Source organism: Oncorhynchus kisutch, linkage group LG6, assembly GCF_002021735.2.
Source record: "Oncorhynchus kisutch isolate 150728-3 linkage group LG6, Okis_V2, whole genome shotgun sequence".
Taxonomy (NCBI): domain Eukaryota; kingdom Metazoa; phylum Chordata; class Actinopteri; order Salmoniformes; family Salmonidae; genus Oncorhynchus; species Oncorhynchus kisutch.
The window spans coordinates 77,152,049-77,284,352 of record NC_034179.2 but is presented as its reverse complement, the minus strand read 5'-3'; the positions used below and the strand labels follow the sequence as shown (position 1 = coordinate 77,284,352).

At 45.4% G+C, this 132,304-nt stretch overlaps 4 protein-coding genes across 20 annotated transcripts; 1 reads left to right on the top strand and 3 right to left on the bottom strand.

The window, feature by feature from the left end:
- Nucleotides 1–4,519: 4,519 nt before the first annotated feature.
- LOC109893441 (zinc finger protein Gfi-1b) lies at nt 4,520–22,221 on the top strand. 2 transcript variants are annotated; one of them, XM_020486672.2, is made up of 7 exons: nt 4,520–4,684; nt 13,330–17,601; nt 19,318–19,628; nt 19,834–20,006; nt 20,332–20,475; nt 20,589–20,754; nt 21,234–22,221. In XM_020486672.2, the coding sequence occupies exons 3-7, from the start codon at nt 19,325–19,327 to the stop codon at nt 21,428–21,430; spliced, it is 984 nt and encodes a 327-aa protein (XP_020342261.1). In that variant the 5' UTR covers nt 4,520–4,684; nt 13,330–17,601; nt 19,318–19,324; the 3' UTR covers nt 21,431–22,221. The 2 variants fall into 2 exon arrangements, with proteins under 2 accessions (XP_020342261.1, XP_031683550.1); XM_031827690.1 differs by having other exon boundaries at nt 13,330–19,628.
- Nucleotides 22,222–22,284: 63 nt separating this feature from the next.
- Nucleotides 22,285–35,584, bottom strand: LOC109893432 (transforming growth factor beta receptor type 3). 12 transcript variants are annotated; one of them, XR_004210422.1, is made up of 18 exons: nt 35,081–35,583; nt 32,785–32,903; nt 31,679–31,848; nt 31,448–31,585; nt 31,017–31,191; nt 30,759–30,924; nt 30,448–30,592; nt 29,876–30,068; nt 29,502–29,707; nt 28,420–28,575; nt 27,605–27,691; nt 27,218–27,409; nt 26,287–26,832; nt 25,362–25,440; nt 25,175–25,234; nt 24,417–24,518; nt 23,824–23,965; nt 22,285–23,676 (listed from the first exon to the last, which is right to left on the bottom strand). XR_004210422.1 is itself a non-coding variant. In XM_031827680.1 (18 exons), the coding sequence occupies exons 2-17, from the start codon at nt 32,852–32,854 to the stop codon at nt 23,883–23,885; spliced, it is 2,568 nt and encodes an 855-aa protein (XP_031683540.1). In that variant the 5' UTR covers nt 32,855–32,903; nt 35,081–35,583; the 3' UTR covers nt 22,285–23,676; nt 23,881–23,882. The 12 variants fall into 12 exon arrangements, 10 of the variants coding, with proteins under 10 accessions (XP_031683540.1, XP_031683542.1, XP_031683544.1 ...); XM_031827680.1 differs by having other exon boundaries at nt 23,881–23,965; XM_031827682.1 differs by having other exon boundaries at nt 23,881–23,965; nt 35,272–35,583.
- A 10,927-nt stretch (nt 35,585–46,511) lies between these two features.
- LOC109891951 (serine/threonine-protein kinase N1-like) lies at nt 46,512–89,084 on the bottom strand. Of its 3 annotated transcripts, XM_031827677.1 has the most exons (24): nt 88,258–89,021; nt 72,663–72,755; nt 65,470–65,591; nt 65,169–65,350; nt 64,854–64,996; nt 64,499–64,619; nt 62,108–62,253; nt 61,703–61,916; nt 60,204–60,395; nt 59,921–60,030; nt 58,990–59,133; nt 55,864–55,936; nt 54,662–54,794; nt 54,458–54,545; nt 53,580–53,665; nt 53,178–53,250; nt 52,988–53,079; nt 52,411–52,587; nt 52,149–52,211; nt 51,949–52,025; nt 51,544–51,686; nt 50,293–50,400; nt 49,950–50,030; nt 46,512–47,599 (listed from the first exon to the last, which is right to left on the bottom strand). In XM_031827677.1, exons 1-24 carry the CDS (start codon nt 88,279–88,281, stop codon nt 47,396–47,398), a joined length of 2,889 nt encoding a protein of 962 aa, XP_031683537.1. In that variant the 5' UTR covers nt 88,282–89,021; the 3' UTR covers nt 46,512–47,395. The 3 variants fall into 3 exon arrangements, with proteins under 3 accessions (XP_031683537.1, XP_031683539.1, XP_031683538.1); XM_031827679.1 differs by lacking the exon at nt 72,663–72,755 and having other exon boundaries at nt 46,515–47,599; nt 88,258–89,084; XM_031827678.1 differs by lacking the exons at nt 72,663–72,755; nt 88,258–89,021 and adding an exon at nt 69,748–70,305 and having other exon boundaries at nt 46,515–47,599.
- Nucleotides 89,085–96,575: 7,491 nt separating this feature from the next.
- On the bottom strand, nt 96,576–128,543 carry prr36b (proline rich 36b). Of its 3 annotated transcripts, none has more exons than XM_031827676.1 (6): nt 128,110–128,543; nt 111,128–111,844; nt 110,323–110,410; nt 101,553–101,773; nt 100,203–101,347; nt 96,576–100,130 (listed from the first exon to the last, which is right to left on the bottom strand). In XM_031827676.1, exons 2-6 carry the CDS (start codon nt 111,747–111,749, stop codon nt 97,563–97,565), a joined length of 4,644 nt encoding a protein of 1,547 aa, XP_031683536.1. In that variant the 5' UTR covers nt 111,750–111,844; nt 128,110–128,543; the 3' UTR covers nt 96,576–97,562. The 3 variants fall into 3 exon arrangements, with proteins under 3 accessions (XP_031683536.1, XP_031683535.1, XP_020342250.2); XM_031827675.1 differs by having other exon boundaries at nt 96,576–100,136; nt 100,209–101,347; XM_020486661.2 differs by having other exon boundaries at nt 96,576–101,347; nt 128,110–128,542.
- Between the last annotated feature and the right edge of the window lie 3,761 nt (nt 128,544–132,304).

Sequence of the window (132,304 nt, the reverse complement as noted above, 5' to 3'; positions counted from 1 at the left end):
TACACACACACACTCTTTATTAAATCCCCTATGCTCCTTTGAGACCCCTCTTTTAAAGTCACTGAAATCTCTTCTTCTAGCCATGGTAACCCAAATGTATTTGATTTTATTGAACCTTTATTTAACTAGGCAAGTCAGTTAAGAACAAATTCTTGTTTACAATGACAGCCTACCTTTGCCAAACCCTAACCCGGATGACACGGAGCCAATTACGGCCGGTTGTGACACAGCCTGGAATCGAACCAGGGTCTGTAGTGACGCCTCTAGCACTGAGATACAGTGCATTAGACCACCCGAGTGGGCAACTGGGAAACATTTTTATACACGATAAGCATGATGGGATGTTAATCGCTTAAGTAACTCAGAAACCACACCTGTGTGGAAGCACCTGCTTTCAATATCCTCCTGAGATATGTGTTTGGGGTGATTGGGGTGAGAAAAACATTACCAAGAACATAAAAAAAAATATATATAGTTATTTATATTTTATTGTAATTGCAAAATTGTCTTCTGTAGTGGTCATTAGGACATAAATATGAACATTAAAGTCAATGGGTTACGTCCGTCGTTGGAAGGAGACCAAGGTGCAGCGTGTTAGGCATACATTTTTCTTTATTTTCAAATGACACCAAAAAACACGTAATGAACGTAAAGCTCTGTAGCGCTAAACAGCAACTATACAAAGACAAGCTCCCACAAACAAGGGTGGAAAACAGGCTGCCTAAGTATGATTCCCGATCAGAGACAACGATAGACAGCTGCCTCTGATTGGGAACCATACCCGGCCAACAAAGAAATAGAACACTAGAATGCCCACCCAAATTCAGGATATTTCTGTTGTTGATATTGTCTCTATACAAACCTGCAAAGTCAGTTGAATACAAAATACTCTGTTTATTTGGTGTGTTGGCTATTTGTTTGTGTTTGCTTATTCATGTGTGTGAGGCAGAGGGACTGTTGTTTTGGGTGTGGTGTGTGTGACAGGCTTCACACGTCCACCCCGTGTGTTTGGGTGTGTGTGTGAGTGCTTGAGTGCACTTGTGAGTATGAGTGTCAGTAAATGGACTTCCCTCCATCAGAGTTTTTTTTATATAATGTTTTATTTTAGAAGGAAATATATTACAATTCGTACATATCACATTCAACATCAATGTGGGGTAGAGAACAGAGACCCGAGTCACCTGGCCAAAACAACAGTCCCTTCATACACATAGAGATCCACTCCATCAGAGTTTAGAATACAGGGATACAGTGCCTTTATCTCTTTTACATTTTGTTGTGCTACAAAGTGGGCTTAACATTTATTTAATTGTCATTTTTTTGTTAATGATCTACACAAAATACTGTGTAATTTCAAAGTGGAAGAAAAATGATAACTTTTTCAAAACAAATTATGGAAAACAAAAAACAAATATATATTGATTAGATAAGTATTCAACCCCCTGGGTAAGTCTATAAGAGCTTTGTACACCTGGATTGTACAATATCTGCCTATTATTCTTTTTAAAATACTTCAAGCTCTGTCAAGTTTGTTGTTGATCATTGCTAGACAGCCATTTTCAAGTCTTGCCATAGATTTTCAAGTTGATTTAAGTCAAAACTGTAACTAGGTCACTCAGGAACATTCAGTGTTGTCTTGTTAAGCAACTCTGGTGTATATTTGGCCTTGTGTTTTAGGTTATTGTCCTGTTGAAAGGTGAATTTGTCTCTCTCTGTCTGTTGGAATTTAGACGGAACCCAGTTTTCCTCTAGGATTTTGCCTGTGCTTAGCTCTATTCCATTTAATTTTATCTTAAAAAACTCCCTAGTCCTTGCGATGACAAGCATTCTCATAACATGATGCAGCCACCACCATGCTTGAAACTATGGAGAGTGGTACTTAGTAATGTGTTGTGTTGTGTTGTAGTTGCCCAAAACATTAGTCTTTGTATTTAGACAAAACTTAAATGTATTTGCCACATTGTTTCCAGTATTACTTTAGTGCCTTGTTGCAAACAGGATGCATGTCTTGGAATATTTGGAATATATTCTGTCATTTAGGTTAGTATTGTGGAGTAACTACAATGTTGTTGATCCATCCTCAGTTTTCTCATATCACAGCAATTAAGCTCTGTAACTGTTTTAAAGTCATTGGCCTAATGGTGAAATCCCTGAGCGGTTTCCGTCCTCTCCGGAAACTGAGTTGGGAAGTACGCCTGTATCTTTGTAGTGACTGGGTGTATTGATACACCATCCAAAGTGTAATTAACAACTTCACCAAGCTCAAAGAGATATTCAGTGTCTGCTTTTTTAAATCCATCTACCAATAGGTGCCCTTTTTGGAAAACCTCCCTGGCCTTTGTGGTTGAATCTGTCCTTGAAATTCATTGCTCGACTGAGGGACCTTACAGATAATTGTATGTGTGGGGTACAGAGATGAGGTAGTCATTGACAAATATGTTAAACACTATTATTGCACACGGACTGAGTCTATGCAACTTATTATTCCTGAACGTATGAAGGCTTGCCATAACAAAGAGGTTGAATACTTATTGACTCAAGACATTACAGCTTTTCATTTTTAATTCATGTTTAAAAAATATCTAAAAACATAATTCCACTTTGACATTATGGGGTCTTGTGTGTAAATCAGTGACACAAAATACCACTGTAATCCATTTTATATGCAGGCTGTCACACAACAAAAGGTTGAAAAAGTCAAGGGGTGTGAACACTTTCTGAATGTACTGTACATCGTTTTACTACCATCAAGGCCCAAAATATAAGTGCCTTTTTATCATCTCATAACACTTTTGCTGGATCAAGATTAGCGAGATTGGTGACATTGAGACAAGTGCTTTTTAACACTATGACTGATATCTTAGCTGTGAATGAGGGGAAGTGTTAAGATGGGACCACGCAGAGCAGTCACCTCCTCTTCACTCATCTACAGCATGACAGATGATAAATGCTAAACAAATTAGGATACATTAAATTTCCATGTGGTGGTGGTGTTAGGTTATTATACTGTAATGTAGTGTACAGGGAGGTATGAATGCCTTGGGTACCATAGAGTTTCAGAGTTCTCACACCCCCTGACCTCCCACTATCCTTTCATAGTAAGAGGGAGAGTAGCATCACGTGATAGGCTTCTAGGCCATATACACAAGACTAGAAACAGAGTCAAATGCCATGAAGAAAGATTTGGAGAGAGAGAATATAACAGGAAGGCAGAGCTACAGAGCAGCCACGACACATAGATGTGTCAAGAGTTGTCTGGTAGTGGGTGTGGCCAGGAGACCTCTTCAACGAATGTAATCTATTTTTATAGCACGGGTCGTTTTTTTGTTGTTCTCTAAATCTAGAGTAGTCACAAGCTCCTGTCCTCTCACTCACCTTCTCACCCTTTGCCATGCAATGTGAGAGAGAGAGAAAGAGGGGAAATTAATGTGTGAGATGGGTGGGTGGGGGAGCGAGTCCTGTTGGTGACAGAGAAAAAGAAGATGTGGGCCATGAGAAAGTACACCCAGCCCCCTGACTGAAACCACAGCCACCAACCAACCACATATATAGAGATACACACAGCCAGCTGTAGTCATGGCCTACTGCTGACGGCAGCCCTCTGACCATCTCCTTCTCTCTCCCTCTTACTCTCTTTGCATGTTCATTTGTTGGATATGTTTTATTGATTAATGTGTGGTAATGTGTGATTAGTGAGGCAAATTTGGACTCCTTGTTACTATCAGCGAAAGGTGTTTTTTTTTCATTAGATAATTTCCTTCTGTGGTTGCCCCATGCAGAGAAAATGTGCAAGTGTGAAAACGCCTACTGTTTTACTGTTTGTATGTCTTCTAGAGTGTGTCCTGAATGGTGTAGCCTGTGTGACTATATGCTGTGTGGGACTGTTCACGTTTGTGAGTGTGTGCACTGTATGCATGCACATGTGTATGTGACTTTGCCTGTTTGCATTGGACTTTGCCTGCTTGCAGATGCACAATAACGTGTGGTATGTGTGTGTATGTATTCATGTGTTTGTGTCTTTGGGAGAGCTTAAGGCCATCTCTGGTTGATGTGTTAAAACCACAATAGTCAGTGACATTGGGCTGGGCCCAGCACTCGCTTATCTTGCCCCACACCCAGCTATAGAAAAAAAATACTGTTTATTTTCTTGTTTATTAGATACAGACAAGTTGTTTTGCATCATATCTTTTTGCTTTTTTAGTTTTAATATAATCTTAATTAAGTATCTATTTTCAAACAATAATTAATACAATTCATGAGTTGACAATACTTTTAAATACACATAGCAAAATAGAAGGCACACATTTAGAAAATACTTACATTTGTTGGTCATTAGATATAATCATAATAAATACTGATAATAAAAAGTCCTGTAATTATTGATTAAGTTTTGCTTGTATGCAGTCTATTTTAGGGTACTCATTTAGAGCAGTTTTTTTAAATTAGAGGTGGGTAGCCACCAGGGAGGGAGGTGGGAGGTGGCCGGACTACTGGCATGGTTTGGTGGGTCGTCATCATGAGCTTCCATTTGAGTGGACCTGACTGCTGAAGGACCTGTGTCATCAAGATGGGGAGAGTCTTAGGATGGCTCTTCACTGGCGGACTCAAAGCTGTCAACGTTCTCCTCGTCACTTGTTCTCTGGTGTGCTGTCAGACTGACTGCAAGACTGGCTGTTGCACTCGGGTTCGTGTTGTTTCACTCTTTACTTCTCTCTGTTAACTTGTCCCCTTCTTCCTCACCTCTCTCCGCTCCCTTGTCCCCTTCTTCCTCACCTCTCTCCGCTCCCTTGTCCCCTTCTTCCTCAACTCTCTCCCCTCCTTTGTCCCCTTCTTCCTCAACTCTCTCTGCTCCCTAGTCCTCCTCCTCCTCACTGCTCTGCTGCTCAGCTTGTTAGGGGAGGGAGGGAGGGATCTGGAGGTCATCGGGCTTGTCTGCTGGCTGAGTTAGTGGTTGAGCTTCAGGTTCTGCTCCCCTTCCACCATCCTTTGCTCTGTTGCTGTAGGCTTGTGGACAGTTGAAGTAGGTGTGCCCATCACCATTGCAGAGTGTTCACTTGCTTTCATTCGTGCACTCTCTGGACTTGTGGCTGAACTCACTGCCTCTCCATAACTTGACAGTCTTGCAATCCTTCAACTGGTGGTCACTGGCTTTACAGACAGCGGGTGGTCTGTCCTGGGCAGAAGATTCTGCAGCTGTGTGGCCCCAGCATGATGTTGTTGGATATCTCTACAGCTTCACCATCTGTTCCTCTCTTGGTCTGGACCTTGTACCTCCTTAGCCCATAACATACTGGTTTTAAGGCAAGCTGAAGGAGAGTGCATTATTGTTGCAGATACAGTTCTATGTCATGGTCAGGACTCCTCCTGTCCAAAAATTACCATTATAGTCTTCTCATCCACGTTGAATGCGGACTCCACTTCCCAGTCACTCCAATTCTGCTCATGTACATTTGCTTTGCGGTGAAACTGGAGTAGGGGGTTGTTTGAGAAAAAGCATATTTCATATTCTTGCCGGTTTGGGAGGGCTATGTGGGAATATACATTTGCAGCAGTGAACCGCAGTGTTACGCAGAGCAGAACAGGTGAACCCAAGAGCAGACTCAGACGAGGAGACTGGGATGAGGTAACCAAGGTAGTTGCAGGAAACCAGGTGCAGAGGCTGAGGCTGGAGAGAGAGTTGTTGGGACAGGGTAAGCAGGTCCAGATGAGAATCCAAGGGAGCAGTAGAGTGGGGGATCTAGGACAGAGTAGCAGGACTGATGAGACGTGGGACTGGAGACAGGGACCAGAGTCAGAGCGGGCAGAACTGTAGAGGAGAGGAAAACCGCGTCAGGAGAGGGAAAACAGGCACAACAGGATCTAAACAGGAACAAACGGTTGGAAACGTAGACTGACTGAGCAGAGATTACGATCTGGCAGCGTGGAAGTGGCAGGGCTGAGTATTTGTAGAGGTCTTGATTATGACTCCAGCACACCTGTCTCCACCCACACACACAGAGACAGAGAAAGAGACAGAGTCAGAAAGTGAGGACAGGTGTTACTCACCATCTCGAGAAGGTACGTACAGTTGAAGTCGGAAGTTTACATACACTTAGGTTGGAGTCATTAAAACACATATAGCTATAGTTTTGGCAAGTTGGTTAGGACATCTACTTTGTGCATGACACAAGTAATTTTTCCAACAATTGTTTTCAGACAGATTATTTCATTTATAACTCACTGTATCACAATTCCAGTGGGTCAAAAGTTTACATACACTAAGTTGACTGTGCCTTTAAACAGCTTGGAAAATAACAGAAAATGATGCCATGGCTTTAGAAGCTTCATTTGAGTCAATTGGAGGTAATACCTGTGGATGTAGTTCAAGGCCTACCTTCAAACTCAGTGCCTCTTTGCTTGACATCATGGCAAAATTAAAAGAAATCAGCCAAGACCCCAGAAACAAAATTGTAGACCTCCACAAGTCTGGTTCATCCTTGGGAGCAATTTCCAAATGCCTGAAGATACCATGTTCATCTGTACAAACAATAGTACGCAAGTATTCACATCATGGTGTCAAGGTGTGAGTGTAGCTGGTGCATTGGAAGTCAGGCGCAGGAGAGCAGAGATGAGTGGACAAGGCACTTTATTGAGGCAATATATGAATAGAACGCAAACGCGTCACAAAAATAATTGGACTCAGAACAAGTGAGGCAGCAGTAAGTACAAAAATAACAAGGTACAAAGTACAGGCTGTCAAAAAGCACGGGTGTAAAATATAACCCGGCGTAAACCAGCCGGAAGAGTCCCAACCTGATAATAAACAAGTACACACACAGACATGGGGGGAGCAGAAGGTTAAATACACGAGGGAATGCATACCAGGTGTGTGGGGAAAACAAGACAAAACAAATGGAAAATGAAAGGTGGATCGGCGATGGTTAGAAGACCGCTGCCCGAACAAGGAGAGGGACCGACTTCAGTGGAAGTCGTGACAGTATCTCACCCCCCCCTTGACACGCGGCTCCAGCAGCACGTCGACACCGGCCTCGGGGACGACCCGGAGGGTGAGGTGCAGAGCGATCCAGACAGAGACGGTGAAACTCCCGTAGAATTGAAGGGTTCAACACGTCCTCCACCGGAACCCAGCATCTCTCCTCCGGACCATACCCCTCCCAGTCCAGGAGGTATTGAAGGCCCCTCGCCCGACGCCTCGAATCCAGTATGGAACGAACGGAGTACGCTGGGGCCCCCTCGATGTCCAAAGGGGGTGGAGGAACCTCCCGCACCTCAGACTCCTTGAGCGGGCCAGCCACCACCGGCCTGAGGAGAGACACATGGAACGAAGGAATAATACGGTAATTGGGGGGAAGCTGTAACCTATAACTCACATCGTTCAGTCTCCTCAGGACTTTAAATGGCCCCACAAACTGCGGACCCAGCTTCCGGCCGGGCAGGCGGAGGGGCAGGTTGCGGGTCGAGAGCCAAACCCGGTGTTCGCACCGGGGCCTCACTGTGGTGATGGTCTGTACTGGCTTTCTGGCACAGCACGGCGCGCTGACGATGAACATGGGCGGCGTCCCATGTCTCCTCCGCGCACCGGAACCAGTCGTCCAACACAGGAGCCACGGTCTGTCTCTGATGCCAAGGAGCCAGAACTGGCTGATACACCAGTACACACTGGAAGGGGGAGAGGTTAGTGGAGGAGTGGCGGAGCGAGTTCTGGGCCATCTCTGCCCAGGGCACAAACGCCGCCCACTCCCCCGGCCGGTCCTGGCAATAAGACCTCAGAAACCTACCCACATCCTGGTTAACTCTCTCCACCTGCCCATTACTCTCAGGGTGAAAACCAGAGGTAAGGCTGATCAAGACCCCCAGACGTTCCATGAACACCCTCCAGACCCTCGAAGTGAACTGGGGACCCCGATCAGACACTATGTCCTCAGGCACCCCGTAGTGCTGGAAGACGTGTGTAAACAATGCCTCCACAGGCTGTAAGGCCGTAGGGAGACCAGGCCAATGGAGGAGACGACAGGATTTAGAAAAACGGTCCACAACGACCAGGATCGTGGTGTTACCCTTTGAGGGAGGAAGGCCTGTAAGGAAATCCACTGACAGGTGCGACCAAGGCTGATGTGGAACAGGCAAGGGGTGTAGCTTACCTTTGGCCAGGTGCCTAGGAGCCTTACACTGGGCGCACACCGAGCAGGAGGAAACATAAACCCTCACGTCCTTAGCCAAAGTGGGCCACCAGTACTTCCCACTCAGACAGCGCACTGTCCGACCGATGCCTGGATGACCAGAGGAGGGTGACGTGTGGGCCCAATAGATCAGCCGGTCACAGACAGCAGACGGAACGTGCAGACGCCCAGCGGGACGCTGGAGGGGAGTGGGCTCTGCACTTAACGCCTACTCAAGGTCCGCGTCCAGCTCCCACACTACCAGTGCCACCAGGCAGGAGGCCGGGAGTATGAGGGTGGGATCCATGGGCCGCTCTTCTGTGTCATACAGCCGGGACAGTGCATCTGCCTTAATGTTCGGGGAACCTGGTCTGTAAGAAAGGGTGAAACAAAACGGGTGAAAAACATGGCCCACCTTGCCTGGCGAGGGTTCAGTCTCCTCGCTGCATGGATGTACTCCAGATTGCGGTGGTCAGTCCAGATGAGAAAAGGTTGTTTAGCCTCCTAAAGCCAATGTCTCCATGCCTTCAAAGGCTTGACAACAGCCAACAGCCCCCGGTCCCCGACGTCATAGTTTCGCTCGGTGGCGTACCCGAGTGCTGAGAGAGCACGGCTCCTATCCCAGCCTTGGACGCGTCCACCTCCACTATGAACGCCAAAGAGGGATGCGGATGGGCCAGCACGGGAGCCGAAGTAAACATAGCCCTCAGGTGACCAAAAGCCCTGTCCGCCTCAGCCGACCACTGCAAACGTGCCGGTCCCCCCTTCAGCAGTGAGGTAATGGGAGCCGCTACCTGACCAAAACCCCAGATAAACCTCCAGTAGTAATTGGCAAACCCTAGAAACCGCTGTACCTCCTTTACCGTTGTGGGAGTTGGCCAATTACACACAGCTGAAATGCGGTCACTCTCCATCTCCACCCCTGAGGTGGAAATGCGGTACCCTAGGAAGGAGACGGAATGTTGGAAGAACAGGCATTTCTCAGCCTTGACGTAAAGGTCATGCTCCAACAGTCGACCAAGCACCCTACGTACCAGGGACACATGCTTGGCACGTGTAGCGGAGTATATCAGAATATCATCACTATACACCACTACACCCTGCCCGTGCCGGTCCCTGAAAATCTAATCTACAAAGGCTTGGAAGACTGATGGAGCATTCATCAACCCGTACGGCATGACGAGGTACTCATAATGCCCTGAGGTCGAACTGAACTGTCTCCCTCCCTGATACGCACCAGGTTGTAAGCGCTCCTGAGATCTAGTTTGGTGAAGAAGCGTGCCCTGTGTATTGACTCAATCACAGTGGCGATAAGAGGTAGCGGGTAACTGGACCTCACAGTGATCTGATTTAGGCCTCGATAGTAAATACACAGGTGCAGACCTCCCTCCTTCTTCTTCACAAAAAAAGAAACTTGAGGAGGCGGGTGAAGTGGAGGACCGAATGTACCCCTGACGCAGGGATTCGGAGACATATGTTTCCCTAGCCGCCGTCTCTGACTGTGACAAAGGATACATGTGACTTCTGGGAAGTGCGGCGTCTACCAGGAGATTTATCGCACAATCCCCCTGTCGATGGGGTGGTAATTGAGTCGCCTTCTTCTTGGAGAAGGCGAGAGTCAAATCGGCATTTTCGGGGGGAATGTTCACGGTGGAGACCTGGTCTGGACTTTCCACCGTAGTAGCACCAACGGAAACCCCTAAACACCTCCCCGAGCACTCTCACGACCACCCTGTGAGCGCCCTCTGTTGCCATGAAACAGTGGGGTCATGACAAGCTAACCAGGGTAGGCCTAGCATCACGGGAAACGTAGGAGAGTCAATGAGGAAGAGACGGATTCTCTCCGCGTGACCCCCCTGCATCACCATGCCCAGAGGAGCGGTGGCCTCCCTAATCAACCTTGACCCTAATGGTCGACTGTCTAAGACCCGAACTGGGAAGGGCATAGCCACTGGAACGATGGGGATCCCTAAACTATGGGCGAATGATCTGTCTTTAAATTCCCAGCTGCGCCTGAATCGACGAGAGCCTTATAATGGGAATGCGGAAAAAACTCAGGAAAAGTAACAAACAAAAACATGTGTGCAACACACCTAGGGTGACGCCAGAGCGCCCTGCCTGCTGCCTCGACCCCCAGAGGAACCAACCTGACACCGACCTTCAGTGTGACCTCTGCGGCCACAGATGATGCACGAGACAGTATCTCCTCCGGTCTCCCTGAGAGCAGCACCTCCCAGCTCCATGGTCATTGGAGGAGTGGTGCTGGGGGATATAACCTACAGACCCCTGTCTGAACTTCTGCAGGTGGCCAGCAGGTTATCCAGCCGAATGGACAGGTCCACCAGCTGGTCGAAGGTGAGGGTGGTGTCCCTGCAGGCCAAGTCCCAACGGACGTCCTCGCGCAAACTGCAGCGTAAGTGGTCAATCAGGGCCCTGTTGTTCCATCCTGCGCCGGCGGCAAGAGTCCGAAAGTCCCTAGCGAACTCCTGGGTGCTCCTCGTCCCCTGCCTGAGATGAAAAAGACGTTCACCCGCCGCTCTACCCTCGGGCGGGTGGTTGAAGACTGCTCCAGGGCCTTCCCTGAGAGACATGAGACGAGGGCGGACACCTTCTCATGGCCCGAAGGAGCCGGGTGGACGGTTGTATACTCACAGACATTATTCTAACAGTTTTGGAAACTTTAGAGTGTTTTCTATCCAAATACACCAATCATATGCGTATCCTAGCTTCTGGGCCTGTGTAACAGGCAGTTTACTTTGGGCACGCTTTTCATCCGTACGTGAAAATATTGCCCCCTATCCCTAAGAAGTTTTAAAGGCAATGCTACCAAATACTAATTTGGTAGTGTATGTACATTTCTGACCCACTGGGAAGATGATGAAAGAAATAAAAGCTGAAATAAATCATTCTCTCTACTATTATTCTGACATTTCACATTCTTAAAATAAAGTGGTGATCCTAACTGACCAAAGACAAGGAATTTCTACTAGGATTTAATGTCAGTAATTGTGAAAAACCGAGCTATAATGTGTTTGGCTAAGGTGTATGTAAGCATCCGACTTCAACTGTATGGAGGTTTGGATGGTCAACAAGAGAAAAGACTTTGTGAAGCTGCATTAAACCCCTATCCTCAGGGGTTTATATACCTCTGTAGGCCGAGCTAACTTCATCCACAGCCTCAAGTTTGGATTAGTGGAGAGAGACAGAGCAAGTGAGAGAAAAAGATGGAAGGTCAAGGAGACACAGGATGAACAGTAGAGGGCGTGGCAGAAGCAGATGTAACAGTACCCCCCCCCCCCCTCTACGGATAGGGAAAGGCCAGTGACGAAGTCCCGAGCTATTTGTGACCAGGGGCAACTGGGTATGGGAAGAGGGCGAAGCAGACCGGAAGTGGGTTTAGTGGAGGTTTTGTTCTGGGCACAGACCGAGCAGGCTGAGACGAACTCCCGGACCTCTCTCTCCATAGTGGGCCACCAAAACCACTGATGCAGGAAGGCGAGAGTCCGGTTCATACCAGGGTGAAGAACTTCAGAGCGAACTGAATTTGGAACAAACAGAGCCTTTCTAGGAATGTTACCTGGGTCAGGCTGGTTCTGCTGAGCCGGGCAAATACGGGATTAGATCTCCCAGGAGACGGCGGCAACGATGCAGGTGAATGGCACAATGGTCTCTGGCTCAGGAACCTATGTTGTCGGCGGTGAACTGGCGGGAGAGGGCGTCTGGCTTGGTATTACTAGATCTGGGGTGATAAGTGAGTGTATAGTTGAATCTCCCAAACAATAATGCCCTCCTGGCTTGCCGGGAGTTCAGACGTTTAGTGGTCTGGATGTAGGAAAGGTTTTTGTAGTCCCTCCACACAATGAAAGGGAGGGCCGAGCCCTCCAGTCAGTGACGCCATTCCTCAAGAGCTAGCTTCACTGCCAGGAGTTACCGGTTACCGATGTCAAAATGTGCAAACGCCAGGAAGCGCTGTAGCTGCTTCAGATTCGAGCCACTCTGTGACTGCCCTGACCTTGGCAGGGTCCATCCGTAACTGTCCCTGTGCAATAATGTAACCCAGGAAGGACATAGAGGAAGCATGAAAATCACATTTCTCAGCTTTAACAAAAAGCTTATTCTCCAACAGCCGTTGGAGAACTTGGCGAACGTGTTGCTGGTGAGCCTCAGGATCCTTAGAAAAAAATGTAAATGTCGTCCACATAGACAAAAACTAAGCGTCCAATCACATCCCTCTGAACATAATTAACCAGTCTTTGGAAAAAGGCAGGAGTGAGACCAAATACTCAAAGTGTCCTAGTGAACACCGTTCTCCACTCATCCCCCTCTCTGATGTGGACAAGGTGGTAGGCATTCCGGAGGTCGAGTTTAGTGAACGCTGTGGCACCATGGAGGGGGGCAAAAGCAGAACTGATGATTGTCAAGGGATACTTGTTCTTCACAGTGACATTATTCAGCCCACGGAAGTCTATGCACGTCCTCAGTGAACCATCCTTTTTCTTTACAAAGAAAAAGCCAGCCCCTACCAGAGAGGAAGAAGGCCTGACATGTCCTGCAGCCAGGGAATCCTGAATGTACCCCTCCATAGCCTCTTGCTCGGGGCGAGAGATGTTATACAACAGGCTACAGTGGAGGAGCTCAAGGCTGGAGGTCGTACGGCCGATGAGGCGGCAGCGACAGGGCGTGGCAAGGGCAGAATGTAGACAATTCGAGTGACAAAATTAACTCCAAGTGGTTACCTTTCCAGCGGTCAAGTCGATCTGTGGATTGTGCTGTCACATCTGCTCCCACTATGCCCTCTGGTGTCCATCCGATGTTGTCATAACCTTCTGTTCTTCCCCTGTATTATCTCTCCCTCTCCCTCTCTCCCTCTCTCCCTCTCCCTCTCCCTCTCCCTCTCTCTCTCTCTCTCTCTCTCTCTCTCTTTCCCTCTCTCTCTTGGTGTGATTGTGTGGTTGGAGACAGGTGTGCTGGAGTCAGAGCAAATCCCTACAGGCTGCATATTGTCCCATTATCAAGACCTCTACATAAACTCATTCCTGCCATCTCCATGCTGCCAGATCGTAATATCTGATCAGTCAGTAATGATTCTAGCCTTTTGTCTTAGCTCAAGATCCTGGTTGCTCTACAGTGCTTGCTCCCTGTCTTACATAATTTTGTCCTCTCCTTGCAGTACTGTCCTGTCTCTGGCTCCTGTCTCCTGGTCGACATCTGAACACCAACCACCTTGCTCTGGATATTACTCACGACCATCACATTGGATTCCCCTCAGGACCTGTTCCCCTGTTCCACGCTGTCAACTCCAACCTCACTCTACACTCCTGGTTATTGCAACTCATCTGAGCTGCCCCGGTTCTGCACTCCCCATTTTCTGTGTTCAATAAACATTTTGTGCATTCATCCCGGTTTCCTCTGTTGAGTCCGCTCTTGGGTTCCCCCTCTTCGCTCATCGTAACATGTGCAGCTTTAACCAAGGATGGCCAAGAACCAGGGGAGAGTGAGGGCAGTCGATTAAGTGAGACTGATCCTTTCCTGGTGATTCCCAGAGACACGCAGGACGGTTCTCTCACTGACACGGGCGAGGAGCTGTCCATTGAGAGCGATGGCATCGAGGGGTGAATCGAGTGGAACAGTGTCCAGGCCCAACTCGATGACAACAAACTCTCGTCGGCACCCGAGTCGATGAGGGCAGGCAGAGGAAAAGCCTGGCTTTGCCACACGAGCGTGCCATCTAGCAAAGGTCTGAGGAGATGGACCGCCGATTTGGCTCAACAGTATATCCCCCACAACTGCTGAGCCACCCCCTTTTGCTTCGCTGCAGTGAACAAGTGGAGACAAAGTGACAAACCTGGCCACAGTATAGGCAGCTCCTACTGCTGATTCGCAGCTGCCTCTCTTTAGGAGAGAGATGGGCCTGGTCGAGCTGCATGGGTTCGGGCTCTGCCCTTTCTCTCCGACGCTCACGGAGATGGTTGTCAATGCAGATGGTGAGAGAAATGAGCTCCTCGATTCCATCAGGCTGGACACCAACTCATCCTTTATGGTCTCGGTGAGAGCGTTCTGGAATGCTCGCTGAAGGGCCTACTCATTCCAGCTGCTCTCAGCGGCGAGGGTGCAAAACTCAATCGCCATCTCAGCAACACTATGGGAGCCTTGACGGAGGGACAGGAGTTGCTTAGCGGCATCCTTACCGCAGACAGGGTGGTCGAAGACTCTCCTCATCACCTCCGTGAACCTGGAGCAGGAGGAGCAGAAGTGGGACAGTTTCTCCCACACAGTTGTGGCCCAAGAAAGCTCTGCTCCACAGAGGCTCCCAATCAGGAAGGAAATCTTGGCCCGTTCGCTAGCATAAGCGTAGGGCTGTTGCTTGTATAACAGTAAACATTGTACCAAAAAGGCTCTGCAAGCCGCAAGGTTGCCATCGTAACGCTCGGGGGACGGAACAAACGGCTCACGGAGCAGAGGAGAAGAACCAGGGGCTGGTTGTGGGCTCTGGGCGAAAGTTCGGCCCTGCAGGTCCAAAAGGCTCCATGAAAACTCTGTGACGTGCTCCAGAAGGGTTTTCAGGGCTTGGTGATGTTGCTCGAGCAGTGCGCCTTGGCCGGCGAGGGTTTGGTGGAGAGGATCTGAGTCTGCTGAGTTCATCTCTCTGGCCAGATCATACTGTTTCACGGAGCGGAACAGGTGAACCCAAGAGCAGACGAGGACGAGGAGACTGGGATGAGGTAACCAAGGTATTTATTGAAACACGGGGAAGATGGAGCGCAGGCCAGGGGAAACTCGGGCAGGTTGCAGGAAACCAGGTGCGGAGGCTGAGGCTGGAGCGAGAGGTGTTGGGACATGGTAAGCAGGTCCGGAGGGGAATCCAAGGGAGCAGTAGAGTGGGAGATCCAGGACAGGGTAGCAGGATTGATGTGGGACTGGAGACAGGGACCAGAGTGAGAGCGGGCAAGGGAAAACAGGCACAACAGGATAACAGGATCTAAACAGGAACAAACGTCTAGAAACGTAGACTGACTGAGCAGAGATTACAATCTGGCAGCGTAGAAGTGGCAGGGCTGAATATTTGTAGAGGTCTTGATTATGGAACAGGTTGCAGCTGGTGGGGATCTGCTCTGACTCCAGCACACCTGTCTCTGACCACACAATCACAGAGAGAGAGAGGGAGAGAGAGAGAGAGAGAGAGAGAGAGAGAGAGAGAGAGAGAGCATTGGGGGAGTAGTGGCAGGTCAAGGAGACACAGGATGAGCAGTAGAGGGCGTGGCAGGAGCAGATGTAACACACTGGGAGTTGAGCAGTAGGTTTTCAGCCACGTACTCTCTACTAGGCACATATCCTTCCAACAAGATTGGGAGCCATGATGGAAAATTTGCTCAGTTGTGATAAATGAGGGGGATTCCAGTGTATTCACTGGTTGAGTCCAACCCCAGGTCGCTCTCTGACCAGAGAGAGTCTTGTGTTTGCATCCTCACCTGTCGCTTCATTCGTGCTTGTGATGCTGATTTCATAACCAAGCCTTATACAGACTGCTTCATTGGAGCTCAGAGCCAGGAGCATACTTGAACGCAAGGGAACATATCACAGTGGAAAGCAGAACAGGTGAGACAAAAACAAAGAAAGGAAAAGTACACTAAATGCCAACCAGCCATAACCCCCTCCCCCCTCCCTAAACCCCTCCACCTCAGACCCCAAGATTCAGGTTCCTAGAAAGACAGGAGCAGCAGCAGGGGAGCAGAGGGACGGATGTAGGAAGAGAAGCCCCTGAACCCCCCCCATCAGAGACGAGACACAAACCCACCGAGCCTACCACCCCGTCTCAACAACCTGCCCCCCCCTCGCCTGCACTCCCTGAAACCCTGGGGAGAAGGCTGCCAGCCCCCCGCCACAGTAACCACAGCGCTCTGCCAAGCTCCACTCCAGAACATCAAGGCAGTGGTACACTCAACTCCACTGTCTGCTGCTCACAGGATACAATACAATGAGTGTAAAAAACATTAAGAACACCTGCTCTTTCAATGACATAGACTGACCAGGTGAATCCAGGTGAAAGCTATGATCTCTTATTGATGTCACATGTTAAATCCACTTCAATTAGTGTAGATGACGAGGAGGAGACAGGTTAAAGAAGGATTTTTAAGTCTAGAGACAGGTGAGACATGGATTGTGTACGTGTGAAATTCAGAGAGTGAAAGGGCAAGACTAAATATTTAAGTGCCTTTGAATGGGGTATGGTAGTAGGTGCCAGGCGCACCGGCTTCCGTCAAGAAGTGCAACGCTGCTGGGTTTTTGAAGCAGTTTCCCGTGTGTATCAAGAATGGTCCACATGAGAGTCAACATGGGCCAGCATCCTTGTGAAACACTTTCGACACCTTGTAGAATCCATGCCACAATTAATTGAGGCTTTTCTGAGGGCCTCTGACCTGTTTCAATCTAAGGTGTCATGTGCTGAGTCATACAGTGATCTCCAATGTAGTTTCTCTGTAATTCAATGGATATCAGCTGTAATACAGTTATCTTTGCCATCTCACTTCTTGACTTCACTTGATTAGTAAAATCCTGTCATCTTCTAGCAGCTCTTTTAACCTTTGTTCTAGTGTGGGAGAGTGTTTCTATTTTCTCTATTTCCTAAATTACCTCAGTCACAGGAAGAGAGTTGTGTGGGTTGTGTAATTATACACATTCCACACTGCATAGACACCAGTGATGTGTGTGTCAATAATCTCCCATAGCAAGATTACATGGTTAAAGTAAGGTCCCTATTTGTACGTGAGACTAAGGTATTTAAGCACAATCAAGTGACCTTAATGTACACACTTCCTACCCTCAGTCAGGCTGTTTGCTACCGGTATCTCCAAGTTACCTGTGACTCAGTAGCATAGAACATTGACTCTCAGACCAAGATGGACAGGTTTGGATATGTGCTTGGTCCTTCTTGTGTACGGTAGCAGGATCAGTCCTCTCTAGAGGTAAGACAACAGGCAGGATGCGAACAACAAGCTGAACACCGAGCACATGTATCCATTACAGAAGTTGGTTAACAACTGGGAATATCAGATTTGTTTTATTCAATCAAAAACGAAAACAAGGAAAACAGTTTATCTAGCTGATAGACTATTTCTGATTAGAAAATCTCTGGTGTAGATTAGAATAAATTAATGTTACAGTATGAGTTTAACAGATTAACATTTTTAATTTCTAGCCTTTAGGTAAATGCTTTGAATTGTATGCTGAGGTATAGACTTTGAATGCACTGTAAAGGTTGGCTGGTGTTTTTTTTGTTGTTGAGCTTTCCCACAATCCTTTGTTCAGCAACTGCTTCAAAATCAAACCAAATCAATTGTTTTCTGTCATGTCATCAGTTAATGGGTGAGGGGGTAAAGAAAAGGGGATGTTACTGACACCAAAGAGATAGCAACCACTCCAGATTCAACTGTGCATACAAGTGGTAAGTTAAAGAATTCAGCCTCTCTCCAGATTTCAACTTTATAATATGAGATTGGTGTTTAATGTTTAGCATGATTTTTATTGAATTTGAGGATCAATTCAGTACAGATATGAATCATTTTAATACATTTAACTGACGAGCAATAAAACATATTAGATATTTTTAGGATTGAGCTTGACTGAAAACTGACCAAAATAGGTTATTGTTTTTGCAAAAGTTTGTGTCGTTTATTAATATACAGCTAGGTGATCAATGGTAAAAAATATATTCTGATAATGTGTAGAATTGTGAATATCATTGGGAGAATTGCAAAGGAAATATGTTGGATTTGTAATTTGATTGCATTATATGGTAGGATTGTATGCTATTTTATGAATGATTTGGTTACATATGTCATATTTAGAAACGTTTGAAAACTTATAGAGACGTAGATCTATTTAGTAAAAAGCTCAAAATGTATATATCACAACAGATCGTGAGATTTCAGTTTGAATTGCTTGACTTTAAAACAATGCCGGAGTCTGGTAGTCCTCAGAGAAAGAACTGCTTTTGAAATGGGTTTTTTAACCAGTGTGCAGGTGGCCATGATGCATTTCGTACCCAAACCACAGGCTTTGGCATTTTAACTGAATATTTATCAACAGGTGTGTGTGTTTCACATTTACATACGAAGATAAGGAATACTAACTCAGAGCAACATGAGTGACATTACAGCTTACTATAAGTGTGATGTGTGTAAATGTGTGCCAATCTGTATATTTTCACAAAGCAATTTTTAGAGATAATATATTATTCAAAAATTTGGTGAATGACTATGTTTCATTACGTGGAAAATTCATTAATGAAAGTTAATGTTATCAAAAAATGTATTATCTCTCATTTCGCTATCTCTGTAGAAACACATATTTATATATCAAACTATTTTATGTCCATTACTTAATTGCAGCAAAATGTCATTACGATCCAAACACATTTCACATTCTCCAGAAATTCTATAAGTGAGGTGAATGATTCTGTGGATAAATATACTGAGTGTACAAAATATTAGGAACATGTTCTTTTTTCATGACATACAGTAGAGTGACCAGGTAAATCCAGGTGAAAGCTATGATCCCTTAACGATGTCACTTCAATCAGTGTAGATGAAGGGGAGGAGACAGGTTAAAGAAGCCATGAGATAATTGAGACATGGATTGTTTATATGTGCCATTCAGAGGGTGAATGGACAAGACAAAACATTTAAGTGCCTTTGAACAGGGTATGGTAGAAGGACCGGTGCACCGGTTGTGTAAAGTACTGCAAGGCTACTGGGTTTTTCACACTCAACAGTTTCCTGTGTGTATCAAGATTGGTCCACTACCTAAAGGACACAATTGTGGGAAGCATTGGAGTCAACATGGGCCAGCATTCCTGTGGGACGCTTTCCACACCTTATAGATTCCATGCCCCGACGAATTGAGTGCAACTCAATATTAGGAAGGTGTTGTTGGTGTTGTTTGGTATACTCAATGTATGTCTTTAGGGCATTGGTATTTGTAGAAAAATGAAATAAAAAATCTATAAATAATATTAGTTCGTTGTTGTTCTTTAGTACAGAGGAACACTTTGTCAAAGAATCTGTCATTAAGTTGTGAGTAAATTTCAAATGACCCCTCATCACTTGTCTGTTCTGTGGTATTTATCTCTCTCACGCTCTGCACCTTCCCCTTGCCTCAGCTCTGTCATGCCTCGCTCATTCCTGGTCAAGAGTAAGAGACCAGGGTCTCATCCCCCTTGCTTCTCTAAAGGCACCAGACACACAAACCCTGACCAGCCACAACCTCATACAAATCATCACGACAGGCAGAACAGGCCGTGGCGGGAAGTAAGGTCCCCACATCGGAGCCCCTTCCAGGAGGACCAGGGCAACCTGTGCTCAGGGTCAGAAGTCAAGGACACCCTGGACTACCCCTGTCCTAGCTGGGACGCCATGGTAACCAGACCACACAGCACCTCGCCAGCTGACCTCTGGATCAGCAGGTCTGCAGGTATCCGACGGATCCTGACTTTATGGCTCTACACTCTATTTATTATAAATAATAAATAAGTAGATATAGATATTGTAGATATTTGTATTTATTTGTATTGCATCGCATTAAACACTTCAAGTTGCCTCAATTTGATTGTCATAACTATCTTTATCAAATATCTTTATTTCAAACTCAATCTACTAGTATGCCACTTACTCCACAGAAACCCAAGGGTCCGATGGTGTGGAGCCTTCCGAGTCTGCCCTGCCCTGGTACCCACACTGGCCCCGGGGCCCTGACAGAGAGAGGGAGCTGGAGAAACTGGTCCATGTCTTACTGAGCCACAGGACACATATGGACCTCAATTCCACCAGCCCATGCCCCCTCTGTGAAAAGGTAAGAAGAACCAGCAAGGGTCAGGAATTACAATATAATCAGAATCTCGCCCTTGTAGGGTGTATCAACCAAAAGTGTGTGGTTCCAAACCATGCAAACACCTTCAGGCATGACTAAAATAGAGTAAATGAGATACTGTTTGGTGTTTAGTAGAGTGGTGAAAAATGTACTCGACAGGGCTCTGTGACATGTCAGAAAATGACATAACAACAGATTTGTTTGGTGTGAGAATTGAGGCTGTGAGGGGTAATTGTGTTGAAGATGGTTGGCATCTCTGGGAGTATGAGCTACATCTGCTGTTACTCTTAGCTTTCTCTTTTCTCAGGTCTTGTACTCAGGAGCTGTACTGAAGACTCATTTACTCAGGTCACGTACATGCGTGCATGCAGTCCCATTGGCCACGTCAGCCAAAGCCCCAGAGCACCCCTACGAGTTCAAACAAGCCCTGGGCACGTACGGAAGACCAAAGGTATATCCGGCAGAAGTACATTGGTGGAGGTCTCTCCACTTCCCAACACAAACTATATAAAAATACTAAATGGCAAAATCCTGACCACATCTCTGTGAATGTGTGTGTTCCAGGAGCGTAGCTATAGCTGTAAGGAGTGTGGGAAGGTATTCAAGCGCTCCTCCACCCTGTCCACCCATCTGCTCATCCACTCTGACACCAGGCCCTACCCCTGCCAGTACTGTGGCAAGAGGTTCCACCAGAAGTCAGACATGAAGAAACACACCTTCATACACACAGGTATATGTTTATACTGTATCTTATACCATCTATTGCATCTAGCCTATGCCGCTCTTACATATATTCATATGTACATATTCTTATTCCATCCCTTTAGATTTGTGTCCATTAGGTAGTTGTTGGGGAATTGTTAGATTACTTATTGGATATTACTGCACTGTTGGAACTAGAAGCACAAGCATTTCGCTACACTTGCATTAACATCTGCTAACCATGTGTATGTGACCAATACAAATATATTTGATTTCATTTGAGGTGCGGTGAGGTACACTGTAAGGACACATACACAAATGAGCATAGTGTGACTTGAACATAGGTCAGCTGGTGTGTGTACATTATAGTACAACTGACATACACATTGTGCAAAGGTTGCGTACATCTGAAGTTAGGATTCTGCCCTGCACACTGGCTGCTGTCACAGAGAATCTCTCTTCTTGAATTCTATGTCATGTCCTGCTGTCTGTCCCTGTCTGTCTCAGGTGAGAAGCCCCATGTGTGCCAGGTGTGTGGCAAGGCCTTCAGCCAGAGCTCCAACCTCATTACCCACAGCCGTAAACACAGCAGCTACTGGCCCTTCAGCTGCACGCACTGCCAAAGCAAATTCCAGCGCAGACTGGACCTACAGCGCCACCAGGAGACACAATGTGTCCATAGCAGCGTGTACACACAGAGCTGAGGCCACGGGTATAATGGAGATTTGTATTACATAAGTACTGTATGTAGCACAAGAATGAGTGCTTTGTATAGATTGTTGACTGGTATTTGCAGTTCCATTTTTATATGGTACTTTGATCAGTGACTGAGGCTAAGCACATTACTTATGTTCAAGTTATTTGGGCATTTGTTTTTGTGGATTTGCTTTCGCTCACAGCTTTTCAGGTTGACCGTTTGGATAGTGCCTTGAGGGGACCTGATCACTTTAACATCTCTAGCAATGTCATATATAGTGTACGAGCTGGATTCCATTATTAGCGCAGAAGATCAGCGTTGTAGCCAGTTGAAATGTAAAGATAATTTTCGATTGAGCCAACATATGCAACATTTACCACGAATGCTGTCTTCGCCAACACGGAGACGTTGCGTTTAAATGTCAGTCACGCTTTAACGCTACGGATTATTTAAAAAAATGTGGTTTGTAGAGTGACAAAGCAAACCCCTATTTCCCACTGTAATTGTCAATTTTCCTCAGAGAGCCGTTGCAATTGTAGCTCCCATTGTTGGTGTATGAATGAAGCTGCCATTTTCACTTCACTGTGGCAGCCCACCCAAGGGCATAATAATATACATCCAGCCCATGGGGAACATGACAGCAGTACGAGCAGAGAGAGAGACAATGATTATGTTGAAGTGATGCTCCACAATTATGGCGAGACAATGTGACTGTATATTTTCAGTGTCACAGCCTGGTCAGCATGAGTATATATAAAAAGGGATTTAGATTAAAAATAAATACTCTGTTTAAGTTTAGAATTTCTGGGGCTTCATTCATTGTTCTCTCCCGCACTTTATTTGAAGATAAAACACAAAAACTCAGCCACAGATATTTAATTTAAATAGCAACAGCACAGGTAATATCAAACAAAGGGTCACATTTACAACATATATATATACAATAAGGATCTGGATAATGGCAATTCCCCTCACACACAGTCTACTCATGACATATATTTGACTTCATGTGTTCCTCCTCTTTAAACTCTGTAGTGCTTATTTCTGTTTTAACATTAGGCTATGTTCAGATTCATGCTCGTCCTATAGCCAGTAATCACACCATTCCATTCTATGAGCCCAGGTTATGACATTGTAGATACAGTGTAATGGATCAGATGCACTGAATAGTATTTCTTCCAACACTTTGAGGAGTTGCTGAGGCCATGTACCTGTAGACATTCATGTAGCCTCAGTCTTTCAGACCTTTACACATCTCATTGCTTCAAGCATGTGTACACCAAGTATACAAAACATTAAGGACACATTCCTAATATTGAGTTGCACCCCCCCTCCCTTCTGCCCTCAGAACAGCCTTAATTATTTGGGGCATGGACTGTACAAGGTATCGAAAGCGTTCCACAGGGATGCTGGCCCATGTGGACTTCAATGCTTCCCACAGTTGTGTCCTTTAGGTAGTGGACCATTCATGGTACACATGGGAAACTGCGGGGGGGGGGGGGGGGGGGGGGGGACTCAGCAGCGTTGTAATTCTTGACACAAACTGGTGTCCCTGGCACCTACTACCATTCCCCGTTCAAAGGAACTTAAATATTTAGTCTTGCCCATTCACTCTCTGAATTTCACACATACACAATCCATGTCTCAATTGTCTCAAGGCTTAAAAATCCTTCTTTAACCTGTCTCCTCCCCTTCATCTCCACTGATTGAAGTGGATTTAACAAGGGACATCAATAAGGGATCATAACTTTCACCTGGATTCACCTGGTTAGTCTATGTCATGGAAAGAGCAGGTGTTCTCAATATTTTGTATACTCAGTGTATATGTATCAAAAACTATTTAGGGTATTTCAATTACTTCCAAAGACATTTTGAAGTAAGTATCTGGATATTTTTCAGTACTTAATGAGTACTGAATGAATTTGGAAATGCTCAACTATTTTCAAATACAAATATTAAAATACTGCATGCATTTGAACCCAGGTCTGTTTGGTCCTAGGGTTTTTGAAATAATGTATTTGAAAATATTTTCTGCTATTTATAGGAAGTTATTTTTTAAATACTTCCAAGTAAAATTAGCTGATTGGCCACATTATTTGAAAATACAAAAATACACAGAAAATAAGTATTTAAATAACAAATACTTAAATACGCATGTATTTCAACCCAGGTCTGACACACTCCCATACACACACCAGGTGTTTCATCTTCTGTTCCACTTTACCCTCGGTCTCAGATTTACCAGAGGAAACACTGAAAATGAGATATTTAGAGTATTTATTACACATGATACGAGATATCACTATTGCAATCTGCAGGTGCTTGACTAATTCACAAAGGGCTCTAGTGCCACCATGATAAGTCTATAGAATACTAGTCTAAATTTGACAATCTCTTTACTTTGTGGTCCCCCAGCTGCTGTGTGTGTTGTTCCACTCTTATCACGTTCCATCTCACCTCTACACAGAGCTGTTGGAAGAGTCTAATAAGGCAGGGTTAGTATTCTCGATCAGGCCCCCTCTTCTGGTTGGTGGAGGAGCCCCTGCAACCAATCACATGTCAAGTGTTTCACTAACATTTATTCATGGTGAAAAAACCCAGCATTTCTCTCAAAAATAATAAGAAAGTTGTCATAGTATCTTCTCTTACACTACGTCAAATAAAATCAAATGTTATTTGTCACATGCTTCGAAAAAACAACAGGTGTAGACTAACAGTGAAATGCTTACTTACGGGCCCTTCCCAACAATGCAGAGAAAGAAAATTAGTCATGATAACTTGGCTTTATATAAGGGTAACCAGTACCAAGTGGATGTGCAGGGTTATGAGGTAATCAAGGTAGATATGTACATATAACTAGAAATAAAGTGACAGATAACAAACAGTAGCAGCAGGTATAGAATGTTTTCCGTTTATTTGTGAATATGGTGGTATAGCTCAGTATTTTGGCCTTTGGTCCAGGATAGACTTTAGGAACTGTCCCGTGTGGTTACCTGTGTGAGAGTAGATGCACCATAGCGCCCCCATCAGGCTGATGCCCAGAAGGAAAGCAACAAACACAATCCCCAACACTGAGCCTGTGTCTACCCCAGAGCCTGGGTGACAAAAACATGGGAGGGAAAAGAAGCAGATAAGCCAAATCCCAGTTACTATCACTGTTGTGATAATACACACATGTAGGAACATCCGGGAGTTGATATTAGGGTTGAACCGGGTGAGGACATGAAGCAATGGATAGGGTTGGGGCTAGGGTTAGGGTTTAACCAGGGTGTGGACCTGAAGGTAGGGTTAGGGTTGAGGCTAGGGTTAGGGTTTAACCAGGGTGTGGACCTGAAGGTAGGGTTAGGGTTGAGGCTAGGGTTAGGGTTTAACCGGGTGAGGACATGAGGGTAGGGTTAGGGTTGGAGCTAGGGTTAGGGTTTAACCAGGGTGTGGACCTGAAGGTAGGGTTAGGGTTGAGGCTAGGGTTAGGGTTTAACCAGGGTGTGGACCTGAAGGTAGGGTTAGGGTTGGGGCTAGGGTAAGGGTTTAACCAGGGTGTGGACCTGAAGGTAGGGTTAGGGTTGAGGCTAGGGTTAGGGTTTAACCAGGGTGTGGACCTGAAGGTAGGGTTAGGGTTGAGGCTAGGGTTGGGGTTGAATTGGGGTGTGGACATGAAGCAATGGATAGGATTGAGGCTAGGGTTAGGGTTTAACCAGGGTGTGGACCTGAAGGTAGGGTTAGGGTTGAGGCTAGGGTTAAAGTTACTCACTGCTGTGGGCTGGGATAGGCTTGGGTAGCTGAGACACACTGGGCATTTGACCTCTCTGACCTAGAGAGAGAAAGAGAGAGTTGGATAAGAAGAGAGAAACACCCTTTTACACAGAGTGAAAGTGAATTACTTCAGGCCCATGTAATGAGGAGGTGGACCACTCCACCAATGACCATCTACTACTCACCAGCAGGTAGCGCCAGCTGTCTGGCCACACCAACGGGCTGATAGACCAGCATGGGTCTGGAGAAGTTTCTGTACTCACACTGACAGAGAGAAGAGAGAGGAAGATAAGCAGTGGCAGAATGAGGTATAGGCGACATTGGCATCCGCCCAGGGTGGCATCCTGCAGTTAGCAAAAAAATAAAAAATAGGGAACGGTGACATTTGCACGATTGGTTTTCTATCGCTCATTTGCACGTCACGTCAATAATATCATGTCACCGTGTGGGACTGTGGGTCAATTAACCTTGTCAAAGTGGGCGCCCTGATTCTAGTTTGTGAGCTAGGGAAGGTCTCCCACTCAGAAGTACGAGATGTGGAGGGGGCGGGGGTAGGTTACCCTCAGGTCTTCCTATCAAATAGCACACCTCTAACTATGTACAGTACTAACGCAATTATTAAAAAATCAGTCACACTACGAAATGCTACTAAATAAATCACAATGAATTCATAATACTGTGAATATATAGTTTCACAGACATTTTTCCGGGTTGTGCAAAACCATTAAGAATAATATAAAAGCAGTCTGCACACCAACAAGGTGAATTGGTTTGGTCTTGACAGTGTTGGGGGATGGGTAATGTAGTGATGCTCGGGTGCCAAATCAACACAAATTAATTTCTATTTGTCTTTTTTACTTCTTTTTGATATTAGTCTTATGTTTGTATATATTTTTATATTTCTATAGTTTAAATGTTATGATTATTTATTTGTGATTTGTGTTATTCCAAATGTCTGAATAAAAATGACAGTTAGCGCAGAATCGTGCTTTTTTTGTTGCTGGGGTTGGGGGGGGGGGGGCGCTGAAGGGAGCCATACAAGCTAGAACTGCCACTGAGGGTAAGTCATTAATACTACTAGCCATTATGAATATAGAACATGTACTGTACCTGTTGACTGGGTAGTTCAGATACGAGGGCAGGGATACGGAGGCCCCAGGGATTTGGACAGCCACTCTGTATTATGGCCGTTGGAGGCCCCTGTGTCACTGACTCAGGGCCACACAGACAGATGCGACAGTGCAGGAACTGGACAGAGTTGTTGTAGATGGGCCGAAGGACAAAACTGAACCTCAGTCTGTGTATCTGGTCCTCCTCTCCTCCCATTCCTCCATCGCTCTCCTTCCTTTTGGCTCGTCCTCCTCGTCCCCTCTTCCCACCGTGTTCTCTTTTTCTCAATCCTGCTTTGTTCCTCCAAGCCCTTCCTGGATGCCTGAACGACAGGACACTAGGTACCTCCTCTTCCTCTTCATAATATTCCTCATCATCCTCATCTTCCTCTTGGCCATGTGCCATGTTGCTGAGTGTCAGTGAGGAGTCAGCGGAGCAGCCGTCTCTAATGACTGACCAGCCAGGGGACACACGGGGGTCTGATAGGGGAGACACCATGCAGGACCGCACCTCCACACCCCCACCGAGGGCCCCCTTGGCGGAAAGCTTGGCAAAAACAGTCAGAGACAATATGGGTAACACATTACTTTACCATGGTCTTATTACTGAGTTGATATTTTGTAAGTAGAGTGTAATAAGTATTGTAATTACACTAGTACTGTAATTTGTAGTACTCTGTTTCAACCTGCTGTGGTCTAGTGCTGTAATAGCAGGGCTACAGAGTTCTTATAGAAATTACTTATTGTGACATATCTAGATGTGATTATAATAGCCTTCTGGTAGAAGTCTTCTCTGAGCTTGAGGCAGCTGATACTGTAGAAGACAAGCAGAGGGAGAAACACAAGTAGCACTTGCAGCAGGAGCTACATCAGCAGATAGACAGGCAGACAGACACACAATTAAACACACACACATAGCTTGGCAAACTGACCTCCACATAGACACGGTTGTCAGCAGTGATGGTACAAGGACCGGTCTGCCTCTGCTCATAGCCCTCTGTAACAAACAGCTGCAGTGAGACTAGTGGGCCGGCCCTGGCCCTTGGGAGAGGCCCCGGCCCCTGCAGAGTGGGCTGCTCCACAGGAAGGCTTGGGACACTGGGGACTGCAGCAAAACAGCTGAACTAAGAGGACAATGGAAAACAGGGATATGTATGGAATGATAAGGACAAGCATAGATATACATGTCTCTGTCTCACACACACACACCAAACACACACTAATATTTGGTGAAAATGGACCACACACACACAAACACACACTAATATTTGGTGAAAATGGACCACACATACACAAACACACAACCTGTATCATCTCACATGTATGACAAGTGGAGTCCACTCTGTGGGCTCCTGGTCTGTCTCATTGCCCACGGCAACCAGAGGCTTGTTTCTCCATAGCAACACCTGAGAGGATGGATAGACACAAAACAGTGAGAGGTTAGTAGATATGCAGTATTAGTAGATCGTAGTTCATTCACATGCTACATGTCTGTCTCACTGCCTCCCTCCTCTCCTGCTCCCTTTCCTCCACCACTCCCACTACCCTCTCTCCCTCCCTCCAGCCCCCTGCTCTCACACTCCCGTCCCCAGGCCTAGCTACACTCAGGTTGATCAGCAGTGTTCCGGACACTCTAACCTAGGTCACCCATGTGGCGCCTGGGGGAGGTAAGACAGACTACTTACACAACCTCAGGAGCCCTTCAGATCACACTAACCAACAACACAATTACAGCCCTGCTCTTCTACTCTCTTCTCTCGTCCTCTGCCTTTCTACTGTGCATCTCTCTCAATCTCACACATAGATACACAGACAAACACACAGACACACAGTGAGGGGCTCCATAGTGACCTACATGTCCCTCTCCCCACCTAAGTGAAGCCCATCCCTGCTCTATCTCCCCATCAGATCTGCCTCTCAGATGAGGCTGCCAGACGTCCCTATTACACAGCTCTTTCTCTTTCTGCTGACTGTGTTTAGCACAGAATCACTTGTAAACGGCTGCATGCATGGTTCAATTACCATTTTGGTGAGACAAGAACATTGCAAAACATGGTGAGACACAAAAATGTCACAAAACATGTTAAAATGTTCTCTGCAGATATTTTACCCCTTAAAACCACCTCTGTCTTACCACATTTTTGTACTCTACCCCTCTGGGCTCTCCCTGCAGCACCCCTTCAGTCCCACAGGAAATGACCGGGAATGCCAACAAGAAATGGCTGCTGTTGGACTGGGCCAGGCACTGAGGATCCCGCAGTGTCACCTCCGACACCGGGAGAGACAGGGTCTGTGTGAAAGAGAGCATCACAAAAGCTACACTAAGTACCATCATAAGAACCTACAATACACTGTAGGTCTACATGCAGTATATTGGTATTTGTATGCCATAACCTCGCTAACACGCTAAACTACCAGTACAACCATAACCTCGCTAACACGCTAAACTACCAGTACAACCATAACCTCGCTAACACGCTAAACTACCAGTACAACCATAACTATCTTTCTATCTCTCTCTCTCTTGGAGTACCTGAGCCCTAGGAACATGCCTCAGGACTACCTGGCATGATGACTCCTTGCTGTCCCCAGTCCACCTGGCCGTGCTGCTGCTCCAGTTTCAACTGTTCTGCCTGCGGCTATGGAATCCTGACCTGTTCACCGGACGTGCTACCCGTCCCAGACCTATTATTTGACCATGCTGGTCATTTACGAACATTTGAACATCTTGGCCATGTTCTGTTATAATCTCCACCCGGCACAGCCAGAAGAGGACTGGCCACCCCTCATAGCCTGGTCCCTCTCTAGGTTTCTTCCTAGGTTTTGGACTTTCTAGGGAGTTTTTCCTAGCCAACGTGCTTCAACACCTGCATTGCTTGCTGTTTGGAGTTTTAGGCTGGGTTTCTGTACAGCACTTTGAGATATCAGCTAATGTACGAAGGGCTATATAAATAAATTTGATAACCTCGCTAACACGCTAAACTACCAGTACAACCATAACCCCACTAAACTACCAGTACAACTATAACCTCGCTAAACACGCTCAACTACCAGTATAACCATAACCCCGCTAAACACGCTAAACTACCAGTACAACCATAACCCCGCTAAACTACCAGTACAACTATAACCTCACTAAACACGCTCAACTACCAGTACAACCATAACCCCGCTAAACACGCTAAACTATCAGTACAACCACATAGTGAAAGTGACCTGCAGAATGTGTCTGTCCACTGCCACGTTGAGTCGTCCGTCCTGACACTGCACACTGACGGCCTCCCAGCCCCCACTGGTCCTTCCACCTCCCTCACTCAGCCACTGTCTCAGCCTGCGCTCCTGGACCCAAGGGAGCCTGCCATCCAGCATACGCACAGGGGGGCCACCTTCTGTGGGAAGGGAGAGAAAGAGAGAGAGGTGTGCTAACACACAGAACAGCACTTTTTAGGGATAACATGACCTTCAATATTGGGAGACAACATAATTAATCAGGAGAAACACCAACACAAACGCACTGTTAGGAAACACAAAATAAACCATCCAGTTCACTCACACAATGAGGGACACAAGAGACACACACAGGTCCTGACCTGTCCCTCCCCCAGCCAGTCTGATCACAAAGTGATTGGCCAGGTCAGCCTCTGTGTATGAGGCCACTTTGGGAAAGCCACTTTGATTGGCCCAGCTCAAAAGGTCATGGGTGGTAGAGAGGTCAGAGGTGAGCATGCTAGTCAGTGTCAGGTCAGGCTCCGGAGGGTAGAGTGGGGACACACTGTTGGAGGACTGAGAGGAAAGAACAAGGGAGAGAAAATGGTCAAAGAAATGCATAAATGTGAAGTTTGTGTTACAAGATAACCTGGCAAGCCCTGTCAAAGCCAAGTTGAATGTGTTTATTTATCAACAAGATAACCTGAGAGATATTTCCATTGATATTTTGAACTCACGTTGAGGTTTTGAAATCACGTTTAGTTTGGCCTTCACTCAATGACTGTATTGCTCCTTTAATTTATTTAGCTATTTTGTCCATTTCATCATTATGTTTTGACTTATAACCCTTTTATGACTTTTATACCAAACTCCAGAACAGGTGAAGGACCCATTCTAGCCCACATGATAGGAGAAATACCATAATGTGTCAAGTTTTACTGGATAGGATCCTCACATAGACAGAGATGTGTCCCCGGAGCCCTGGCACTGTGAGAGCCCAGTTGACTGGAACGGCACTACTGAGGATCAGCACCAATTTGTGCCACCCAGCATTGGCCACTGGGGGCACCAGAGAAATAGTCACCTCCACCTGCAGAGAGCTGGGATAGAGCGAGAGACTGGTCACTGAAAGGCATAGAGGGAGAAAATGCATATAATATGATTAAGGGATAACTCAATAGCTCAACATTGTATTACTTGAACAGCTTCAGAGATTGATATTCTCCACATGATTTTCTTCACATGCTGGAGACGTCCTAAACTTACCCACAAAGCCTTGACCCTGCTGAAAGGAGCTTGATGACATGCACTTCTGGGTCGCCTCCACCAACTGGAGAACAGCCCTGTACTTCCTGTGGCTGCAGGTCAGAGGTCAGGTAGTTGTGTGACAGGAACAGAGACTGCAGCTGGCACACACTTGGCATGGTGATATCTGGAGGTCAGAGGGGAGACTTGGTTGGAGAGGGAGAGAGGTCAGAAAGTCCAGTGTCGTGTATTAGTTGTATGTGTGTGGGGCGGGCTCACCCTCGCCCACGCGGACATAGACGCGGTTGGCACTGGCTGTGTGTGTGAGGGAGGACAAGGAGCCATGGCGATGCATTGCCCATCGCAGCAAAGCCCGCGGACGGAAAGGCAGAGAGGGCACAGGCTGCACCTGCACTGCCAGACTGGAGGGCTGCACTGTAGAGTTAGGAGAGACCTGGGGCAAAGGGGGGACACTGTGAGAGAGACATGATAACACATAGTAATAGAAACATTCATTTGTGGGGGCCTATGTTTCTAAAACAACACACTTGCACAGACATACACACAAACACACTGGAGAGGTCAGTACTTTTATCAGTTCCTCATGGGAGGAAGTAAATACTCCCATCAAAACTGTTATTTTTGGGGTGAATGATTAATGACTAAAAGAGGTACACACACACCACACGAGCACGCATGCACAGACTGACCTGCACCAGCACAGGCAGATCCGGGGGTAGTCTCTCAGCCTCCAGCCACCAGCGTACTGGTTGCTTGGAGCTCAGTACCAGAATGAGGGTTTGACGGGAGGGGTGAGACAGAGACAGGGGTCTCAGGAGCACAGTCACCTAGAAGGGAAGAGAGGGGGTCAGGGCAGGGAGGCACAACGGATTGGGAGTGATAGTGGATGTGTCCTACTGTGAGAAACAGAGAGGGAGCACCTGTTTGTCAGGGCTGCGTGTCCCTCTCCCCACAGCGATCACATGGGTCTCTTTCTCCCCGCTCTCTCTGGCTGCACAGCCCGGGCCGGCCTCAAAGCGCTCCAACAGCCCCTGCACAGGGTGAAGCGCCCCGGCTGGAGACAGTGAGCACTGCAGTTCCCCACAGTCAACTGCACAGTTGCAAAGACAACCAGAGGTCACTCAAATGGAGCTACGGCTGTATACTCTGTTTACGAGGAACATTGAGGACAAACTAATATAGATTGGGTCTCTTGTGGAAGAGATACAATGAAAAATAAAACACTTGATGTCCCTGAAAAAGACAACAGAGACCATGTGAACTTGGTGTGAGGTTTGGTAATAGGCAGGATGGACGGGGTCAGCAGCAGACTCTCTGCTCTCACTGACAAACAGGAGAAACAAGTCTCTGTCAATCCGCCACATAAACACACTAGTGCTCCACTCGACTGCTCTGGTCTCAGACAAGCCCTCTCACTCAGCCCCTCTGTCTACGTCTCAGTCTGTCTCTGGTTCTTGCTCTCTTCTTCCAGTCAGTGGCCGTTAGCCCACTATTACTAAAAGACAGCTTGTTGTTCTCAGACTGAACAGAGCTAACTGGGGAATGCCCCCTGACTGAACTTTCTATTTTTTTTCTTTACTTCTCTGAATATTCCACTTTCACTTTGCTAAACCCAAATCTGACCTTTGACACATAAGCTCTTTGAATGCAGAGTCACTCTGGGAGGTACTTTTGAGAGAAAGTATTAAAGTTGTACTATTCAGTATGGAAACATCCCGTATAATTAACAGTACCTCTATAACTGTCTCCTACCTCTTCAAAGAACATCTTAAAGAATCCCACAGCACCTCCCCCCATTTCTTAAAATAAAAAATACAAATGGCTTTTCATGAACTCGCACTTGAATGTGTCAGTGAACTAGCACTGACTTTGCTGACAGCTACTTTATTGAGGAAAATTTACTTATTATGACTGCGATATGTGGTTGTCCGACCTAGCTATCTTAAGACGAATGTACTAATTGGAAGTCAATCTGGATAAGAGCATCTTCTAAATGACTGAAATGTCCATGTAAATGTCTTGTTACCCTTACGTCTTGTTCTCTCCCCCAGTAGAAAGAGGCAGAAGAGAATCCACCCGGTCCCTGACACCATCATGACTATTCTCCAGGAGTGAATTCAATGGGAGAGTCCCTCTTGTGACATCCTGAGGGGGAAAAGAGAGTGATTAATACAGTGGTCTAGACGGAGTCTTTAACAAGAGACCAAGTTCTCCATGTGCATAATGTTATATTGGACAGGCTGAGAGAACAGATGGATAATATGTATGCAAATAGAGGAGGAACAAACACTAGAGCAAGGACAGAGTTTACCCAGGGAACAAACACTAGAGCAAGGACAGAGTTTACCCAGGGAGCAAACACTAGAGCAAGGACAGAGTTTACCCAGGGAGCAAACACTAGAGCAAGGACAGAGTTTACCCAGGGAGCAAACACTAGAGCAAGGACAGAGTTTACCCAGGGAGCAAACACTAGAGCAAGGACAGAGTTTACCCAGGGAGCAAACACTAGAGCAAGGACAGAGTTTACCCAGGGAGCAAACACTAGAGCAAGGACAGAGTTTACCCAGGGAGCAAACACTAGAGCAAGGACAGAGTTTACCCAGGGAGCAAACACTAGAGCAAGGACAGAGTTTACCCAGGGAGCAAACACTAGAGCAAGGACAGAGTTTACCCAGGGAACAAACACTAGAGCAAGGACAGAGTTTACCCAGGGAACAAACACTAGAGCAAGGACAGAGTTTACCCAGGGAACAAACACTAGAGCAAGGACAGAGTTTACCCAGGGAACAAACACTAGAGCAAGGACAGAGTTTACCCAGGGAACAAACACTAGAGCAAGGACAGAGTTTACCCAGGGAACAAACACTAGAGCAAGGACAGAGTTTACCCAGGGAACAAACACTAGAGCAAGGACAGAGTTTACCCAGGGAACAAACACTAGAGCAAGGACAGAGTTTACCCAGGGAACAAACACTAGAGCAAGGACAGAGTTTACCCAGGGAACAAACACTAGAGCAAGGACAGAGTTTACCCAGGGAACAAACACTAGAGCAAGGACAGAGTTTACCCAGGGAACAAACATAAAGTCATCTCTCCCACTGGGTTCTCATTATCAGAACTTCCTCATTCTTCTCCCATTCTGGACAGTATCACACTCTTGGTGGATTTTTTTTCTTCTCTGTGTTCTGCCAATTGCAACTCTAAAAACATTTGTCAATAACATGCTTTGAAGGCAAAATCTGTGATTTCAAAACGTACCCTGCAACTCAAAGCACGCATCATCAGAGACCACGGAAATTCAAGAATAAGAAAATTGACAATATTCACACTGATAAGATGAGTTACAGGGGTGCCGGAAAGTAAGTACTCATTGACATGATAGTATTAAACATATTTTGACTCCATTGTTTGTTTATATAGAATACAAATAGGTCTGTACATCTTTCCTTAGCCTTGTTGAGTATATAAATGCAATATGATCAAAGGTCATATACCCACTTATCTCATAATTGTCATGTGCCTATCTTTATTCTGTGTCTGATAGTGACACACATCATATAATGCTGTGAGACAGAATTGGGGGTCGTTGTTCGGGACCGGTTGACCAGTTTATTGTCCTTGAGTGGGCTCCCGAGTGGCGCAGCGGTCTAAGGCACTGCATCTCATTGCTAGAGGCGTCACTACTGACCCTGGTTCAATTGCAGGCTGTATCACAACTGGCTCTGACTGGGAGTCCCATATGGTGGTGCACAATTGGCCCAGCCTCCTCTGGGTTAGGGTTTGGCCAGGGTAGGCCGTCATTGTAAATAATAATTTGTTCTTAACTGACTTGCCTAGTTAAATAAATACAAAAAATAAGGATCAGAGGACGTCTAGACAACACACACCGACCCATTGAGATAATGACATGTCATTAACTGGCGCGCAAAACGCTAATCTCTTCCACTCAAACTTGCCCAGAAAGAACTCACCACGAACTGCAAAATAACGGCTAATGGGGCCAGAAACAAAAATTGAACAATTGATTGGTCTTGATGGGTACTATGAGAATGCAGAGGAATAAACGATATATACTTTCTCTAACAGTGTCATTCAAAACAGTTATATTATTTGTACCATGTTGCTGAATCCCTTGTCTAATTCATGACAAATATTTAGAACTTCACTCGAAGAAAAAAATGCATTAGCCCAGTCAGAATTCACTAGAAATAAAAAAGTCAATAAACCTAAAATGATTCATTTTTAAACGGACCACAAATCACAGAACTTCGAATATCTCTCCTGACTTGTGAATACAGGCTATAATAAAAGTCGTAACTCACCTGTGACAGATTCCCGTGGAGCTGGACGTTGAAAACAGACTGTCGATCAACTATTGATTCTCAGGTTAAGACCATTCAATCATTGGTTAAGACCAGTGACCACAGGACTGTATTGGCGTATATCACAGCGGGCTACACACCCTCTGTACCCCCTTTCAATACTAGAGAAAATAACAGAAAATTGCCTTTACCAAATCTATGTGCTGCTGCTTCAGGCGTCCAGAGACGCACTGGGTGGCATGTCAGATGGGGTATTGCATTGACATCATAATTTTCGATAAGCCAAAGAAATCAAAAGTAAGACAGCGTAATATTTTTAGAGGTGAGATACGGAATTTAAAGAGATTCCCTCGAAATAGTATAAAAGCCAGGGGAGGGGCAAGGAATGGGGCGATAGACGGGAGAGAGAAAAGAGAATAGGGTCTAAAAACGCACAGAAACGTAGAAGGCAACAGGAAGAAGAGAATGAGAGAGGACGAAGCGTAAAGGGGAAGAGGAGGGATGGTGGGAGGGTAAATAAATAGGAGCAGAAGGCTGGACTTGAGAAGTTGGAGAGGCAGGGGTAAAGTGAGAGGAATGCAGAGGAGGGAAAGGAAAGAGAGATAAATGAGAGATGGAGAAAAATAATTAGACCATGAAGTAGACTGTAATTATGTTTATTCAGCTGCAACAGGATGGCGAGTTTGCTCAACAAAATTGCATTCCAGTTGATTCAACATACAATTGTTTGCATATTTCCCAGTGTAAAATGAAACGCTTTATGACAATACATTACATATATCATAAGGCTTTTCTTTGAGGGCCTAGTTACACCCTAACACAGTGGTCTGAAACTCCTGGTTTATAGGCTGTATTAAGCCTGCATGTCACATTCTGGCTTGCAACATTTTGTTTAATCCCTTTTAGAATCAAGCCAGAGTGAGGATATCCAACAATTGGAACATTTATTTACCCGCAAACTGCATTGAGAATGATGGCCAGGGTAGCCGTATGGAATATGAATTATTAAGACTACTAACAGCTTGGATAAGTTTAGAAACATTTATATTATTTATGTTTGTGTAGCATAAGATTATAAGATTAATCAACCAATCAATGCAAAAACACAGGTATTGAAACAAACAATTCTGAAAATCAACCTGCGATAGAGCATGCTGGGAAATGGTTTTGAGTAGTATTGAGCAAACATACATTTGTAATTTTACTCAACAAGCTTGTTCAAATTCAGCTTACTTTGAGCAGAGTTTGTTGATTCACCATACAGCTGTAAGGCTGCAATAGCATTGTGTGTTTTCTCAACATTTGGGGATATAGCTGAACCAACATACAGTGTTGCATTCCAAGGGTACACATGAATTAGTAATTCGACTCAAGTTTTTATACATTCATATCACTGTGAGCAAAGATTATTGATGTTCACACATTAGCTCAATTTCTTGTCCTTCTGGCTTTTAAATGGCTTTTTTTACTATATCGGCTAACATATATTTTCTCTGTAGTGTGGGTGAAATTACACTGATTTCTATCCAAATTGAGAATGTTCAGAAAGAATTCAGAAAGTACTCAAGATGCATAATGTATGGATTGTGTTTACTACGCATTTTTAGGTCCTCTTTGCTCAATTCTGTTTCGCAGGGAAACTCTTATTTCCTGCCATGAAATTGTTGTTGGATATGTTATTACTGATATGTTTTCTGGTTGATTTATGTCCCAGATATACATTTTTTAAAATCTGAAATAAATAACAATGTTTCCAGGCTGTCCAATACAGTATTTCATATTCAATCTAAATTGAAATGTATCATGGGTAAATTAGTATGTTTGTTCTGTGGACAACAATTTCTAATGTTCTTTTTTTTGGTCAAGTTGCACTCCACTCTCTCCAGATCGGTCTGAGAAGCTACCAGCTGGGGCCATTTTGTAAGGAACCTCATCCTCCTTTTCTGAGGAGGAGAAGCAAGAAGGATCGGAGGTCCAAAACGCAGCGTGGTAAGTGTCCATAATTTAATGAAGCAAAATGAACACTGAACAAAAACAATAAGCAACAAATGAACAGTCCCGTAAGGTGAATGACAAACACTAAACAGGAAATAAACACCCACGAAACCCAGGTGGAAAAAGGCTACCTAAGTATATTCTCAATCAGAGACAACTAACGACACCTGCCTCTGATTGAGAACCATACTAGGCCGAACACAAAAACCAACATAGAAAAACAAACATAGAATGCCCCCCCCCAACTCACGCCATGACCATACTAAAACAAAGACAAAACAAAGGAACTAAGGTCAGAACGTGACAGTACCCCCCTAAGGTGCAGACTCTGGCCGCAAAACCTGAACCTATAGGGGAGGGTCTGGGTGGCGGCTCTGGCAGCTCAGGACAGACTGGCGGCTCTGGCGCGGGACGTGGACCCCACTTCACCATAGTTTTTGTCCGCTTCCTCAACCCCCCCTCGGCCTCTTATGAGCGGCGACCCTCGCCGCCGACCTCGGACTGGGGACCCTCGCCACGGGTCCCGAACGGACAGGACTCCGGCAGCGGGAGACTCCAGCAGCGCCGGGCAGGCGGGAGACTCCGGCAGCGCTGGAGTGAAGGGCGATTCTGGCATCGCCAAAATGACAGGCGGCTCTGGCAGCTCCTGGCTGACTGACGGCTCTGGCAGCTCCTGGCTGACTGACGGCTCTGGCAGCTCCTGGCTGACTGACGGCTCAGGACAGACTGGTGGCTCTGGCGGCTCAGGACAGACTGGCGGCTCTGGCGGCTCAGGACAGACTGGCGGCTCTGTTGGCTCTGGCGGCTCAGGACAGACGGGAGACTCTGGCGGCTCAGGACAGACGGGAGACTCCGGCAGCGCCGGGCAGGCGGGAGACTATGGCAGCGCTGGAGTGAAGGTTGATTCTGGCATCGCCGAAGTGACAGGTTGCTCTGGCAGCTCCTGGCTGACTGACGGCTCTGGCAGCCCCTGGCTGACTGACGGCTCTGGCAGCTCCTGGCTGACTGGCAGCTCTGGCAGACTGGTGGCTCTGGCGGCTCAGGACAGACTGGCGGCTCTGTTGGCTCTGGTGGCTCAGGACAGACGGGAGACTCTGGTGGCTCAGGACAGACGGGAGACTCTGGCGGCTCAGGACAGATGAGAGATTCTGGCGGCTCAGGACAGACAGGAGACTCTGGCGGCTCAGGACAGACAGGAAACTCTGGCAGCGCTGGAGAGGAGGAAGGCTCTGGCAGCGCTGGACAGGCGGGAGCACCTGTAGGGAGAAGACAGAGAGACAGCCTGGTGCGGGGGGCTGCCACCGGAGGGCTGGTACGTGGAGGTGGCACCGGACAGACCGGACCGTGAAGGTGCACTGGAGCACTTGAGCACTAAGCCTGCACTACCTTACCTGGTTGAATGCTCCCCGTAGCCAGGCCAGTGCGGCGAGATGGAATAGCCCGTACTGGGCTGTGCTGGCGAACCGGGGACACCATGCGTAAGGCTGGTGCCATGTACACCTGCCCGAGGAGATGCACTGGAGACCAGATGCGCTGAGCCGGATTCACGGCTCGATGCCCACTCTAGCCCGGCTGATACGAGGCGCTGGGATGTACCCGCACCGGGCTATGCACATGCACCGGGGGCACCGTGCGCCTCACGGCATAACACGGTGCCTGCCCGGTCCCTCTCTCTCTCCGGTAAGCACGGGAAGTTGGCTCAGGTCTCCTACCTGCCTTCGCCACACTCCCCGTGTGCTTCCCCCCCAAGAAATGTTTGGGGCTGCCTCTCGGGCTTCCAGCCGCGCCGCCGTGCTGCCTCCTCATACCACCGCCTCTCGGCTTTCGCGGCCTCCAGGTCAGCCTTGGGGCGGCAATATTCTCCAGCCTGTGCCCAGGGTCCCTTGCCGTCCAGAATCTCCTCCCAAGTCCAGGAGTCCTGCGATCGCTGCTGCTGCCTGTTACCACGCTGCTTGGTCCTTTTGTGTTGGGTGTTTCTGTAATGTTCGTCGTCTTCCTCTGATGAGGAGTAAGATAGATCGGACCAATTTGAAGGGTGGTAAGTGTCCATAATTTAATAAGAAAACTGAACACTACAAAATACAAAACAAACAACGTGAAACAAACGAACCAGTCCTGTGTGGCACAAACACGGAAAATAAACACCCACAACTCAAAAGTGAAACCCAGGCTACCTAAGTATGATTCTCAATCAGAGACAACGATTGACAGCTGCCTCTGATTGAGAACCATACTAGGCCGAACACAGAAATCCCAAATTATAGAAAAACGAACATAGACAAGCCACCCAACTCACGCCCTGATGACCATACTAAAACAAATATATAATAACAGAACTAAGGTCAGAACGTGACACATTTTGACGCCAGGGGCATATTTTTGTTATTACAGCCCAAAGTTTGTTTATTAAATTTTAAAAATGTTTTATGACTTTGTCAATCAACTTGTTCTTAACAAATCTAAATAATTGTTTAGTGTTAACTACACCACCAGAGGGTGGAGGGGGACCTGTTAACCACACCACCAGAGGATGGAGGGGGACCTGTTAACCACACCACCAGAGGATGGAGGGGGACCTGTTAACCACACCACCAGAGGATGGAGGGGGACCTGTTAACCACACCACCAGAGGGTGGAGGGGGACCTGTTAACCACACCACCAGAGGATGGAGGGGGACCTGTTAACCACACCACCAGAGGGTGGAGGGGGACCTGTTAACCACACCACCAGAGGGTGGAGGGGGACCTGTTAACCACACCACCAGAGGATGGAGGGGGACCTGTTAACCACACCACCAGAGAATGGAGGGGGACCTGTTAACCACACCACCAGAGGGTGGAGGGGGACCTGTTAACCACACCACCAGAGGGTGGAGGGGGACCTGTTAACCACACCACCAGAGGATGGAGGGGGACCTGTTAACCACACCACCAGAGAATGGAGGGGGACCTGGTAACCACACCACCAGAGGGTGGAGGGGGACCTGTTAACCACACCACCAGAGGGTGGAGGGGGACCTGTTAACCACACCACCAGAGGATGGAGGGGGACCTGTTAACCACACCACCAGAGGGTGGAGGGGGACCTGGTAACCACACCACCAGAGGGTGGAGGGGGACCTGTTAACCACACCACCAGAGGGTGGAGGGGGACCTGTTAACCACACCACCAGAGGGTGGAGGGGGACCTGTTAACCACACCACCAGAGGGTGGAGGGGGACCTGGTAACCACACCACCAGAGGGTGGAGGGGGACCTGTTAACCACACCACCAGAGGGTGGAGGGGGACCTGTTAACCACACCACCAGAGGATGGAGGGGGACCTGTTAACCACACCACCAGAGAATGGAGGGGGACCTGTTAACCACACCACCAGAGGGTGGAGGGGGACCTGTTAACCACACCACCAGAGGGTGGAGGGGGACCTGTTAACCACACCACCAGAGGATGGAGGGGGACCTGTTAACCACACCACCAGAGAATGGAGGGGGACCTGGTAACCACACCACCAGAGGGTGGAGGGGGACCTGTTAACCACACCACCAGAGGGTGGAGGGGGACCTGTTAACCACACCACCAGAGGATGGAGGGGGACCTGTTAACCACACCACCAGAGGGTGGAGGGGGACCTGGTAACCACACCACCAGAGGGTGGAGGGGGACCTGTTAACCACACCACCAGAGGGTGGAGGGGGACCTGTTAACCACACCACCAGAGGGTGGAGGGGGACCTGTTAACCACACCACCAGAGGGTGGAGGGGGACCTGGTAACCACACCACCAGAGGGTGGAGGGGGACCTGTATCAGTGATTTCGACCAGATAGACAGATCATCTGCAGAGCTCCCCATGTACTCTAAGATGTAACTTTTCTATACCACGCATCATATGACTGTATACAAAACCAAAATAACCTTATTTTTTTATATATAAAATTTGCCAAAGGTATACAAGGTCTGGTAAGGGTATCAATACTTGATAGAACTGAAATACAGAACTCAGATAGGCTCTGAATCTACATAGAGAGATGTATTGGTGTGTATTCCCCAACATTTTTGTTATTTTAGGGCCTATGGTTATAAATGGTTATAACTAGGTAAGACCACATACATGCTTAATAGTTGTCAAAACAGCTGATAAAAGTATGTCAGTGCTATGAATACTTGATAAAATAATAATACAAAAACCAGCTACCCTCTAAATGTACACATAGTGTTGTATTGGTGTGTATTCTCCAAAAAATACTTATTCTACTGAAAATATGATATTAATACCAGAATTCCTATAATATCCTCCAATATTCTATATGTGCAACTTGGACGTATATGTTTGGTGCTATATGCTTTGGTTTGTAGTGACTTAGATGTGGGCATTCTTTTTGCAATAGTTTGGTCATTGTCTCTCAGAATCACTTTTGGAAATTAATTGAATACTTTTTGTCAATAAAATGTATTTAAAATGTTGCTGTACTGCCCCTCGAAAATATGATAATTTTGACCACATGAATATGACACAATTGATATTTACTTAAAAATTCTGAAAACTAAATGTAACTATAATTAAATTACGGTAAAATTGCCATTTTAGTGGTAATGTGGATTGTACTTTGGAAAAAGCTGCAAATTTTATTTAAAAATGCATATATATGTTTGACAGAATATGCTGATTAACAGTAATTTTGCTAAAATAACAGTCTATTCTGGTCAACTTTTACTTCAGATAACATGTATCAAATGTTTTATGATGTTTTGATAAAACATAGTTGATATTTTGCTGTGATTGATGCTTTTTCCAATAGTTTCTTCTTGGGGTCAAAATGACCCCAGTTGGTAAACGATGTCTATCAAATATTATGTTGGTGGCTTGAAAATTAAATGAGCAGACATGCAATCTATCTATGAAAAGAAGTATGGCCACGGAAATTAAATGAAAATTCCAGTCTTGGCTGCAATTTATGTGAACATACACTATGTACTGTAGAACCTAAAAAGGTTATTCGGCTGTCCAGATAGGAGAACGCTTTGAAGAACCCTTTTTGGTTCCAGGTAGAACCCTTTTAGGATCCATGTAGAACCCTTTCCACAGAGGGAGAACATCACCCTTGCTGACTTGTTTTCGTCCTAACCAACTCACTTTTCAGTCTCAGTCAGGCCTTTTTTAATTACCACCTTTCTATGAATAGAAAATGTATTTTTCCTTCCATAGCCGTCCTTTTCTTGTCGGCTAGGTTCTCTGTTCAGTTGGAGCTCTCAGTACATCCTCAATCTCCTTTACACAGCTAGAGCCAAACCATCCCTGTCTAGCTTGATCACAACACTGTCCAGCTCATTCCCACCTACCTACAGCTCAGGAGCAGTAAACCCCTTGTGAAATCTGTGAATGTCTGGAAGCAGGACAGTATAGAATCACTTAAGGGATGTTCTGTGTCCAGATTGGGACATTTTTCACGAGTTAGACATGCACAAGTCAGCACAGGTTGTCACAGACTACATACATTTCTGTGTTGACTGATATGCCAGAAGACAAAAAGGCATACCCAAACAACACACACTACATCACAAATGAGGTCAAGGACATGGATCAATTGCAAGAGGCAAGAAGCAAGAGGCAACCATTCAAAAACAAGGACAAACAACAACTGAAATGGGTGCAAAAGGAGCTCAACCAAATGCTCAGAGAGACAAGGAAACAACACACGGAATCAGTGGGAACAAATAGTTCCTTACAAAGAACTCCAAAAAATGGTGGGAGTCGATGCGAACAATCAACAACATGAACCCTGCAAAATAAATCCTTGCACACACCAGATGAGCTGACCAAAGCCAAGGAATTAAACTTTTTTTTTATACAAGATTTGATGTACATGACTTCTCTGTTGAGTGTGATAATGTGATTGGCTCCATTGTTATTGCTTATTGTGTTCCTAGGTTGGAAATCAACCCTGTAGTTGTCATTTGAGTCTTCAAGCACACCTGTAAGAATAAAAAGATCATGGTGTGCGAGCTCCATTCAGATGTGAATCCTGTGTTAGATCCTTAGTAATTTGCCTATAAGAAAAGTTGTGAGACAAGATGATGCAATCAACACCATAGTGCATCTCATTGTTAAGCATCTGGAAAACCCCGAGGCCTGTTATTTATTTTCAGCGTTTAACACAACACAGCCACATGTCCTACTCAGTCAGTTTTAAAGCAGACGAGTGTTAACTCCTGTATCATAAGGTGGTAGCACTCATTCCTGACGAGCAATACTCAGCAGGTTAGTGTTAACAGAACCCTCTCTGAGGCTAGAGACATTAGCACAGGGGCCCGCAGGGTTGTGGGAGTGCACCCATCTTATTCATCATGTACACACATGAATACACTAGCAGTAATCCTAATGACTATATTGTCAAGTTTTCTGATGATACGGCCGTCCTTGGTGTGATGTATAAAGATGCTGATACTACCGTGTACAGGTCAGAAATTCAAAGGTTTGTCAAGTGGTGTGATGAGCACCATCTTATCCTCAATGTAAAGAAAACAGAGGAGATGGTGTTTGACCCCAAATCTGTTGGCAACCACTTGCCTGTGGTTGTTCACAATGCTAACACAGCACAGCTTAGTTCGTACAAGTAGCTGGGTGCACACTAGGACAATGTACTGAACTGGAAGGTCCAAGTAGACAGTGTCTTCTGCAGAGTTCAACAACGCCTCTATTTCCTAAGTAGACTCAGGGTTTTGGGATTTGACCAGAAAATTATGTAAAACGTACTCTGGCAATAGAGTTATTTTTTCAGAGTTGTGTAAACTCAATTTAGTGTTGATATTTAACTCTGCTTCATTGGGTTTCACTCTGTACAGTATTAATTCAAAATAGTGTTGTTCAGTATTCTAGAGTTAATTATTTAGAGTAACGTTTACGCTCAATACAATCGCAGGAGTTAATTCAACTCCTATGTCGTCAAACAACACTATTTTGGGGTTTATATGGTTCCATTTGAGGTATAAGGGTGTAAAGTCTCATTTGCATATTTTCTAATGTGTCACATTATGGTGTCTTGCAATGTGACATCCAATCTCTACTGGTATCCATTTAAGAGGGAGGATGTCCAGAACTTTTACATCACCTACAACTTACATTCAGAATCTATGTCAGAGCAGCGCAGAGCATAATGTTGCTTGAGACGACCTACATCATGTAATCTGAAACAGCCTCCTCAGTAATGGTTGCCATAAACCAAAACACTTACAGATTAGTTTAAGAAAATGCATGTTACATATTGAAACAAACCATTTGTAAAAATCTACCTGCAGGAAAGAGCCACATGGAAATGCAGACAAAGTGTTTGAGGATGGTTAATGTGAGTGTGACTCTGAGGCAGACCAAGCCAGGGAAGATATCTATAATTGCATGCATTCGTCTCTCTACGCACCGTTGCTAGTTAAAGGCCCACTATTGCTCCAACAACCACTTATCTGTCCTGGTTTCTTAAGTAAAGAGATCAGAGTACATTGGACTGGCAGACTTGATAAACAGACTGAAGAACATGCAGCAGGGGCATTTGAGCCGTAGAGCCTTCAGCAGGCCAAGTTGGTGACATTGATGTGTAGCAACCTGATGCTCTTTAGCTACACCTGTTTGTCATTGCGCTTAGCATATTTTCTGGATCGGTGACATTCACATATTTTTCCAACAATGACAGTAAGGTAGTTATTGTGGGTAGTTATTGTTGGTCTCTGTTCACTGCCCATGGTGTCCTAGACTGCTACAGTGTGTCCTACAGAGAGAGAGAGACACTCCTGTCTCTTCCTGGTAATGGTTTCTTATATTGGCTTTGATCAGAAAAGTGCAGGAAAAAATGAAACCGCAATCTCCTTTTAAAGTAGGCTGCAGTGAAGATGGGAGTGAGGGAAAGAAGGACAGAACGAGGGAGGAGAGAAGTGTGTTCCAGGAACACCCTGACCCCCTCACTCCCACAGCTTGAGTGCCCCCTCTCCACACACACCATCAACACGTTCATCTCTCCTCATCTAACCCCACCCCTCCACATCTTTTCTCCCTTTTTTTCTCTACAGTGATGTTCCCTTTCTCTCTTTCCCCCTCCCCCCTTTTCTGCATCAAAATGATAATCTGACACATTATTCCTTCTGTCTTTCATTATCCTGTTCCTCTTCTCCAGGGCACAGTATTGTCATTAGCACATTGAATAATAACAATGGGACCACATCCTCTCCTGCTGTACAGTATCAGACTCAGCTCTGTTCTCAGGGTGCTAGAGTGTCGCTCCTATTTCTTTGTCCATGCCATATGTCACCATCTCTACACCTACCTACCTGCACTGGTGGCCCACTGTGTCAGTCTTTGTCTACTTTCTTGCTGGTTGGTACTCTCTGTTTCAGACATAGTTCCAGCCCCCTGAGATCACTGAGCACTGCTGTAACTATTGCTCTGTGATGGCATAACACGCTGGGCTAAAATTACCTCTTTTTTTATTTGTTGTATTTCACCCCCTTTTTCTCCCCAATTTCGACCTTGTTTCATTGCTGCAACTCCCCAACTGTCTCGGGAGGCAAAGGTCGAGTGATGCGTCCTCCGAAACATGAACCGCCAAACCATGCTTCTTAACACCTGCCCGCACCAATGTGTTGGAGGAAACCCCGTTCAACTGACGACCAAGGTCAACCTGCAGGCGTCCGGCCCGCCACAAGGAGTCGCTAAAGCGCGATGAGCCAAGTATAGCCAAACCTCCCCTAACCCGGACGACGCTGGGCCAATTGTACGCCGCCCAAAGGGACTCCCGATCACGGCCGGTTGTGACACAGCCTGGGAACGAACCCGGGTCTGTAATGACCCCTCTAGCATTGCGATGCAGGGCCTTAGACCGCTGCACCACTATGGAGGCCCTGCTCTACTGACCGTTTCATTCTCATCCATTTTATTATATTGCATTATGTTGACCTTAGGCCTAGTCATTCATTGTTTATGTGAATCTACAGCAGAGAGACTCCAAATTCCACAGTGTGTTTCTGACCTGGAGAGAACACACACACACACACACACACACACACACACACACACACACACACACACACACACACACACACACACACAATGATGGAAAAGACGTGTTTGGCCCATTAGGACTGAGTGTCTTCATGGTTTATCCGCTACTGCTAACGGTGTCTGGTGACATGCAGCACACTCTGCTCTGTTCTATTATTCAACATAATGAATGTAACGGCAGGCATTAACAGTGCTTTAAATGGAGTTCAGACAATCCTGGATGACAAACAAATGTAGTTATATTAGTTTGGATTGTGTGAGACAATATACACTACTGTACTCATGTTGTAGGTTGTATATCACAAAAATGAAAAATTAAGTTAAAAGAATTGCTGCTAATGTAGCTGGCTGAATGGTAATTGGGCTGAAGAGTCACAAAGCTGCGAGTCAGTCCATTGAGTTCACATTTTTACTAAGTCACAATTCTAGACATAACATCAGCATGATTGACAAATCAAACACCAGAATGAAACTAAAATCACAGAAAAATAATTCTAAATGATTGAGGATAAAACTCACTGACGTACCGAGTGGGGACAGTAGAGGAGTATCCCATTTGAAGACGATGGGTAACATGACATAGTGAGAACCCAGCACAAACACAGAAAAACACCTCAACCTTCCAACCTCATCATCCTCACTAGCATCCCTTGACAGTCGTCATACACTGAATCTGCACCCCACTCATCTCAATTTCTTTGGAACACTTGACCTTCTCTATGGCTCCACCCTGTGGTCATTTATGAGAGGTGCAGGACTCTAGATGGACAGCAATGGGAACAGACTGAGGCAGGATCAGAATTTACACACAGAAACAGTAAGCAGCCTCAAACGATAAAGGGAGAGGAGAGACAGCAGACAGAGAGGCAATAGAGAGAGGTCCATTTGAGAGTAATCATATCTGATGATCCCTGCACCAACTGTATTGTCTTCTACAGAGAATATACTTTTCATCTTTTAAGTGGGCTCCATTACTTTCGATAGGGAAATAAACTTTACTCAGTTCCAGTGTTGCTATGCTGCACAGATACTGTGTCCCAGCACTCATCCACTGAGCGTATCTTCATGTATCATCCTATAAAAGGCCCTCCAGAAATCCATAGAGGTCAGTATCTATGCAGCACGCATTCACATCCTCCCGTAACTTTATCCTGCCTCTTCACAGTTCAGACAGGACAGAACAGCAGTAAACCTCTCCTGGTAACATCCCCCTCGCAGTGCAGAGTCCCTCGTCAGTTCCTCTTACAGTATAAAGGAAGAGTCTGACCTTGACCCTTAGCAGAGGTCAGAGACGTAGTCAAAGTCTTTGAAGCAGTCCTGGTCCTTGCGGGAGAGGGTGCGGCGTTCGCGGGGCGGCGTGAGGGCGGGGGTCTCAGTGGTGAACTCCTCGTCAAAGTTGCTGACGTCCTCCCTCCCCTTGATGTTGGGGACGAACGGGGGCGGGAGCCGCCTCTGCAGCAGCGCTTCCCAGTCCACACTCTGAGAGGGGGAACAGAGAGACCGGATTGGTTCATAGAATCCAGGTGAATTGAATCATCTTTGCAACTGAAAACAGCAACCTGTGATGTGACACTACCACATAGAATTGAAGCAGATGCTGGAACTATTTAACAGGCTCATTGATTACATAAAAATTGTTTAATCAGTGGTTTATAAGGAATGTTAACTAATGACATGTGTGTCTGTGTTTGAGAGAGAGAGAGAGCGAGGGAGAGAGCGAGGAAACTTGAGAGAGAGAAAGAGAGCGAGGGACCTTGAGAGAGAGAAAGAGAGCGAGGGACCTTGAGAGAGAGAGAGCGAGGGACCTTGAGAGAGAGAGAGCGAGGGACCTTGAGAGAGAGAGAGCGAGGGACCTTGAGAGAGAGAGAGCGAGGGACCTTGAGAGAGAGAGAGCGAGGGACCTTGAGAGAGAGAGAGCGAGGGACCTTGAGAGAGAGAGAGCGAGGGACCTTGAGAGAGAGAGAGGGACCTTGAGAGAGAGAGAGAGAGGGACCTTGAGAGAGAGAGGGACCTTGAGAGAGAGAGGGACCTTGAGAGAGAGAGAGAGAGGGACCTTGAGAGAGAGAGAGAGAGGGACCTTGAGAGAGAGAGAGAGAGGGACCTTGAGAGAGAGAGAGAGAGGGACCTTGAGAGAGAGAGAGAGAGGGACCTTGAGAGAGAGAGAGAGAGGGACCTTGAGAGAGAGAGAGAGAGGGACCTTGAGAGAGAGAGAGAGAGGGACCTTGAGAGAGAGAGAGAGAGGGACCTTGAGAGAGAGAGAGAGAGGGACCTTGAGAGAGAGAGAGAGAGAGGGACCTTGAGAGAGAGAGAGAGAGAGGGACCTTGAGAGAGAGAGAGAGAGAGAGAGAGAGGGACCTTGAGAGAGAGAGAGACCTTGAGAGAGAGAGAGACCTTGAGAGAGAGAGCAAGAGGGAACTTGAGAGAGAGAGAGACCTTGAGAGAGAGAGAGCAAGAGGGAACTTGAGAGAGAGCGAGGGAACTTGAGAGAGAGAGAGAGCGAGGGAACTTGAGAGAGAGAGAGAGACCTTGAGAGAGAGAGAGAGACCTTGAGAGAGAGAGAGAGACCTTGAGAGAGAGAGAGAGACCTTGAGAGAGAGAGAGAGCAAGAGGGAACTTGAGAGAGAGAGCGAGGGAACTTGAGAGAGAGAGCGAGGGAACTTGAGAGAGAGAGCGAGGGAACTTGAGAGAGAGAGCGAGGGAACTTGAGAGAGAGAGCGAATGAGGGAACTTGAGAGAGAGAGAGCGAATGAGGGAACTTGAGAGAGAGCGAATGAGGGAACTTGAGAGAGAGAGCGAATGAGGGAACTTGAGAGAGAGAGCGAGGGACCTTGAGAGAGAGAGAGAGGGACCTTGAGAGAGAGAGAGAGGGAACTTGAGAGAGAGCGCGAGGGACCTTGAGAGAGAGCGCGAGGGACCTTGAGAAAGAGGGAACTTGAGAGAGAGAGAGCAAGAGGGAACTTGAGAGAGAGCAAGAGTGAACTTGAGAGAGAGAGCGAGAGAGAGCAAGAGGGAACTTGAGAGAGAGAGAGCAAGGGAACTTGAGAGAGAGAGAGAGCAAGGGAACTTGAGAGAGAGAGAGCAAGGGAACTTGAGAGAGAGCAAGAGGGAACTTGAGAGAGAGAGAGCGAGAGCGAGGGACCTTGAGAGAGAGTGCGAGGGTCCTAAAGAGAGCGCGAGGGACCTTGAGAAAGAGGGAACTTGAGAGAGAGAGAGCGAGAGAGAGCAAGAGGGAACTTGAGAGAGAGAGCGAGAGAGAGCGAGAGGGAACTTGAGAGAGAGAGAGCAAGAGGGAACTTGAGAGAGAGAGCGAGTGAACTTGAGAGAGAGAGAGCGAGGGAACTTGTAAGAGAGAGAGCGAGGGAACTTGAGAGAGAGCAAGAGGGAACTTGAGAGCGAGAGAGAGCAAGAGGGAACTTGAGAGAGAGAGAGTGAACTTCAGAGAGAGAGAGCAAGGGAACTTGAGAGAGAGAGAGCAAGAGGGAACTTGAGAGCGAGAGAGAGCGAGGGAGAGCAAGAGGGAACTTGAGAGAGAGAGAGCAAGGGAACTTGAGAGAGAGAGAGAGCAAGAGGGAACTTGAGAGAGAGAGATAACTTGAGAGAGATAACTTGAGAGAGAGAGAAAGAGTGAACTTGAGAGAGAGATAACTTGAGAGAGAGAGAAAGAGGGAACTTGAGAGAGAGAAAGAGGGAACTTGAGAGAGAGAGGGAACTTGAGAAAGAGAGAAAGGGGGAACTTGAGAGAGAGAGGGAACTTGAGGGAGAGAGAGAGGGAACGAGAGAGAGAGACCTTGAGAGAGAGAAAGACCTTGAGAGCAAGAGAGAGACTCACCCTAAAGAAAGGCTGTTTCTTGACATCATCAGCATCTTTCTCACCAGAGCCTAGGCGCCGCTCCGGGTTCCTCCTCAACAACTGGCAACAGAAAACAACAAACACCTCAACCCAGACATAACAACTCACAGCACAGACCCAACACCAGCTAGCAACACACACAGATGGCTAACAGCTGAAAAAACATCATACATGCATTTCTTTCACAGAAAACCCACTGACTGAAAACTGGAAGCAAAATGGCTCCACCTTTACAGTGACCAAACTGACCATGTCGATCAATGAGATTCTCTCTTAGTCCACTGGTGATTGGTGGGATGTGAATGTTGGGGGAGGAGCTTACCCGTCTCATGATGCCGATGGCCTCTGTGGAGAGGAAGCGAGGGTAGCGCACCTCGTCATTCACAATGCTGTCAAACACCTCCTCTTCATCATCACCTGGGAATGGAGACTGACACACACATAGACCACACTGTCACGCTCGCAGCCACTCATTTAACCTATTATGGCGCCCCGGTGATGTGGCCAGGGAATGCCACTGTTTGGAGTGTAAGCCACACCCCACAACCAGCATTTTTAGGCTGCAGTGCCAAGCCCCACATCTGAAGCCACTCAGCCTCCTTAGGCTGCAATACACCTGGGGCGTATAAGGTGCAAGTTCAGCATCAGAAGAGGAGCTACTGGCTGAATGCTGCAGGCCGAGCATTACAGACATTTGGGAAAAGCTCCTGGCTAGATGCCGAAGGCTGAGCTCTATAGACATTTGTTTGAAGCACATGGACATTGTGAAGCTGGTAAGCTGGGTAGCAGCCCAGCTAGTTTAAGTTTAGTTTAACTTTAAGTTCAGTTAAGCCCTCTGTGGGAGAGTGTTTTGTTTTCAGTTACAGTTTGAGAACTATCTTCGTGACCCTTTTATTTTGAATAAATATGCCAGCTTGGCTTAAATTGTGCCTCTGTGTTGGACTTCTGTCATTATTACTCATCATTGCCATCTATCCATCACCCCACCATGCTTAGTGAGTCGTTACACTATATTAGTTTATGTAACATATGGCTCAAATACACATCACTTTATGTAATATAGACTAAAGTACTGTATTACCATAAAGGCTTAAAGTATATATTACTGGCTTAAAGTATATATTACTTTAAAGGTAAGGGCTTAACTCATTAAAGGGATTCTCCGGTACTTTTGTATACTTTTTAGCCAGTAGCTCTGAAAGTGGTCCCCTGAAATTGCCTCTCTCTCGCTCTGCTGTGGGTGCATCTTGATAGCTGTCACTCATATGGCGAGGGGCTGAAGCTCATTGGTTGAACTCGAATTGCTAGGGGGTTGGACCACGTGAGGGGAAAATGGTGCAGCACAGCTTCCAGAACTAGGGATTTCGTGGCTAACTGAGGTAAGACAGTAATTCTCCTAATGAACTATGCATGTATGAACTACACATTGACACATCCAACCCAAAGCGGGAGGTTTAAAAAATACTTTAGTCGTCGCCAAAGTTCCAGAGCATGTCTAAATAATAAGACTAGATATGTATGGAGTCATATTTATATAATTCTCTGAAGAGGTTTTTAGAGTCAAGTCTCTTACCTCTCCCACCAGCATCTCATACACCAGTACTCCCAGGCCCCACCAGTCCACTGCCCTGGTGTAGGAGGTGTCTGTCAGAACCTCTGGAGCCAGGAACTCAGGAGTACCACAGAACGTACTGGTCCTGTCCCCATAGCCCATACCTGGGGAAGTAGAGAGAGATCAGGAATGAGACGAAGGGAAGAAAAGAGAAGCAGTGAGAGAGAGGTTGTTGTGAGAGAAAAACAGAGAGAGGAAGGAGAGCGAGAGAAACACAAACTGAGTCACAAATATAGAAAAACATGAGCTCATTAGCAAAAAGAGGCTTCAATAATAAGACTCAAAAGTACTCCAAACTACAACCGCTATGACCTTGCATCCTTACAGAGCTCTGGAGACATGATGAATAAGTTATAGAGAACATACCCTCTTTGCAGAGCCCGAAGTCTGCGATCTTCACGTAGCCCTGTGTATCCAGCAACAAGTTATCGAGTTTAAGGTCCCTGAGGAGGAGGGATGAAGATTAATTCAAAATTGATGAGTACTCTGAGGATGAAGGGGTAGGAGGATGAGAGGGTGCCTGTCTTTCATGTGTTCTGTGTTTCATGTCTACCCAGAGTACTCACCGGTACACAATCTTATGGTCATGAAGAAACTGCAGGCCCAAAACCACACAGGCTGCGTAGAACCTGCAGGACAAACAGACAAACAGACAGACAGACAGACAGACGACAGTAACAGCAGACCGTGGATGGATATGAGTACGCATACAGTACACAACCATATGAACACAAATATACATATCTCAAAGCATGTCTGCTCCTCCCCCATGTTCCGTTACACATTCAGTAGAACACAGCAAACACAGAAATACACAGCGGTACCCACACGGCTCGGGGCTCTGTAAAGACGTCTGCGTGGATGTGCATCATGAGGTCACCCCCAGCCGTGTACTCCATGACGAAGCACACATGTTCTGGGGTCTGGAAACATGCAAACAGGTTGACCAGGAAGGGATGGTGGGAGCTGTTCACCGTCTCAAAAATACGCTTCTCACACATCAAACTGAGGAGGGAGAGAGGAGAGGGAGAAGGAGAGATGAGAGGGAGAAGGAGAGAGGAGAGGAGAGAGAGAGGAGAGGGGAGAAGGAGAGAGGAGAGGGAGAAGGAGAGAGGAGAGGAAGAAGGAGAGAGGAGAGGGAGAGAATGATAGAAGACAACAGGAAAGAGAGACAACTGTCTAATGTCCATTACAGTATGTAAACACACAGTTAACTTGTACAGTGTATATGTTTTCCATGGTTTGTTGCTGATCAGTTTTGTGTTGACAATAATATTGTGGCACAACTGTATATAAAACTAGACAATCCAGTCATAGAAATTTCACCATGATGGAGGTCATATATTGTCAGAGAGAGGCATGATATCTGCCTTGGCCTGTGTTGCATTCTAGTGTTGATCCATACCTGTCCACTTCGTCCCGCGCCACAATGTCTCCCTTCTTCAATGCTTTGATAGCGTACACACTGCCTGTCCTCTTGTACTCCGACAACAACACCTGGAAAACACCAGTGGTTCATGTGGATCTCGACCTGAATCCTCTGGATGGAGAACTTCCAAACAAAGGGAGGATATTTCAAATGTGAGGACACATACTTTGCCAAAGTGTCCCCTGCCCAGCACAGCGATCAGCTTGAAGTCCTGCAGACACAGAGGGCCTTTGCTCGGTCTAATAACAGGACACAAAGAAAATAATAATGATCACAATCACTGAAATAGCCTTTACTTTACCATGTTGAATGTTCATCTGCTAGCTGAAGAAACAGGATGCAGTATTATCTGGTGTTTTGTGTCTACCTAGCACTTCTATAGAGAGCATGTTGCTGTGATATATGTCTCTGTGGCTACAGTAACATGTTATAGAGGAGGTCAGGTCATGTGGCCATATTGTGAGTGGGCGTGTTTCTCCAGCATCATACTGTAGGGGCCATATTGTGAGAGGATGTACTCAGGTGTGAGTGTGAGGACACACTGTGCCAACTCTGCATGTTGCTGTACCTGCGCAAGGAACTCGTGGATAGGGTTCTGGTTGGCTGCCCTTGGGCGAGGTCCGGAGGGGACAAGGGCTCAATCACAGGCTGTTCCTGAGAGTGAGAGAAAAAGAGAGATGGAGAGAGACATATAAAGAGGGGAGAGGGATAGGTAGAGAGTATGAGGGAGAAGGTGAGAGAGGGAGAAGGAAAAACAGACAGACAGGGCAACAGTAATTTTGTCACTCCTCATTATTAGTAGCCAGTTCCCTGCTGGCTGGATGGCTGCTCATTCCCCTTTCCTCGTTACTGTTAATTAGTTCTCGAAAAACACTAGAGTAACTAATCCAGTAATCCCCCAGCCCCACTGACCATACCATCTGTTACCAAGGCCCTCCCTTCCTCCGCATCTCTCTCCCTCTCCCTCCCTCACTCCCTCTGTCCCTCTCCCTCTGTCCCTCTCTCTCTGTCCTCTCGTGCCAATCATGTTTTCCACACTTGGAATCTAACACAGATTGGGCTTTGATCTAATTAAAGCTCATTCAATCCAATTTGGTCTAATTAGTGTGGATTTCTCCCTTTCCCCTCTTATTGTTACCTCTCTCCTCTCCTTCCTCCAAGGCCCTGCTCTGTCTCGCTCCAGATTCATCCTAGTCTAATAGTCCAATATGACTGAACCACTGTTTTTTAATCAAAGGCTTTCTGGAGGGAATGGCCAAAAGGAATGTGATACTACAGAGATGGCTATCAGATGATTATCCCTCCATCGCCGCACCCTCCCTCTATCCTCCCATCCCTCCCTCCATCCTCTCATCCCTCTCTCCCTCCCTCATCCTCCCATCCCTCCCTCCTCCCATCCCTCCCTCCCTCATCCCTCTGTTCATCCCTTCCTTCTCTTCTTCTCACCAGGTGGGGTGTGTCAAAAGCGTCTCTCCTGATCTCAGGTCTCAGAGGAGAGTCGCTCTCCATAGTCAGCTTCTCCACTGAGATCTCCCTACGACACACACAGAAACACCAGTCAACAGTCTCTCCATGTACAGTATATGTTGTGCTTGCTGTCTGAAGCATTAAAGAGGTATGAGAAAGGCTATCTGTGTGTGTGTACAGTACCCAGAATGTGAGCGTAAGTGTGAGTGTGGGGTGTAGCTGGGAACGTTATTTCCAGTAGGGATGGCGTTCCTCAGGAGGCGGACCCAGGTGGCGATGTCAACATTCATCTGATGAGCACGCAGGAACGATTTACCTGCAACACACACACACACACACACACACACACACACACACACACACACACACACACACACACACACACACACACACACACACACACACACACACACACACACACACACACACACACACACACACACACACACACACGGCAATAAGATATACTGATAAACACAAATCCCCCTGAAATGCAATCTATCCTGTTCACGCAGAAACTTTTTACATGTTTTACTCAATCCATTAGGACTGCCCAGATTACACTGAAGACGTTTCAACCCCCGACACACTCAAGTTGTCATACTCCAAAGCATTAAACCACCTAAAACCATCAGATTAATCCACAGCACTGCTAATTTCAACACTAGATGGCAATACAGAGCACAGAGGGATACAAAGTTACAAAGTGGGTTCTGGGTGGAGGTTGCATGTAGTCACATATCTAGGACCTCCCCCAATCCCAATGTTAGGGGTAAACCACTAAACTGTCTGTAGATCGGTGTCTAGGGGGCAACTCCATGCTACTCAGTGGGGAAGCAGTGGGGCGTCAGTGATGCAGGTGTGAGCCCTATAGGGATGCTGGGATACATGCCCCAGGACTACCTGACATGATGACTCCTTGCTGTCCCCAGTCCACCTGGCCGTGCTGCTGCTCCAGTTTCAACTGTTCTGCCTTATTATTATTCGACCATGCTGGTCATTTATGAACATTTGAACATCTTGGCCATGTTCTGTTATAATCTCCACCCGGCACAGCCAGAAGAGGACTGGCCACCCCACATAGCCTGGTTTCTCTCTAGGTTTTTCCTAGGTTTTGGCCTTTCTAGGGAGTTTTTCCTAGCCACCGTGCTTCTACACCTGCATTGCTTGCTGTTTGTGGTTTTAGGCTGGGTTTCTGTACAGCACTTTGAGATATCAGCTGATGTACAAAGGGCTATATAAATAAATTTGATTTGATTTGATTTTGATTTGATACATGGAGCCAGGCTTGGCAGCTGCTGACAACATAAAGAACAAGATGGGGCTTTATCTAAGAGTTTACACATACTAACACAACACACTGTTCTGAGAAAAACTTATCTTACCATGCTGTTTGGAGAAAACCTTTTGTCTCTGCAGTCTTCGGCCTCTCACTATGACTGGGTTGAAGAACATTACCTGAAATACACACATATCAGTGGAGACTCATCAGAGGAGAAAGGGGAGGACCATCCTCCTCAGTGAATTAAAAAAAAATTTAAATAGTGAAACATCTAAAAAAGTTATCCTTTTTAGAGAAAACTATACTAAATATATTCACGTAACCATATAATTGATTAAAACACACTGCTTTGCAATGGTCTACAGTAGCTTCAACATCACTCTGTAGGGTAGCATAGTCTAGCTGGTAGTTTCCACCCTCTGGGTACATTGACTTCAATACAAAACCTAGGAGGCTCATGGTCCTCACCCCATTCCATAGATTTACACAGTAATTATGACAACATCCGGAGGGCGTCCTCCAACCTATCAGAGCTCTTGCAGCATGAACTGCAAGATAATTCATCTAGTAAAGCATAAACTACAGCTAGCTAGCACTGCAGTGCTTAAAACAAATGTAATGAGTAGTTGACTCAGAGGGATTTTTTTTAAACAAATACATTTCGTAAAAAATGAAGAAGCAAGAAAGAGATATTTCATATTTTTTTCACTTACTTAGCTAGCGAACGCAGCTAGCTAGTTTAGCCTACTTAAACACCCGGCTCAAACAGAGAGGGATGCCATGTTCGCTAGCTGGCTGCTGCTTTCTGACTACACTGTACTGCATGATTGTAGTGGGTTTACTAACGTGTTAGTTTTAGTAGCTATGTTGACTATGACGTTAGCTAATAATGGTGACAATGATGTAGGCTGTGTATAGCGGTTATGATATGAAGGTTTGGCTTAGAAAGATTTTTTCGCCTGGTCACAGACAGCTGATGTGTTTGTGGTGCACTGAAGTCCACAAGCGAAGGGAAAGGGTGAGAGGAGGAGAGCACATGGATGCAAAAAGGAATTAACAATCAAAGTGATCATACTGTTTGTATGTGGCTGCTATGAAAGTGACCTGTGTTTGCAGGTGATCAGGGGTGTATTCATTCCGCCGATTCAGTTGAAAAACATTCTTAAATGGAAGCAAATGGAACGAAATGGGGATAAACATATTTTATTTTGTCCAATAGAAACTCTTTTGCAACTGTTGGAATAATGATTACACCCTAGATCAGCTAGATGCTGGCAAGTGTGTGCAAGGCGGTATTGAATGTGTCACTGTCTGTCACCCTGATTACTCAAATTTATCTCGACCTGTGCGCCTACATTGTAAACTTTCATTCATAGGCTAGGTTGTAGAAACCTTATGATGGGTATAAGGAAAATTTGAGAATCATGTAGTAGCCGAAACCCATCGATGTTACATTGAGCTGGGGGGAATGGAATATGAATGACAGTCATCCAATATGCTGTAATAGAAATAAGGCCATGCTCATAAAACAAAATGTGCGTCCTCCCTCATCTTAAATAGCACTGATCGCCACGGACACATACAGTACCAGTCAAAAGTTTGGACAAACCTACTCATTCAAGGGATTTTCTTATATATATATTTTTTTTACCATTTTCTACATTGTAGAATAATAGTGAAGACATCAAAACTATGAAATAACACATATGGAACCATGTAGTAACCCAAAAAGTGTTAAACAAATACAAAATATATTTTATATTTGAGATTCTTCAAAGTAGCCACCCTTTGCCTTGAGGACAGCTTTGCACTCTATTGGCATTCTCTCAACCAGATTCACCTGGAATGCTTTTCCAACAGTCTTTTAGGAGTTCCCACATATGCTGAGCACTTGGCTGCTTTTCTTCACTCTGCGGTCCGACTCATTCCAAACCATCTCAATTTGGTTGAGGTCGGGGGATTGTGGAGGCCAAGTCATCTGCAGCACTCCAATACTCTCCTTCTTGATAAAATATCCTTTACTCAGCCTGGAGATGTGTCGGTTCATTGTCCTAATTATATTCCCACTAAGTGCAAACCATATGAGATGGCGTATCGCTGCAGAATGCTGTGGTAGCCATGCTGGTTAAGTGTGTTTAGAATTCTAAATAAATCACTGACAGTGTCACCAGCAAAGCACCCCCACACCATAAAACCTCCTCCTCCATACTTTACGGTGGGAAATACACATGAGGAGATAATCCGTTCACCCACACTGAGTCTCACAAAGACACGGCGGTTGGAACCAATAATCTCTAATTTGGACTCCAGACCAAAGGACAAATGTCCACCGGTCTAATGTCCATTACTCATGTTTCTTAGTAAGCAAGTCTCTTCTTCTTATCGGTGTCCTTCAGTAGTGGTTTCTTTGCAGTAATTTGACCATGAAGGCCTGATTCACACAGTATCCTCTGAACAGTTGATGTTGAGATGTTTCTGTTACTTGAACTCTGTGAAGCATTTATTTGGGCTGCAATTTCTGAGGCTGGTAACTCTAATGAACTTATCCTTTGCAGCAGAGGTAACTCTGGGTCTTCCTTTCCTGTGGCGGTCCACATGAGAGCCAGTTTCATCATAGCACTTGATGTTTTTTGTGACTGCAATTGAATAAACTTTCAAAGTTCTTGAAATTATCCATATTGACTGACCATGTCTTAAAGTTATGATGGACTGTCGTTTCTCTTTGCTTATTTGAGCTGTTCTTGCCATAATATGGACTTGGTATTTTACCAAATAGGGCTATCTTCTGTATACCACCCCTACCTTGACACAACACAACTGATTGGCTCAAACGCATTAAGAAGGAAACAAATTCCACAAATGAACTTTTAACAAAATGCATTCCAGGTGACTACCTCATGAAGCTGGTTGAGAGAATTCCAAGAGTGTGCAAAGCTGTCATCAAGGCAAAGGGTGGTTACTAAAATCTAAAATCTATTTTTATTTGTTTAACCCTTTTTTTCCTTACTACATGATTCCATATGTTATTTCATAGATTTGATGTATTCATTATTATTCTACAGAAAATAGTAAAAATAAAGAAAAACCCTTGAATGAGTAGGTGTATCAAAACTTTTGACTAGTACTGTATAGTTCAGGATTGAGCAGGGATGTATGTGTTGGTGCGTGTGTTTGCATGTTCGCATGTCTCTGTATGTGTGTATGTGTATACATGGCGGGGTGTGTGTACCTCAGCCAGCAGCAGGCCCTGAGGCTCCAGCTCCAGCTGAACTCTGTGTTTCTGGTTGTCCAGGAAGTCCTCCAGCTTCAGGTACTTGAGAGCACACAGGGAGCGGTAGTCCCTCCAGTACACTGCTATCTCCATCTCCCTGGACTGGGCCGAAACACAGGTCAACACACAAACTGTTTCAACCACAGGTGCACATACACTTCTTTTTACCTTTTCACACTCTCTCAATTCTCAATGTGCCTCTCTCTCTCTCAATTCTCAATGTGCCTCTCTCTCAATTCTCAATGCGCCTCTCTCTCTCTCAATTCTCAATGTGCCTCTCTCTCTCTCAATTCTCAATGCACCTCTCTCTCTCTCAATGTGCCTCTCTCTCTCTCAATTCTCAATGCGCCTCTCTCTCTCTCAATTCTCAATGTGCCTCTCTCTCAATTCTCAATGTGCCTCTCTCTCTCAATTCTCAATGTGCCTCTCTCTCTCAATTCTCAATGTGCCTCTCTCTCTCTCAATTCTCAATGTGCCTCTCTCTCTCTCAATTCTCAATGTTCCTCTCTCTCTCTCAATTCTCAATGTGCCTCTCTCTCTCTCAATTCTCAATGTGCCTCTCTCTCTCTCCATTCTCAATGTGCCTCTCTCTCTCTCAATTCTCAATGTGCCTCTCTCTCTCTCAATTCTCAATGTGCCTCTCTCTCTCTCAATTCTCAATGTGCCTCTCTCTCTCTCAATTCTCAATGTGCCTCTATCTCTCAATTCACAATGTGCCTCTCTCTCTCTCAATTCTCAATGTGCCTCTCTCTCTCAATTCTCAATTTGCCTCTCTCTCTCTCAATTCTCAATGTGCCTCTCTCTCTCTCAATTCAATGCAAGGGGCTTTATTGGCATGGGAATCTCTCTCGCTGTCTCTGTGTGTGTGTTGTGTGATGTAATATCTTACTCTTTCCAGTTCTACAGTGAAGGTCTGGTCCCAGGCCTGCTCTCCCACTGTCTTCCAGCATGTCTGTCCCACCACTGTGTTCTCCAGCTTCAACACCGCACTCACCTCCGCTGTTCAACACATGTTTAGAAACTCACTACAAAACACAAATGGACAGATACACACACACACACACACACACACACACACACACACACACACACACACACACACACACACACACACACACACACACACACACACACACACACACACACACACACACACACACACACACACTTACAGGAGAGTTCGTCGGTCTTGCCGGGGATCCTGAGGCTCATGCTGCTGGTGCTGCGGCTGTAGAGACCACTGAGTTTGAAGGAGCGTCCGTCCCCTGGGCTGTAGCACGGCAAGACCACCGGGGTTCCTCTACTGCGCCCCGGGACCACCTCCAACACCCCCACACAGCCCAGCAGATGCACCTGCAGGGTACCTAGGAGAGAGAGCGAGAGAGAGAGTTGATATGTGATGTTTGAGTAGAAGTGAGAGTATCATACCTGGTTCAAAAGGTTTATAACTTCAGTCACTGGATATGGGAGAGATATTCAACTGAATCCATGAGTTTCTGATGCATTAGAGCCTTCAGTTAGGTATAGACAGAGAGGTAGTGAGAGACTATAGAGAGGCTGTAATAGTCAGTGATAAATTATAGAGAGGCTGTACATGTCAGTGATAGGGTATAGAGAGACTGTAAGAGTCAGTGATAGGGTATAGAGAGACTGTAAGAGTCAGTGATAGGGTATAGAGAGACTGTAAGAGTCAGAGATAGGGTATAGAGAGACTGTAAGAGTCAGTGATATGGTATAGAGAGACTGCAAGAGTCAGAGATAGGGTATAGAGATAGGGTACAGAGAGACTGTAAGAGTCAGTGATAGGGTATAGAGAGACTAAGAGTCAGAGATAGGGTACAGAGATAGGGTACAGAGAGACTGTAAGAGTCAGTGATAGGGTATAGAGAGGCTGTAAGAGACAGTGATAGGGTATAGAGAGGCTGCAAGAGTCAGTTATAGGGTATAGAGAGGCTGTAAGAGACAGTGATAGGGTATAGAGAGGCTGTAAGAGTCAGTGATAGGGTTTAGAGAGGCTGTAAGAGACAGTGATAGGGTATAGAGAGGCTGTAAGAGTCAGTTATAGGGTATAGAGAGGCTGTAAGAGTCAGTTATAGGGTATAGAGAGGCTGTAAGAGTCAGTTATAGGGTATAGAGAGGCTGTAAGAGTCAGTTATAGGGTATAGAGAGGCTGTAAGAGTCAGTGATAGGGTATAGAGAGGCTGTAAGAGTCAGTTATAGGGTATAGAGAGGCTGTAAGAGTCAGTTATAGGGTATAGAGAGGCTGTAAGAGTCAGTGATAGGGTATAGAGAGACTGTAAGAGTCAGTGATAGGGTATAGAGAGGCTGTAAGAGTCAGTTATAGGGTATAGAGAGGCTGTAAGAGTCAGTTATAGGGTATAGAGAGGCTGTAAGAGTCAGTTATAGGGTATAGAGAGGCTGTAAGAGACAGTTATAGGGTTTAGAGAGGCTGTAAGAGTCAGTGATAGGGTATAGAGAGACTGTAAGAGACAGTTATAGGGTATAGAGAGGCTGTAAGAGTCAGTGATAGGGTATAGAGAGGCTGTAAGAGACAGTTATAGGGTATAGAGAGGCTGTAAGAGTCAGTGATAGGGTATAGAGAGGCTGTAAGAGACAGTTATAGGGTATAGAGAGGCTGTAAGAGTCAGTGATAGACTATGAGTGTATGTACCAGTGAGTGGGGAGGGCTTGCAGAGGGTGCTGTACTGGTTGTGTACATAGGGGGTTCCGTGTCTGGAGCTGAAGGCTGAGGAGGAGGCCAGCACCAGCTCTTCCTTGATGAGGCAGGCCTTGGGGTGGTCGTCCGTCAGCTCCAGCAGATGCTGCTCCAGAGAGCCTCTCAGTAGGTCACAGCGCTGGGACGACTCACTCAGACCACACTGGGCCTGGGGGGAGAGAGGAGCGAGGGGGTTTACAATGGTGTGTGTGTGTGTGTGTGTGTATGTTTTCATTTAAATGTGCCCTAAATGGTGTGTGTATGTGTGCATTTAAATGTGCCCTAAATGGTGTGTGTGTGTGCATTAAATGTACGTTCATGTGTGAGATCCATACAGTAGTCTTGTGTGTGAACTCTGACCTCTGACATGGCCTTCTTGTCCTGGACCTTCCCTACTCCCAGCAGCCTCAGCATGTTCTTGGCTCCCTCAGCCATGGCGTGCTCCACACGGTAATGATGCCACAGCTCCTCCACACGCAGCTCCACCCCACACGTGTCTGGCTTACCTGGGGAGAGCGATAACAAACCATTTACAGACCCCTTGGCTTTTTACACATTTTGTTGTTACAGCCTTATTCTAAAATGGATTAAATACATTTTTCCCTCATCAATCTACACACAATACCCCATAATGACATGGCAAAAGCAGGTTTTTAGAAATGTTTGCAAATGTAAAAAAATATATATAATAATTAAACATGACATTTACGTAAGTATTCAAACTCAGGACCTTGTTGAAGCACCTTTGGCAGTGATTACAGACTCTTGTCTTCTTGGGTATGACGCTACAAGCTTGGCACACCTGGATTTGGAAAGTTTCTCCCATTCTTCTCTGCAGATCCTCTCAAGCTCTGTCAGGTTGAATGGGGAGCGTCGCTGCATAGCTATTTTCAGGTCTCTCCAGAGATGTTCGATCTGGTTCAAGTCCTGGTTCTGGCTGGGCCACTCTGCGTTGTCTTGGCTGTGTGCTTAGGGTTGTTGTCCTGTTGGAAGGTGAACCTTGGCCCAAGTCTGAGGGCCTGAGCACTCTGGAGCAGGTTTTCATCAAGGATCTCTCTGTACTTTGCTCCGTTCATCTTCTCCTCGATCCTGACTAGTCTCCTAGTCCCTGCCGCTGAAAAACATCCCCACAGCATGATGCTGCCACCACCATGGTTCACCGTATGGATGGTGCCAGGTTTCCTCCAGACGTGACGCTTGGCATTCAGGTCAAATGTTCAATCTTGGTTTCATCAGACTAGACAATCTTGTTTCTCATGTTCTGAGAGTCCTTTTGGCAAACTCCAAGTGGGCTGTCATGTGCCTCTTTCTGCTCTGACATGCACGGTCAACTGTGGGACATATATAGACAGGTGTGTGCCTTTCCAAATCATGTCCAATCAATTTAATTTCCCACAGGTGGACTCCAAGTTGTAGAAACATCTCAAGGATGATCAATGGAAACAGGATGCACCTGAGCTCATTTTGGAGTCTCATAGCAAAGGGTCTGAATACTTACGTAAACAAGGTGTTTCTGTCTTTTATTTGTAATAAATTTGGAAACATTTCGAAGGACCTGTTTTTGTCTTGTCATTATGGGGTATTGTGTAGATTGGGGTTTTGATGGATTTGTGTACGTCTGTGTGTGTCCTAAGTTAGGGATGGTTCATGACTTATGAGGTTAAATGCCCTGCAGCTCTGATCTATTCTTAAACCAACGGAGGGAGGAAGGTAGAGAGAAGAAGGTAGGGAGAAGAAGGTAGGGAGAAGAAGGTAGGGAGAAGAAGGTAGGGAGAAGAAGGTAGGGAGAAGAAGGTAGGGAGAAGAAGGTAGGGAGAAGAAGATAGGGAGAAGAAGGTAGAGAGAAGAAGGTAGAGAGAAGAAGGTAGAGAGAAGAAGGTAGGGAGAAGAAGGTAGAGAGAAGAAGGTAGAGAGAAGAAGGTAGGGAGAAGAAGGTAGGGAGAAGAAGGTAGGGAGAAGAAGGTAGGGAGAAGAAGGTAGAGAGAAGAAGGTAGAGAGAAGAAGGTAGAGAGAAGAAGGTAGGGAGAAGAAGGTAGGGAGAAGAAGGTAGAGAGAAGAAGGTAGGGAGAAGAAGGTAGGGAGAAGAAGGTAGGGAGAAGAAGGTAGGGAGAAGAAGGTAGGGAGAAGAAGGTAGAGAGAAGAAGGTAGGGAGAAGAAGGTAGGGAGAAGAAGGTAGGGAGAAGAAGGTAGGGAGAGGGAAATAGACAGCAATACATTTAAAGGTATGGGCCTAAATCTGTATCTTTACTTCCTGTGCTTTTCTCTTCTTCTCACTCTCTTTCTCATTCTCGCTTTCCATATCTTACTATTTGTTTCCTTATCTTTCTCTCTCTCCCCTTTTCCCTCTGTCTCTAACCTTGGGTAAAAGAAGCATGACTTTTTGCTGTTGGGCAACATCATGGGGATGCAGGAACATCAATAAGGCCTTAACCTGCGGAAGTGAGCCCGGGTGTGTGTGTGTCTGTGTGTGTGTGTGTGTGGGGTGTGTGTGGGGTGTGTGTGTGTGTGTGAGTGTGGTGTATGGAGTGGAGTAGGTTATAAGAATGTCCACTCTGCACTTCTGAGGAGGGCATTGATCTGTTACCCACACTTCATAAAACACTTAACGATAGATGTACAGATTAGAGACAGACAGACAAAGGGGGATGAACAGACAGACAGTCAGAGAGGCAGACAGACAGACAAGCAGGCAGGCAATCAGGCAGGCAGGAAGAGACAGACAGTCAGACAGACAGACACACAGATATTTACCCTGGATATCTTCAATCTGCTCAGTGGCCTGTATGGCCTTGCGGATCTGCATGCGGATGATGTCGATCTTGGTCTTGCTGTCCTGCAGCATCTGCTGGGCCGCCTGATGCATCTTCTTGTCCTACAAGCGACACCGTACAGTGAGGACAGTGAAATAGCAGACAGCTCACAAATACACATCCCAGCTAACCTTCACTACTCAGAGAAGAATCAGGCTGGGAGAAGATCTGACTAGAGACATGAACTCAGAAGAGTGAGAAAGAGAGATTGTGGAGGGGCTGGTTGTATTGTACATAGGCTACAATATATGTATATATTAGAGGGGTTAGGTGGTCCAGGTTAGGTGGTCCAGTACCTTGGTGACTCCATTGGCATAAATGGGGATCATCTTCTCTGCTCCCTGTTTGCACTTGAGCTCGATGTTGAGCTGGCGCTCCAGAGCCGTGATCCGGTCCTGATTGGCCGAGCGGCTGCGCGCCCCGGGAGACTTGGGGGCATCTGAGGGTCAAAGGTCATGGTATTAACTGACAGTTATTATAATCATTAACAATGGCCAACATTTTTCTACATTCTACATTTTACATTCTACATTCTACATTTTGTTCGAATCCATCCAATGGTATAAGGCTACACTCCATTCGCTTCATAGTTCCATCCCCGTCAGTGATACCTGTGTTGTTGTCGTCCCCTCCTTTGACCACAATGTAAGCGTCCAGCTCCTGTAACTTAGAGTGCAGGCTGTCCAGTCTGCGGTTGGAGCTGCGAAGCTGGCTGTCCACCTGCTGGGCATTCTTCTTGTCTGTGGTGGCTCTCCTCAGGTTATCTGCTCCTTCCTTGATCTTCAGCTCCTTCCTGATCCAGTCAAATCACAGGGACTTTTCATACGTTTGTAGCATCACACAATGAGTAGTTAATCAATGCATCATAGAAATGATTGAATAGTAAATGAGTAATTAAGTAGTAATGCTAACCTGATCTCCCGGCGGATGTGGTCCCTCGCTCCGTCCAGCCGCTGCTGAATGCTGGAGTCAGAGAAGTCTGAGCTCTGGTCCAGACCCAGCTGCTCCAGCAGTGACAGCCCACCTGGGTCACTCTGACAGGGGGAGAGGAAGAGGAGAGGGGGAGAGAGAATGGATAATAGATTGGTATCGGTCAAATACATTGCAACATGTATTGTGCCAAGATGATATTGCAGTGATAGCAGAGAGACGTAGACAAAGGTCTGCAGTATTTCCTCTCTGGGAAAAAGGCCTAATTAGGGGTTTTGGAGGAGTGGAGGTGCAGGGGACTAGGTTGCGTTCACCTTTGACACCAGATGTCTCCCACACAACCCTGTAGGTCAGAAGGTTTAACTGAGCAGCACTAAACTGGCAGCAAACATTAGGATAGACAGGAGCATTTATCTGTACACGGAAAATAAATAAAGTGCGAGAGAGAGAGAGAGAGAGAGAGAGAGAGAGAGAGAGAGAGAGAGAGAGAGAGAGAGAGAGAGAGAGAAAGAGCTTCCAATGGGTCCCAGAGACAGGTACCCAAACCAAAGAGCCCAACATTTCAGCTCACATCCTGTGTGACTGCAGTGCAGCAAAGAGTAAAAGTAATGTAGATCCATGGCTAGAGTAAATATAACAGAGGCCAAGGCAGCAACAGAAAGGGACAGACGGAGTCAGTGACTTAAAAAGCAGTTGTGACAGAGAGAGGAGCAGTCAGTGCGAGGTGAGCGCTTCCCTTCAGAAGAGCAGCAGAGTGAGACTGAGACGTTAAATGAGTGAAGGCCTGAGCGCTCACGTCCCCTCCTGATGGTAACCAGATCAGAGCAGATTAGGGCAGCATTAATAGAGACTAAAATCTATCAGGGCTTGTTCCTGCTCAGGGCCACTGATTCACACAGACACGCTGTCAGCACGCCAGCTCTCAGCAAGCCACACAGAAACAGATACAGCACACAAACACACATGACAGTGTGATAGACATTAGGCACAAATACAGACATACATGCATGTAACGGCATTGCATTCATATAAGCACACTTGCGTGCACGCACGCACACACACACACACACACACACACACACACACACACACACACACACACAAACCGACATGCAACACTATCACAGTAAATCCCCAACAGCAGACATTAGAAACAATAAAACAGAGACAGCTCATTATTAGAGTTGAACAGAGCCCACATCCTACAACATGGAGACACAGACAGACAGACAGACAGACAGACAGACAGACAGACAGACAGACAGACAGACAGACAGACAGACAGACAGACAGAGCAGTCCCTGCTCTCTCATAACGACTGACTGACTGCTGTAGGCCACTCAGAGACTCGGGCCTGGCTCCAGCCTGCAGATCTGATTACAGCAGCGTCCCTATTGGCCTGTTCAGCGCCACGCCAGGCATAACAGAGCAGAGCCCGGCTCCTACCAGGCAGACTCTCATTAGAACCATAATCCATCTGCAATACAATATGGCAGGCTGCAGCCAAGCCAGCCCTTGTGGCCAAGCCCAGCTATTGGGCCTTCGAGGGCTACTTACACAGGCTATTAAACAGGAAACCTTGCACAACAATAGTGCTGAGTAGTCATGGTAATCTGGGAATATTTCTCATAGCGGACCTGATGGCCTAATGTTGTGTCAAATGGCGCACTGAAATGTTTGGCTATTTGTTGTGAAGGAACACAGCGTTAGATATACAGGTGAAATAAACTCAGCAAAAAAAGAAACGTCCTCTCACTGTCAACTGCGTTTATTTTCAGCAAATTTAACATGTGTAACTATTTGTATGAACATAACAAGATTCATCAACTGAGACATAAACTGAACAAGTTCCACAGACATGTGACTAACAGAAATGGAATCATGTGTCCCTGAACAAAAGGGGGGGTCAAAATCAAAAGTAACAGTCAGTATCTGGTGTGGCCACCAGCTGCATAAGTACTACAGTGCATCTCCTCCTCATGGACTGTACCAGATTTGCCAGTACTTGCTTTGAGATGTTACCCCACTCTTCCACCAAGGCACCTGCAAGTTTCCGGACATTTCTGGGGGGAATGGCCCTAGCCTTCACCCCCCGATCCAACAGGTCCCAGACATGCTCAAAGGAATTGAGATCCAGGCTCTTCGCTGGCCATAGCAGAACACTGACATTCCTTGCAGGAAATCACGCACAGAACGAGCGGTATGGCTGGTGGCATTGTCATGCTGGAGGGTCATGTCAGGATCAGCCTGCAGGAAGGGTACCACATGAGGGAGGAGGATGTCCCTGTAACGCACAGCGTTGAGATTGCCAGCAATGACAACAAGCTCAGTCAGATGATGCTGTGACACACCGCCCCAGACCATGACGGACCCTCCACCTCCAAATCGATCCAGCTCCAGAGTACAGGCCTCGGTGTAACGCTCATTCCTTCGACGATGAACGCGAATCCGACCACCACCCCTGGTGAGACAAAACTGCGACTCATCGGTGAAGAGCACTTTTTGCCAGTCCTGTCTGGTCCAGCGACGGTGGGTTTGTGCCCATAGGCGACATTGTTGCCGGTGATGTCTGGTGAGGACCTGCCTTACAACAGGCCTACACGCCCTCAGTCCAGCCTCTCTCAGCCTATTGCGGACAGTCTGAGCACTGATGGAGGGATTGTGCATTCCTGGTGTAACTCGGGCAGTTGTTGCCATCCTGAACCTGTCCCGCAGGTGTGATGTTCAGATGTACCGATCCTGTGAAGGTGTTGTTACACGTGGTCTGCCACTGCGAGGATGATCAGCTGTCCGTCCTGTCTCCCTGTAGCACTGTCTTAGGCGTCTCACAGTACGGACATTGCAATTTATTGCCCTGGCCACATATCCCGTCCTCATGCCTCCTTGCAGCATGCCTAAGGCACATTAATGCAGATGAGCAGGGACTCTGGGCATATTTATGTTTGTGTTTTTCAAAGTCAGTAGAAAGGCCTCTTTAGTGTCCTAAGTTTTCATAACTGTGACCTTAATTGCCTACCGTCTGTAAGCTGTTGGTGTCTTAACGACCGTTCCACAGGTGCATGTTCCTTAATTGTGTATGGTTCATTGAACAAGCATGAGAAACAGTGTTGAAACCCTTTTACAACAAAGATCTGTGAAGTTATTGGATTTTTACAAATGATCTTTGAAAGACAGGGTCCTGAAAAAGGGACGTTTCTTTTTTTGCTGAGTTTAGTTGTAACGGCTTTCTTCTATCTCCTCCTCGGACGAAGAGGTGTAGCAAGGATCGGACCAAAATGCAGCGTGGCTATTGCAATCCATGTTTATTGAATAATAAAGAAACACGAACTTACAAAAACAATAAACGTAATGTGAAAACCGAAACAGCCCTATCTGGTGCAAACACAAAGACAGGAACAATCACCCACGAAAACACTCACAGAATATGGCTGCCTAAATATGGTTCCCAATCAGAGACAACGATAATCACCTGACTCTGATTGAGAACCGCCTCAGGCAGCCATAGACTACGTAGACACCCCACAAAACCCCTAAGACAAAAACACACCACAATAACCCATGTCACACCCTGGCCTGACCAAATAATTAAAGAAAACACAAAATACTAAGACCAAGGCGTGACATTAGTACTGTTGGTATCAACACGATCATAAGTTGTGGGCCAAATGGCACAGTCAGCTGGAGCGTGGTGTTACTGTCCTAACAACACCAAGGCTGTAGCTTCATTCTGCTCCCAGTCCTTCTCTGCAATAAAATCATCTAGAGATGGAGGTAGAGAACATACAAGGAGAGAGAACGATGAGGGAGGAATAGAGCCTTGGTAGGACTAAGACAGGAAGAACACCCACTTGTTGAGCAGAACTGAGACACACACTCGTCTTAAAATGAACAGCTACTAATAGTGAGGCAGGAGGTGAGCAACAGTGGCACAGAGGAGAGAAGAATAGCAGAGACAACAACATAAGAGGAAGGAGGAAAGGGCCGGACCATTAACCATGTGACTCACTACTATACATTTATTGCCATTTAGCAATGACCTCCAGTGGAGCAATACCGAGAAATTGAATAGAGGCAGTTCTCCACTCAGATGGGTCTGAAAACAATGCGACAATACTAAAAGCAGCCCCGACATGAGTCATCAGAAATGGCATGGACTGAGAAGGAAGTGAACATGAAGCAGAAAGTGGAGAGGAAACTCACAAACACACTGTAATGTGGAAGGCAACCATGTTGTATGGTGCCCAGACAGAGTGTGCCTACCGAAGACTCGGTGTCCCCCTGGTCCTGTTCAGTGTGAGTGGAGAGGTCTGCAGCAGTGTGCTCTCCTGGGCAGTCCGCCAAAGCTCCCTCGCTGGCCATGGCCCACCCTGGCTCTCTCTCTGTGTTGCCCAACCCCTCCCCTCTGCCCCGTTACACACTCTCACACCAGAACCGCCACTCAAAGTACAGAGAGCTATTCCTGCCTCCTCAAATCCGGGATGTGCTTCCTTCCCGCCAGGAATCAAAAGAGACTCAATCTGAAGCGAATGAGCGAGGAAGAGGTAGGAAGAAAGAGAGCGCGACACAGCCCCACCCCCACCCCACTGCTTCCTGTTCTGCTCTCTAGCCTAGAGAGAGAGAGAGAAACTAACAGTAACACTACAGAAACACACACAGAGGAGAGTGGTGTGGTTTTGTAAGCGAGTGAGCAATGCCACTTTGCTTCCTGCTGTTGGCTGCTCTTAGCATAGCGACAGGCTGCTGTGATAGACACTGATCACATCAAACACACTGCCAGATGCAGTGTCTGTTTCAAGTTTCAAGTTTCATTAGTCGGGATACACCTGGTGTACACCGTCCAAAGAAATGCTCACTTGCAGGTTAATTCCGGACAATGCAACAACAATAAGAAATAATAAAAGATAAGAATTGGAATATAAAGTAAATGGCTCAGTAGAATAGAATAAACATTTTAGCATAAGTATAATACAGGAAGGTACAATTTAGTGTCCACTATTTATACATGTTTGGGGAAGGGGGGATTCAGGGACAAGTGTTTAAATTATGCAGTATGGCAATCATAACAAGAGTCTGGTAGCAGCAGTTGTAAAGTGTGTGTAGAATGAATGGAAATATGTGTGTGTGTGTGTGTGTGTGTGTGTGTGTGTGTGTGTGTGTGTGTGTGTGTGTGTGTGTGTGTGTGTGTGTGTGTGTGAGAGCCAGTTCAAGTGTTCAACAGTCTGATGGCTTGTAGATAGAAACTGTCTCTGAGCCTGTTGGTATCAGATCTCATGCTCCGGTACGTCTGCCTGACGGTAAGGGAGTGAACAGCTCATGACTGGGGTGTGTGGGGTCCTTGATGATGCTGCGGACCTTCCTCAGGCACCGTTTCGAGCAGATGTCCTGGATGGGTGGGAGCACGGTGATGTACAGTGCATTCGGAAAGTATTCAGACCCCTTGACCTTTTCCACATTTTGTTATGTTACAGCCTTATTTTAAAATGGATTACATTTATTTTTTCCTCATCAATCTACACACAATACCCCATAGTGACAAAACGAAAACGGGTTTTTAGAATTTTTTTTAGACCTTATTTACATAAGTATTCAGACCCTTTGCTATGAGACTCGAAATTGAGCTCAGGTGCACCCTGTTTCCATTGATCATCCTTGAGATGTTTTTACAATTTGATGAGGTCGAAGGAGTTGCCCGTAGAACTCCCAAGACAGAATTGTGTCGAGGCACAGATCTGGGAAAGGGTACCAAAACATTTCTGCAGGATTGAGAGGAGAAGGGCCTTGGTCAGGGAGGTGTTTCACTGTGGAGATGGGAGAACCATCCAGAAGGACAACTCGTAGAGACGGAAGCCACACCCTCAGTAAAAGGCACGACAGCCCACTTGGATATTGCCAAAAAAGCACCTAAAGAACTCTGGCCATGTGAAACAAGATTCTCTGGTCTGATGAAACCAAGACTGAACACTTTGGCCTGAATGCCAAGCAACACGTCTGGAGCAAACCTGACACCATCCCTACGGTGAAGCATGGTGGTAGCAGCATCATGCTGTGGGGATGTTTGTCAGCGGAAGGGACTGGGAGATTAGTCAGGATCGAGTGAAAGATGAACAGAGCAAAGTACAGAGAGATCCTTGATGAAAACCTGCTTTAGAGCGCTCAGGACCTCAGACTGGGGCGAAGGTTCACCTTCCAACAGGACAACGACGCCAAGCACACAGCCAAGACAACGCAGGAGCGGCTTCGAGTCTCTGACTGTCCTTGAGTGGACCAGCCAGAGCCCGGACTTGAACCCGATCGATCGAACATCTCTGGAGAGACCTGAAAATAGCTGTGCAGCGACACTTCCCATCCAACCTGAGAGCTTGAGAGAATCTGCAGAGAAGAATGGGAGAAACTCCCCAAATACAGGTGTGCCAAGCTTGTAGCGTCATACCCAAGAAGACTCCAGGCTGTAATCACTGCCAAAGGTGCTTCAACAAAGTACTGAGTATAAGGTCTGAATACTTATGTTAAAGTAATATTTCCGTGTTTTATTTGTAATAAATTTGCAAGCATTTCTAAAAACCTGCTTTTGCTTTGTCATTATGGGGTATTTGTGTGTATATTGATAAGGGGAAAAACTATTTAATACATTTTAGAATAAGGCTGTAACATAACAAAATGTGTAAAAAGCCAAGGGGTCTGAATACTTTCCGAATGCACTGTACTGGGCCATCTTCACCACCCGCTGAAGGGCCTTGCTGTCATTGGACGGAGCTAATCCTGTAACAGGCCATGATGCAACCGGTGTAGAGAGCACAGCTGAGTGAAAACGGTCAAAGGCTAAGATATTACAACCAGGAAACCACAAAAAGCTTTCAAATACGTCACTGAAAAAGCAGTCATACATAGTTAATTACACCTAATAATAAAAGCTAAGGGAATCAATAGCTATTCTTGTCGTTTGTCCAAACAGGGAAACATTGACACATAGCAGTTGTTGTATGTATCATGTTACAACAGAAGCATGTTGGTCATAAATAGCATCAGGCCACATGGAGAAGAACACCCATGGAGAGAAACAGAGGCACAGCTGCTTCACAGAACAGGGAACAGGAAGTGGAACTAAACCATGTCACAGGCTTTGTATCATGAGAGTGAGAGGGAGGGAGGATTAGGGATGCAAAATGGGAACTTACAATAAATTCCCTGGTTTTCACGAAATCCCAGTTGGAGGATTTTGGAATCAGTAGGGAATAAACAGGAAATCCAGAATCTTCCAAACAGGATTTCTGGAAAACAAGGGGATTTATTGAAAGTTCCCAGAATTGTGCAAACCTAGGGCTAAAAATCCTATCCCGATTTTTTTCCAAATGCTTATATAATTGTGTTTTATGACTATTGCACATTTTATAAAACAGACTAGATAATATAACAGTATTTGGCTCAAATGCTGCTAGCGGTACGTGGTAATGACAAACTGAGCATGAATTTTCCAGAATCAATGTTAGAAGTGTCTGCTCTGTGCACAATTTGAATAGTTGAGACATAAAAATGGTGTTGTTAAAGGTTAACTTATCCCCTATTACAATAAAATAATGTCTCAATGTGTCCATATGACCAATTCTGTTGGACCAAACCTCAAATGAAAATAGCGAGTTGAAACCGCTTGTCAGAGGAAGAAGTGATCTCTCAACTTTGTTGGTGTGAGGGGCGGGGGAGGGGCTTGGTGTGTGTAAACAGAGAGGAAGAGGCGACGCGAGAGGTTTCACTCTCGGCAAAATCTGTCCAAAATAAGCCCAATGCGTGTAAATGGGAGGGTGCACACAGCACAGAAGGCGCAAAGGAGACAAGATCAAAAACACAACATGAGAACAGGCAGACTTAAACACTCATAAAAACGATACAGGAATTTCGAATATTGTGCAAAAACATACATTTGAATGAATAAAGTAGATTGTATATATTGCCCAGCCCTACTAGAGAGTCTGAATAACTATAATAAACAGGTAAAGTTTATAGACAAACAGCAGTGAGAGGAGTGACCCAGCAGAACAGCCAGAGCGTCCATGTTGCCTCTAGCCTCTTCCTGTCAGTGACTGATTCAGTGAGGTTGTGTCAGTCTGAAGCCCTGACTCAGAGGCTACCCTAGGTCACCTTCAGAATGGCTCACAGCCATGTCAGACCAGGCACACACTGTCAAAACACTTTCTCTCTCATAAACACACAGATGTACACACAACACACACACACACATACAGGACAGCCTACTCAGTAACAGGGCAAATGCTGCCCATCACCACAGAGGAAGTGAAAGTGTCCCATAGAAAGACTTCCTATAGAGAGGTATGTATGTATGTATGTATGTATGTATGTATGTATGTATGTATGTATGTATGTATGTATGTATGTATATATGTATGTATGTATGTATGTATGTTTGTGACATGCAACACACAAGACAGCCATAGAGAGAAAGAAACAAGAAAATGGGAGTCACCCTCATCCCTCTCCCTCTTCTCTCTCACCCTCTTCCTCTCTCCCATCATCCCTCAGGCAGTCTATCTGCCATGCTATGGCTGGGCCCCAGTGTGTAGTAGCTCCTCTCTGCTCGATGTAGCCATTGACTGAAAGCCATCCCTTTGATGAAGTTAATGGCCTGACTGCCGGTTTGCCTCGCCTGCCTCTATAAATAAACATAAAGCCCATCTCATTGACTTTAAGGGAAGCACTCTTGTCTATCTGTGCCACTTCCCTCCCAACTCCCTCCCTCACACCTGTGATGCTTGGTGATGCATAAGCAAATATCAATAATGACAATGACAGGGAAATGAGAAAGCATAGTGCTGCTGCTTAACTGATAGGCTATGAGGCACTAATGTATAAGTCATTATCATTTAATAACAATGTCCTTTCCGGCTCAGTCATGTGTGCTCTGATGGGATATTTTGGGGGAAGAGAAATGAGGGATGGGGGAACTGCTGGGGGATTGGCAGTTCCAGGAACAAGCTGGAGGATGGCGATGACATGTTTTGGAGTTGGGGTCATGGATTAAACCAGAAGCAATGTGAAGCCACTGTGTGGGAGTGGATGTTCAGACAGGTGACAGACAGTGACCTGTAGATGACCCATCAAGGTCTTCCTAGAGAAAGCTGTCAAAAGCACCGAGAGGTGTGCCACAAGGGTCAGGTGTGCTGATAGTGATTGCCCCTGAGGGAGAGAGAATGAACATGGTGTTGTGCTATAAGTGTCAGAGGATGAGAAACAGTGACCTCTGGGGTCAGCAGAGAACATCGGCACTCATGAGCATCACCACAAGTTCCTAAAAAACGAAGCGATAGAGATTGCGAGAAAGTAAAGGTGAGGAGAGAAAGATTGTTTAAAACAGGACAGAACTCTCTCAATATCACTATTATCCATCAATTTCATGGCCTAGTGACTACACTCTGTCCTGTAATTACTAGTGATTTTGTTGCCAAAGTTATATCAGTGAGGTATTATGTCTAATAGTGTGTTCTCCCTTTGCACTGTCATCTAGAGACCCAGACAGTGACAGAATTAGGGAGCGTCATCTAGAGACCCAGACAGTGACAGAATGAGGGAGCGTCATCTAGAGACCCAGACAGAGACAGAAAGAGGGAGCGTCATCTAGAGACCCAGACAGAGACAGAATGAGGGAGCGTCATCTAGAGACCCAGACAGAGACAGAATGAGGGAGCGTCATCTAGAGACCCAGACAGAGACAGAATGAGGGAGCGTCATCTAGAGACCCAGACAGTGACAGAATGAGGGAGCGTCATCTAGAGACCCAGACAGTGACAGAATGAGGGAGCGTCATCTAGAGACCCAGACAGTGACAGAATGAGGGAGTGTCATCTAGAGACCCAGACAGTGACAGAATGAGGGAGCGTCATCTAGAGACCCAGACAGAGACAGAATGAGGGCGCGAGAGAGAGAGAAAGAGAGCGAAAGGTTCCAGGGAAACAGGAGATATGTGAGGTTGTCTGAATTCCCCTCACATCCTCTCATCTCCACACAGCCCCATTCAGCAGGCAGCAGGCATGCAGTGGATGGGATTTGGGTTAAGAGGGCCTGGTGGGGAGCAACAGTGAATTCCAATTACCACTCACTCCCCTCCTCCCTCCTCCCTCCTCCCCTTGATGTGCTGCTTAACCACTGTTCACAGCAGACAAACACATCACATTGAGAGAGCTACCACTCAGATAATGTAGATACATTGAGAGAGCTACCACTCAGATAATGAATATACATTGAGAGAGCTACCACTCAGATAATGAATATACAGGTTAGAGTAAGAGGTTAGAGTTAGAGGTTAGAGTTAGAGGTTAGAGTAAGAGGTTAGAGTTAGATGTTAGAGATTAGAGTAAGAGTTAGAGGTTAGAGTAAGAGTTAGAGGTTAGAGTTAGAGGTTAGAGTTAGTTAGAGTTAGAGGTTAGAGTAAGAGTTAGAGGTTAGAGTTAGTTAGAGTTAGAGGTTAGAGTAAGAGGTTAGAGTTAGAGGTAGAGGTTAGAGTGAGAGGTTAGAGTAAGAGTTAGAGATTAGAGTAAGAGGTTAGAGGTAGAGGTTAGAGTTTAGAGTTAGTTAGAATTAGAGGTTAGAGTTCGGTTAGGGAAAATAGGATTTTGAATGGGATTGAATTTTGTGTCCCCACAAGGTTATTTGTACAAGACTGTGAGTGTGTGTGTGCCAGGAGTGCCCGGTCCACAGCTGGGGAAGAGTCTATCCCCATGAAAAGCAACATTGTGGAGGGGTCCATCTTCTCAAGAGACTTCAATAAATGCGTATGTGTTTGTGTTGCTGATTCTGTCCATTGTGAGAACAACCACAATCAGTCTCTCTGTTTAGGCCTCAGAGGGTTGAAGACTGCATTTCCAAACAACATCCAAAGGGAAGTACAAATGTGTCTCTCTGTGTCCCACTCATGTAGAGCAGTGGATGGAGAATTCTGACGTTACCAGGGAATCATTTATTAAAGTAGACTACTTTGTTATCAATGCTCTACTGAACCCACCTGCACAAAGCAGCACATTGCAAACACAGTTGGTGACCTACAACAGTCATCCTGAATATGGTCGTGACACAGAGCAGAGGGAGAATTACTGAGGTGCTTTATGGGACGATAGATTCACAGCCATGATAACTGATGCCATTCCTTTGATCTTATCTTGTCAGCAGCTTAGAACATGGCGAGAGACACAGAGACAGAGAGCGAGAGACACAGAGACAGAGAGCGAGAGAAACTCCTGGCCCATGGGGTTGTGTATGTCTCTGTGCTTTGACTCCAGGGAAATTGGGGCTCCAAGCTGTGTGACTCCTGGCTCTGACTCAGATGGTCTGGCGTGGGGATTTCCGCAGTGAGCCTGTCCAGGGTTGATAGCTACATCCTCCCACTCACTAAGGCCCAGTGGGGGGTAGGGAAAGAGAGAGAGAGAGAGAGAGAGAGAGAGAGAGAGAGAGAGAGAAGGAGAGAGAGAGAGAGAGGAAGAGGGAGAAAGAGAGAGAGAGAGAGAGAGAGAGAGAAAGAGAGAGAGAGAGAGAGAGGTCTGAATGACTGACTGAGAACCATGCTGTGTTAGACTGTGAACTCCACTCCACAAACACAGCCTCAGGACAGTGGTGCATGAAAACAAACAGGGAAGGGAGTGATTTTCCAGGAGACCGATTCAAATCTGCCACAGCTCAGCCGTGACTAATGACCCACTCAGGGTGTCTGCCTGTGACTGTGCCTGAATACCACGGAAATAACTCAAAATCTATGTTTGTGTGTTTGTTAGAGAGAGAGAGAGAGAGAGAGAGAGAGAGAGAGAAGCAATGCAGCACTAAGATCTACTTAGATTTTTGTGTTGTGGCAAATCTTCTTTGAAAACTTTGTTGATCTGAGGTCTGTGCAGCAACAGTATTGGTTCTCTCTATATCCAGCCCGCTGTCATCTCCCTGTCTCTCTGCCTGGCTCCTGACTTCCACTGATAAGGGTTTCACTGACATGCTTTATAGGTGCTTAATGCTACAGCTCCCTCACCTAGAGGTGTCAGGGAAAGACGCTGCACTCCACACCAAAAGCTCTGAAAAAAGAAGGAATTGGAAACAGATTTTAATGGAAACCGAGAGCAGATTAAAAATGATTATGGCAGAGGGGATAAGAGCACGTCCTATAAAACTGATGATTATCCATCTTTAGTTCTGTTGACGATTACGGCAGGCGTCCCCAAACAGGAAGGCAAAGACAGCACCAATATGTGTGGCTGTATGTTGTTGACTAATGTTCCCAACTGACTAATGAGCACAGTACTGTTGTGTGTTCAAACGATAAAACAGTAAAGTAGAGCAAAGTGCATCATTCCTTACTCACAGTACACTAAGACGGATGCCTAGTCAACAGTGGGAACACCACTTCAAAATACCCTAAGTTCCCCTGGTGTGATTGATGCAAGGTGGGGTACAATTGGGGAGCTAAAATAAGTGAAGGAGTAAACCGATCTATACAGAGCTATAGTGTGGTTGAGACCCCACAGGAGCAGCAGGAAGGAGAGCTGGAGGGTGGTTACAACTGCCATACCACCGATGGGAAATCACAGCAATTATCAAGATGACAAGTTGCAATATCAGCTCAATTAGGACTCTAACTCACAACCAAACAGTCATTTACTGTACCCTTCATCCGTCATGTATTTCACCTCTCTCTACTTTCAACCCCCTCTCTCTCTCTGTCTCTCCAGGCGGTGACTTATTCTAAGCACCATGTTTCAAGGCATGTGAAAAGGACTGCTGTTTGATCCTCACCATTTCTACCTGACGTTTTTCTTCCTCGGCTCAGATTAATGGCCCCTGGGCAGACAGAACAGACAGCCCACTGTTGGGATGGCAGAGCCGTCGCTGCACCCATCTAGCACCGGGAGGCTACCTCATCACCATTACCGTAGGTAACCACAATCAGGTCACTGCATGGGCATGGCCTTGCTCTTATCGTCCTAGAACAGACTGACTTGCTCACAGTCTCAGTGGTCACAGCACTGGGGAATGTCTCACCTTCACACCTCAAAATGGTGCATCCCTCCCAGCCAACGAGCACACCAAAACAATGCTACTCAGCATAGCTTCCACTTAAAGCTGGACTCCTTAATGGTGAAGCAGCCACATCCATTTGCGATATTACAACAACAAAGACGTTACTGCAAACCTGTTTTTCCAGAAGAGCACAATACGTACTGCAATTTCTACCATGCTGCACAAATCAATAACAACAGTGGTGGGGCAGCCAGGGGTGCTGTTTCCCCCTACTGCGGATTCTATCTTTAAGCATTGAATGTCAGAATAAACTAAATTCAAACAAAGGCAAGCCAGTGGGCATTTAGCCAGCATGGCAGAACAGAGCAGAACTATAGCTGGACTGACAAAGGAACAGCTCTTGTTAAGACTGACTGGATGGGCAAGGTAGGTTTGGCTTTGTGACATGCCCATGGGGATATATATACATACAGTGTATATACATACAATATATATACAGTGCCTTGCGAAAGTATTCGGCCCCCTTGAACTTTGCGACCTTTTGCCACATTTCAGGCTTCAAACATAAAGATATAAAACTGTATTTTTTTGTGAAGAATAAAAAAAAAAAAGCTTCTTTCTCTCAAATTCTGTGCACAAATTTGTTAACATCCCTGTTAGTGAGCAATTCTCCTTTGCCAAGATAATCCATCCACCTGACAGGTGTGGCCTATCAAGAAGCTGATTAAACAGCATTATTTTTACACAGGTGCACCTTGGGCTAGGGACAATAAAAGGCCACTCTAAAATGTGCAGTTTTGTCACAGCAGATGTCTGAAGTTTTGAGGGAGCGTGCAATTAGCATGCTGATTGCAGGAATATCCACCAGAGAGGTTGCCAGAGAATTGAATGTTTAATTCTCTACCATAAGCCGCCTCCAACGTCGTTTTAAAGAATTTGGCAGTACGTCCAACCGTCCTCACACCCACGGACCAAGTGTAGCCACGCCAGCCCAGGACCTGCACATCCGGATTCTTCACCTGCGGGATAGTCTGAGACCAGCCAACTGATTAGCTGATGAAACGGAGGAGTATTTCTGTCTGTAATAAAGCCCTTTCTGGAGAAAAAAACGAATTCTGATTGGCTGGGCCTGGCTCCCCAGTGGGTGGGCCTGGCTCCCAAGTGGGTGGGCCTATGCCCTCCCAGGCCCATGCATGTGTGCGCCCCTGCCCAGTCACGTGAAATACATAGATTAGGGCCTGGTGAATTTATTGTCTGATTTCCTTATATGAACTGTAACTCAGTAAAAACGTTGAAATTGGCTATGCCGGATTAAGTGATATGACATGCTATTCTATAAAATAATTTCCCCGTAATTAATATTACCTGATTAAGCTAATCATGTAAATGTAATTAACTAGAGAGTCGGGGCACCACAAAATATTATTTATAGAGCTGTTATCTTCCAAATAAACTCTTAAAGACCTAGTAATATTTTACATCAATAGCAGTCAATATTAATCGTCACCTTAATTCAGTCTCATCTGAAAGTTGTAAATTCTTGGTAATCTTCACGAACCCTGGCTAACAAGTAGAATCAGCAATACAAAATTGGGTTTAATTATTTATTTACTAAATATCTAACAAATCACACAGAATTACACATACAAATAATTAATCATAACTTGATAACAAATTACGTCATAAAGGAAAACGTCTCTAGCGGGCGAAACAGACATGACAGCTTGTTACAGAAAAGAAAAGGGGCTGGGTTTGAGTGAAAGAGCGGGAAGACTGAGGAACAAAGGCGAAGCTGTGCTATCGTAACTTCAGTATCTTATGCATTCTAAATTACCGCCCATTTGGAAAAGGAAAATGCAATAAATATTTACTCTGAGCTGCGCTTCAGTAGGTTGGTGGTAGATGGAAGGCCGTGTTGCCAAACCGCGGTCAATTGGAAACGTTGTAGTAACGTCGTTGTGTGGTAGACAGGATACTCTGTCTGTTCCTTCCTAACCTGCGTTTGCAGCTGCTGTTGCTAACTCAACGGCTAGGAGGTATCACTTCTGTAGTGAATAAGAGTTCAATGTTCATACCATTCGCAACCAAAGTTCACGCTGATGTTGGCTTCGTTCTCTAGTTATTATCTGAACCATTCTGACATCAGACCGTCGTCCTCACATCCTCGGAACAGGAGGTTACATTGTGGTCAAGGCTTTATATAGGAAGGGAGAGGAGGGCGTGTTTGAAAAGGTTTATAGCCCATGTCCCTTCACAGGGGCGGGCCACTGATTGAGCATAGCTAAAATCACATTTCAACCCATCACGAATAATTTCATATTCAAACATTTAAATTGAACAACAATTCCATGTGAATCCGATAACTCTGATGTGTAGACTTTCCACTGTAGAGTTTATGTCATCTTATCATTGATGAGAATGTCTCAGATGACAACCGAACTGACATCATATTCATTAAGTACCACCGCATATGTTCAATTGGTCGGATTACCAGAATATAGTTCATTTCCTCCCACCTTCTGATGTTCCCAGAATCTCTATGTTAACCAAAGGGGTTTGCAAATGTAACATCAGTAGGGTAGAGAGAGGAAAAAGGGGGGAAGAGGTATTTATGACTGTCATAAACCTACCCCCAGGCCAATGTCATGACAGTTGCGTTTATATTTTTGTTCAGTATTTATATAAAATAACTTGGGATGGTAAAACATTTTCAGTGTAAAATTCAACGACTAAAACCAGATATAATGTATGCAAAAAAGATAATGGACCTATACATTTTAAATAAGATCATCTTTGAGAACTAACAATCATCAAAATGAAAAACTAGACAGTTGGAATATAAAATTCCAAAAATGTCACGGCATTGGGCCCCCATGGATTTTGTTACAATGGTTGAGTCACTCAGATAGCATAAGAACACGGCATAAGCCATGACAAAATGTGTAGAAATGCAGGAAACTAGCTTTAAAACGGTAAAAATGTCTCTCCGCCCCATGGCAAATTGTGTAGAATTAGCTTTAAAAAAAGCTTAATTCTGTCTCTGCAGTCAAGAGAGCCTCTAAAATGTTCAGTCGGAGATCGCACTATTGACCACGCCCACCACCAAAGCCCGGTTTTGATCCAGAAAAAATGGTGTACTCCATCTCTACAGCTGAGAAGGGTGCAGCCAGGTCTAAGGGAGGATAGGATATATTTACACAGAGCCAGTTTAATCCTGGAGTGAAGGGCTGGGACTGGGGGTGAGGGTGGGTTTTGGGTGTAATGGCACCATGGGAGTGGGTCAGGACAGAAATGTCCAGGGTCTCCTAATCCTATTATCAATTTAGCTATCAGCAACGACAGCTGTAGACAAAACAGTTTTTGTTTGCGTGATGAGGAGCCCGTCTAAAGAAGAACCATAGTGGGTTTTTTCTCTTTTTAATATACAGCGCAACAGGTGTCTGGGGCTTAGTCGGCCTGAGTGTGGAGGAAGTCTTTGATGCCATTAAAGAAATGTACTGACAGAGGAAATGTTTCCAGTCTCCGGGGTGATCAATAAAAAGCCATTTGGCAAAAAGCAAAAAAAGACAGAGAATCGTTGAACACCAAAAGATATAAAAAAAATGCATGAGAGGATGGCTGCAATGTACGTCTATAAGGGTGGCAGCGGACAACGAAGTGGGAGAGAGAGAGAGAGAGAGAGAGAGAGAGAGAGAGGGAGAGAGAGAGACAGCGGACAACTAAGTGGGAAAGAGAGAGAGAGAGATAGAGAGACGGAGGACGACTAAGTGGGAAAGAGAGAGAGAGAGAGAGGGAGAGAGAGAGAGAGAGAGAGAGAGAGAGAGAGAGAGATATGGCGGACGACTAAGTGGGAGTGAGAGAGAGAGATAGAGAGAGACAGCGGACGACGAAGTGGGAGAGAGAGAGAGAGACAGCGGACGACTAAGTGGGAGAGAGAGAGAGAGAGAGAGAGAGAGAGAGAGAGAGAGAGAGAGAGAGAGACAGCGGACGACGAAGTGGGAGAGAGAGAGAGAGAGAGAGAGAGAGAGAGAGAGAGAGAGAGAGAGAGGGAGAGAGAGAGAGGGAGAGAGACAGCAGACGACTAAGTGGGAAAGAGAGAGAGAGAGAGAGAGAGAGAGAGAGAGAGAGAGAGAGAGAGACGGAGGACGACTAAGTGAGAGTGAGTGAGAGAGAGAGAGAGAGAGAGAGAGAGAGAGAGAGAGAGAGAGAGAGAGAGAGAGAAAGAAAGAGGGAGGGAGAGAGAGAGAGACAGCGGACGACTAAGTGGGAGAGAGAGAGAGAGAGAGAGAGAGAGAGAGAGAGAGAGAGAGAAAGAGGGAGGGAGAGAGAGAGAGACAGCGGACGACTAAGTGGGAAAGAGAGAGAGAGAGAGAGAGAGAGAGATGGAGGATGACTAAGTGAGAGAGAGAGAGAGAGAGAGAGAGAGAGAGAGAGATAGCGGACGACTAAGTGGGAGAGAGAGAGAGAGTGAGAGTGAGAGAGAGACAGCGGACGACTAAGTGGGAGAGTGAGAGAGAGAGAGAAAGAGAGTGAGAGAGAGGGAGAGAGAGGGAGAGAGAGACAGCGGACGACTAAGTGGGAGAGTGAGAGAGAGAGAAAGAGAGAGAGAGAGACCAATACACCCTGATGGACTAAGCCCTATTATGTGCACTGGATAATATGGATAATGTGTCCCTTTCAAAAAAAACATTCTGACCCCCCCAGTAGAGACTTGATGAGGTATTGAGGGGAAATAGAACAATCAAGCCCAATCACTATGCACAGTATAGGTCTGCTCCAACAGGGATGTCAATCATTGCCAACGTGCCTGCTTGATCTCAATCAGCAATATCTCAGTATCTATGTGTAGCCAATCTACTGCTCCTGGACATAACATTCTTCTCCATGCTACAATCTACACTGAACAAAAATATAAACGCAACATGTAAAGTGTTAGTCCCATGTTTCATGAGCTGAAATCCCAGATCCCAGAAATGTTCCATTCACACAAAAAGCTTATTTCTCTCAAATATTGTGCACAAATGTGTTAACGTCCCTGTTAGTGATCATTTCTCCTTTGCCAAGATAATCCATCCATCTGACAGATTTGACATATCAAGAAGCTGATTGTGCAAATGTGCAGTTTTGTCACACAACACAATACCACAGATGTCTCAAGTATTGAAGAAGCGTGCAATTGGCAGGCAGGAATGTCCACCAGAGCTGTTGCCAGAGAATTTAAGGTTATTTTCTCTACCATAAGCCGCCTCCAATGTTGTTTTAGATAATTTGGCAGTACGTCCAACCGGCCTCACAACCGTAGACCACGTGTAACCAGGCCAGCCAAGGACCTCCACATCCGGCTTCTTCACCTGCGAGATCGTCTGAGATCAGCCACCTGGACGGCTGATGAAACTGTGGGTTTGCATAACCAAAGAATTTCTGCACAAACTGTCAGAAACCATCTCCATGGGAAGCTCATCTACGTGCTTGTCGTCCTCACCAGGGTCTTGACCTGAATGTAGTTCAGCTGCGTAACGTGGGCAAATTGTCATCTTTTTATGGCCACTGGCACGCTGGAAAAGTGTGCTCTTCACGGATGAATGCCGGTTTCAACTGTACCGGGCAGATGGCAGACATAACATGTGGGTGAGCGGTTTGCTGATTTCAACATTGTGAACAGAGTGCCCCATGGTGGCAGTGGGGTTTATGGTATGGGCAAGCATAAGCCATGGACAACGAACACAATTGCATTTTATCAATGGCAATTTGAATGCACAGACACACCGTGACGAGATCCTGAGGCTCATTGTTGTGTCATTAATCTGCCGCAATCACCTCATGACGCAAGGATCTGTACACAATTCCTGGAAGCTAAAAATGTCCCAGTTCTTCTATGGCCTGCATACTCACCAGACATGTCACCCATTGAGCATGTTTGGGATACTCTGGATCGACATGTACAACAGCGTTTTCCAGTTCCTGCCCATATCCAGCAACTTCACGCAGCCATTGAAGAGGAGTGGGACAAAAGTCCACAGGCCACAATCAACAGCCTGATCAACTCTATGCCAAGGAAATGTGTCGAGCTGTATGGGGCAAATGGTGGTCACACCAGATACTGACTGCTTTTCTGATCCATGCCCCAACAGATGCATATCTGTATTCCCAGTCATGTGAAATCCATAGATTAGGGCCTAATGCATTTTTTTCAATTGACTGATTTCCTTGTATGAACTGTAACTCAGTAAAATCTTTGAAATCGTTGAATGTTGCGTTAATATTTTTGACCAGTGTAAAAACAGAAATTGGGGATTGTTTGCTGGATAAATTAAACCCCATTGAAATGGTTTGTTTAGTTTTTGTATTGTCTAGGGGTTTTTCTAGTCTAGGTGTTTATGTCTATAGTTGCCTAGATTGGTTCTCAATCAGAGGCAGCTGTTTAATGTTGTCTCTGATTGGGAACCATGTTTAGGTAGCCATATTCCTTGGTTATTTTGTGGGTTGTTATTCTATGTTTAGTTGCCTGTTTGCACAAGTCATATAGCTTCACGGTTAGTTTTGTTGTTTTGTTCAGTGTTTGTTCTTTTCATTAAAAGAGTTATGTACGTTTATCACGCTGCGCCTTGGTCTCCTCATTATGATGACCGTGACAGTAAAGATCCCTAAAATATATGAAAGTCCTGCAGGGCCTATTATTATTTCCACAAAGTCAATGCATGTATCTTTTCCATCCAAAGCAATATTTTCTCTCTCATTGAAAAATGAGCTAAACATAACTGAAAAAGAAGAGAAGGGCCTAGAGGTAGAACAAGAGAATTCAAAACATGAACAACAAACATTTAGGCCCTGTTACCCTCCTCTGATGTGTGTTGCCCACAGTCACAGTGCTAGCTTTCCAGGAATCAGGAAACCTTCTCTTTCATGGAAACACTAACTAGGCCTACTTACGTCAGTCAAGAGGCCACCCCCAATTTTACAGTCATAAGCATTATTATGTACATGCCATTTTATTGAATACATTTAAAACAAATGATTGATCTCAAGTTTCTGGAGGAAGATCCCTGGGGGAAGAAGTCTGACAGTGGCACCATTGGAAGGAACTTACTGTAGCCTACATGTGTCCTTGATACCGGATTCTTACCTGACACTGACACATAGTGATATAGGCTTAGGCTACTTGCTGACCCAGTTCAGTGTTCAGTAGGTCATACTTCACATGATGTTGCACCGGCCCGCCCTGGGCATAAGTGACATAAGTGGTCGCTTTGGGCCTCCGGCCGCTAGGGGGCCCCGATCAAAAACATTTATTTTTTAAAGAACTCAGTCGGCGTCTCAACTTATTGTTGTGAGTTAGAATAGTATAATTCACATGGTGCAATTTAGAAATGCTGTTGTGCATCAGCAGTTATCTTGCTATGTCAATCACTGACAGTCACTCAATTAGCCCATGTCTAGCCAGCTATCTAAACTTGTGGTAATCATGGTCAAATTATAGACCAGGCACAAAGGGCACATGCCCAGGGGCCTTAACCTCCTGGGGGCCCCCATTGATTTTATTAGTCACTCTCACTCAGATATCATATTATCGTGGTATAAGTCATGGAAAATGTGCAGAATTGTAGGATATTAGCTTTAAAACTGCAAAAAATTTCTTTCTTTTTTTTTTTTTTCGAGAAATTAGCTGTAAAACTGCCCATTTTTCCCAAATTAGTAGAATTGCATGAAATTTGTTAGAAAATTGCCAAATGTTCTCTCCATGGCAAAATGTGTAGAATGCATGCAAACATGTTTGGGGCGGCAGGGTAGCATAGTGGTTAGAGCGTTGGACTAGCAACCGGAAGTTGGCAAGTTCAAATCCCTGAGCTGACAAGGTACAAATCTGTCATTCTGCCCCTGAACAGGCAGTTAACCCACTGTTCCTAGGTCGTCATTGAAAATAAGAATTTGTTCTTAACTGACTTGCCTAGTTAAATAAAGGTAAAATAAAAATGTTGACCCATAACAACATTTGTCAAATTGCAGGAAATTATATCTGAAACTTTTTTCTTTACACTGTCAAAAGGGGGGGCCATTCAAATGTTTTTCCGTGAGGTGGGGTCCCCAACAAAATTTTGCTTAAGGCCTCAAAAGGCAAAAATGCCTTGTAGTAAAAGATGTGGTGTCATGCCCTGACCATAGAGTGCCTTTTATTCTCTATGGCGTGGTTAGGTCGGGGTGTGACTAGGGTGGGTTATCTAGGTTATTGTATGTCTATGTTGGCCTGGTATGGTTCCCAATCAGAGACAGCTGTTTATCATTGTCTCTGATTGGGGATCATATTTAGGCAGCCATTTCCCCCACTGTGTTTTGTGGGATCTTGTTTGTGTGTAGTGGCCTGTGAGCACTCCAAGACTTCACATTTTCGTTTTTTGCTCTTTACTGTTTTTGTGAGTTTCATTTCAATTAAACATGTGGAACTCTACGTACGCTGCGCCTTGGTCCGACACTCATTATAACGATCGTGCCATGTGGTGAAATATGTTGGCACCCTTGCACATTACAATGAAGTGCAATGGAGCAGAATGTTCAGTTTTTTCTTTTCAAAACTGGTTGAACGGCTATTTATACCCTGTTGGCACCTGCAACTTACCAAAGGTTAAATAAATTACACAGTAAATGAGAATCACTGCCTCCAACCAAATTAATTGGAATTTTGAATTATTTAATTCAGGACATTTTTTTTACTTTGTTTTTTTTCTTTTCTTGGTTCTGTGCAGTTCTAAGTCAAACAAATACACAAGTAAACACAAAGTTGTTTCTCATTCAATTTATTTTAGAAGAAAAAAGGCTGCATCTACACAGGCAGCCCAATTCGGGTCTTTTGGTCATTAATTATTAGTTTGACCAATCAGATCAGGCCTGAAAAAGAGTTGATCTGAAAAGATCTGATGTGATTGGTCAAAAGAACAATTAGTGGGAAAAATGCCAAAACTATCGGGATGTGTATGTATGTAATATGTAATACACTACCTTAAAATAGAATGTGTAGTTTTATGTATCTTATTATTTGAACTTTGGTCTGACCCAAACTCAGTGGGTTTCCTGCAAGGCTGCAGAAGACAGATATTAATGTGTTGAGTTCAACCTGGTCTCTAATTTGTAACAATTCCCTCCTATGCAGTTTCCTGAACTGAGATGACACCTGTGTAAGCAGCATAAGGTAACATGACCTGTTTAATTAGGTCATTGACTCTGACACCCTTCACTGTAACTCACCTGAGTGGAACAACTATGTACCACAAGAAATGGCCCTCTAATGCTCCATACAGGTAATTTCTCTTCCATATGGTGGGTGAGGTTTAAAAAGTAGACGTGTGTACAGTATTTGTTGGTCTACACATCATCAATACGTCATTACTTGTGTTTACACCCGCACAAATATGTCAGACTGCTTTGGTAACACACATTGTAAGCACCTGCCATTATTATGCCCTGTTTGACCATTGCAAACATGGGGGACAGAAAACACCGACCTAAAGTTTCAAGGTGATGGTGTGGACTAAAGGCTCAGTCGGTTATAGTGGGCTACTACCGGTCTAAAACCACCATAGTACATTGGCCCGATGTACCAGTAGGGTATCTGTCTACCATCAGTCCCTGTCGTGCAAAGACGTCACCACGAACCCAATTAGAAGAATAGCCTACAAATATGACATGCACGCATCTCTTCGAATAGGACAAACGCAGGCTAACATGATATGTTAAATCAAGGAAAACCCCTGTCCAATGCTAACTTGGAAAACTTACTTGCATCAGGTCGTTGTTAGCCATCTGGTGTCTTGTGTATCGCACAGGCTACAACAGCGGTGGGATGACAAAGTCTTCTTCAATGTAGCAGATTCATTTTTATTATCAAATCATTTTAATGATCTACGACACCATCAAATCAGGTCCTGTCCGCTTGGAGTTATTTGCAGTCAAACATTGGCGAATACCCTCAGCACTTCAAAACGACAGTGAACTGTACGGAGAGTTAACGGGCGCCTGTCTCTGCCCAGGTGAGCGAGAGCATCGACAAAATGAACATCGTAGGCCTCTCATTCTCTTCTTTAGTCCATGTTCCAAAAGAGCAAGAAGTTACGTATCGCCGTGTCCACCTTTCAACTATGTTGTGTAGTTTGAAGGCTGACGTTGGCTGGTTCATCTGACATTCGACCCCATGTAATTGGAGAACATGACAGCTACAGAAATAATACTAAATGGACATCATTCAATTTTTCACTCACTCTCGAAAATCGACATTATTATTAGGCTATTATTTCCATGTATTGCATCGTCTATCCTATAATCGGGTTATGAACAAGAACCGTTGTGTCTACATAACATAGCCTCCCGCTTACGTAGCCTACCGCTCACATTATGATTTCCAGTTTAAATCCAGGCGAAATATCTATCCACAAAAGAATACCTGACATTTTCTTACTCTGAGAAAATTTATGCTATCCTACGGCACTCTTCCCTTTCTGAGAGCTCCTTTGTGCGTGCCTGGTCGTCAATCAACAGTATAAAAACGGTCTGATGCTCGTTGCTTGTGGGGGCAACTAACCAGTGAGGTAGCTGAGCGCAAGTGAGGGGCGCGCGTCTTATTGGTCATGTGATCACTACAATCGCAATAAACCTGTTGACGATAAATCACAATTTCGCGCCTTTCTTTAGTAATTTCATAAAGCGAGCCCTCCTTCACCACTTGGCACCCCTAAAAACGACCTATTGGTGATATCGCCTTATTCATATGGGCCGTGTCTGCTGACCTACCTAACTTACCATTGTTCATTTGTTGTAGTGGAACTAAATGGATTAAGAGAGAGACTTAATGGTATGGATTTAATATTGTACAGAGTAGGTTTAGGCTAAGCGACTCTTTGTCCGACTCTGGCCATCACTGAAAGATACTAGTGAAGCCTAGTGGTTAGCTGGCCAAACTGTTGCTCAAACTGTACATGATATTTAGTCTCAGGAAGGTTGCAACCTGGAATCGGGGGTAGACGTAACATAGTAAACGAAAATCCGTGACTCTCAAATTAGTATAATATGTTACATTATGTATTATGTGTGATATGTACAATTTGTATGATATGTTACAAATTGCAATTTGTTGTCACTAAAGTTAGCTAGGTGGCAAATGCTAACATTAGCTAGACTAGGAGCTAAGGTTAGGAGTTAGGTTAAAGGGCAAAGTAGTAAGTAGTTGCAAAGTTGCTAAAATGCTACAGTTGTCTGTGATGAGATTTGAATGCGCAACCTTTGGATTGCTAGACATTCACATTATACACCCACCGATCCATCACCTTCCTTTTATTGTTGCCTTCAGTAACCTTCGGTCTTATGTAACCATACCAAATGTAACAGATCATACTATTAGCCTAGTGGTTAGAGTGTTGGGACAGTAACCTAAAGGTTGCTGGATCAAATCCCCAAGCTGACAAGGTAAAAATCTGTTGTTCTTCCAGAGTAAGGCAGTTACCCCACTGTTCCCTGGGTGCTGTGGGTGATGATTAAGGCAGCCTCCTGCACCTCTCTGATTCAAAGGTTGGGTTAAATACAGAAGATCATTTCAGTTGAAAGCATTCAGTTGTACAACTGACTAGGTATCCCCCTTGCCCTAATTTAAGTGTTCTCTTTTAGTATGAGGAAAGCCTGTAAACCCAGACCCTAGGAAACCTGAACATTGGTACATTGTGGGAGGCAACCAATCATATATAGCCTACTTCAGTGGAGGCAACCCCTCTGTCTAGACAAGAGAGACTACATGGCATCAGTCTTTCACAGTAGGTTATGCTGTCAGCATATCAATGTGTTTGTTGCCATTGCCAAGATGGTTACAAAATAACCAAAAATAGGAAGAGCTAGTTGAAAGTCATTTTATTTCTTTATTATGGTCATATTAAACGTACTTAATGATACATGTATCAGACACAAGCCTAAAAATGATCTTAAATAGTGAATCACCATACAGTAGGCCTATCACAATCTACAAACACAATTTAATAGCAACAATTTAATAATCAAATCCTTGTAGCAAAATTGATCAAGAGTCGATGACTGAGTTGGAAAATAATATTAGGTTTTCCAAACTCTGATTAGGCCTATAATGTACTTAATAGTATGCCTCTGGTGATTATTTGAACTATAATGTTTGATGATGGCCAGTCATGTCTCTACAGATGTAGGATCTTCATTTGAGACGGTTTGCTACAGCAGGAAAATAATCCTGCGGCAACAGGAAATGTGAACTATGTGGATTATAATTCAAATTGATATTTCACATAAGGGAAAATCTAATCTGACATTTCAGAGTGGAAATTACAAACTTCAGAAGTCTTTATAAAACCTCAAATACACTACGAGTTTGTTTTTTGTGGGGGGAAATTGATTTTTGAAAGGTCTAAAACCAAATCAAAACTGTAGAAATGAAAATGGATGTACATGTATAGGCTCTTCACTCTGTCCAGCTTGATAACAGTAATTGAAACGAAAGCTAGACAGCGAGGAATTCAAGCATTTATGGTCCCTGGACTATTTTCTTCAAGCAAATAATACATTTTTAATGCGTCCCTCCGGACCTCAGTGAAGACCGAATGCGTCCCTCCGGACCTCAGTGAAGACCGAATGCGGCCCTCCGGACCTCAGTGAAGACCGAATGCGGCCCTCCGGACCTCAGTGAAGACCGAATGCGGCCCTCCGGACCTCAGTGAAGACCGAATGCGGCCCTCCGGACCTCAGTGAAGACCGAATGCGGACCAAGGGCAAAATGAGTTAGACACCACCGGTTTAAAGGACAATGTATTACATAAATATCCTTTTCACAAATGCTGCATTCAAACTGAAATAAGTTGTCATACACAGCATCACATACATTTATAATATCACCATGTGGATACATACAGATATACTTTAAAAAATATTAGCCTACCTGTCAAAATAGTTTCATAGATGTGCTTGGACAATACTAATATTTTATATCCTACGGTACTGATAATGGATAAAGACCGATTACATGGGTTACAGTATTTATTTACAGTAGTCTAACTCAACCATTAGGTGGCAGTGTTCATCTACCTCTATTTAACAAACGGAACTAAAAGAGGACATACAGTATAAGCCTTTATTAATGAATGCAAACAAAACATTTATAGATACTACATATACCTGTATAGATGCTAAAATCAGAACAAACTTGCATAAATAAACAACAATTCTCATGAAATCTAAACTAAATTATGTGCTGATATTACTCATATTGCACAATTCACCATACATTTTTGATTGCACATAACAGTAGAATTATATCAAATGTATTAACAAAAAATGTATCAAATTTTACATCCCGACTAAAACCCTACCCAGACATTTTGTAGCCTTCCCAAGTAGGATGTACATACATGACATACTATAGTAGACCTGACACCAAAGTAATACAAGCAGGAATCAAAACTGCATGAGTATTCAGAACTCCAAAACAGAGACAGGTGGCTCACAGATCAAATCAATTTGTTGATAGATCAACTGTTGACATGATTGAGATAGATGAAGGATATTCATTTGACAAATGTAGCCAACATGTATGCAAGTTTGAGGCTTCAGGAACCTAGTTTCCCCCTACATTAAGCCATTATGGCATTGGTCAAACACAGCACTTATTTAGTACAATGTTAAAGTCCTTCCAACACTTCATATCCAGTTTCCCATCTCACAGCATTGCCTCATCACTACTGCAAATAACTCCCTCTCCTGGGGCGTATTTAATAAAGGGCAATGTATGTTGATGTAATTCTCTGAACAGTTTGTTACATTTTTATCAGTGCGTGAGTGTTGTGCTCTCACTGTGTGGTATTGTCGCTGTCTCAGACTTCTCTATCATGACATCATTTGTAACCTTGGAAACCCATTGAATAAAGGCCAACACAAGAAATGAGGTTATAGCTTTGGAATGCAGGGTGGAATGCAGGGTGGAATGCCCCCCCCCCCCCCCCCCCCCCCCCCGCCGCTTCCACCAATCCTCTCACCACCACTGTGAAAGGCAGAGCAGAACAAGGACATCCTACTCTCACCCTCCCTCTTTTCCTGTGTGATTGACAGCCCAATTATTTTGAGACATTGCTCTCTCCTTAAAAGGGTGTTCTCCTACAAAGGATTGCGTCATTTCAAAGCAGTCCATTTGGTCCAGACCGTAGCTAGCAGCAGTATTTTCTCCACATACAAAACAGCTTCTCTGAGGATTTGAAGCTGATGATAATTTAACACAACCAAGTCTAATCTAGTCCCACTTACCTGTAACATTTTAAATAATTAACAAGTGCACGTTCTCATAACTATCGCCCAGAAAAAGGTTCATACTATACAGTTAGTCAAATTTGGGTTTTGGTTCAAAGCAATAGAGATAAAATACAAAATATATATATAGTAATCCTATGTGTAGTATTACAGTAAATTAGATGCATTACCAATGGGAGCTGTGCCATTCTTAATTCTCGACTGATGAAGAGTGTTAATATATAGCATTCTCTGAAGATTATTTTTACAATACAGTGAATGTGGATTTCTATGTAGATATGAAGTTAGAATGTATAGCATGCCCTTTTTGTGACGTGGTGTGGTTTAATCAGTGTACCTCACTGTTATGTTGGCCCATGTCATGAATTTATAGTGTGGAGATGCAGTGCCAACTTGTGTCGTGTGAATACAGTATGCAGTGCATAGATATGACAGTGATGAGTGGTGTATCCTCCTCCTTCCCTGGCTTTCAGTGCTGTGTCTCCAGCTCCACTACGGTCCATTCTCCCTGGGGGGAGCTGCCCTGGCTGTCTGGGGAGTAGCTGCTGACAGAGGTGACAGTGGCAGAGGGGGGACTGAGCGGGGGTAGCAGGTTGGGCCACATGCTGCTCTCCAGGGGGCTCAGGGTACCCCCGCTCCCCACAGGCAGCAGGAGCAGAGGGGGGCAGCCCCTGTCCCCGGACAGCAGCAGGGTTTGGTTGATGAGCTGCTGGACGATGTCCACCTTCTTGCTCCAGTCCAGGTCCGTTGGAGGAATGGGACGCTGCCCCTGCTGGCGTGACTCTGGCCAGGTCTGCTTGGATGTCCACTTCTCCTGCTGCATCTTTGTTTCCCTCTCTCTGTTCTGCTTTCTTTCCTGACCCTCGTCCTCCTCCTCGCTGGTTTCCATTGCCTCATAGATGGTGCATAGCCCAGAGGATGGGGAGAGCATGACTGCAGATGGACTCCTCAACTGCTGCTGTTGTTGTTTCTGCTGCTGTCTGAGCTGTTGTTTGAGCTGTTGCTCCAGCTCTAGCTGCCACTGCAGCACCTGGCGGCGGTGTCTGTGCTCCTGCTGCTGCTGCTGGAGTTGGAGCTGGAGGAGCTCCCGACGCTGCCTTTCCAGCTGCATCTGCTGCTCCTGCCTCAGACACTCCTCCTCCAGCCACTGCCTCTTCTGCCTCTCCTGCTCCTGCCGCTCTCTCAGGTGCTTCTGGTGCTGCTCCAGCCTGCGCAGCTGACCGTTGGCTACAGCTGCAGACTGGAGGGACCTGGAGGTGGTGTCGGTGGGTCTCCTATTGCACTGCTGCTCTGCGATGTAGTGGCCGTTCACTACGAGATGAGGAGGAAGCTGGATGTGGTCCTCCTCCCATAGGCCCACGGGTGGCGCATCCCGATTCTTCTCCTCCAGTAGGCCCACGGGTGGCTCTCTCTGCTTCTGTTGTGACTGGTGGGACTCTTCGGTCTCCGCTTCGTCACTCTTGGGACCTCCTGCTAGACAGTCAAGATAACTTGGGATGTGCGTTAGAGACGCATGCACCAAAAAGGAGGGGTAGGACAGCATCCAGGGCCAGAGGATTCAAGGAGAAGAATCAAAAGGAGTGGAGGGAAGACGTAAAGCAAAACGAGGGATGTGCTGAGGGATTGACGTCTTTACACAAAGGAATAAAGCAAACACAAACAGAAACCTGTCTCGATCAGGTGAAAAAGGACAAATAAATGAAGTGTTTGACCAGTTTACTATTCTGTTATACATTGGCTCATCTAAGTGTTATAACAAACCTAACAGTCGTTGTATTCTGTTATTTTTGGGTATACATTTGTGGTGTGGAAGGACATATCAAATTCTTACTGATCAGACCGTCACATCGAATCTTTGTGGTCTGGCTTCAAATGTCCCCGAGGGTAATAGTGACTGAGTAGTGGAAAACGAGTACAGACGATGGCATGCATCCTAGACTCATCCTAAATCATCCCTTAACTTATTGGAACATGCAATGACTCATTTAACACAACATCTGTCTGATTGGAGTACTTGCCAACATCTAGGACCTAATCTAATACATATTACATAACCCATCTACTATATAGACTATCAGTACTAGAGTCAAATGAGGTCTAGAGATTGCTCTCAAATCATTTGGAACAAAGGTTATGAAGATGACATTGAGTTGAGGTTGAACTACAATTGTTAAATTGTGGAGACACTTCATGGATTTATCAACAACTACAGTACATGTCTATACATTTAATATAATACGACATTTCAGACAGTTCCTGACATGGGACAGGACATTAGCTAAACAGATGTAACAGCAGTGGCCAATCACATCTTAAATGTAATCTTAAATGCCTTCCCATATGTGTCTGGTAATTGTAACCCCGGAAACCCAGAACTAAAATCTCACGTAATTACGTCAGAGTTTAGGTAATTTACATCAATTTGCAACCCATTCATACAATGTAATAAAGTGGTGTGCAACATTGTTGGTAATCATTTTGACTTAAGTCTTTGCCCTCAAGATGCTGGCCTGAAACTCAGAACTATATGTAGCCATAATAAAGGATCAAGATCACATGACTAGGAGCAATTAATCTCCCCTGCCTCTATGATCTGGCATTTAACCACCATTAATCCAAATGTGAATTGACACACTAAAAAATGTCCCAGGGAAATATCCCCACATAAAGGCTAGATTTTGATAACATGAGAATTAACATGCAAGACCTGACAAGCCAGGGACTAGACAAAGAAAATGGGGAACAAGGGATTAACCATTTTACATAAGAACTAAATCATAAACTATGATGAACTCTGATGAAATCATAAAAAAATCATAAACTATGATGAACTCTGATGAAAAAGTTGACCAACCATATGGTTTCTTCATGTGTGGGGTCACCACATACACCTGACTGCTTTGAAACGCATTCTATCCCACATCAAAAATCAACTCAGCCAATACAAGGATGCCCCTGGGACCTGCTCGGCTAATTACCAAAACGTGTACCTCAACACTGACCATGCCTTACTCAAGGGCAGCCATGGTGTCCCAACAGACACGTACAGTACTATACATGCAACAGAGCGTTCCCAAAGCAACATCATGAGACGCCTGTATGTTCATGATAGGCCTACTGTGCAAAATGCCAAATCTGGATTTTTTTGTTTTGTTTAGGAAGACCATAATGGTGCAGAAGGTAGGAGAGGAGGAACAAGGGATGCTCTGATTTCAGTACCGACAAACATAGGGATCAAAGGGCTTTCCTTGTCTGGGTTGAGCAGGAGCAGGCAGGATGGAGTCAGATCTCTCATCCGCTTCAGCTTCTTCTTAAGACACATTCAGGTGGGTGTGGGGTAATGCCATTATATGTGTGTGTGTGTGTGTGTGTTGGGTGGAGCATTCAGGAGGATACAGGCAGGTTTGAGCTTCACATCATAGAGGAAGAGGATGTGAAACCTTCAGGACATACAGTAAAGGGACCCAGGAGGAGGAGTCTTCCCTGGCGTCTGTTTGGGGACTACCACCTACCAAGGACATTTACAAATGTGGTGTTGGTCTGCGTTGAATCCATGGAGGTCAGAGAGAAACATATACATGCTGGAAAACAGGGTATGGGACACCAGGTGGATTGCCTCCTAACCAAAATTCCATTGAGCATCAACACCATTCCACAGATAAAACTTCACTTCCTGGTGGGAAGTGATTCCCATGGTGAGGACAGTGATGTCATTGAAATACATAAAACTGACCTAGACAACAATTGAGACATGCTACGCTAATGGGAAATAACAAGAAACAGGAACGACATGCCTTGCAATGATGTTTAATGGAATTTTGAAAAACCTACTTAGCATGAACCATTCATTTATGAACATCGCTAGTGTATAATGGTTTAATCAGATACAATTTCAATGTTAGTACATGCAAGTTGAAATATCCAATATCACTAAAAGCGTTTTCAGTGAGAAAAGCGTTTTCAGTGAGCGTCATTCTAAATGCAGAGGAATGCAGGTTTTTTCCCACAAATAGTTGTTAGTTGGTTCTGAAGCACAAATGATCAACTAAGAGAGGCATGAAGCATGACCACTTAAAACAGATGCCTCAAAACACACTGTACATGACAACGTTACTTGCCACGATAATCTATGCAGGGAGAGGCAAACTTCCTGTAGCGCAAATTAAATCTAGACAAACTTCAAATCGAACACTCTCATACGGGCCGTAAGAAAACTGTAAAGGGAGGAAAGCCATGTTAAATATCTAGCCTTTATTAGATACTAAAATGGTGTTGAAAGCAAAACGACAAACTTGTAAAAAAAGAGAGTAGGATATCTCTACGGTGCAGGATCAAATGGAGCGTGTACATAGGGGAGGGAGGACCGGGTTCCAACAAAACAAGTACAAAAAAATAATAATTGACATTTGTTTGGTAAAAACAGTAGGATAAATACACATGTAGGTAGAGTCCATTCTCCTTTTCTTTTAAGAGCTTTGTCCCAACGGACCAGTCAGTCAATACCCCCTCAGGGGTTACGGAGTGTTACTTCAAAAGAACATTCTAATAGAAAATGGTAGCTAGTAGCTATTGTACATAAAGTACTGCCATACATTCATAACCATAATAGTAGTATGAAAGAGGGAGGCTTCACTGATCTACAGTCTTTTTTGTTCCCCTTGCTTTTTGTTTCCTACCATCATTTGCTTGTTTTTCTAAACCATCTAACCCACCTCGAGAGAAAAACTAAGAACAACAGGGGGGGGGGGGGAGAGAAGGTGCATTCCAGGGGTAGGGACTTATACGTTACCTGCCAGAAAGCTATCAGTCTTATCGCATATAGCAGAGTAGTAGGGTGGCTGGCCCTCGCTGGCCTCCCCGGCATGCTGGGGCCCCAGGCGGAGGGTGTCCTCCAGGGTGTTGGCCTCCAGGTCGTCAGCATCCACCTTCCCCCCCAGCATGTAGTGGTGCTGGTCCCCAGGCTGGCCCAGGGGCAGCAGGTCTACAGGGCCTCCCAGCAGCTCCTCTGACTGGGCGGCCGCTGCTGGCAGGGTCAGCTCCTTGATGAGGGAGGGGTCCTTGGCCTCCTCGGGCAACTGGTCCTCGTTCTCCAGGGAGAAGATGCCGGGGCTCTTACCGCAGCTCTCGGCAGTGGAGTGGGCGTTGGAGTTGGACATGGTGCAGTCAAAGCCGTAAGACGCCACTGAGTTGGCAGATTGGGGCGTGCCGCCACCCCCGTCCTCCTCTCCTTCTCCGGCCGGCACCTCCACCACCTCCTCTTCCAGGGCAGGCAGGATACAGGCGGACGGTGGGCTGTCGAACTCAGCACCGTCATCCATGGTGACGGGGACATCTGGGTCGTTGATCTGCATCTCACCCTCCGTGTCGCTGGCCTCGTCTCCCGAAGTGGAGGGGGAGGAGGGGGCAGAGGCGGGGGCAGTAGGAGGGCCTGCTCCCAGGACCTCGTCAGCAGGGAGCGTCTCAGCCTCCTCCTCCTCGTCACCTCGCTCCAGATGGATGCCCAAGTCCTGCTCCAGGTCAGGCTGCACATTGGATGGCACGGGAGTCTGCTGCTTGTCAGAGCGTGACTCCACCCCGGAGCTGCTGTCATAGTCACGGAGCTCCTCGGGAGTGCTGGTTTCACTGCTGCTGTGGACGGCCAGGGCCGTGCCACTCAGGGTGCTGGACTGAGACATGCCCACAGCATGGGGCCCTGGGGGAGCAGAGGCCTCCGCTGGGGCAGAGCTCTCCATCTCCTCAGGGGCAGAATGAGGCTCTGAGGGCTGCTCTGACTGGAGCATCAGAGAGGGGGCACTGAGGTCCAACCAGGCCTGGGCAGAGGACTGGGTGGGCGTCTCAGGGCCGTCAGCCCCGTGGTCAGACAGGGGGCTGGAGGCGGTGTGGGGGGAGGAGAGGTGGGGTTGGGCCCAGGGGTCAGTGAAGGGGTTTGTCTGACCCCAGGCTGAGGAAGGTGGGATGGGTGAACGGCTGAGGTTATCCAAGCGGTCCTCCTCTGTGTAGTCGTCCTCGTCTGCGTTCCCACAGCTCTCCAGTCCACTCTCCGTCACCCCTTCGCTGGGCATCTCCACATCTTCATCATCATCCTCCTCCTCATCCTCCTGCTGACACACCTTCCGGTGGTCCACTGCCCGCTCTGAGCTCAAGTCCATATCATCAACATCAACTCGCTCCTCCTCGATGGCCAGGGTCTCCACATCGGGGGAGCACATGAAGGCCCCTTCTCCCTCGGAGCCCTTGAGGCTGGAGTCTACCAGGGCGTCGGAGCTCTGGGTACCCTGCAGCAGGCCTGTGTGCTGGGTGCTGCTCATCTCTGACGACCCCTGCAGGCGGCTGCTCATACTGCTCACATCCTCAGAGTCCATCCCTGACAAGAGGTCATCCCCATGCCAACTGGTGGCACCAATGAAGCCTGCAGGCTTGGCCTCCTCAGAGGGCTGAGAGCTACTCATGTCAAATAGTGATGTAGGCTTGCACACTTTCCTATCCTCATCTTCATCTTCCTCCTCCTCGATGGCCAGGGTCTCCACATCGAGGGAGCACATGAAGGTCCCTTCTCCTTCGGAGCCCTTGAGGCTGGAGTCTACCAGGGCGTCGGAGCTCTGGGTACCCTGCAGCAGGCCTGTGTGCTGGGCGCTGCTAATCTCTGACGACTCCTGCAGGCGGCTGCTCATACTGCTCACATCCTCAGAGTCCATCCCTGACAAGAGGTCATCCTCATGCCAACTGGTGGCACCACCAAAGCCTGCAGGCTTTGCCTCCTCAGAGGGCTGAGAGCTACTCATGTCAAATAGTGATGTCGGCTTGCACACTTTCCTATCCTCTTCCTCATCTTCCTCCTCGTTGGCCAGGGTCTCCACATCGGGGGAGCACATGAAGGCCCCTTCTCCCTCGGAGCCCTTGAGGCTGGAGTCTACCAGGGCGTCGGATTTCTGGGTACCCTGCAGCAGGCCTGTGTGCTGGGTGCTGCTAATCTCTGACGACTCCTGCAGGCGGCTGCTCATACTGCTCACATCCTCAGAGTCCATCCCTGACAAGAGGTCATCCTCATGCCAACTGGTGGCACCACTGAAGCCTGCAGGCTTTGCCTCCTCAGAGGGCTGAGAGCTACTCTTGTCAAACAGTGATGTCGGCTTGCCCACCATCCTCTCTTCTTCCTCATTGTCATCATTGTCATCATCTTCGTTGATCTCCTCATCTGCCTTCTCCACTGCCTCCTCCTGGTCCTGAGAGGGAGAGACCAGGACCCCTGAGGTGAACTCATCCATGGGCTGAGATATCATGCTGAATGCAGGAGGGGTTGAAGAGGAGGGCATGAGGAGGTCCTCCTGCTGCTCATCTGGCTGGACCTTCACCTCCTCCTGGACCGGGCTCTGTGGAGACATGGCAGACTGGTTCTGGGCCCAGGAGTCTGGCTGGACCTTCACCTCCTCCTGGACCGGGCTCTGTGGAGACATGGCAGACTGGTTCTGGGCCCAGGAGTCTGGCTGGACCTTCACCTCCTCCTGGACCGGGCTCTGTGGAGACATGGCAGACTGGTTCTGGGCCCAGGAGTCTGGCTGGACCTTCACCTCCTCCTGGACCGAGCTCTGTGGAGACATGGCAGACTGGTTCTGGGCCCAGGAGTCTGGCTGGACCTTCACCTCCTCCTGGACAGGGCTCTGTGGAGACATGGCAGACTGGTTCTGGGCCCAGGAGTCTGGCTGGACCTTCACCTCCTCCTGGACCGGGCTCTGTGGAGACATGGCAGACTGGTTCTGGGCCCAGGAGTCTGGCTGGAAAATCACCTCCTCCTGGACTGGACTCTGTGGAGCCATGGCAGACTGGCTCTGGGACCTGGGTTCTGGCTGGACGTGCATGTCCAGCAGAGCAGAGGCATTCTGGGGCTCCCTGACCGGGGACATGGGCCCGATGGGGGAGCATGGAGGAGACATGACCGTGGTGCCCAGGGGAGACACTGTGTCTGCTGGCTCTTCCAGGTGGACCAGGTCCAGCTGAGCTGACAGCTGAGAGATAAAGGCCTCTGGGGCCTCCTTTGGCTGGCTGGCCTGAGGGGGCACAGTCTCCTTCTCCTCTGGGACTGCAGCCACCACTGCTTCTTCCGAGGTTGCCATGGAGACTACAGCAGCCGAGGAAGCTGCAGCTATGGCAGCAGCAACAGCGGCGTCCTGGGTCTCACCAGTTTCAGTCGCGGGCTCTGCCGCCGTTGTGGGTTTGGGGCCACGCTTTACTGCCATGGGAGTGTTGCTGCCCACAGTCTTCTTAGGGGTGGAAGCCTTCCCTGCTGGCTTGGTACTAGGGGTCTTGGGGCCGGCACTGACATCCTTTGAAGGCGTGGGCTTGGTACTAGGGGTCTTGGGGCCAGCACTGACATCCTTTGAAGGCGTAGGCTTGCTTGGCGTCTTCTTGGTGTCGGCGGCCTTGCTGCTGGCAGCCGGCTTCTTGGGGGTGGAGTCTGGCTTGGATGCGGAGGCTGATTTGGGAGTCTCAGGTTTGGTGGTCTTGGCTGGTGAGGTACGAGTGAGAGGAGCCGCTGCAGGCTTCTTGGTGGCTGATTTGGTAACATCTAGAGGAAATGTATAACACAAGCAGACGTTTGTGAAGAGGAAAAGGACAAGCGTTGGAAACTTAATTATGATGAACAAATGATCTAATATTTAATAAAGATATATTTTGAAAAATGTAATAACATGTAATGCTAGTAATAAAAAGCTAAAACCTTTGTAATTTAAATTTTTTTTAATTGAACCAAAACTGATGTCCCCTCTTACCTTTCTTGATGGGAGTTTTTGAGGGCTGTGATGTCGGGGTCCGTCCAGCTGAGGGTGTTGTAGAGACGGCGTTGGCAGAGGCAGGTCTGGGAGTGGTGGAGGTGGTTTTAGCCGTGGGGGTGCCAGGCTTGGCTGTGGATGTGGAGATCTTGGCTGTGCTGGCTGTGGCTGGCCTGGCTGCAGCAGAGGCAGGGCGAGATCCTGGAGCACCAGTGGCAGGCCTGAGGGAGAACAGGAGAGCGGTGGGGTCAGAATCACTGAGCACGGCTTTCAAACCAGGGGGGTCATCTACCAGACACCATGAATCGGTATTTCTGTAGAGGTGATAAAATGTCGAAATGGAGATGTGACTGCGAGGTCTATTTATATAAATACAATAAAGTGACACTAAATTAACACCAATGTTTGGCGGCAGGGTAGCCTAGTGGTTAGAGCATTGGACTAGTAACCGGAAGGTTGCAAGTTCAAATCCCCGAGCTGACAAGGTACAAATCTGTTCCTAGGCCGTCATTGAAAATAAGAATTTGTTCTTAACTGACTTGCCTAGTTAAATAAAGGTAAAATAAAAAAAATACAAAATAAAAACAGACTCATTTGCATCGTCAAGCGAACGTTAGGTCCCTTGAGTTCCACATGCTGGTAACCCCTGGGCCATAAATCACAGAGCAAGAGGCCCTGTCGACTGTATTCACAAGTCATTCTGTTAGTCACTTCTACAGCCCTACTAGACTTCCTCAGGAACACAGATTGGTCATAAACCAAGTGATGACGGAGAAAACACAACAAGAACATGAGCGGACGAAGAGGAGTCAACCTCCATTCACTCCTCATCTCTTCAATGCCTGGAGTGGCTGGCCCCGACAGGGCACTAATACAGTAACTCAGCCAGTCAACCCAGTCATCACAACACCCTGAGGCATCTGAAGCAGTGCAGCCTGGGAGATAAGTCACACCACACATACAGAGTGGAGCCCCCCCCCCCTGCTACATCCAGCCCACCTCTCCTGACATGAGGGTAATGTGCACTCTGGTCAAGTAGCTTCCACGTCAGGCCAGTGCAAAGTAGCCGACATGCAGTGACACAGTCGTGAGATCTCGTTAGCCTACGCTGCACTGCACCATCGCCTCTAAATAAAGAACAGAGTTAGCATCGGCGGCGGGGAGAGGGAAGATCGCTGGGGTCATGTTCATCTTTAATTCAGACGGAGCACAGAAATAACTTGTTCAAATCCCTGTTGGAACTATGGATGGAGTTAAAAGCATATTTTGTTGTACAAGAGCAAACGCTGCCAGTTTTTACATGGAAAGGAAACCCAGAGTGCCACGCACACCCTGTCAAGTGTAGGCCTGATGGAACACACTGCCTGTCTGGTAACATCTAGCCTCGACATGATGTCCACTGGACACTAGCAATGGATTACAGCCATGCACAGCTTCCTTCCCTGTACAGTATGAGTTGTCATAGGTAGAGAATGAAGAGCGGTGAAGAGGGAGGGAAGCAGCTGATGATCCTGTTGTACCAAAACAAGAGACTGCCTGTTATTACTCTAACGAAGCTCATGTTAATGATATTGTTTGGTGTGGTGACGTCTAGACTAAGGCTTCTTATGAAGCATTAACAGCCTAGGTCATGGTACAAAAAGGCCATTGTTTCTATCCAGAGTTGCATCACAAAAACTGGCCCTTTTCTCTATTAGTATGCGTGATATAACCTAGTCCAGGAGAAGAGCTTTTTAATTGGCTGACCCTTCAGCTGATTAACTACGAGTGAGCAGAACGTGACATTCACTGTGGTTTCCTCAGGTACCAATCTGACAGGTATCAATCTGACAGGTATCAATCTGACAGGTATCAATCTGACAGGTATCAATCTGACAGGTATCAATCTGACAGGTCTAGACGTAAGTGAGGACACGCTAAAAAGAAAAGTAACGTGGTAAAATTCTAAGTTTAGGAGATTTGTAAATGTGTGTGCTGCCTTGAAAAAATTGAATTAAAGAATAGAAAATAATTACAGGACGAATTGAATAGGAAGGTAGAGAGAATGCAGGAGAGATGATGACAGAGTATTTATCTTAATCTGTGTGACGAAAGGAATATGGCTAATCCAAAATGAGAAGATGACTCCGTTTAGGTGGGGAAGCAAGGCAGATTAGCGGGCCATCGTCAAAGGCTGTAGGAGAGAGGGAGCGAGAGAAAGTGCTCATCCAATTACACGTCATTAACCTTCTATCACTGCCGCTTCTCAAATAGGTCCGGTCACTGTTGTAGGAGCCAGTGTGGCCATTATAGAATAATGGGGCATGGCCGAACAATAATAAATAAAAAAAGACAGACAGGATGTGTTACAAAATGAATACATGCTTCTCGGCAGTTAGGCACAATGAAAAGGCTCCACTGAGGCATTACAGTGCAATGATGCTTGAATTGTGAAGCTAAAAAAAAAAAAATTAAGATCACTGTCACCCAAATGACTGAGGCAGTGCTGGTCATGTTAGACTCGTGAGTCTAATGGCTTGCAGTTGCACACAATGAAGGAAAATTGCTGTGCATTGTTTCTCAAACTTGCCGAAGGCCTTGCCATTAGGAACATCATCACACAATGGGGGTTAAAGAAAATGTAGAGAAAAAGCCTAGAAATTCACTGAAGCTTAAAAAATGAGCGCATAGACAATTAAAGTAGCCTGGGGTTTTTAAAATATAACATTTTAGTTTCATTACGCATTCTGGAACGATGTGGAGCTTTGCGGTGATTAACATAAAAAGGTTGTGTGCCTTCGCGTGGCAAATCAAAGTGGGGCTACGATTAAGTCAATGAGATGCATAAGCAAGGCTAGTGCCTCCCCTGCAGCAGAGCTAACAGCAGAGAGCCAGCTACCATGGGAACGGACCTCCTCCCAGGGAGACAGCTGGCATATTAGAGGTGATGCCATTCTAATTCAGCAGAAAGGCTGGGAGGGACACTTTACCCTGGTTAAAAGGAGGGGATTCTACCTCCAGGACATGCACACAGGGCTTCAGATATATGGGAACACCACAGGAATCTCACTCTATCCCAGGAACAAAAGGTATCAGTCTTTCGCTTGCAATTTCCCAGAGAAAGTCACCAGGTAGTTAGTTGCCTTGGAGCTAGAGAGACCCTTATACTGCCGCAGCAGCACTCAAGAGGGGCTTTGAGCGAAAGGATAAGACATTACACAGGGTGCCGCCTTAACCTGATAAACCAGCTATAGCTGGCTTCTTGGTTTGTTCTGCTTGAGGGAAATAACATTTAAAAATAAATAAGATATCAAAAAGGACAGTCAACCTACTGAAGATGGAGCTGAGGTGTCGAGTAACAGTCAAATGGTTTCCATCTCCTAGCAGTAGAGGGACAAAGAGGAAACCAGTGAGAGAACAAAGAGCAGGTAGAGCCTGGTGGGTGGGTGACGATGCAGGTCCCTGTATAACAGAATAGGCCTGTATGAGTGTGGTGAAGCAGAGGCCTATAGAACCACTGCTGTCCAGAGAGCACTCTGCAACATCCATCACGTCTGCCACACTTCCAGAGCATGAGCTCACACCCCCGTTGCCACCAGATCCTTTAAGTGATTAGGTCTGCTGCTGTACCTCCCATAAAACCATGGCTATGGGGGACTGCGGCACAGAGTGGTCTGCCTGTCACACCCACAGCTCAGCAAGAGAGGAGATTTACAGCCTGCACAACTGGCCTGCTACATATTGTACACGACTGGCACAGCTATATCACACGTACACGACTGGCACAGCTATATCACACTGTACACGACTGGCACAGCTATATCACACTGTACACGACTGGCACAGCTATATTACACTGTACACGACTGGCACAGCTATATTACACTGTACACGACTGGCACAGCTATATCACACTGTACACGACTGGCACAGCTATATCACACTGTACACGACTGTCAGCCTACTGCTCTATTACTGTTCAGTACAGCAGGACAAGGGAGAGAGAACCACCACCCCTGTCCTCTTCTCCTAGCCTTTCATGGCTTCCTCCAAATTCATAGACCACCACCGACGCTCCTTACTCAATATAGGCCCAACAATGCACTGTTTATCTTATTTCACCTTTATTTAACCAGGTAGGCCAGTTGAGAACAAGATCTCATTTACAACTGCGACCTGGTCAAGACAAAACAAAGCAGTGCGACACAAACAACAACAGAGTTAGACATGGAATAAACAAACATACAGTCAATAACACAATAGAAAAGTCTAAGCAGAAGCCATGACGTGCAACATGTTCAGCTACACACTACACTCCTCCCCCATCCCCACAGTCACACTGGTTAAAACACTAGAGGTCGACCGATTAGTCAGAAGGGCCAATTTCAAGTTTTCATAACAATCGGAAATCACGAGGAGCCTGCCTGTAGGTTGATAGCTAGCATTAAAGCCAAGGTAAGTTGGTAGCTAGCATTAAACTTATCTTATAAAAAACTATCAATCAATCATAATCACTAGTTAACTACACATGGTTGATGATATTACTAGTTTATCTAGCATGTCCTGCGTTGCATATAATCGATGCGGTGCGCATTCGCGAAAAAGGACTGTCGTTGCTCCAACGTGTACCTAACCATAAACATCAATGCCTTTCTTAAAATCAATACACAGAAGTATATATTTTTAAACCTGCATATTTAGCTAAAAGAAATCCAGGTTCGCAGGCAATATTAACCAGGTGAAATTGTGTCACTTCTCTTGCGTTCATTGCACGCAGAGTCAGGGTATATGCAACAGTCTGGGCCGCCTGGCTCATTGCGAATTAATTTGCCCGAATTTTATGTCATTATGACATAACATTGAAGGTTGTGCAATGTAACAGCAATATTTAGACTTAGGGATGCCACCTGTTAGATAAAATACGGAATGGTTCTGTATTTCACTGAAAGAATAAACGTTTTGTTTTCGAACTGATAATTTCTGGATTCGACCATATTAATGACCAACGGCTCGTATTTCTGTGTGTTATTATGTTATAACTAAGTCTATGATTTGATAGAGCAGTCTGACTGAGCGATGGTAGGCACCAGCAGGCACGTAAGCATTCATTCAAACAGCACTTCCGTGCGTTTTGCCAGCAGCTCTTCGCAATGCTTCAAGCATTGCGCTGTTTATGACTTCAAGCCTATCAACTCCCGAGATTAGGCTGGTGTAACCGATGTGAAATGGCTAGCTAGTTAGCGGGGTGTGCGCTAATAGCGTTTCAAACGTCACTCGCTCTCAGACTTGGAGTAGTTGTTGGGTGGCTGTTGTCGATGTGTTCCTGGTTCGAGCCCAGGTAGCGGCGAGGAGAGGGATGGAAGCTATACTGGCAATACAAAAATGCCTATAAGAACATCCAATAGTCAAAGGTTAATGAAATACAAATGGTATAGAGAGAAATAGTCCTATAATTCCTATAATAACTACAACCTAAAACTTCTTACCTGGGAATATTGAAGACTCGTGTTAAAAGGAGCCACCAGCTTTCATATGTTCTCATGTTCTGAGCAAGGAACTTAAACACTAGCTTTCTTACATGGCACATTGCACTTTTACTTTCTTCTCCAACACTTTGTTTTTGCATTATTTAAACCAAATTGAACATGTTTCATTATTTATTTGAGGATAAATTGATTTTATTAAGTTAAAATAAGTGTTCATTCAGTATTGTTGTAATTGTCATTATTACAAATAAATAAAAATAATCGGTATCGGCTTTTTTGGCCCTCCAATAATCGGTATCGGCTTTTTTGGCCCTCCAATAATCGGTATCGGCGTTGAAAAAGCATAATTGGTCGACCTCTATTAAACGCCATCAAATAACATTGTATTTGTCAGTGTACATCAGGCATAAAAGGTGCAGTGAAATGCTTGTGCTAGCTTCCTCAACAACGCAGTACATTAATCAATAACAGAGTCAAGTCAAAAACAACAACAGAAGTAATAAATAATACCAGAAAACAATGAAAAAAACAAAACAAAATAATACTAAAATAAGACTTGTTGGCTAGGCGCTAGCAACAGGGCAACGACCGTTGGCACTCTTTTGTTATTCGACTACATCCACACATACAACGTGCTGATTAACATATACAGCCTCCCAGCAATACAGGCCTGCACAGCATATACACAACACCAGCATACGCATACAAGAAAACCCACACCCAATGAGCAATGACGGGCACTGCATGATGTCATCTCAACTATGAATCAAAAACACGCCTTCACACATACCTTCCCCCACACCACCCACTGTGTCCAACACTACATAATGACTTTTCAGGATGCACTAAATCAGACCCAGAGGTTTCCTGTCACAAGCTGTAGATCTAACATTATACAGGCAATCAGTATCAAACAGCAGACACACAGAGAGTACAAACAGCCCTACAACAGCTTGAGCAAATGTGTGCACACCTCATCACACAGCCAAATTGGTACTGGAAAAACAATGGCACACACACACATCGCGGCCAAATAGTGTTCACACCTCTACCACACCCACCAACCAGGAAGTAGTGACAGGTATTAAGTGCTACTGTAAAAGGAGAGGTGGAATACTGAGAAATCGTGTGCTGCTGCAGACTATTCATTTCACACACATATTTTCAGCTGCCACCGACAAAGTCTGAGGTTGAACTTCAGAATCAATCTGATATGTGTCACCAGCAGACTGGATCTAGTGTTTGGAGGGGTCAGAGCAGTGAGACTAAAATAGAACAAAAAGCGTAACAGTTTCAGGACAAACAGAACACAGACCAGACTTGCTAAATGTCATTGGAACCAAAACAAAACAGCCATGATGCGTAGCGCTGGTACAATTATTGTATAATTGTGTAACCGATAATTATAAGCAATATCCAGGAACAAAATAATCATCATAATCATCTTAATAACGTCATTTTACGTGAAGGGGGATTCAACTACATATTCCAAGTATACAGGGAGTGTATTTTCCACCATAATTTGCAAATAAATTCATAAAAAAATCCTACAATGTGATTTTCTGGATTTTTTCTCTCTCATTTTGTCTGTCATAGTTGAAGTGTACCTATGATGAAAATTACAGGCCTCTGTCATCTTTTTAAGTGGGAGAACTTGCACAATTGGTGGCTGACTAAATACTTTTTTGCCCCACTGTATATGGCTCTGTTAAAAAACATTTGTGAGATGGGAGTGTCACCAAAGCTGTGTCGTATTCATTAAGTATCTCGTAGGACATTTTCAAAAATGCATCACAAACGCAAAACATTTGTTCTATAAAAATCACAATTAAGACAACCATGGCCATTTGCATGACATTTAACCTACCCCTTATTCTATAATTGTCACAGCCATAATGTGATTCAGTCAAATTAGATTTAGGTCATTTGTAGCTGTAGGATCGTAAAAAAAAAAACTATATTTGCTTTCCAATCTTTTCTGTCTGATAAGAAAGAAAATCTCCTGAGAGTGAACTTGAATTAATTGAGGGATAAAATTAGTATTGTGTGTGTGTGTGTGAGAGAGAGAGAGAGAGTCAGTGGTCTCAGAGAGCAGGGAGACAGGCGGTGTCTGATATGCCGGAACGTATCCACTCATACGCTCATCAGATACAGACATGCATTAAAAAGAGGGAGCAGGAAGGGAATAGAGATACATCTAATTACAGCAGAGATTTATGACCCTGTCACAGTCTATTACCCCTCCAGTGCAGGCTGGCTGGGTACACAACGCTCACTGCATCCATCAGCCGCCACGCTATCTCCCTCAGCCATATGTTGCACAACGCAAAATGAACAGTTTTGTTCCGTAATGTATGGATTCATGTTCTCGCTTACCTCATAGTTTAACTTCACCAGAGATTGTCGCACTCGCAAAAAAAATACTAAATCGCTCTCTGTTGACTAGTATGTACTCACTAGATCCTGTTAGATCGTTGTGGAGGGGGAACTGTGAAAAGTAAGGAACTATGTAAGAGATCACAGTTCCCTTGGTACACAAACGACACAGAAGGGGAAAGGGGGTTGGGCGGGGGAGTGAGGGCCTATTCAAAGAACAGCCAAACACCTTAGGACATCCCTGGTCATCCTCCCCTCTTCACAGACAAAAGGCTTGTTGAGCCACCTCGCCGCAGCCCATGACTCTCTGGAGTTCCTCCCTGGGGTTAAGGTCGTCTCTGCTGGAACGCCACACAGCGTGACTCAGGTACTGTCTGGGCCTAATCTGACCTGATTCTACTCACTGCCAAACAGAGGTCCAAAACAGCCTGGTCTGTCTCCTGGAGTTGGTTATTATTTATTCTGAGGGGTGCAGACTAATCTCTGGATGCGATTTGCAAACCCAAAACAGCGCTGCGAGACCTGGCTCAGAGTGACTGCTGGCCTACTTCTGAGGACTTCTTAAAGCCCCTCTCTGTGTAGGGACATTGTGCCTGTTTCTCCAGAGTTTTTAACCAGTCCCTTTCAGTCTGCAACATTCCCAAATGAAGCAACTGGCTTCTCAGTCGCAACTGGAGCATTACGCTGAATTTATTAAAACAATGATTTACTGCTGAGAATTTGTTGTTAACTGACTTGCCTAGTTAAATAAAAGAAAACAGTGAATTGAAGTTGGCATCAAACAAAAGGTTGCCCAGCTAGGTAGACAGTCAATCAGCTTTTGCCTGAAGTGAGGACCAATGACATACAATTGCTTCCTATGTTATCTACACACTCACAGTCTCTCACCAGGGGAGGGGCTACGAGCTCTACGCCAATGGTTGGCCTACCTGGTTGTCTTGGAAACAGGAGGCCTATCAGGCTTGGGAGCGGCGGCAGTGCTGGGCTTGGTGGTAGCTGCAGAGACAGGCCGGGGAGCTGGGGAGATGAGATATGGGAAGGTGAGGAAGAGAGGGAATGACAAAGAGATAGATATACAACACGAGTAAGATTTTTTCATTTAAAAGACGCAGCCAATGATTTATGTCATAACATTTATTTCCTGAGGAACCAGGCCAATGTGTTTCTATATTTGTTCTGGATGTGCAGTATGCCAACCTTCACAATACAAAACAGTACAATGTCATACTTTGCCTCAGGGAAAATGTACATTTGCTGTGTACAGAAGACAATTGGCAACTTATGACAAATGCAAGGCTTCACGTAGCTTTCCGATCGCTGCAGCTGTACATAGTCTATTGGTAAATAGCCCACCCTTTTCACCTACCTCATCCCCGTACTGTTTTTATTTATTTACTTTTCTGCTCTTCTGCACACCAATATCTCTACCTGTACATGACCATCTGATCTTTTATCACTCCAGTGTTAATCTGCAAAATTGTAATTATTTGCCTACCTCCTCATGCCTTTTGCACACATTGTATATAGACCCCCCCTTCGTTTTCTACTGTGTTATTGACTTGTTAATTGTTTACTCCATGTGTAACTCTTTGTTGTATGCTCACACTGCTATGCTTTATCTTGGCCAGGTCGCAGTTGCAAATGAGAACTTGTTCTCAACTAGCCTACCTGGTTAAATAAAGGTGAAATAAAAAAAAAGTGACTGAAAATTACTGGTCCTATATGTTAGCCTACCTGTGGGCTTCTTAGCAGCGGTGGTGGTGGCTTTGACACCATTAGTTGGCGCCGCAGGTGTCTTCTTTGCTGCTGTTCCTGTGGTGGCCTTCACCCCATTGGTGGCAGCAGGAGCCGAGGCAGGGCGGGTGGTGCCCGCTGGCTTCTTCTCACCAACCTTGGCGATGGTCTTAGTGGTAGGGGCAACGGCTGTGCCTACGGGCCTCTTGGGCGTGGTCTTCTCTGGGGCTCCAGTGGTGGTCTTCTTGGCCACTCCGTTGGCATGTGGCTTGGAAACCCCATTGGTCAGTCGGCTCTGGGCGGTGTTGGGTCGAGACCCTGGTCCGGCCGTGGTCTTAATTGTGGTGGTGGTCCCAGGCTTTGTCTTAGCAGCGGGGGCCTTGGTCTTGGCTTTTGGGTCTGCTGCAGCCTTGCTGTTTCCCGTCTTGGTGGGGGCCACCTGGGCTGGCTCTGGTTGAGGCTCGCCCTGCCCCATCTCTCCCTGCTGGCCAACTCCCTCCGTCTGAGGTGCCGGCGCAGCCTGGTTAGGCTCCTCTCCCATCACAACTGGCTCGTTTACCGGATCGGCGTCCAGTGCTTCCATTGGCTCCATCGCTGCCGTGGCAACCCCATCCGGTTTCATCTCCCCTCAGTCCTGGCTGTCCGTCTCTGCAGAGGAGGGCTGGAGAGCTTGAGACTGAAGATGGTGACTGCTCTCAGGTGATGGTGGAGTCTGATCTGGCAAAGAGAAGAGAATAGTATGGTCAGGCTGTGACAAGACATGCATGACACTGAGCCTTCATATCAGCAGACAGGCCACAGAGGGATCAGATAAAGGCTTTCCTACAGACAGATATACAGACAAACACTACATACGGCATATGCAGAAATATTGTTTTGAAAGTAGAGCAAATGTGTTTAAGGTCAATGATCCTAACAGATTAAGAGCAGGATGTGCCATTCTGCAGAGAGCTTCATTGCTAAACAACCCTGGAGAGAGGCCTAATAACAGGGAAACGTAAAGAGTCAGTAGTCTGACAGGACAGGAGACTTGGCTCCACGGTGAAGCAACACTGAGGTAGAGGAAGTGGCTTGGCCTGAGTAGCGTGGGAACATGGGATACAGTCTGCAAAGCTTGGAACGACAGTGCGCTGCTCGGACTCTAGAAGGCCTCTCCACTTCCACTCAGCCCCTCTCTCCCCCATACCCAGATGCTGCTGCTCCACCTCCTTTCTAGTGGAGAGAGTCTTTATACTGTCAGCTTCCTGGAACCACTCCCCACACAGCCCCCCTTTCTCTCTGCTCTCATCCCTTACTCATCCTCTAAAACTAAATACGTTACTGTGCCTTCCTTCGTTTCCCTGCCAAACCTCCCATTTTCTCCAAGCCTTTTCCTCAACTTCCCCCACTCTTTCTACCCCTCTGTTCTCTGTTTGCGTTCGCACAGATGGCCTGAGCAGCTGAGCAAGGCCAGAGGGGAAGAGAGAGAGAGGGAGAAGGAGAGAGGAAAAGCCCTGGGGAGAAAATCCATACCACACACACACACACACACACACACCTCAGACAACACAGTGGCAGTGAGAGGGGGAGGAGAGAGCCCTGCCACAGCGCACAGGGCAATCAACTTAATTGAGTGACACAGCAGTCACATTTGGAGTGAGGTGTGTGTGTGTTGGATGCAAGTGAAAGCAACAGCAACCGTGTTTCACACATTTACATGTTAAGCTCAGTCCAACAGAGACGCTCTGTTCAAGAACCTAGTCCTCACACCATGCCGCTCTGCCTATAACAGAGCTCTACACTAACATCAGACGCCTGCCCCGACTCCAACCCTTCAAAAAGAAAAACAACAACAAAACCTAACTCCAGATTGACACCAGGGACTCTCACACGTCGATAGCCCTGACAACTCAACTAGAAACTCAACGTCAAATCCAATCGGTGCCTTTCTCCCTCTACCTCCCTTTCCTGTGTTCTGAACGGTTCTATTCCTGCAGTTGCTGAACAGCCAGACAGCTTGACTGTGCTTTTCCCAGCTCTGCTCTGTTGTGGTGATAAATCTCCAGCCCTCAGCCAGAGGAACACTGCTCTGCTCTTTTTCCTCCAGTTGGGAAATTACACAGCTCTAGTCGAAGGCCCTCGCCCCGTCTACATCACCCTATGTAGTAAGGAACATACAACTACGCCCAATGATACATGTGTTGGCACTGGCAATATTTTGACTGACTTTGGACAACCCTGCGATGTTGTAGTTGTCATTGTTGAAATATTTTTGGATCGTCTTTGCAGTCATATGCTTGATTAGAGATGGATAGCGTTAGGATTACCTGTGTAAAACATCTCAAGCTGATTCTCCACAGATGGTAGTGTGTTAGATATACTTTGTTCATTGGAGTGTGATATCAGAAGCTGTCGGCTGCTAAACGGCTAGAGGATGTGGGCTGCAGCCTAGATAGAAGATGACAAGGGTCAACAAGCTGCATCACAACCCCAAGGACGCTCGCCACCCCCAAAGAGGAGAGGAACAACATCCTGCCCATGTCTGGAGGACTCATCGCTATTTAGGGAAGCAATAAAGAGAGGAAGATGAGTCCAGACATATGTTGTTACTGTCATGTAGAGTTGCATGTTTTTATTTATACATCGTTAGCTTAGGTTCAGAAAGATAAATAAGTTAGAGTTTTTAAAATGTCCCTTGGACAGTGATGGTTTTGATATCTTCCCAAACAGCTGCTCCATCTTCTCAAACTGCATCCCACATAACATTCTCTACAAGCCTCACCAATGAGCAACACAGATACAGGGAACAAAGAACACACACACACACACACAGGTCATGAAATACTACACACACACACACACACCACCAAGGGCAGGGGTTCACTGTCATGTCAAGGAGAAACCAAACAATAGGATGAAGGTGCGCACACACACACACACACACACACCTTTATCTCATTATTGTTAATCAATCATAGACAAGACACTTAATGCACTTCAGCAGCTGACGATAGAACACCAGCTGGGCAAAGTATGATCATCCTCCAAGAGCCATATTCAATGTAAACTAATCTGCCTCTGTGTGTCTCACAGACACCGCAGACACTTACAGGCCTATAAAGGATATACTGATATCTGGCAGGCCTCCAACAGCACTGGGTGATCCCAGCTTTTCGGATTGCCTAGACACACAAGCGTGAGAGGAGTCCTCAAATGTATTATTTAATGAGGCAAGTCAGTTAAGGACAAATTCTTATTTACAATGACAGCCTACACTGGCCAAACCTGGACGACGCTGGGCCAATTGTGTGCCGCCCTATGGGACTCCCAATCACAGCCGATAATCAGGTCATGGGTATATTCTAACGGAAAACGCCACTTTGACCTTTTAAAAAACTGTGCAGTCTCAGTGTGTACACCTATTAGAGGTCGACCGATTAATCGGAAGGGCAGATTTCAAGTTTTCATAACAATCGGAAATCGGTATTTTTGGACACCGATTTAAAAAATATTTTTATAACACTTAACACTTGATTTAATCTTTATTTAACTAGGCAATTCAGTTAAGAACACATTCTTATTTTCAATGACGGCCTAGGAACAGTGGGTTAACTGCCTCGTTCAGGGGCAGAATGACAGATTATTTACCTTGTCAGCTCAGGGATTCAATCTGGCAACCTTACAGTTAACTAGTAAAACGCTCTAACTACCTGCCTCTCATTGCACTCCATGAGGAGACTGCCTGTTACGCGAATGCAGTAAGCCAAGGTAAGTTGCTAGCTAGCATTAAACTTCTCTTATAAAAAACAATCAATCAATCATAATCACTAGTTAACTACACATGGTTGATGATATTACTAGTTTTTCTAGCGTGTCCTGCGTTGCATATAATCGATGGGGTGCGTATCGTTGCTCCAATGTGTACCTAACCATGAACATCCATGCCTTTCTTAAAATCAATACACAGAAGTATATATTTTTAAACCTGCATATTTAGCTAAAAGAAATCCAGGTTTGCAGGCAATATTAACCAGCTGAAATCATGTCACTTATATGCAACAGTTTGGGCATCTTCATTTGCCAGAATGTTAAGTAATTATGACATAACATTGAAGGATGTGCAATAACGGGAATATATAGACTTATGGATGCCACCCGTTAGATAAAATACGAAACGGTTCCGTATTTCACTGAAAGAATAAACGCCTTGCTTTCGATATGATAGTGTCCGGATTTGACCATATTAATGACCTAAGGCTCGTATTTCTGTGTGTTATCATCTTATAACTAAGTCTATGATTTGATAGAGCAGTCTGACTGAGCGATGGTAGGCACCAGCAGGCTCATAAGCATTCATTCAAACAGCACTTTCGTGTGTTTGCCAGCAGCTGTTTATGACTTCAAGCCGATCAACTCCCAGAATTAGGCTGGTGTAACCGATGTGGCTTTTGTGGAGAGATGGGTAACGATGCTTCGAGGGTGGCTGTTGTCGATGTGTTCCTAGTTCGAACCCAGGTAGCAGCGAGGAGAGGGATGGAAGCTATACTGTTACCCTGGCAATACTAAAGTGCCTATAAGAACATCCAATAGTCAAAGGTATATTAAATACAAATGGTATAGAGAGAAATAGTCCTATAATAACTACAACCTAAAACTTCTTACCTGGGAATATTGAAGACTCATGTTAAAAGGAACCACCAGCTTTCATATGTTCTCATGTTCTGAGCAAGGAACTTAAACGTTAGCTTTCTTACATGGCACATATTGCACTTTTACTTTCTTCTCCAACACTTTGTTTTTGCATTATTTAAACCAAATTGAACATGCTTCATTATTTATTTGAGGCTAAATGTATTTTATTGATGTATTATATTAAGTTAAAATAAGTGTTCATTCAGTATTGTTGTAATTGTCATTATTACAAATAAATAAAAGAAATCGGCCGATTAATCAGCATCGTTTTTTTTTTGGTCCTACAATAATCGGTATCGGCATTGAAAAATCATAATCGGTCGACCTCTAACACCTATACAAGCTTTTGCATGTGTATGGCTGTGTTAGGTCAATTTGTTTGATAAAACACAAATCGACAAAAACCTATTGGCATAAATGATACATGTTCAATTCCCAATGAATGTTCCCAGCAGGAGTGGGTGGGCTAAATGCTAACTTAATGTCGTCTCTCCTGGTGGCCTGTGTGTGCATGTCTAATCAGGGCCTCCCTTTGCCAGGAACAAGAGCCTGGCTACTGAAAATCACAGTGGTCAACGGCACTTATGAATAGCTAGCAATGGCAACCGCCACCGCTTTCCTAGTACACTGCTGTGTGTACATACATTCTCTCTGCCTGCATGTCCCCCAGGGTCAGCTGTAAATAGCTGTCAATGGGAGGATTGTAGCGGAAGGAAGCAGGGGCAAGCGAACAGGAGATCAGTTTAGTGTGCTTTTCCTAACGCTCCCGTAACCTTCCCTTAATGCCTAGCGATAGAATTGATAACCGTGGCACCAGAGAGAGGATTCAAGAGTTAACGGTCGGGAGTCTGGTTTGAAGAGGCCAGTTTAACGGCCTCTGAACCCATCAACACACATTCATCACCACATGCTGCAAACACTGGGATCCGGTGTCTTTACTCCTCGGCCAGTGTTAAGACGCCCTGGTGCCTGTGTTGACAGAACATCTCTCAGTTTAATGTTGAGACTGTGTGGCGTCTTCATCTAGAAACCACTGCTCTTATTCAACACTGCTGAGATAAGTTCCACAAGGTTTCTGTTAAATGAACATTAATGTTTGAGGCACCACACGCTGGCATAGGGCCAGGTAAACTCTAAAACAGAAACCCTGCAGCATTCCACTATTCCTCTGAGGGAGGACAAGCATACACAATTAAACATTTTGTTGAATGATGCAGCATTGAGTCTTACAAGCAAGTCTGGGGAATTGAGACTGTAGTAGGTGAAACCAGAATGGGTGGTACTACCAGTCTTACACAGACAAGACTACACAAAGAATAAAAGGTTAGACCCATGGCAACAACTTAATTTGGGGTTGGTGCAGATGGTTCTGATACAAAAGAAGAGAAGGGAAACAGAGGAGTGCTAGAGGGCGCTACAGAGGGCCCAAAACAGAAACTAACAGCACCGCCTCCAAAAGCGAAAGTTCCCCCCGTTAATATGCTCCATCATGTATCATCTCAGAGGGAAATCTTGGCACTAAACCCTGAACAGCTGCTGTGCATTACTAATATCATCATTCATTTCAAAGTACAATTAATACATTGTAGAGAATGACAAATCTGCAAGTGTGATTAAATGTCATTCAGGAACTTACAATAGATCACACCGAAAAACACATGCTTTCCAAGGCTTCAAGAGAACGCATGATCATCATCATCATCATAAAAGCATTATATTACACCATACTCATCATCATAGTCCCTTTCAGCGACTACTGCACACACCAGTTCATCTCTCCACTCAATTAGCTTTCCCTGCATGGTACCGTCCCTCTCTCTGCTTTAATAGAAACCATTATACACTTCTGTAGCCTTGGGGCGGCTATCTAAACAGAACCCAAGAGACTGAGGGACTGATTGTTGCTGTGCGCTTCCCAGCTAAGAAAGGGGAGCCAGGGTGGTACAAAAGAAGCATGACACTGTCCCAGCTGAGTCAGTGCGCTGCCTTCATCACCCTGACACTAATCGCGGCTCGCACATTCCCAAACAGGCCCGCCAAAGGTCAGGAAGCCACCCCTGCCCCACACACAAACAAACCGCTCCAAACAAAGTTGACTCCTCTCCACAGAATTCCTTCCCTGGACACGGTGGGAGACAAGAAGGGATTGTGAGGCCCTTCTCGGGCCGCCTTTCGTTCCAGTACTCTGCTGCCTGTGACTGGAACGAATTGCAAAAATCGCTGAAGTTGGAGACTTTTATCTCCCTCACCAACTTCAAACATCAGCTATCTGAGCAGCTAACCGATCGCTGCAGCTGTACATAGTCTATTGGTAAATAGCCCACCCTTTTCACCTACCTCATCCCCATACTGTTTTTATTTATTTACTTTTCTGCTCTTCTGCACACCAATATCTCTACCTGCACATGACCATCTGATCATTTATCACTCCAGTGTTAATCTGCAAAATTGTAATTATTTACCTACCTCCTCATGCCTTTTGCACACATTGTATAATTGTTAATTGTTTACTCCATGTGTAACTCTTTGTTGTATGCTCACACTGCTATGCTTTATCTTGGCCAGGTCGCAGTTGCAAATGAGAACTTGTTCTCAACTAGCCTACCTGGTTAAATAAAGGTGAAAAAAATAATAATAATGCAAATGAGGCTATGGACACTTAACTCCCCAGACAGGATCCAAATCAGCTGCTTTATCTCCTGGGCTATAGCCTACAATGCACCATGGTTTCAACCTTATGATTTCCATTGACAACTCAATGATCTTGGTAACAGACAATGGACAAGTAAACTCAGTTCAGGAATACGCTTTTCTCTTGTTCACTGGTCTGCTGCCTGTGTCAGTCAAGGAAACATCTTGGGTGACAGACACCTGAATAACAAAACCATGTGATGTGACAGACTGTAATCCCTGTGCTCTAAAGAAGTTTAGTAGGAGCCAAAAGCAGGTTTAGAGTCTGTACCGCCATGGCACGACTGGTAGAGACTTCAAGTGAGAGAAGGGTACTATCTACTAGAGGTCGACCGAATGTGATTTTTCACCGCCGATACCGATTATTGGAGGACCCCCCCCCCCCCCCCCCCCCCCCCCCCAAAAAGCCGATATCGATTAATCGATACCGATTAATTTTTATTTATTTATTTGTAATAATGACAATTACAACAATACTGAATGAACACTTATTTTAACTTAATATAATACATCAATAAAATCTATTTAGCCTCAAATAAATAATGAAGCATGTTCAATTTGGTTTAAATAATGCAAAAACAAAGTGTTGGAGAAGAAAGTAAAAATGCAATATTCCTTGCTCAGAACATGAGAACATATGAAAGCTGGTGGTTCCTTTTAACATGAGTCTTCAATATTCCCAGGTAAGAAGTTTTAGGTTGTAGTTACTATAAGAATTATAGGACTATTTCTCTCTATACCATTTGTATTTCATTAACCTTTGACTATTGGATGTTCTTATAGGCACTTTAGTATTGCCAGTGTAACAGTAGCTTCCATCCCTCTCCTCGCTCCTACCTGGACTTGAAGCATCGTTACCCATGCAGAGCAAGGGGAACAACCACTCAAGTCTCAAGAGCGAGTGACGTTTGAAACGCTATTAGCGCGCACCCCGCTAACTAGCTAGCCATTTCACATCGGTTACACCAGCCTAATCTCGGGAGTTGATAGGCTTGAAGTCATAAACAGCTGCTGGCAAACACACGAAAGTGCTGTTTGAATGAATGCTTACGAGCCTGCTGGTGCCTATCATCGCTCAGTCAGACTGCTCTATCAAATCATAGACTTAGTTATAACATGATAACACACAGAAATACGAGCCTTAGGTCATTAATATGGTCAAATCCGGAAACTATCATCTCGAAAACTATCATCTCGAAAACAAGACGTTTATTCTTTCAGTGAAATACGGAACCGTTACGTATTTTATGTAACGGGTGGCATCCATAAGTCTAAATATTGCTGTTACATCGCACAACCTTCAATGTTATGTCATAATTACTTAAAATTCTGGCAAAATAGGCTGCCCAAACTGTTGCATATACACTGACTCTGCGTGCAATGAACGCAAGAGAAGTGACACAATTTCACCTGGTTGATATTGCCTGCTAACCTGGATTTCTTTTAGCTAAATATGCAGGTTTAAAAATATATACTTCTGTGTATTGATTTTAAGAAAGGCATTGATGTTTATGGTTAAGTAAACATTGGAGCAACGATACGCGCAGCATTGATTATATGCAACGCTAGATAAACTAGTAATATCATCAACCATGTGTAGTTAACTAGTGATTATGATTGATTGATTGTTTTTTTATAAGATAAGTTTAATGCTAGCTAGCAACTTACCTTGGCTTACTGCATTCGCGTAACAGGCAGTCTCCTTGTGGAGTGCAATGAGAGGCATGTGGTTAGAGCGTTGGACTAGTTAAATGTAAGGTTGCAAGATTGAATCCCTGAGCCGACAAGGTAAATAATCTGTCGTTCTGCCCCTGAACGAGGCAGTTAACCCACTGTTCCTAGGCCGTCATTGAAAATAAGAATGCGTTCTTAACTGGCTTGCCTAGTTAAATAAATAATAAATAAAAGGTGAAAAATATATATATATATATATATATATATATATATATATATATATATTTTTTTTTTTATCGGCGTTCAAAAATACAGATTTCTGATCGTTATGAAAACTTGAAATCGGCCCCCGATTAATCGGTCGACCTCTACTATCTACATCACATACCTTCGCTCCCGGACACATCCGGTGAATATGCTGGTCCCAAACACACACACACTACCCCCACTTTACCAGCATGCGTCACCCATCTCCCAGCCTCAGGAGACTCGGCCCCCCGGGGACAGGGAGATTAACACATGACAGAGCTTGTTAACCCTGGACAAAGAGATTTGCTAATCCTGTACGATCAGGCCGACTGTCCTCCAGCGCCAGCCCAGAGACTACCCACAGAGACAGAGAGCGCCCAGGACAGAGGCCTAGTGTGTCCCAGAAACCAAACAAAAAGACCTGGCTCCATCACAACAATGGAGAGACGGAGCCGACAACAAACAAGGTCCCAACAGCGCACAGTCTACCTACAGTAGACCGCTGAGAGGAACAGCGGGGTGGGTGTGATCTTGACCATGCCGATATTGATCGTGGGGGAGAAAGTGAGTATGTGGGCTACTCAGATGGTGAGAAGCGTCAGTGCATTAGAGAGGCAGACAGGGACTTGTTCCACTAATGGTGTCCCTTGCCTGGGGGTTACCCACCAGTGATGCTGGTGTGGAGGGACTGAAGGAGAGGGTAATGTGTAACTTGAAGAGCAGGTCCTTCTCCATAATGGGCAGTGTGCCCACTGACAGACTCCACTCAGGGGGTAAATGACATTAGGCCAGATAGAGCCAGCTGGTGGGTTGGATCGATGACACCAGATAGGATGGAGAGGAACAGGGCAGGCATCTGGATGGGACAGCAAAACATACCCTTGAGGCTCCAGCTCTCTAGCAGCCACTCACTACTGGAACTGACTCTGGCCATAAGAGGATTATGTCCTCCTGTTTGAAGCAGAGCAGGCACGTTCCAGATGGAATCTGATCCCTCGCAGGTTGTCAACACCACCAGGGCTAACCGGGGCTTTTCAACAAAATAACAGCTAGGCTAACACCACATAAAACTGTACCTAGTCGTTACCCAGAAATGTACATGGTATTTGGGGCTTGGGTCAAAGGGCTTCTTAAAATAGAAATTACAGGACAATAGCATTTCAAATGACTCAAAACATCTGACAAATCGCCCCCTCCCTTTCAACTCTCATAACTGTAGCCATATTTCTGTCATCGGGAACTTTAGGCACCCATGTCATGCCAGACTGGCTCATGGTGTAGACAGGCTGCCACAGCACTGACATAATGCTGAATGAATTGGGCAGAACAAAATGAAACACAACTGACAGTAAACAGGTGGAAACCATGGCAACACTTACAGTGCATTCGGAAAGTATTCAGATCCCTTTACTTCTTCCACATTTTGTTACGTTACAGCCTTATTCTAAAATTGATTAAATCGTTTTTTCCCCCTCATCAATCTACACACAATACCCCATAATGACAAAGCGAAAACAGGTTTAGAAATGTTTGCAAATTACAAATAAAAAACTGAAATACCTTATTTACACAAGTATATAGACCCTCTGTTATAAGACTTGAAATTGAGCTCAGGAGCATCCTGTTTCCATTGATCATCCTTAAGATGTTTCTACAACTTTTAGAGTCCACCTGTGGTAAATGTAATTGACTGGAGATGATTTGGAATGGCACACCTGTCTATATTAGGTCAGAACAAAAAACAAGCAGGTCGAAGGAATTGTCCGTAGAGCTCCGAGACGGGATTGTGTTGAGGCACAAATCTGCAGACGGGTACCAAAAAATGTCTGAAGCATTGAAGGTCCAAGAACAGTGGCCTCAATCATTCTTAAATAATTTATTTCACTTACTTGCTGTGCTGTTTCATTGTTCATTTGTTCAGTCGTTTCATTCTCAACCAGGATTTCTATGGAACGCCATTTGGGTCATTGCGTGTCAAAAAGATAACACAATTTGACGTGTTAAATAAGCTTGTTGACCAATCAGGACCTGGATATGACTGCACGTCACATAATAATTTAACGGGTTCATTAATTGTTTACGTAGTTATTACACTATCACTTGTATTTCATATGTCACAACGATTCATCGATAAATATGCTATGATGCTGGTAAAGTTGTCTCGCGCACCTACAGTGCTTGCATAAAAAAAGATAGCTAGCTCATGGATGCAAACAATGTTTTTACCCAAAAACATAGCAAAACGACAATCTGGTTCAGTAGCTATATAGTTAGCTAGCTATATAGCAAGGTATCAGTCTACCCAGTGACACCCAGAGAATATTAGCGTCGTAGCTCTTATTGTGGGATTCTGAAACAACTGAATTGAGCCACATTCATTGTCAGCCTATGTGTATTGAACACTATTCCAGAGAAAAACAATTACTGCGTGGATGTTTGAGTCTGATAACTCTGAGGAGGACGTTGGGAAAAAATATATTGGGTATTGAGTAGACTGATACCGCATTTCATTGATCCCCAATCCTGAGGTAAAGCTGAATGAATGTCAATACACACAATAGGCTGACTGGGGAGGTGATTTCTCACAGTCCCGCGATAAGAGACAATGCTAATATTGGCGTAAACTCCTCACAGTTGTGTTCTGTGGGTGTCACCGAATAGACTGATAACCCATTTTATTGATTCACATTCCAACCTTGTTTAACATTATGTAGTCTAAATATGGCATGATTCCACTAATTGTAACCTTATGCATCACTTTCAAAAGAGGTACTTTTATTTTGAAGGCAAACTGCAAAATCCACTATTGTGCCTAATCGTTATTGTGGCTTGCTTCACAATACATAACCTGGTCCGGTCAAGCCTCACTAGCCAGATGAAGCTAGCTGGCTGTTTATAACCCTGTTGCCCAAAGCTAACATTAAGTAGCTGGCTAGCTATTTATTTTCATGAACTGAAGTTCAATTTCAATAGGCGAACAACAAGTGGCTACCTAGCTAATACTTACAAGGATTCCTAAATCATAGCAAAGAACAATGAAAATGACTGCAGTTTCTACTGGTCATTGTTTTCAGGCTGGTTGTATTGGTGCTAGGTACCAAGCTAAAGCCAACTACCCCAGAAGTTGCGGTCAAACAAATAATGCTTTATTACCAACGCGGTATTGTAAACAATCGTTCATGGCCGGTATTTGCAGACTTTTTTGTACAGCTTTGAGAGTGCTACTGATAGTAGTGGTGACGCTTGGCTTGCACCTGCAAATTCAGAACACACAACCTTCTATAATAGAACTGTGTTATTTGACGTGTATCTTTTTTGACACGCAAAGACCCAAATGGCGTTCCATAGTATGTTGTGACGCTATTACTGTGCAACTCCGATAGGACAACATCTGAATAATAGCGCACTTGGTAGTATGTACTAGAGGTCGCCCGATTAATCGGAATGGCCGATTAATTTGGGACGATTTCAAGTTTTCATAACAATCGGAAATCAGTATTTTTGGACGCCGATTTTGCCGTTTAAAAAAAAGAAATACCATTATTTAACTAGGCAAGTCAGTTAAGAACACATTCTTATTTTCAATGACGGCCTAGGAACGGTGGGTTAACTGGTGGGTTAACTGCTTTGTTCAGGGGCAGAACGACAGATTTTTACCTTGTCAGCTCGGGGATTCAATCTTGCAACCTTACGGTTAACTAGTCCAATGCTCTAACCACCTGCCTCATGAGGAGCCTGCCTGTTACGCGAATGCAGTGAGAAGCCAAGGTAAGTTGCTAGCTAGCATTAAACTTATCTTGTAAAAAACAATCAATCGATCAATCATAATCACTAGTTACAACTACACATGGTTGATGATATTACTAGTTTATTTAGCGTGTCCTGTGTTGCATATAATCGATGTGGTGCGCATTCGCGAAAAAGGACTGTCGTTGCTCCAACGTGTACCTAACCAGAAACATCAAGGCCTTTCTTAAAATCAATACACAGAAGTATATATTTTTAAACCTGCATATTTAGCTAAAACAAATCCAGGTTAGCAGGCAATATTAACCAGGTGAAATTGTGTCACTTCTCTTGCGTTCATTGCACGTAGAGTCAGTGTATATGCAACAGTTTGGGCCGCCTGGCTCTTTACGAACTCATTTGCCGGAATTTTACGTAATTATGACATAACATTGAAGGTTGTGCAATGTAACAAGAATATTTAGACTTATGGATGCCACCCGTTAGATAAAATACGGAACGGTTCCATATTTCACTGAAAGAATAAACGTCTTGTTTTCGAGATCATGAAAGGGTGAAAGCCAACATTACGCTCGACAGAGAACTGTTAATTGTCAAAGGCAATGAATTGCATTATCCTGGCGTTAATGGATTTGCCTTTGAGCCTTTGAGTTTACTCTTTCAAATGACTGCTCGATCCACACAGCATACATTGTAGGCTAGGTTGTTAGGAATTCTGTGTTGCACGTGTAGTGAAAAATTTCATGTGGTGTCATAATGTCATGTACCTAGGTTATATAGGTATGCACGTCAGCTTTGACATCAGTTTTGCACATCGGCGTGAAACTTTACATCGGGCCGATACCGATGTTGCCATTTTTAGCTAATATCGGACGATTCTGATCCCTACTAGAAACCAGCAAGCCTTTAGTTTCTGACAGTATTAAAGATAATTTCCATGTTGAGTAGACTTTATGGCCAGCCAGTCAGCAACCACAGCAATCCAGGCAAAATTGTGAAAGTGGTGAGGGAGGCATAGCAACAGGGCTCTGAACCATGTCCATTATCCAGCCTCCCACTGGAAGAATTTAGAGCCTCAACACAGAAAATTAATTACTGCAGCTGCTGGCATATATACCCTCAAAACTGCGCAGCAACTGTCAGGACTGACAACTGTGATACCACTGAGGCAGCTATCTTGACTGGACCAATGTCCGTAGCAGAATTATCAGGCCTTTATCTGGAAAGTACACATTACAGTAATGACGACCATGGCAAACAATGGAGTGGCACTGCAGAAACCACTACTACAGTCCCAAGTCTATGGTTAAAATAATCTCACGACTGCAGGCCAGTTGCCAGCTCTGACTTTACTCATAAGCGATGGTGACAGAAAGTGCCAAAGGTCATACAGTTCAACCCACTGAGTAGTAAAAGCAGTAGAGACAGCATCCAAGATGGCCGATTCATGGACCGTCTATATCCGAGTTGCATCCAGTTTAATCTGACTTCTATATGGGGCCGTCTATGGGAATTGTCTTTCTGGGCCGGACATCAGATACACTGCAGTACCAAAGCAAGACTGTAGGTGCAGTTGAAAGTGTGCTTCCAGACCAGAACCCTGGGCCTTGGTTCAGCCTGAGAGGGATCTGGTGAGTAGGGGACCAGTCCAGGGCAGGCAGAGGACACACCAATTTGAATATGTACAGTTTGGGGACGTCACTGAATCAACCTATTTAGCCTACTACGCCTGAGGGCAGGCAGAGGCACAAATTACTGTAGGCATCTCCCTGACAGCCCATGGCATAGGTCAGAGGAAGGGCAGAGCAAAGAGAACTGTAGGTCATAAAATCACTCCAGAATGCTATGGTATGAATTCCGCATGGAATTGCATCTCTTCTGATTGTAGACATCTAAGCTCTTCTTTGGCCAACTGTTTCAGAAGGCTTACTAAAACATGTGCATGGCATTAAAGGCGAGACTTAAAATAGGTGTGACAGACAATGTAATAACCAAAATGCCTGCGGAGACATGAGTGGAGGAGGAATCCATTTTCAGCCTATTGTGAAAGTGAGGTGGGCAAGGGGAATTTGGTACCAAATGTCACAATGCTGGCACATTGGTTGAAAGTACAAAAACACCCTTTTGCTAAAACAAGATAAAGGATATTGAACCCGAAATCTGTCTTATCATTCGATTCATAGACTTGACAGATACATTTTTAAAAACGTAACAAGCCAGCAGCACTTGGGTAAAACAGGATCTACATTTAATTTCAAATTAATGCATTTTGCCCATGTCTGAGCGTGTCTCTATCCCACTGCCTCATTCACTTGCTTGCTTTGTGAGTCAGCCATCGCTCATTAATGCACCAGAGGGTTCACTAGCATGTTGGAGCCTCTCTAAGCCAGACAAGTGCTCACAATCACCCTGAGATGCAATTTATTCCTGAGTGGCATCAATACCTCATGGCAGATCATTGCAGAATATTGACCTACCCATGCCCACTACCCCACCCTATAAGGCTCATTGTCATCCGAACATCAGGGGCAGAGGTTAGGCCTGTGGGCCATCTATAATGATTAGTTGTAAATGTATATGGTAGCTGCACGTTGAGGGTTTTGGAGATTAACATTATTCACCATTGTTCTTTTGGAGAGAGGAGTGTGGTCTGGTTGCATAGCATTAACACAAGCAAAAAACAGCTCAGAGTTCATAGCCTGAAGCCACAATGTTTGCCTATATGATAACAAATTGTGTTTTGTTGCATTGAGATTACAGTACTTGTCATGTCTCACGTTCTAATAATCATAAGAATTGGGTGAGTCTTCAAAGACTTCTCAAACCTAATAAAGTATAGCACTTAAGCCATTCTACAAAAGTAGCCGATGCTATGTTCGCTGACTAATGCAAAAGACTAACATAATTAGCCTAAATTGCCCAACATTTCGCCTAGGGCAACGAACGAAGCCGTTCTCACTAGAGACCACTTGGCCGCACAGAACAATAGGCGTCAGCCATGGAGGATCAGAGAAGAAAAGTTGATATAATGAGGTGATTACGACGAATTGCTTTTGAAAAGGCAAATCATCAAAATTAATACACACAGATCCCTACCTAAAAGGAAGGCTGTTATTTTAGCCAGTTCATTCGTCGGTTAGCTAAATAGCTGGTGATCAATTTCAGCCATCACACAGGGCTGCCACCGCCCCATCACCCCCTCCCAATTGCAATCGAATTCCGAATCTAAAACATCCTCTTTATGGCTTGAGTAGCTCACTGGCAGAAGGAAAATGCAACGATTCACTTGCTCCTATTCTCGTTTTTGTGCGACCCAACAGACTCGCGTGGATAGTTCAGTTAGCAAGTAACGTATTTAGTTAGCTAGCATTTCAACAAAGCTTATTTGTATGGCGCCGTTTCCAATTCAAGTTGACGTTTATGTCATGAATCTTGCCCTCGAGGCATAACTGAGCGATTTCTGCTAGGTGAGCCAGCTGCAAAGTCAAAAATTGCTTTACTTGAAACACTCACGAAAACAAAAGTGTGCTTTTTGGTCTTAATTTATGGTTGGGACATTAGAGTTAGCAGTGTGGTTAAGGTTAGGTTTAAAATGATATTGTATGACTGTGGTTGTGCCAGCTAGTGACCACTCTGCAGACCTGCTTCCAGAACAAGATTCATGACGAAAAACGCTAACCTACCTTTGCAATAGGAAATCGTGAATTGGACTTGCAATGTCGACAAAGACATTCACCCACTAGCTATATGATTATTAACCCATTGTTAACATATTATTAACCCACTCTAACTACCAAAATCGTAATATAAAAATGTAATATTTTAGGAAACGAAAAACATTTGTTAAAGCATCACATCGTTACTTGCATTTGATATTTTCTGTGATTTAAGTGTAAATGTAGGTACACAGCTAGCTAGCATGCTAACGCTCAACCAGTCTCTAGACTTACCAACGCAGTGTTGCTAGCTATAGCTTGATCTCCAGCTACGCCCAGTGTTTGACAATATCCTCCGACTCCTTTCAGAATCCTCGAATACAAAGTGTAACAAATTGGAAAATGAAACCGAACGAGATGAAAAACAGGCCAAAGTACAGCAGCCAGATTACCAAGAAACTTCTGTCGACCGCCGATTTCAGAAGTGATGCACGTCCCTTCCAAAGAAAGGAAAAGCGATTTGCAGTCCACGCAGACAATCTCTACTGGCCGGGACGGATGGACAGGCGGAGAGGGTTTTACCACGGCATTGCGCGCGGGGGTGAAATTGAAAGGGATGAATAGCCAAGTAACTCGACTTTCTCCAGCTCACAACCAATCGCTACCCCGGCTGAGATTTATTCAAATGAGGAATGATGTCATCTCTCAAGTCACCCTACTTTCTTTCTTCCAATCCTTCCCAAATTGCACCGGTTGTCTCCCCCTTCCCGTATCCCTCCACCAGTTTTCCCGCGTCCCCTCCCTCCATGCCGGCTCCACGCTCGTCCTGCACACACCTCCTGCAGTTTCTTTTCTTTTCAACGGTGCATTCTCTCCACACAATGGTGGCATGTTAGGATTCTCCGTTGCTTCTGGACCACTGGATGCTGAGATTTCAGCCACAAAGGGTACCACAGCATAGTCTGTCATATTTTGATTTTCTTTAGGTCTACTGCCATTTTAGCTACTACCATATTACTCTAATATGGTAATGAAACAAACATCTTTATTGGTTCTACAAGGACTAAAATTGTCCTGCTGCACATACATAATGAATATTGATTGACACCTTTTATCCATAAACACTATCTTCACAGAGATATTAATAACACTAGGTTTATTGCAGTGGCACATTCTTTATTGTAAGGACAAGATATCTAATCTGTTGCAGACAAGCCCCCACACAGACGAGACCAAACATGTTTGACCTGTCAAAGAAGAGGCTGCCACTAAAATCACCAGTGCATAAAGATACACAATTTTATGTCAGATTGTAACAGAGTCAGAGACATGGCGGAATCGAAGGAGACAGAAACAAGATGAAGAGAGAATAGAAACAGAGGAAGGTTGAAGGAGCTGCCGCTGTCTGTAGTGTTTTTCCTCCAGACACAATTGTCTCCCTTTACTGATTGTGGGCGTTTTTTCATAGGCTTTGTCTGTGTGTGCCGCTCCTGTCTTCACACCAGACTTCTGAGACAGTCTCGGTGGGCATGCTGCCTGTCCGTCTGCACTGCTGTTGTTCAGCTCTCCCAGTGCAGCCAGAGCTGCCTACATGAGCCAGGCTTTTGTGCCAGGGTCTGCGCTGGCTAGGCAGCATTGTGCTTCACATTGTGTCCCCTTCAGCTCTCACCCTATGGAATTCATCATAACACACACACACTTCCCCAGGATGCTTACCTCGGTGAACAGTTGCTCAATGGTGCGCTGACCTGTGTGGTTGTGTTATGGTTACACTGTCACTAGGCAATGTAAAGTAGCCTTGTGCTGCTACGCCTTTGTTGATATGCTAAGATTGATATCGCTTGTTTTGTATTCTATCATGCAATAACCCCAACTCCCTACAGCTCTTCTCACACTTCTCTCTCTCTCTCAAAATGATCAGCAAAGGTAAACCCTCTGGCCCACACCTACACAATTAGTTACACAGCCTTGACTAACATGACATTCAATAAACACACACACACACACCAGTCAAACAGACCAAAGCAGGCAGTAGAAATGTAGTGAAGGAAATGTATTGTGAGGGAAGCAGAGAAGTAGAAACATAGAAAAAACACTAAACAGAGGTACTCCACACACTCAAGAACTACCACACAAAGTAAAGAGAGGGAGAGGAAAAACAGAGAAAGGCAAGGAAAAGAGGGTGGGAGTTTGGGGGTCCTATACTAGGTTCGACCTGCCAGAGATGGACGTATTGGCTTGGTGAAACAGGCACAACAAAGAGAGGAAGTTTTTTTTCCACACAGGCTGTGGTGCGTTGCAGTGGAGACAGGAAGGGGCAGGGCAGTGTACTCGCCACCTAGTTCCCCTGTTATTTATCTCATTGTTGTTTCCCCTTGGCCAGCAGCCCAGCTGGGGCAACGCAGTACAAAAGAACTGGCGCACAGTCAGCCAAGCCTCTGGATGTTGTTGTGCTAACTTTGACAAGGAATACACACTAACACCTGCGAACAGACAGACACACAAGCTTGAGTGCTGTAATACAGGCTGTTCTCATATCAGTCAAATCACACAAAGGAGGAAGCAGGTATTGTGCAAAAAAGAAGAAGAAAGGGAGACACCCATCTTATCAGACATAGTCAATATCCTCAAAGGAAATTCACAGACACGTGTTTCTGGTCGAGAAATGGACTTAGAATATCTAGGACGTAAACATTACAACACGGCACACAGTACATGGTAGCCTGTTCATCATTACATGCTATTGACGTAGCACACGCTCCAGCAGGTGTATCTCACTGATCATCCCTAAAGCCAAAACCTCATTTGGCCGCCTTTCCTTCCAGTTCTCTGCTGCCTGCGACTGGAACGAATTGCAAAAATCTCTGAAGCTGGAGACTTTTATCTCCCTCACCAACTTTAAACATCTGCTATCTGAGCAGCTAACCGATCGCTGCAGCTGTACATAGTCCATCGGTATATAGCCCACCCAATTTACCTACCTCATCCCCATACTGTTTTTATTTTATTTACTTTTCTGCTCTTTTGCACACCAGCATCTCTACCTGCACATGTTCATCTGATCATTTATCACTCCAGTGTTAATCTGCTAAATTGTAATTATTCACTCCTATGGCCTATTTATTGCCTACCTCCTCATGCCTTTTGCACACCATGTATATAGATTCTTTTTTTCTACTATGTTATTGACTTGTTTATTGTTTACTCCATGTGTAACTCTGTGTTGTCTGTTCACACTGCTATGCTTTATCTTGGCCAGGTCGCAGTTGCAAATGAGAACTTGTTCTCAACTAGCCTACCTGGGTTAAATAAAGGCAAAATAAAATAAATACATGAAAATGCCTCTGAATTCCATGTTCACAAGTTAGCACACGCCAGCAGTGCACCTGCTTCTGTTCTGTGTGAGCATGGGCTCCCAGGAGAACAGAACGTGCCAACACGGCATTACATTAACATGCTGCGTACCAACACACTTGAAGAACATGTAACACAAAATCAGCACTGACTATATACTTACGACTACAGTCAATAATAACCTAATCTCACTGCGACATGCTGACTTAAACGTTTATGTTAAAACAAAATGTCATAATAGAACATTTCAGTAAACAAAGATTGTTGTATCATACAACTGTATTATGCACACAGCCTAGTAAAATCCACATCTCATGTTATCACCTAGTTTCACTCTAAACACTCAAATAGAGGAGGCCTCGTGTCTCATGCAGCTAGCATTAGAGGACTTTTTGTTTAATTGGTATTGTTACGCTGAAACCTGATGATGTCCAGGCAGGCCAGTTTCTGATTGATGGGTTAGTGGAAGTGCTTCCCAGCCCTTTGTGGCTGCATCCTGCTGTTAATAATGCATGCTGCTACTAAGGGTATCAGACAGCGACCCCTCTCCTCTATACCACTCAGACGAAGCTACATTATAAGCACTGACTGTGCAGATCTCTGCACTGATCTTCCCTCCCCATCTTGACGTGTATTTTTTAATTATGTGCATTTATCTAGACTCACGTTGGCCATGTTATGTCCTTTCACTTATCTTTTGTTTTGCGATGTGCAAGTGTCCTGGCGTGTAGTACATTTTGGCCCCTTAAAAACAAGCTACTTTAAACTATTTACCTCTCATCCCCTTTGTTTCTGTTTTCTCTCCCTTCTTTATGGCCTAAGACAGCTATTGATTTCCTTTGACTGGCTGACTGGTAGAGGTTATGTAGTGTCAGACAAGAGGCTAGTTTCTCCCTCTAGTGGTGCCATCATACCACCACAGTCACAGGGGCACTGTACTGGGCAGGCAGTGGCATGAGAAGCGATGATGATCTGATCAAGTACAATTCACCATGAATCAATATACATAGAAAACTCTCTTAAAGCAAGTTTGTCACATTACACTTCATAACAGGTCAAATCAAATTTTATTGGTTACATACACATGGTTAGCAGATGTTAATGTGAGTGTAGCAAAATGCTTGTGCTTCTAGTT

What these genes read in the sequence shown, in the direction of transcription:
- LOC109891951 (XM_031827677.1), bottom strand. Translation starts at nt 88,281, where the DNA reads ATGGCTAACAACGACCTGATGCAA. An exon ending in AGGGCCTGCTGCTGGCTGAG is followed by an intron (nt 55,937 to 58,989) that starts GTACACACACCC and finishes TGTGTATTTCAG; the next exon opens with GTAATGTTCTTCAACCCAGT. An exon ending in GACCATAAGATTGTGTACCG is followed by an intron (nt 52,026 to 52,148) that starts GTGAGTACTCTG and finishes CCTCCTCCTCAG; the next exon opens with GGACCTTAAACTCGATAACT.
- prr36b (XM_020486661.2), bottom strand. Translation starts at nt 111,749, where the DNA reads ATGAAACCGGATGGGGTTGCCACGGCAGCGATGGAGCCAATGGAAGCA. An exon ending in CGCTGCTAAGAAGCCCACAG is followed by an intron (nt 110,411 to 111,127) that starts GTAGGCTAACAT and finishes TCATCTCCCCAG; the next exon opens with CTCCCCGGCCTGTCTCTGCA. An exon ending in AAAAACTCCCATCAAGAAAG is followed by an intron (nt 101,348 to 101,552) that starts GTAAGAGGGGAC and finishes CATTTCCTCTAG; the next exon opens with ATGTTACCAAATCAGCCACC.
- LOC109893441 (XM_031827690.1), top strand. Translation starts at nt 19,247, where the DNA reads ATGACCCCTCATCACTTGTCTGTTCTGTGGTATTTATCTCTCTCACGC. An exon ending in GCACGTACGGAAGACCAAAG is followed by an intron (nt 20,476 to 20,588) that starts GTATATCCGGCA and finishes TGTGTGTTCCAG; the next exon opens with GAGCGTAGCTATAGCTGTAA. An exon ending in ACACACCTTCATACACACAG is followed by an intron (nt 20,755 to 21,233) that starts GTATATGTTTAT and finishes TGTCTGTCTCAG; the next exon opens with GTGAGAAGCCCCATGTGTGC.
- LOC109893432 (XM_031827680.1), bottom strand. Translation starts at nt 32,854, where the DNA reads ATGATGGTGTCAGGGACCGGGTGGATTCTCTTCTGCCTCTTTCTACTG. An exon ending in GGAGAGAACAAGACGTAAGG is followed by an intron (nt 31,849 to 32,784) that starts GTAACAAGACAT and finishes GCAACTGTGCAG; the next exon opens with TTGACTGTGGGGAACTGCAG. An exon ending in ACTGGCTGGGGGAGGGACAG is followed by an intron (nt 29,708 to 29,875) that starts GTCAGGACCTGT and finishes TCTGTGTGTTAG; the next exon opens with CACACCTCTCTCTCTTTCTC.